This window comes from Miscanthus floridulus, chromosome 6 (genome assembly GCF_019320115.1).
Source record: "Miscanthus floridulus cultivar M001 chromosome 6, ASM1932011v1, whole genome shotgun sequence".
NCBI classification, from domain to species: Eukaryota; Viridiplantae; Streptophyta; class Magnoliopsida; order Poales; family Poaceae; genus Miscanthus; species Miscanthus floridulus.
The window spans coordinates 14,664,897-14,809,075 of record NC_089585.1 but is presented as its reverse complement, the minus strand read 5'-3'; the positions used below and the strand labels follow the sequence as shown (position 1 = coordinate 14,809,075).

At 43.4% G+C, this 144,179-nt stretch overlaps 8 protein-coding genes and 8 pseudogenes across 10 annotated transcripts in view; 11 read left to right on the top strand and 5 right to left on the bottom strand.

The window, feature by feature from the left end:
- Window positions 1-2,423, bottom strand: part of LOC136461717 (uncharacterized protein At3g06530-like) — a 15,005-nt gene extending 12,582 nt beyond the window's left edge. The window contains 8 exon segments of the mRNA XM_066461021.1: window positions 49-138; window positions 240-295; window positions 419-589; window positions 834-1,007; window positions 1,094-1,211; window positions 1,295-1,390; window positions 1,476-1,689; window positions 2,090-2,423. Coding sequence (XP_066317118.1) covers window positions 49-138; window positions 240-295; window positions 419-589; window positions 834-1,007; window positions 1,094-1,211; window positions 1,295-1,390; window positions 1,476-1,689; window positions 2,090-2,246 — 1,076 coding nt within the window. The 5' untranslated portion in view covers window positions 2,247-2,423.
- Window positions 2,424-24,597: 22,174 nt separating this feature from the next.
- LOC136457710 (receptor-like protein 7) lies at window positions 24,598-27,673 on the bottom strand (annotated as a pseudogene).
- A 5,256-nt stretch (window positions 27,674-32,929) lies between these two features.
- LOC136457709 (single myb histone 5-like) lies at window positions 32,930-37,917 on the top strand (annotated as a pseudogene).
- A 1,219-nt stretch (window positions 37,918-39,136) lies between these two features.
- LOC136460246 (receptor like protein 22-like) lies at window positions 39,137-47,460 on the top strand (annotated as a pseudogene).
- A 3,960-nt stretch (window positions 47,461-51,420) lies between these two features.
- Window positions 51,421-57,178, bottom strand: LOC136461715 (receptor-like protein 7; annotated as a pseudogene).
- A 6,049-nt stretch (window positions 57,179-63,227) lies between these two features.
- LOC136457708 (single myb histone 5-like) lies at window positions 63,228-68,214 on the top strand. Its single transcript, XM_066457728.1, has 7 exons — window positions 63,228-63,525; window positions 64,560-64,767; window positions 64,930-65,159; window positions 65,286-65,370; window positions 66,015-66,098; window positions 66,978-67,325; window positions 67,648-68,214. Exons 2-7 carry the CDS (start codon window positions 64,618-64,620, stop codon window positions 67,660-67,662), a joined length of 912 nt encoding a protein of 303 aa, XP_066313825.1. The 5' UTR covers window positions 63,228-63,525; window positions 64,560-64,617; the 3' UTR covers window positions 67,663-68,214.
- A 5,302-nt stretch (window positions 68,215-73,516) lies between these two features.
- On the top strand, window positions 73,517-77,695 carry LOC136457707 (receptor like protein 22-like). The gene is made up of 2 exons (XM_066457727.1): window positions 73,517-74,644; window positions 75,436-77,695. Exons 1-2 carry the CDS (start codon window positions 73,657-73,659, stop codon window positions 77,364-77,366), a joined length of 2,919 nt encoding a protein of 972 aa, XP_066313824.1. The 5' UTR covers window positions 73,517-73,656; the 3' UTR covers window positions 77,367-77,695.
- A 1,646-nt stretch (window positions 77,696-79,341) lies between these two features.
- Window positions 79,342-83,991, top strand: LOC136457706 (receptor-like protein 7; annotated as a pseudogene).
- A 3,469-nt stretch (window positions 83,992-87,460) lies between these two features.
- LOC136460245 (probable auxin efflux carrier component 1d) lies at window positions 87,461-88,185 on the top strand (annotated as a pseudogene).
- A 258-nt stretch (window positions 88,186-88,443) lies between these two features.
- On the top strand, window positions 88,444-103,279 carry LOC136461713 (receptor-like protein 7). 3 transcript variants are annotated; one of them, XM_066461018.1, is made up of 3 exons: window positions 88,444-89,914; window positions 101,307-101,627; window positions 102,927-103,279. In XM_066461018.1, exons 1-3 carry the CDS (start codon window positions 88,444-88,446, stop codon window positions 103,010-103,012), a joined length of 1,878 nt encoding a protein of 625 aa, XP_066317115.1. In that variant the 3' UTR covers window positions 103,013-103,279. The 3 variants fall into 3 exon arrangements, with proteins under 3 accessions (XP_066317115.1, XP_066317116.1, XP_066317114.1); XM_066461019.1 differs by lacking the exon at window positions 101,307-101,627; XM_066461017.1 differs by having other exon boundaries at window positions 101,307-103,279.
- LOC136461714 (LRR receptor-like serine/threonine-protein kinase ER1) lies at window positions 95,336-96,319 on the top strand. The gene has a single exon (XM_066461020.1). The coding sequence runs from the start codon at window positions 95,336-95,338 to the stop codon at window positions 96,317-96,319; it is 984 nt and encodes a 327-aa protein (XP_066317117.1).
- Window positions 96,973-97,556, bottom strand: LOC136457266 (uncharacterized; annotated as a pseudogene).
- A 22,581-nt stretch (window positions 103,280-125,860) lies between the features above and the next one.
- Window positions 125,861-126,589, bottom strand: LOC136460244 (uncharacterized). Its single transcript, XM_066460025.1, has 2 exons — window positions 126,387-126,589; window positions 125,861-126,290 (listed from the first exon to the last, which is right to left on the bottom strand). The coding sequence occupies exons 1-2, from the start codon at window positions 126,587-126,589 to the stop codon at window positions 125,861-125,863; spliced, it is 633 nt and encodes a 210-aa protein (XP_066316122.1).
- Window positions 126,590-128,205: 1,616 nt separating this feature from the next.
- On the top strand, window positions 128,206-128,897 carry LOC136460243 (putative receptor like protein 25; annotated as a pseudogene).
- A 5,258-nt stretch (window positions 128,898-134,155) lies between these two features.
- On the top strand, window positions 134,156-136,818 carry LOC136461711 (receptor-like protein 7). The gene is made up of 2 exons (XM_066461015.1): window positions 134,156-135,836; window positions 136,565-136,818. The coding sequence occupies exons 1-2, from the start codon at window positions 134,165-134,167 to the stop codon at window positions 136,816-136,818; spliced, it is 1,926 nt and encodes a 641-aa protein (XP_066317112.1). The 5' UTR covers window positions 134,156-134,164.
- A 39-nt stretch (window positions 136,819-136,857) lies between these two features.
- LOC136461712 (receptor like protein 22-like) lies at window positions 136,858-138,551 on the top strand. Its single transcript, XM_066461016.1, has one exon. It carries the CDS (start codon window positions 136,858-136,860, stop codon window positions 138,487-138,489), a length of 1,632 nt encoding a protein of 543 aa, XP_066317113.1. The 3' UTR covers window positions 138,490-138,551.
- Window positions 138,552-144,179: the final 5,628 nt, after the last annotated feature.

Here is a 144,179-nt window from a genome sequence, read left to right as displayed (position 1 = left end):
CAGGGAGAAATATGCAAATATAATCACATCAGATAAGCAAAAAATCACCTGTAGTCAATTAATGATTCAACATAAAGCCTAATGAATCTCTCGATGTTGTATTCACTGGATAATACAGAAAGTATACCAGAAAAATCCCTGAAAAAAGTTTACCATAGGAATTCAACACTTCAACACCAGAAGGAGAAACAGAAACAGAGCAAATATATAATGTATATGCTGGGAAAACAACAGTAAACCTGATGTCTTTCAAAATCATCAATGGCTTCTTAGGGAAATCATGGACAGATTGGGACTGTAAAATTAGCAGACATTTATCAATACTTCTAGCTCAGCATCACCTATATTGAGTTCAATATATTTACATAGCAAGCCAGAACTTTCTAAGGATATGTATGACAAGAAGTTGAATCCAAACCTGAACAAGACTTATAAGAGCCATCACCGAGACACGAAGCCATGGCAAGTCAACTGACTCAGATGCATCATGTTGCGCAGTCCTTGCAACAAAGAAAATCAAATTTTGGACAAGTTTAGGCGCTAGAGTCGCCCGGGTTCCAAGTACCCCAACAATCATAAGAGCGCCAGCCTGGTCATAAAGATCCAACATAACTATAGTTATAACTATGCTCAGAAAGCAGGATGTCAATAGTTCTTTACGGTAAGTAAATCCAGATAGCACAATAAAAGGTTCATAACGAGGGATACGAAGTAGTGTACACACACTATCCAGTTGAGGGTTGCAAATTAAAAGGGAAAGAAAAAGAAAATATAAGGTTACGAATTCAATCATTGAAAAGGGGCCAAAAAAGTTACAAATCATTTGAGGTAACCTTGTATTCCTGGTCTCGCGTCACTGCAGGATTAAGAGAGTCAAACACAAATCCCAACACCCTCTGCACTACATCTGTGTCAAGCTTAGGGACAGCACCCAAGCACTCAACAATCACAGCAGTGCAAAAGCAGACAACCGTCCTTGAGTGACTGAATTCCTTTGTTGGTGTAACCTGGAAGTAAAATGAATTATCAACAAATAAGATCCAAAATCATGACAGAATCCAACCATTAAAAGGGTTATTAATTTCGGCCTTACATAGCTGCAGATGGTCTCCAGCACAGCCTTATCACGGATGCACTGCTGCACTAGAACACTCCTGGGTGGTGGCGCACCTGAGGACTTGACGCCACCAAGAAATGTCCACTTACTATTCCTGAAAACACATCATCGAGCACAAGTTAATATTGAAGACCAATGGAGAAAATAAGCATCAATCCAGACCAGAGCCACACTCACCCTACGTTGACCAACTGCACGATCCGGACAAACACATGTGTATCATGGTATGGCAGTGCGCTCAGCAGCAACTCATCTGAATTGTATACATGCACCCTACATGAAGGTTTCCACCAGAAACAAGACAATAAGCTAGAGCTCGTAGGAGCCATCGTCAAAAGTAGCTGAGCTAGGTTCGTACAGGTATCGGCGGATAAGGTATTCGAGGGTCTTGAGGGCAGAGGGAAGATGCAAATAGCCAGCTAGAAGGCGAAGGTAGGTGGAGATGGACTTGTTGAGTTTGTCGTTCTCCTTGGGAGTCATCTGTTCGCGGTTCACCTCAAGGCTAGTCTCCCTGAACAGAGTGTTGCTGTATCTTGCAAACCTCTCGTCTATGCTGGTAAGGTGCTCCAACCCTGAAAAGCAATTTGATTCAGATACTGTAGAGGAATAGAAGCTCTTTGATTGATGAAGCACCTCATATGCAAAACTAAATCGGTTTTGTTTTTCAGAACTTCGTTCATTTTGAGATATTAGTAAAGTTTCAGAAAATCACATGAATAACTGCACAAGCATAAACAACTAGGCGTACTCTGTACTCGGATGGGATGAACCTGCAAGTAGCAGCTAAACTCCAAAGGGAATTCGGAGAAAGCTGATTGGAGTATTATATGGGAGCTCAAATAAGAACCAAACAAAATTCTAGAACGCTCGGATTAGCGGAAAATGCCACCAAGTTTTCCTCCATGAAATACTGGCTACTCTAGAAGCATCAGCATGCTAGAACCAATCAGGTCGGCGGTTAGCGGTACGCACCAGAGAGGGCGATGGGCAGGATGGCACGGAGGTCGATGTCGGCGGCCTCCTTTGCGTCGAAGAGCACAGACGGCCGGGTGACGGGCCGCCGGGCCGGCTCCGGCGCGGCGCCGAGCGCCGACTTGATGGCCTTCAGCTGCGATGCGATAGACGACATCGCCGATAGCTCGTCTCCTTAGCGGTGGCCGCGGCTCTCTTGAGGAGAAAAGCTGGTGCCGCCGCTACTGAAACTGAACCCTAAACCCTGCGCGGCGCAAGGCGGGGCGGCGGCGGTGACGGGGTCGGGGGAGAATCGATGGAATTGGTCGGCTTTTCGGCTTCGTGGCGGTGACAGGCAGGGGAGAAGGCTTACCTACAGCCCGCCTAAAGCCCGGTCCAGTATAATTATGATCCTGCTGGGCCCTTAAACGAGTTCTCGATGACTCGATGAATCTTTTGATCTGATGCGTGCCTGCGTTTGTTGGGCCATTTCGCTGCGACAGCAGGCGATGAAACCGTGTTGGACGCGCTGCTGCTTGCCTTCACTCCGGCTCGAGAAAGGAACAGACGGTAGCTACTTGGGTGTGTTAGGTTTGGTGGCCAACCCCTAACCAATTTTGACACGTTTGGTTACTTGGAAGTGGGCTAGAGCCTGGCTAGCACTGGCCATCTGTACTACTGTGGCCTGGCCAGGACTCCTGTCACCTTTCGGCCTGTTCGCTGGTTGGTTTCTGGGCTGGTTTGGGCTGGCTGGTGCTGGTTTATTGTGAGAGAAAAACACTGTTGGCTGGCTGGTTTGGGCTGGCTGAAACCAACAAGCGAACAGGCTGTTTGTCTGCTCTGCTGCTCCTCCCCCCGGTACTCAGCTGCTCCTCCCCGCCGGTGGTGTTCCCCTGCTCGTCCTCCCCGCTGGTGGAGGTCCCCTGCTCGGCCCCACCACTCGCCGCTGTAGATCCGGCTATGGCGACCAAGGGGAAGCTCGGGGCCGTGGCCGCCGTGGAGGCCCAGCGGAGCACCTCCTCCTTCGCTGCAGATCCGGCGGCCCTCCCTATTGGCCACCCCCATGCGGCGACGGGTACGGAAGAGGACCGCAGCGGCAGATACATAAGAGGACCGCGGCGGCGGGACCACAGGTGGCGCCTAACGCAAGGTGCCGCCCTGCTCGCCATGGTGCCACCTTTGGGCGCAAGCCCTGGTGCCGCTCTGCTCTGCCGTGGTGCCACCTTGCTGCTCTGTCGTAGTGGTGCGCCTGGTCCACCTCTAGATTGTCGGCTCCATGACGATGTCAGATCGAAGCTTCGAATAATCGTATCGTTTCTTGTTCTCGTAGACGAGGTAGGCGGGGTCGCCGTGCTCGTCCGTGCCGCGCTCGACGTGGTGGAGCGCGGTGATGGGCGGGAGCGCGACCTAGGTGCTGGTGATGGGGCTGACGACAGATCGGAGGCCTCGTCGGTGGTGACCAGCCAGCCATGGTGGTGTTCGAGAATGCAGATTAGGTGTTCGACGAAATGTCTAAGAGGCGGTAACCTTACCAGAATAAAGAAAAAGGTAATTCTAATGCAAAACAAATTAGACAACCAAACACACACAATGCTAGCCAGGCTTAGTCAATACATGGCTTGGGCTGTCCAGAAATAGACCAGAAAACCAAACGCACCCTATGCTACATGAAAACACGATCCGTTCTCGGCCACCATGCATCAAACATCGCCGTGAGTCCGTGACCAGTGAGCAAAAATTGGCACCGTGTATCGGAGAAGCAAGGGGTCCAAATCGCCATCCATTGGGAGATCCATTCAAACGGATAGGCAAGGACAAAGTTCTGATTTTCACAGATTGGCTCCCTAAGCAATTTCTCATATCATATCATCGTATGCAATGCAATAATGAAAAAAGCCAAAACTGCAGCCAGAATGCCAGATTCAACCATATACCTTGACAGAACAGCGTTTCAATTTTCAAATGTACGCACTGCTGCCTCCTGGCAACAGAAATGACTTCTCTTTCCTTTTTTTATTTCTTTTTCCTGTTTGCAAAACTGACACCTAGTATGGAGCATTAGCAAAGCAAGCACACTATAACACCCACTACAATATGCAACAAGTTCCATAGTATTTATAGTTCACACATCCGCACGACTGCACCTATTGTAGCGATGTCGCAGAATGTCATCAAAGGAAGAAATTCTGGCATATGCATGTTAATAGGGGTTTGACTTATTCCCTGCAGCAGGAACACAGATGCTTATCACGGTGAGGTTAAGTTGCAGAAACTTGGCAAACATGTAATCTACCAGCATACGGCACGATCATTAACAGCTTCATGCCTACCCAAAGCCCTCTTTGTCATACTAACTAAGGGCCCGTTCGGTAGGACTAAAAAATAAGTCAAAATACTGTTCCGACTGATTGTTGTGAGAGAAAAATACTGTTCTATCTAAACGTAAATAGTGTTTCTATGAGTGAGCTGGCCAGCCAGGCTCAGCCCAGCCAGCCAGCCGAACGAAGCCTAACATAACCTAATAAGTGCCAGTCCCTTTATAGATCAGGAAAGTAGAATATTGCTTCTTTCAGGAAAAAAACGTCGAAACAGTCTACAAAACATAACTTTGATTAGTAGTTTTTGTGACAAAATATTTATAAAAGAAAATAAAAGTATGCTTTATGAAACTATGGCCACGTTTGGTTTGCCTTGTGCCCACTGTGCGGTGCGGTACACCATCCGTGGTGGGAGAGCTATGGTACCCAAAACCAGGACCCTAGTGGCCCTATTCATGTGCCCTTAAACCTGACTTGATCCGCTTCTTTTTTCATCCGGAATAGTGTTTTTCTCTCATAAATTCCTCCAGCATTCCTCCAAACCATCCAAATTCCTCCAGAATTCCTCCAAACAGGCCCTACATCCATTCCGCTTCTTTGTAGTCAATGGCTTCAAGTGGTGAAAAAAAAACACAACGGCTACGACATGTTTGGCGCGATTGTCGGGTTCTGCCACTGAGAATCCGCTTTTAAGCGATTCCAAACAGGCCCTACATCCTGAGGCAAACCCACTCATATCATTTTCAAGCATCCAACTTTACATAAAATGTAATATATAACTAAAATTTTAAAATCGTTGATTTAAAACAACCCAACGTCCTTAATTTATGATTAGAGAGAGTATGCAACAAATATTTACAAGAAGAGAACTTGATACTTGCTAGCGTAGCCTAGTAGTAGGTCAGAACTGGGCCTATATGTATATGAACAAATAATTTCACATGATTAACATCCACGCAGTGGGAAATAGGAAAACACCTCGTACCCTAGGTTTAGCCGGTTAGGTGACCTTTCATTACATACAGACGGGATACGAGTTCTCTTATAAGAAGAGTACAATACAAGTCATATCAAGCTCTATCTCTAAGCATGCTTACAGTTGCAGCCGAAGGATCCCAGACATAAAGACTGGATCTAAAATCAATGAACTATCAACAGTCCTTTAGTCACGATGTTCACAAACCGATGTGTTGGCGGGATATGCAGAACTCAAACTTGCCCCCAAAGCAACACTTTCATGAACAAACTGATCAATGTCAATCTCGATATGTTTCGTGCAGCGGTGATGGATAGGGTTGCTTGTCATGTAGACTGCATTCATGTTGTCATAGTAAACGACTGTCGCAAATTCAATAGAACAAGAATTACATGTGTGAACTGGGCGAACAGAAAGTAAGTTTTGTAAGGTACCACCAGTGCATTGTTTAATAAAAAAGTGCAATTAGGGATAGGAACGATGGAACGATCCCAAGCAACAATTGGAATAAAAGAGTTGTTCACAATGGTAATGTCAGAGTAAGGAAGAAGGCAAGAGAGCAGAGTACCATCAGTGGAGCCCATGTGAGAGGTAGTGCATGTGTCCATCATCCATAGACTAGGCTGCTGAAACTAGAGCTAGTTTAGTGCTGCAACTAGAGCAAATGGATCCCATGTGTTTAGAGGTGTTAAAACCTTTGAGGGAGACATTGTCATGTGGACCTAGGGAAGATGGCCCAATAATCTAGGTGAAAGGTCCTAATAGCTAGAGGGGGTGAAGAGCCTATTAAAAAAATTTACAACAACACTTAGCAAACTGGTTAGACAAATATGAAGCAAAGCGAGTGTTGCGCTAGCCTACTAAAAATGCAAGCCACCTACCACAATTCTAGTTTCTATAGTCTATATCCACACAATGGCTATGTCACTATATTAAGTTAGTGAGCTCTCAAAGACTAACTAAAGAGCCTCACTAACCATGAGTCCCAGCGCAAGCTAGCTCTCAAAACTAATTACACTAAAGAGCTTAGCTTACACACTAGGAATGTAATACAAGAGAGAATGGCGATGATTATAACGACATGTCGAGGTATGAGCCAATCACAAGATAGAGCCAATCAATCAATCACAAGATAGTCAATGAAATCCTCGGACACGGTGACACAAGATTTTTTACCGATGTTCACTTGCTTGTCGGCAAGCTAGTCCTCATTGTGGCGATTCACTCACTTAGAGGTTCACGCGCTAATTGGCATCACACGTCAAACCCTCAATAGGGTGCCGCACAACCAACATAAGATGATGATCACACAAGCCACGAGCAATCCACTAGAGTAACTTTTGGCTCTCCACCGGGGAAAGGTCAAGAACCCCTCACAATCACCATGATCGGAGCCAGAGACAATCACCAACCTCCGCTCAACGATCCTCGCTTCTCCAAGCCATCTAGGTGGTGGCAACCATCAAGAGTAACAAGAGAATTCCACAGCGAAACATGAACACCAAGTGCCTCTAGATGTAAACACACAAGCAATGCACTTGGATTCACTCTCAATCTCATAAAGATGATGAATCAATGATAGAGATGAGTGAGAGGGCTTTGGCTAAGCTCACAAGGTTGCTAAGTCAATACAAATGGCCAAAAGGTATGAGCTAGAGCCGATCATGAGGCTTAAATAGAGGCCCCCTCGAAATAGAGCCGTTGAGCTCTCACTGTAGCCCAACTCGGGGTGACCGGACGTGCCGGTCAGTTTGACCAGACGCAGACCCACAACGTTCGGTCGCTCGATGCTCGCCACGTGTCTCCTCTTTTGATTCTCCACCACATGATCTCAACGGTCGATTCTCAGCATCTTTCGCGATTAAGTGGTGACCAGACTCACCGCTGCGCCACCGGACTCTCCACTACTCAGAGTCTGGTTGACTCTAGAAAGGTTCTAGAGCGACCAATTGCCGACCGGACGCGTCTGGTCCACCATGACTGGACGTGTCGGTGCGTCCACTCCTCCTCCTCCTCTTCTCTGCGTGCTGCCACGTCAGTAGGATCGGACACCGAATAGTGTTCGGCTAGAGTCCGATCACATTTCTTCTCAGCATCCTATCAAAGGACTAAGGGTGGCCTTCACTGCACACCACTGACCGGACGCAGGGTCAGAGTCCGACCACTGCCCAAGGCAGAGTTCGATCAATACGAAATAGCTCCTTTTGACCCCAAACTTCACCACCCTTGATCAAATGTGCCAACCACCAAGTGTAACGCTTCGTGCATGTATGTTAGCATATTTTCATAAACATTTTCAAGGGTGTTAGCACTCCACTAGATCCTAAATGCATATGCCATGAGTTAGAGCATCTAGTGGCACTTTGATAACCGTATTTCGATACGAGTTTCACCCCTCTTAATAGTACGTCTATCGATCCTAAATATGATCACACTCACTAAGTGTCTTGATCACCAAAATAAAATGGCTCCTACCACTTATACCTTTGCCTTGAGCCTTTTGTTTTTCTCTTTCTTCTTTTCCAAGCCCGAGCACTTGATCACCATGGTCATACCACCATCTTGATCATCTCCATCCTTGCTCACCACTTGGAATAGTGATACATATCTTATGATCACTTAGATAAACTAGGTTGGCACTTAGGGGTTCATCAATTTACCAAAATTAAACTAGAGCTTTCACCAGGCAAGGGAGCTCACTAGGTAGATGCTTCAGACTATCCTCACCATGGGTTGCCTTGTAGATTTGGCCATGGGCTACCAGCACTAGCATGCGAGGTGTGGGGGGAGGTGTCGTGCTGCTACTGTTCATGGTTGCACCAGTTGTGGTACCCTGCTGTTGTGCTAAGGTGTTGCCATGGTACATGTTGCTAGTGCTAGATGCTCCTAATGACACTCTCGATGATGCTGAAGAAGTGTGATAGGTCTACAGTAAGTAGCAGTGGAGGAACACCTGGCAAGAAATAATGCTATTTCATAGGAGACTTTCCTTTCATTGGCCAATCGGAGTTCCTTGAGGGCTAGGATATACTACGAGTAGTACTGAATGTCGACAATAGTATGGTGTTGGCAATGTCGACCGTGTTGAAGAAGCACTTATTGAGGCCATGCAGAAGAACTCATTGTGGGTTAGAGATGGTGTGGTCAACGTCCAAGAGAGAATGGGTGAGGATCTTCACGTGTTGAGAGTACTCAAACATAGGGAGATCACCTTGAGTCATGAAGTGGAATTGGTGACTCAAGAAAATCATCGGTGGTTCCTTATTTGCTTGGGAAAGGTTCTCAATGGTTGTCCATAGGGCACTTGGTTCTGATTCGGCTCCATAGCAGGATCAAGGACGTCGGGGGTGATAAAGCCATAGAGCTAACTTTGCACATTGTGATTGTTCATCTCCCAAACAGGGTTGGTTGGCGATGGTGTTGTAGTGCCATTGATGTGCTTGAGTAGTCAAAAATTACCACACATGGAACATAAGAAAGTGGACCATTTGGCAACATTGGGATTCTTAGATTCTAGGGTGATGGACACAAGTGGTTTGGTTAACATGGTGACTATTGATCTAAGATGTAGCACTTGATGTAGAGGATGAGGAAGACATCTTGCCAAGACTGAGGAATCACGCACGCGTAGAGGGGGTCGGAGGGGTGGCATATCATAGGGATAGATTGGGCCAGCATAGATATAGTAGCGTGCGTGGGAGCATGGATGCACATAGATGAGCACAAGGATTGGACTTCTACTCTTGGATCCTAAAACAGATGAAAGTGGAGGTGGATCGCATAGAGGAATGGGGTTTGTGTGAGTAGATATCATGACCATGGAAACTATGGTGTGGAAGGAGTGTACGTGAGCAAAGGAAAGATAATGACACTAGAGTTAGGGCAGTGTGAGGAGTCAGAGAGAGACTTGGGCTAGTGGTACCATGTAGAAAATAGGAAAACACCTTGCACCCCTAAGATTAGGTGATCTTTCATTATATATAGCCAAGTTATGGCTTGTGTTACAAGAAGAATACAATACAAGTCATAGTCAAACTCTATCTCTAACACTTTTAGCGATGATCCTTCAACTCGTTATGCATCCCCATTAGGTCCCATTCACATATAAGAGCACAATGTTAGGAATTAGTTAAAATTAATTTATTTTAAGTTTCATTTGAGGCTATAAACAAAACACATAAGTACCACAATTTTCTGCCTTCCTTAAGCCTATGGCAAGACTCAGCCAACATCAGACCAAACGAAACACATGCATATATCTGATTTACTCTTGGGGATGAATAGCCCCTAATCATAATCTTGAATTGTGTCTAAATGTTCAGCGGAGCCAATATTAGGGGCACATTTGTCAGACAAAAGTTTGATACATATACAAGCCTCTATTGAACAACCTTTGCACTGTATAAAGGCGGGCACATTGGTAAGTAAAATGGATTATCATAAACAACAAAGTCAAAAGACTAAAGCTATGATAAGCATGTATGATGGTATGGAGTATTTCCAAACATAGCAGTGTATGATGGAAGCTAGGCACACTCATTAAATATGGAGATTCCATCTTCAAAGACAGTACCATGACCGTTGAAACACACCATGTATCCAAAATGGAAAAGTTCATGCTCTGGATAGCATTTCAAATGATTGTTAGAATGAAACAAAATATCAGTTGAAACTAGAATGGACACAAGAATTTAAAGTAACACATTTAGGTACCTTAAATCCAAATGTCATTAGTTGTAGGTGCTAGAATCCCTCTTCCAATATGGCCTAGGATTTGTAGATTTGATCCACCTTTCATGCATGGCAATGAATGGAACATAACCCATATCATCAATCAACAATCAATAGTCTAGAAACCCCATTGGATGGAGAGGTTAATTACTATAGGGGACAACATCAGGTTCTCCAGATTAGGTAGAGAGACGTGAAGGTGAGCATAATCTGTTGACACAAAATGTGACACACTGTGCCTCACACACAGCAAGCCGGAAAGCGTGGCTTCAATCGGGTTCCCGGGTGCTTCATGATCCAGAAGCGTGCCAGTCAGTTTGACCTAAAAACTAACAAGGGATAAAATAATTAAATGCCAAAACGGAACATGTCGGGTAAGACCGGACAGTTCCACATATACGGCCCTGAAGCCACTTACAACGACATACAGCTATAGAGAGCTGTCTGCCAACAAGTTTATAAACCATTCAGCTAATCGTAAGATGAATGCACGTAAAGACCTGATTGCCGAATGCATGTGCATGGGAAGACATGTTTGAACAAGTGAAATTAATTATGAGTTAATGCACGACCAAGCTCAGCAATCTAGCCGAGTTGGGTTCCATAAAGAAGGAACATGCAAATAAAACACGATTAAACTAATCTAAAACCTGCATCTGCCGCACGACACCTGGTTTCGTTAAAGCTTAAACGTAATTAACATACATGAACCCGCGACATGTGACAATCTAGATTAAAATCATTCAGCCATTATGGGCATGTTATCTATTTGCAAAGGTAATATGAAAAAGCAATTGTTGTTGAAACACGAATAAAACCATAAGAGAGAGAGAGCCAAACAATATTAATCTAGATTGGGCAGAAGTGTGTCACAAATATATAAAATATTTAAAAACATGCAACACTAGATAACTTAATGAATCTATTTAGATTTGCCATATCTAATAGAGCCGATAACTATCTTGCTTTCACTAAGCATATTGAGCAAACGCCTGCCGCACGGTATCTACTCATAAACAAAGCATAAGCAAAGACTTCTTGGTTGTCAAGCAAAGATCCGCCACACGACCATTGAAAACAAACAAGACTACTTGCATCACGTCTAAATCCACCCTCATGATACTAAACATGATAACAAGGTTGTCGGAACTTATGGAGGTCGACGGATCGATGACTCCTCTCGAAGAACTCGACGACACGACAAAAGGACTCGAAAGTTGACACGGGGCCGGTTGTATTGATTTGGTTGTGACCCCTATTACAATGGTCGAGGGTCAATATTTATACCCTAGACAAAACACGAGTCCTAGAAGACTACGATTTACAAAGGAACTTTTAAACAAACTTGGAAACTTACGATTCCTTACTCTAAACTCTCAGAGTCCTTTATTATTACAACTTCCATCTTTTCGATCGGCCTCGCCTGCCATCTTCTGCTTTCCCGAACGGAGTCACCGCCTTCTGGAGTAACCGACCGCACAAGCATTTAGCCGACCACTTGTTTTGTTTGCCGAACACCCTTCTTCCCGCATGCGGGTCCATCTGTCATCCTCCAGAATCGACCAAAATCTAGTGTTAACACATGCCCCCTCAATTTCAGGATAAAAGTTGTTTTATTCTGAAATTGACCACAAGCTCCTTCTTCCTCCTAGGTCAGCACCGTTCATCACCGTAGCCGCTGCCCAAAAATTCAAGTTTTCAGCGCAACCTCAGACCTACTTCGAATCTTTAATGGCGACCCAGGATGAAATCCCAGAGGTAAACTTTACTTATATTCGGCAATTTTCATTTGATCCTCCCATTCCTCTTTTGGCTTATTCCTCTTTGATTTCAATCACCTTCTAAAGGAATACAAGAACCAGATTTTGATCCCCTATGCTGCCAACCTTGACTCCTATTTCCTCGGTCCAATGGGAAATCCTGACCCTTCCGAAATTATCGAGAAGGAAACCCAAAGAATCCCTTTCAAATCTGGGATCACCTCGCCAAACCAATGGCCCAACACATTCAAGAATTGGCCATTTCCCCCAATCGCAGGATGGCGGAATTGGTACAGGAGAATGCTGGAGAAAAGAAGCAGCCACTGGGAAAGTCAAGACATCAGTCATTGTCTGGAATTATCCTTAGTAGAAACACCCAGAAATGACTCCCTTTTGATAGCAGCTTCCCATTTTTGGTCTGACACTATCAATGCCTTCATCTTTGGTCATGGCATGATGACCATCACTCTAGCCGACGTGTTCATGATGACTGGCTTGAACATGTCACTGCCAGTATACCTCTATAAGTACAAGAGCAAAAGTAATCAAAGAGCCATCAGCTCTGGATGTGGATGGATCAAACACATCCAGAACTACATGAATGCATCTGGCACTGTCTCTGACAAAGAGTTGAAAGCCTTCATGAATATGTGGCTATGCAGATTCATCTTCTATGGAAAATCCAATGAACCAACCCTGAATCACATGGTGATGGCTGAAGACTTAGCTACAGGCACTCAGATCCCACTAGGCAAATATCTTTTAGGGTCTGTTTATCATATGATGCATCAGATTACTCTTCAGATGCGCTAAGGTGGAGAAATCTCTTGTGTGAATGGTCCCTGGTGGCTAATTCAAATGTGGCTCCAGCTATATATGCATCAGATAACCTCTATGAGCCTCTTCAATCTAAGTTTTCCTTCAGTTAACTATGCTGAAGGCAGTACAGCAAAGGTTAAAGCTTGTCAGACGTATGGAGAAGCAGCATCATCTATAAGCATTGACATAGACGTCGGTCATTTCTTCAAGCTGTTTTTCAAAGGATTCGGCAATGTGCTCTGGTTTTCTTACAGAAAAAATGAAAATTTGACTTTGCCCTGCAAGTTCAGCTATGAAATTGGTTGTTCAGGTCAAGAATCCACAGAGATTTTCAACTCCTTTATCAAACCTTGCACTCTACCAGCCGAATTTTATCATGGGAGGTTAGTGCAATCCACCTATGAATTCTATTACCCAAATATGGTGGCCAGACAATTAGGATGTGGCCAACTACCTCCAAGATTCCTCTTCTCAACAATCATAAAGTCAAGGGAAGTAATAACAGAAAGAATGGAAGCCAAGAAAATCTTTGAATTAGGATGGGAGTTGCCAACATACGAACCATCTCCATTTGGGCTAATAGATGTTGCTCATCCCTTCTTTGTCTCTTGGTGGCAAGAATGGCATGCTCATATCTTCAATATATCAGTACATTTTTTATGCAAAAACTTGCAACCTGATTTTGCTTCTGATAGTGAGGTAATTTCATTATGCTCATCATTTCTTGCTCTTGAATCCACTTCTTATTTTAACATCTGGTCATGCACAGGATCTCGAGTTTACTCCCCCAGCCAAAGTAATCCAGTACTATTCGGCTGGTCCCAAGCCTGCTCTGGGGTTTGATGCTCCAAACTTAAAGAAATTCATGAAAACCCCTGTAACTTTGGATTCAGCACCTTTAAAGGCATTCATGAGAACTCCTGCTACTTTAGCTGCTGCATCTCCAAGAGGAAAAAGCAAAAGGAAAACACCTGAAAGTTTTCTTTTACCCAAGAAACCAAGGACCAAGAAAGCCAAATTATCTCTTAAGGTATGAACCTTTTATTCTCTATCAGATTACCAACCTCACTTAGCAGTAAACCTGACCACCTCTACATTCATTACTTTCATTGTAGCCACAAGTCGAAATTCCCACACTAGGCAATACCTCAGTACCTGTAGAACCAACCCCTGAAGTTTCTACTGAAGATGAAGAAATCCATGATAGCGAAACTTCAGAAACTCATGAAACTGAAGGTTCAAAGGCTCATAAATCTGATGAGACTATAGGTAACATTGTTCAACCAATTCTCTTTTTCTCCTTTCTCTTTTTTTTCTTTTTAATAACATCTATCTCTTATGCTTATTATCACTTGCTTTATTAAGAATAGATGAAATCTTAGATGAACTAGCAAGGGAGACTTCTCCTGATCAAGCTCCAAACCCGTCCCTTCCGAACTTTCAGCCAAGTTCTCCAGCAAGCCGGGGTATAACCCATCCTGATGATCAATCAGCTCAGCAGGTAACGCCTTGTCTTACACTATATTTTAGCAAAATTACCCAATCAGCTAACACCTCCTTTCCTCTCTTTTCATTAGAAGAACATCACTAAACCGACCACCAGTTACTCCTTCTCTATTGAGGACTACATCATTGAGAAAGGTGAAGAGATCACTTCTCATCAAACCTTATCACTGGAAAATCAGGCTCGGCTAGAAGAGGTGATCATTCTGCTGAACAAGGATACCATTAGTCTGGTTTAGGATGCAGACCAGATAAAAGACCTCCTTGGACTCATTGATCAAGATATCCCCTCGGCTCTTAAGGCCCCCCTAGAATCTGTAGCCCATCTTGATGACCACTTTGCTATGGTGAGAAGGACAACCAAGAACATATCTTCGAGGGCTGCTCTGCAGAAGGATAGATCTTTGAAAAAACTGGAGATTAAAGATCTTCACTCTCATATCCAGACTACAAGAAATTCCTTGACAATCTTGGAGCCTGAACTGAAAGCCATGGAGGATGAAAAAAGCATACTGGAAGCTCAACTAGCCGAACTGAATGCCAAAATTCAGTCTCACAGGGCCCATATAGCTAATTTGCCGAAGGACATAGAAGCAGCTTCACTAAAGATAACTTCGATCATCAAAGAAGACCAGCAAATCAAAACCAAGCTATCCAGCATCCAGAGTTCTGAAGATGAAGATCAAAAAGTGCTAGATAATGTTAGCCGAATCAGGACTGAAGCCATAGAGGCAATCAATCATCTTCTGAACAAGTAGACATTGGGTTTGTAATAAACTTAAGTGTGATATCCTCTTTCCCTTGATCAACCAACTTTATGTTTACTTATTTTTATTCATTCGACAAAAGCAATCGGCCATTTTCCCTTAAATTACTCGATTAGAATATAGCCGATTGTCTCCATTCTTCCAATAGCCGAACGAATCCTAATTTAAATGTTGCGAGGGTATAGCCGAACAATGCTGGCTCCAACAAATCAGGGAGACAGTCGAGCGACGTCCGATTGAACCCATGTCTGGCCCAGCCCAGTAGCGGTCCAGCTGAAAGGGAAAACCCCTACTCCACCGCTCAGCATTCTCGTCCCACGATTCCGTAGAATTCGCCACGACTCTTCGCTCCGGCTTATAAATAGACCCTTTCGTTAGCCTTCATCGCTATCTTTGCTTTAGCGTTCTCACATCCGTCTCCTCCACTTCCTTTGTCCGATTCATTCCAGAAGAAAAACCCTAACCTCCACCAAAGCAAATGGCGAACAGTGGCGACCGTGGCAAGCATCCTGCCGACGGGGAGGCTGAAGGAAGCAGAGCATCGCGCCGTCGGCGTCGTGGGTACGATTCGGCTTTTTGCCCCCTTGCATTTTTCTTGTTCATCTCTTAGTTTCGATTTTTTTCTTCCTCATTCATCAGGATAAGGGTCATCAGCTCCAGCCAATATCATCTCCTTCCTCCAGCAACAGCAGCTCAACCGGGAACTCCATCATCCGGCTCTTCCAGCTCTTCAAACTCCTATCATTCCAATCCTTGGGGCTCGGCGGAACCAGCAGACGCACACCATCCGTACTCTCACGAGGAGGCGCTCAAGTTTCGCCAGGAGAGGGACGAAGTCCGGGAGGAGCTAGGCGACGTCTCCAAGAAATTCGGCATCGATCAAGCCGAATGGGAGGACCAGCGGAAGCAACTCTGCGACGCCATCACTGGTTTGATATCTTCATTTGGTTCTATCATTCTGGCTTCCCTTGCTTGCCGATCCATTTTTTTTCTTTTCTACCCAGCTCTTTCTGCGGAGAATAACCGTCTGAAGGCGGCGGCGAACAAGATTGTCGACAAGGTGAATGCCCAGGGGGAGACATCCGAGGCACGCCTTGATGCTGTGGATGGCCGTATTGATCAGGCCGTCATCCAAGGTGTGCACCTTGGCGCTTCTCTCGGGCTGGCGGCAATGACCTCCCAAACCAATGAGGACTACTCCTTCCAGCCAGTTGGCTTCGTTGGAGGACGCCCGGACAAGATCGACGACATCGATGAGCGTCTGGAGGCCTACGATGATCATGCCGCTGCCCTTGCCGAAATCACAAACCCCCAGTCCGTCCTCAACAAGTTATTTGAGGAGTAGTTTGTATTAGGATGGACTTTTATAAATAATCTCGTCTTTTGGAAGAATACTTATTTCTTTAATTTTTTTCGGTAAAATTCTGCCTGCGACTGTCAGAAAAATGCTGAAAACAACCCAGTCTTGAATAAACATTCTTGTGCTAGAGGCGATATGAACAATATCGGCTATTCTCAGTCTTATATCTGATTTTTAGGCTAAAGGCGATTTTCTCTTTATCGGCTTTTCTGATCTACATTCATGAACCAATCTCAACACTGGGGTAGTATTTCTTAAGAAATCTTCCATTGATAGCTCTGGTAAACTCCTCCCCAAATAAAGTCTTCAATATGTATGCATTGCCAGGTACATATTCTACTATTCGAAAAGGACCTTCCCAATTTGGAGACCATTTGCCGAACGCTCTATCCTTTGTTCCAACTGGCAATATAGTTTTCTAAACCAAATCTCCTTCTGCGAATTGCTTCAGCCTAACCCTTTTGTTATAATACTTGGCAACGCGTATTTTATTTTTCTCAATATTTTCCAATGCCTTGAGACGAATCAAATGTAAATCTTCCAATTCATCCATCATCAGATCCTTATAATCTTATTCTACCAATTCTTTCTGTAACACAACTCGCCTTGAACCTAACCGTAATTCCCATGGTAATACAGCATGATGCCCATAAACCAGTTCATAGGGAGACGTTCGAGTGGACCCATGACAAGCCATTCGGTAAGCCCACAATGCTTCATTAAGAACCAAGTGCCATCTCCTTGGTCTTTCATCAATCTTCTTCTAGATGATTTTAATCATAATTTTATTTGATGCTTCTGCCTGACCATTAGCTTGTGCATAATAAGGAGAAGAATTATACAACTTAATCCCCATATCTTTGGCAAAATCACAGAATTCCGAAGAAGTAAACTGAGTTCCTTGATCAGTTGTTATAGTTTGAGGAATCCCGAATCTGTGAATTATATGTTCCTTAACAAAACTGATCATATTTTCTGATGTTACTTTCTTCAAAGGGATAGCTTCAACCCACTTGGTGAAATAATCCGTGGCCAAGAGTATAAATTTGTGTCCCTTACTAGAAGAAGGATTGATCTGACCAATTAAATCTATACCCCATCCTCTGAACGGCCAAGGTTTGATTATAGGATTCATAGCAGATGCTGGAACCTTTTGAATATTGCCGAATTTTTGACAATTGTGACACCCTTTGTAATATTCAAAACAATCCTCCAACATAGTCGACCAAAAATAACCAGTTCTCTTAATTATCCACTTCATCCGATAAGCTGACTGGTGTGCACCACACAATCCTTCGTGAATCTCATACATCACCTTCTTGGCCTCTTCTTGACTTAAACATTTAGCAATACTCCATCGATGGACTTGTAATATAATTGATCATCAAGAAACACAAATTTTAGAGCTTTGTACCTGAGTTTTCAGAAAACTTTTTGAGATAGACCTTTCAGATAATTGGCAATTTCGTGTCTCCAATCACCATCTACTTGATCAGTATTTAAAACACCTTCTTCTATAGCAAAAACTTCCCGACTCTCTCGATATCCAGAAGCAGCTTGAGCTAACTTATTTGCTTCTTCATTGCACTCTCTAGGGATATGATGTAAGGTTACTACTAGAAAATTCTTCAAAAGTTCTCTATACTCCTCATAATATTCTCTTAACACATTGTTCTTACATTCATACTGACCATTCAATTGATTAATCACCAACTCAGAATCCCCAAAGATTTCAACAACAGCGGCCTTCACTTCTATAAGAAGCCGAAGCCCTCTAAGCAACGCTTCATACTCTGCCTGATTATTAGTAACATGAAATTCAATAGGAATCGCATACTCAAAAGTTTTTCCTTGTGGGGAAATCAAGAGAATACCAGCACCACCATCTTTGTTACAAGATGATCCATCGAAGAACAAGGCCCAAGGCACAATGCTTATCGCCTCAACAAAAAGATCCTGATGTTGGGTAATAAAATAGGCAATAATTTGACCCTTTACCACCTTTACCGATTCGTACCTTAAATTAAATTCTGACAATGCTAAAATCCATTTGTCAATTCTTTCATTCAAAATTGGCATTGATAGCATATGTTTGATTACATCAAAACTAGAAACTACCATGCATTCGGCATTCAACAAATAGTGCCGAGATTTGATATAGGAGTAATACACACACAAGCAAAGTTTTTCTGTAGCCAAATACCTTGTTTCCAGGTCTAGCAGCTTTCGGCTAAGATAAGCTATGACTCTTTCTTTTCCTTCAAATTCTTGCATAAGGGCCGACCCTATCGTTAGGCTATCGGCCGCCACATACAACTTAAAAGGCTTGTCAAGTTGTGAAGGTACCAGCACAGGTGGTGCCTTCATATATTGCTTGATCTCATCAAAAGCCTTTTGTTGTATGTCACCCCATACAAATTTTTGATCCTTCTTGAGCTTTAATAAAGGAGAAAAGGGTAAAACTCTCTCTGATAGATTGAATATGAATCTTCTTACAAAGTTGATTTTGCCTAACAATGATTGTAATTCTGTGAGATTAGTTGGTGGCATAACTTTGTCTATTGCTTCCATGCTCTTTTTTCCAACTTCAATTCCTCCTTTATGAACTAAAAATCCCAAAAACTCACCAGCCGAAACTCCAAAGGAACATTTATTTGGATTCATCTTCAATCCATGCTTTCTTGTGCACTCCAGAGTCTTTCTTAAATCGGCTAAATGTCTTTCATGATTTCTAGACTTGACTACTACATCATCGATGTAGATTTCTACAATCTTGCCGATCAGCTCGTGAAAAATATAGTTCATAGCTCTTTGATAAGTTGCACCGGCATTCTTTAACCCAAACGTCATGACTATCCATTCAAACAAACCAATATGACCAGGACATCTGAAAGCTGTTTTTGAAATATCTTCCATTGCCATAAAAATTTGATTATAGCCAGCATTACCATCCATAAAACTAATGACTTCATAACCTGCTGCTGCATCTACTAGTAAATCGGCAACTGGCATTGGGTAACCATCCATGGGAGTTGCCTTATTAAGATTTCTGAAATCTATGCAAACTCTCATTTTTCCATTTTTCTTGTATACCGGTACTATATTTGAAATCCACTCTGCATACTTGCATGGCTGAATGAAGTTTGCTTCTATTAATCTTTCAACCTCCTTCTTCACATCGGCCAATACCTCCTCTTTGTATATCTTCTGTGGAAGTTGTTTGTAAGGACGAAATCCAGGTTTAATGGGTAATCGATGCTCAACAATGGAACGATCCAATCTAGGCATTTCCGTGTAATCCTAAGCAAAACAATCTTTAAACTCTTTCAATAGATTTATCAACTTTGATTTATATTCTGGGTCTAACTTCGCACTAATATACATCGGCCTTGGCTTAGAACCATCACCAACATCAATTTCTTCCAACTTATCAGCCGACATAAAACCACGTCCCAACTTTCCTTTGTTGCCATCGACAGGATTTCCCATTAAAAATTACTATGAGAGCCGACTGCTTGGATCGGCTGTTGGCCCTTGCTGAAAACATTTACAGGACCTTCTTTCCACACTTTCTCGGAGAAACAATCAACGCCTTCATATTCCCAGTAGGTAGACTCTGTGGCAGCAACACTTACCAAATCATCAGCATGTACAATTTCAACATCATCTCCAATCCATTGAATGAGAATTTGATGCATGGTTGAAGGAATGCAGCAATTAGCATGGATCCAATCTCTGCCCAAGAGTAGACTATATGCCCCCTTGCCATCAATGACAAAAAAGGTAGTAATCAAAGTTTTCGACCCAATAGTCAGCTCGACATGGATAGCACCTCGGGTATCGGAAGGATTGCCAGCAAAGTCCCTAAGCACCATGTCAGTTTTCAACAATTCTTCATTAGCCATCCCAAGCTTTCTGAAGGTAGTATAAGGCATGATATTGATAGTAGCCCCTCCATCAACAAACATCTTGGTTAAAGGCTTGCCATTGACATATCCTTTTAAATAGAGTGGTCTCAAGTGACGATTCTTGATTGGTTTGTCAAAAATAGCCTGCTGCGTTAATACAAGCTGAGCCATCAAATCCTGACATTCACTTTCATCAAAATCAAAGTACACCTCTTCTTGGACATCTTGGCTTTCGGGAGCTATAAACTCTGATGGGAGGAAGAAAGCCATGCAAGCATCAGCTGAAGGACCACATCCATCAGGCTTCTTCTTAGGACGCCATATTTGCTTTGTTTCAGTAACTTCCTGTTCCAACTCCCTATTCCTCAACCGTTGAACTCTTCTTTTCTGACTTTTCTTCAGGCCTGGAGGACACCACTGTTCTTTTTGCCATATGTATCTATAGGAATCAGCTTCTTCATCATGCACCCTATCATGTATCCAACCTTGACTTACAAATCTTTTCCTTTGTTGATTCTCAAAATCATCTATTTTTTAGGCGCCGATCATCTTCAGGAACCTTCGTTCTAAGTCTTTCATAGACGGGAGGCGGTTGACTCGAGATTGCCTATATTCGGAGTACTGAGCACTACACTCCGGACAATTATTTCTTGCAGGCAACCTCAAGCCTTCATTCCAACAATGCCTAAAGAACGAACAACCCCAATGAGACGGCTCCTGTTCTGTCATGTATTCTTCTTGCTCCCTTCGGTATAACTCTTCTTCATACCTCCGGCATTCTTCCATAAACCATTGCTTCTTATAGTATTCCTTCTCTTGCTCTCTCTGCCACTTGTTTAGCAAAATACGTGATGTAACTCTGGGTTTAGAAGTTTGACCTTTCTCGGTTCGGCTATTTTGAAACCGAACTCGTTGCTGCAGCTCTCTACTGGTGATTTGCTGATCCGGGTCAACAGCACCACTTTCCTTTGCTCTATCAGAAGTCAACACCTTCACCTTGCCTTTACCTTTGAGATCATTGGTAGAGACCATATTCACAGAGAAAGAAATCATATTTTGTGGAAAAGGCTGATCATCAATTTTCATCTTGCCATCAAACTTCAAATGTCCCTCTTGGATAGCTTTCTAGATTCGTATTCTGAACACTCGGCAATCATTGATAGAGTGAGAATTAGTGTTATGGAAGCCACAATACTTTTTGTCTTTCACTCCTTCAGCACGTAGCATAGGATGTCCTTCTGGCAGCTTGATGCGTCCTTCCTTCATCAATAATGTAAAAAGCCTGTCTGCCTTAGTAACATCAAAATCATAGGTTCCCTTTTGTTGTTTCAACCAACGTTGACTAACTTGAGTAGGCTCCTTTGCCCAATTCAACTCAGCTGCAGCTATCTCATCTTCATCAATATACTCAGTCGCTTCATCCAGAAAACCTTGATACACCTCATTAGTGGCATTGTTCTTCTAAAAGCGGTTATCTCTCCTGAATCCTTGGGCCTGATTACTCATAGCTGCTAAACGCTGTGCAAGTTGGCCAAGATCATCAAACTCCAAGCCGAACAACTTCTCCCTAATATTCGGCAGCATTCCTGCTATAGCTATTCCAGGTAGTTGATCATCTGGTAAATTCAGAGAATAACACATATTCTTGGTCTCCCTAAACCTATGAAGATATTCCAATGGTGTCTCATTTGTTCTCATCCTCAGATTCATGAGGTCGACCAACTTCTTCTCATTAGTACCCGTGTAGAAATATGAATGAAACTTCTGCTCTAGCTCTGCCCACGTACCAATGGAATGAGCTGGTAAAGACGTGAACCACGTGAAAGCTGGTCCTGTAAGAGACAAAGGAAAATATCGAATCCTCCAAGCTTCATCTGAAGCAGCTTCTCCAAGCTGCATTAAGTACCGACTGACGTGCTCTATGGTACTAGTATCATCTTGACCAGAAAACTTGGTCAAATCCATTGGAGGCTTCACCCTTGGAGGTAACGCAACTCTGTTGTACCACTCTGGATAAGGAGACTTGTATGAATAGGATTGATTTTTTGGCTTCAAGCCAAACTGATTTTGCATCATATCAGCCATCCTGTGCATCAAAACATCAATATCTGAATCCTGATTTCCTTGTACTTGCACTCCAGAAGGCAATCCTGAAACACTCCTATACCCTGGATTTGGTATAGCATTGATAGCATTGTAATCAGTAAATTCTTGATACCCATCTCCATACATATTCTTCTGCAACCTGTTTGATGCTGGAGAAACTCTATAAGCTGAAGGTGGCACTTCTCCTGTGGTACCAAATGTCACCTGGCCATAGGTGGGATGTGATTGCTTTTCAGTGTGGGTCAATCCACCTATATTTGAAGTCGACGCTATTTCTTTTCCAATAGGCTTCTCTTGATGCTTTGGAACATTGAAAAGTGTCGGTCCGCTGAGTGGGCCAACATTTTCTTCAAAGTATTTATCAACCATTGGACCAAAAGTACTGATCATGATTGCCCGAAAAGTATTCAGAAAAGTCGTATGATGGTTTGTCATGGTTTCTCCCATGGCTTTATAGACCAGGGCTACCATCTTCTGAGCATCCTCCTCTTCAGTGTAATCAATCTAATGCGGAAGAAGAACCCTTGGCATTGACTGCTTTTGAAACACTTTATTGCTCTTGTTTTTGGAAAAAGACATCAAACACTTCCGTTGGTATTGCTCACATGCTTGTAGCACTAAATCCCTGTAATTATCTGGCAATTCTGTCATGCTTACATCTAGAACATGATCATTGTTGATCTCAGACGTCATCTTAAACTAACAGATTGTCCCACCGAGCGTGCCAAAAAGTGTGTTGACACAAAATGTGACACACTGTGCCTCACACACAGTAAGCCGAAAAGCGTGGCTTCAATCGGGTTCCCGGGTGCTTCGTGATCCGAAAGCGTGCCAGTCAGTTTGACCTAAAAACTAACAAGGGATAAAATAATTAAATGCCAAAACGAAACATGTCGGGTAAGACCGGACAGTTCCACATATACGGCCCTGAAGTCACTTACAACGACATACAGCTATAGAGAGCTGTCTGCCAACAAGTTTATAAACCATTCAGCTAATCGTAAGATGAATGCACGTAAAGACCTGATTGCCGAATGCATGTGCATGGGAAGACATGTTTGAACAAGTGAAATTAATTATGAGTTAATGCACGACCAAGCTCAGCAATCCAGCCGAGTTGGGTTCCATGAAGAAGGAACATGCAAATAAAACACGATTAAACTAATCTAAAACCTGCATCTGCCGCACGACACCTGGTTTCGTTAAAGCTTAAACGTAATTAACATACATGAACCCGCGACATGTGACAATCTAGATTAAAATCATTCAGCCATTATGGGCATGTTATCTATTTGCAAAGGTAATATGAAAAAGCAATTGTTGTTGAAACATGAATAAAACCATAAGAGAGAGAGAGAGAGCCGAACAATATCAATCTAGATTGGACAGAAGTGTGTCACAAATATATAAAATATTTAAAAACATGCAACACTAGATAACTTAATGAATCTATTTAGATTTGCCATATCTAATAGAGCCGATAACTATCTTGCTTTCACTAAGCATATTGAGCAAACGCCTGCCGCACGGTATCTACTCATAAACAAAGCATAAGCAAAGACTTCTTGGTTGTCAAGCAAAGATCCGCCGCACGACCATTGAAAACAAACAAGACTACTTGCATCACGTCTAAATCCACCGCATGATACTAAACATGATAACAAGGTTGTCGGAACTTACGGAGGTCGACGAATCGATGACTCCTCTCGAAGAACTCGACGACACGACAAAAGGACTCGAAAGTTGGCACGGGGTCGGTTGTATTGATTTGGTTGTGAACCCCTATTACAATGGTCGAGGGTCAATATTTATACCCTAGACAAAACACGAGTCCTAGAAGACTACGATTTACAAAGGAACTTTTAAACAAACTTGGAAACTTACGATTTCTTACTCTAAACTCTCAGAGTCCTTTATTATTACAACTTTCATCTTTTCGATCGGCCTCGCCTGCCATCTTCTGCTTTCCCAAATGGAGTCACCGCCTTCTGGAGTAACCGACCGCACAAGCATTTAGCCAACCGCTTGTTTTGTTTGCCGAACACCCTTCTTCCCGCATGCGGGTCCACCTGTCATCCTCCAGAATCGACCAAAATCCAGTGTTAACATAATCCCTATTTGAAATGAGGGCCAAAATGTGCATACCCGTAATCGGAGAAAATATGTTTTGAAGAGGAACTCATACAACGAAGCCTACTAGACTCTAGTTCTTGAACAATGGGAAGGTGGCCTTCATCCTCCTTGAGATGACATGGTTCATTAGGTGAAGTAGTTGGACATATTATTGGAGATGGAACATTATCCTCGACAAATGGTGGATTGGAAAGGTAAGGATGAGCTCCTGAGATTCCCCATGTCAAGATAATTGCAACTGCAAATCCAACTCCAAATCCCAATCCAACAAAAAGGAATAGTACAATGTCTATTGATACCTTCTTCGATCGATGTAGAACCATATCTGGTGTCATGTTGTTACATGCTTTGGACACTTGAAACCCACACAAGCCAATGTTTCCTAAAAAGGAGAGATCGGAGAATGTCAAGAAGTGGGAAGACTCAGGTATTCTTCCCTGTAGCTGGTTGTAGGATAGATTCAACATTGAAAGAAAGTCCAATGATGCCAACTCCCATGGGATCTCTCCAGAAAGTTCATTTGAAGATAGGTCTAGTGACTCAAGTTGATGTAGCATGCCAAGCTGAGATGGTATCGGTCCAACAAGGGCATTATGTGACATATTTAGCCCACCAAGTAGAACAAGGTCCCCAATTGACTCAGAAATAGTGCCATAGAATGCATTATTAGAAACATCAATGATGACAATGGTCCTCAATATTTTAGAAAAACTTATATCAGATCCTTTGTATGTGATGGCAGTGGTGAACTGGTATGTTTGGCCAAGTAGATCATATTGATTTTCCATGACCAACGTCTCATTGACATCTTTAGTCATCATGGATCCCATTGACGTAAACCACTTGTTTCGCAATAATCCGAAGAATTTGTTTGAAGCCAAGTCAATAATTCAAAGTTTTCCAAACTCACAACTATTTTGATCTTCTAAAATAGATGGCCCCACATCTCCAATGAACCTGTTGGACTTTAGAACAAGGACTTGAAGCTTAGGAAGCATACTCATCCAACAAGGAAATGTATCATTAATAAGATCCTTCCCGATATCAAAAACCTCCAAGTCTTTGCAAGCAACTAGAGATCTAGGTAATTGTCCTTCAATCTGATTATCACTAAAGTCTAATGCCTCAAATGCACAATCTTGCTTCAGGCTATTTGGTAATCTTCCATGAAGTCGATTTCCTTTCAAATTTAATACATTGAGGCGACTCATATCCTCCATTAAACAAGAAGGGATGGAGCCAATCAAATCATTATTGGAGAGATCAAGGAGCATAAGGCTTGTTGCTTCACAAATTGATTGTGGAATTTCTCCAGACAACTTGTTTCCATGAGCCATGAGTAGGGTAATACCACTTAAGTGAGAACCAAAATTGAATGGCATGGATGAGAATTGGTTGTTTGAGCAATCAAATAGTTGGTTCTACGGTCCGAGTATAGGTATAGGCCCTTCAAATTGGTTATAACTGATATCGATAACAAACATATTAGTAGAAATGACATGGCCATATTCAATACCACTACTAAATTGGTTGTGTGATATGTTCATCAAGATGAGAGAGTTGATCCAATTATCCCATGCCCACTAAGGTAGAGGGCCATGAATGTGATTGTTTGATAGGTCAAGAACTTCAAGGGAATACATGTGCTTCAAGGTATTAGGGAGCTTGGATATGTTACAAGATGCTAGACATAGAGTATCAAAGTTTTGGATGGATGCCCATGAAGAATTGTATTCTCCATCTACTAAATAAAGCTTGTTGTTTGAAAGATTCAATATGACTAGGTTGGGTATTTTGAAGAATGAGCTGAGTTGGATGGTACCACTAAAACTATTGGAATGTAAATTTACAATGCCTAATTGAGTAAGATTAAATAGATGTGGAGGAATTTGACTAGAAAAATTGCATGCTTTTAATTAGGTTCTTGAGGTTACCTATGAAGGAAGGTACTTGACCAGATAACCCACAGTTCGAGAACTGTAGAGTTTCTAGAGAAGTCAAATTTGCAACTCAAGATGGTATTTCTCCTACTATACCAGCCCCAGAAACCTGTAATGATGTTAATGATTTGAGCTCACCAATCGAAGTGGGAAGCTGCTCCTGGTGAAAGTCAGCTGCTGCAATACTTAATTTCTTCAAGGATTTGAGATTACTTATTGAACTCGGAATGGGACCAGAGAAGTTAGTGTTGCTGAAAAGCAGTTCCCTCATAATACTATGTGATGAGAAATTGGGAAGCAGACCAGATACCTTGGAATTATAACTAACATCAATAGCTATTAAGTTTAAGTTCTGGAAGATCCTCATCGGGAACCATCCTTCAAGGTGATTATAGGCAAGCTTAAGAACACTGAGGGAAGGTAAGTCAGCAAAGGACTCTGGAATTTGGCCATACACTTTGTTATAGTTTAGGTTGATCTTGGCCAGTGAGCGAATACTGGACAACGATTCACAAATTGGAGCATCGATGTGTGTATTTGGTAGGCTGAGAACCTGAAGCTGTGGAGTGGAATTAGCAAAGGCACTGCACCATGCTGCCCCGTTGCCGGATAAGTCGACATTGCCTAGATAAAGCTCCTTGAGGTTGCTAAGGTTAGCGAGGATGATCCAATGTCTGGCTCTACGATGGGCCACCTTCCTTCGCCGAGTGGTAGGAAATAGTCGTTGTCGCCTTCAACAAGATAAATCCAGTTGGTGAAGTCCAGGGATACCAGCTTACTGAGCTGTCGTATCCCGTGTGGTATCTTGCCTACGAAATCGGTGTAGGACAGGTTGAGGTAGGTGAGCTCGGTGAGCCGCTCGAACCCGACGGCCGGGAGCTCTGACTCATTGAAGCTGTTGAAGGAGAGGTCCAGGTACCTCAGAGAGGTGAGCTCAAAAAGTGCCGGGTGGAGGCCGGCGCTCTGCAGCCCACACTCGGCGAGGCCGAGGATGGTGATGTGGCCGTCGACGCCGGCGCAGGCGACACCCTCCTAGCGGCAGCAGTCCATGCCGGCCCGCCACGATGCGAGGGTGCATGAGGAGTCGGTCGTGGTGGAGAAGGAACACCGCAGCCGGAGCAGCGCCGAGGACTGGTCTGGCCGGCACGGAACGGCTGCTGGTGGTTTCGTAGTTTCGTTGCTGGTGGTGGCGAGGGAGTAGGAGAGTTGTTGAATCCCAAGGAGCAAGTGAACGAGCAAGCACTGCAGGTGCTGCTGCTGCTGCTGGTTGCTACGGGAGATCATATTGAGAACTTGAGACTCATTCCTCTTGTTGCCCACGCCTTGTATATATATCGAACAACACGCACACACGCAGCCCTTGTTGCTATCGTGTACTAGTGTTTCATTTCTCTGCTTTTTGGTTGCATTCTTCTATATATAACTATGATGAGAGGAATCATAAGTCAAGCCAAACATATTAGCTTTATTGACTCCTTTTGATACGAGAGGAAAAAAATAACTTTTCTCGCAGCTATAGGATTAGTCGGAGCCGTCCGAAGCTCTATCAAACAAGGCCGTAATCGACACGCACCTGTACACTTGTCTGGTGATGTTTTCATAAACAGAAAGAAAATACGTGGACAGCTACGCGTTCACGAATCTAACTGCCTTTGCACGCAGGTAACTTACTAACTAGCGGCAATTTCAGTGCACATAGTCTTGACAAAGTCCTGATGCGGCCGGCCTGTCTCGATCAGTCGCGGTTGGGTGTTTGACTATAGTGTGGAATTATAACTCTTGTGTTTTTCATCAAGGGCATGCGTCTACACGCTACACAGCATTACACGCCACAGTCCACAGAGTAGTTTGTAATCCCCGAAACCGTATTGAACTTGAACCATTTTTGTCAGGCTCTGTGGCGGACCGTAGAACGAGAAACTGATGATGCTACCTTTCTGCACTCGTTTCGGCCCAACGTAGGTCTGCCCCTGGCGAGGCTTACCTGAGTATGCCTTTAATGATGATTTTTTAGATATATTCCAGCTTCAAACACCTTCATGGAAGGGACATCAGATCACGAATATTACAAGCACAGACTAGGTCTCAACCAACAAGAAGTATATCATTATTTATCGATAATTAATTTGTATCCGTAAACTGCATTGCACCAATTTTTTTGTCAGGCTACCTAACCCAAAAATTATATGAAATAGCGGCGGCTAACTAGTTGTAGTATATGAGTTTTTTAATATAACTTCACTAGATAGTGCCTATATGTCTATAGAAAACGAGAAACTAAATGACACCTTCGTTCTGCCATCAACTCGTTTTCGCACAACGTACGTAGGTCTGCCCATGGTGATGCTAGCTTATTTGAGCAAGCCTGCTTTAATGACGATTTTTCAGATAATAGAAAAAATATTTTGGTTTCAAACCTCCTCATGGAAGGGGCATCAAACGTGATTATTACAAGCATAGAAGGTCTCAACTAACAAAAAAATTGATATTCTTCATTAATACGAAAAACAAAAGGCCATCCATATGAACCGCCGAGAAGCCCATTGCTCTTTGTCTCTACTAGCCCACGACATGACTTGACCATTTCCTCCTTTTGGTCATTGATTGATGCGCCATAATAGAGCATAAAACCGAATGCAATGTATTCTCCTGAATAGGGCCCCAAAGAAAGTTTTTTTGTTCATTGTTGTTAAACACAATTTCATTTTTTGTGAGCTAGATATCCCAACAAAACACTTCTTTGCTCTTGTCAATTAATAACAGAGATTATTTGTAGTTTTGTCATCTTTTTTTAGGGAATTGTAGTTTCGTTGTCACCTTGTTTATACTAGTTGTTGAACATATGCTCTCTTTATTTTGTAGTGGAAGTACTCATAACACAATATATACAACACGCCGTAAACATTTTGGGATAATAACATTCAAAAAACAGGTGATAGATAATCTTTTTTTACTACCAAAGCATCACTTCTTACTACCATTGGGGCTTCATTAGCTAGTTTGTCCTTAGTGAGAACGACTCCCTTTTTGAGATGCCACAAAAATCTTAGTCGTTTTCAATGGAATCTTCAAATGGAAAATTTCTTGCATAACCTTAGATCCTTTATTGACAAGATATTTACATACCGATTTAATTGGAAGTGTTCCATCACTGTGCAATTTCTACACAGATGGATCTAGACCCTCCATTAGGTTAGTATTCGCGACTCTTGTAGTGATATTGTGCCAATCTGAAAGTTTATTCCCAACTAAAGCCCTTCCGAAGGATACATTGAGAGAATCTGAACTTAGCAGTTCCACAATTGTTGCTTGTTCCTTTCTCACTACAAATAATGTAGTGATATTCTCGCTACAAAGTAATACTTGGGACCCTAAGCATTTATCTTCTCAAAACCTAATATGGTTGCCACTTTTTAGGTTGTTTCTTTCTCACTACAAACAATGTAGGGTATAATTTAATGCTTGGGACCCGGCCTAAGCATTTATCTTCCCAAAACCTAATATATTAGCCACTTTTTAGGCTGAACCTTCCTAGGTTTAGGAATTTGTCTTTAGCTCCCATTAGGGCAGCTCCAACAATTGGCTTTTAAACTAGCTCTAAGTATTTTTCTTATATTTTAATAGAAGAGAAAGAAAAGCTAGCTCTTAATCAACTAAGCTCTCTTGCATACAATTCAAGGTTATGTGAGAGTATCATGTGGGGTCATCCATGTTAAAAGCTATGTACTAAAAGTTAGTACTGTTGGAGAAGTTGGCTTAGAGCTAGTAACCATTGCGGGTGCCCTTGGGCTTGACCGAAAGCATGAATTTCCTGCTCTTAGTTGAGTTAAAGTTTTGCTTCTTGATATATAATAATGTTGTTTGGGAGGGTCCAAAGAAGCCATTTTACTAAATGTTTCGCTAAAGGGTTTTAGCTTCACCAAGAAGTTATTTCTCTAGACTAGAGGAGCTGGAGAGGTGCACATAGGAGCTAGCAAGATAGTCGTGCAAAGTCATTTTGTTCACATAATAGAAGATGGCTTCCGTTATGTGCTTCGTTTTCTGCCGAAGTTTTAATATATATATGATCCATGACATTAGTTTTATTTCTTAATTAATTAAGGTAACATATTTATTTATTGCAACACAAGAGCAGTAGTTTGTACGTCTCAATCATGAAAGTTTCTCTCGTGTGTGTGATCGAAGAGAGGATACCTCTTGGCGCTCCTACACGGCTACACGTACGTGACTTGGGCTTGCTCTCTTATCGGGGACGGTGAATTGCCAGCAGCCGGCCCAACCAAAATATCGTCGATCTTATTTAAAAAAAAAATCACGATCTATTGCTACCATTTTCCCATTGCACTCAACTAAGGTCTTGTTTGTTTGATACATATGTATCCTCTCGATTCGCATATGTAGCAGTGGAATAGAATGAAATTTAGTTTAATTTCACTCCAATCCACTTTAGGCCTTATTTTGATGTATGTGTATCCAACTCAATCCACGTGTGTTAGAGTGAAATTGAATGTAATTTAGTTTAACTTCACTCCAACCCACTTCAACACATGCGGATAGAACGAATATATACGCATCCAAATAAGGCCCCAACACATATGAATTGAGATAAATACATACACATCAAACAAGTCCTATGCTAACAACATGTCACGGACTCGTGCGATGCATGCACATCCTTTTCAGAAAAGCGTCATGGATTACGATCGTCGTGGACGGTATCATTAGCTACCTATAGCACACGCTATGTTCCAAATCGCAGGTCGTTTTACTTTTGTTCTAGTCTGTAGAATCGATTCACAATATAAAAAACAATCAGAGGCGGATGAATGATAATGGCTTCTCCCTAAACACAAAACATATTGTAAGTCTAGCTTACAGTTCTAAATAGAATACTGTGCCTCTACTAGAAATAATCTCGACAAAAAATCTATAGTTCCAATTGACCTCAAACTTTCATATATTAAATTAGACATTGCACATGAATAAACACGAAATCGCGTACGAGCGCAAGTCCATGGCTTGATTCAAATTAGTCTGCGCAACACCACTCACATGAGGATATATTAAACTGTACCATGACTACACCATCAAGAAAAAACCATACGATCAACCAATTATATTTTATCAACATATTATATTATGCCATTATATTAGTCACTTTGCAATTACAAATTTAATGCTAGCCAATTTTTCATCACATGATCTCACAGAGTCAAATTTCTGTAGTTTTAACCAGACTTATATAAATTTAAGATAACATGATTGATGGATATGTGCCCATGTCATAAATGATAAGTGATGGATATGTACCCAGCTTTGGTTGAGCGTGATTTGAAATAACCAAGATGTCAAGTTCACGTGTGTTGTGCAATTGTCTCTTGGCTTGTAAATGGGCAAGTATTGAGTGCATCAAGGTGGTTGGTGACAACTGAGAAGGCCAAGTGAGGGGTTTGGATCTTAGGGTGGCACATGATGTCATCGGAGAGTTGATAATAATAGTAATGTAGTAACGCAAATACATAGCAATTCAAAATGATACATCATACATAAACCAAACATAGTCTTACAAAAAGCAAGTAAGTGAAGTATAATTCATATATTTGGGTTCTTTCAGTTATCTAAGAGACTAAGAGTAGGAACCAAAAGTTTTCCTCAGTTTATTTTGCTTCTTTGCTATCTGGAACCGAATAAGGAACCAATTTTTTCGGTTCCAGTTCTTTTGATTCCATTCTGGTTCTTTCATATCATTTTTCGATTTTGGTTAATTATGCCCATCTCTAGTTTTTACTAAGCTCTTAGGCTTTGTCTGAACTATATATACGTTGTCCTAGCCACCAACAACATATTTTACAGCACGACAAGCTCTACGTCGACGGTCATCGTTGAAGGCGTTGATGACCTCGACACTGACGCCCGTGCCAACGTTCCCCGCCAAGACTGATTTGAACGTCAATATCCTCAATTTTTTTAGCGGTACGAATCTGCTACCTCTACCAGTTACCAATTGCACTGCAATGATATGCATCATTGTCATCAAGTAGGTAGATCTATGACAATGCAAAACGCCTTATGCGGTATATATGTATCTACAGTACATAGCAAGTGAAGTAGATTAATTGGCCTCATCGTCGTAATATAAAAGGTAAATCATGCGGTAGGTTAAGTTTGAATTTGAATTTGAATTTCAGCCTCCGAGCTTATACACTAATATAAAAGGCAATATAATGGCAGTGCATCCCTGCAAGAAATATAAACAAAGCAACTCGAAGGCTTCTCCCGGTAAAGTAAATTTTGCCCATAAGGACACTGGTCCACAATGTGAGGGCATGCGCCCTTAAGTGCAAAAAAAAAAAAAAAACGCGTTCAGCTTCTCCCACAAGCTTACACTACTACGGTCGGGTCGGGTCGGGCCGTGCCTAGATTAGGCCGAAACATCAGGCCATGGGCTGTGTTAACGACCGTGGGCCATGGGCCTTATGGCTATCTAGATATTCCTAATGCACATGTTTGTGCCCACTTGATGGCGGATCACATGAGTGAGGAGCGCAGGCTCAGGGTGGCAGGACTAGCTGGCCATTGACGTGGGAGAGCCGGAGAGGAGAGGGGCTTGACGCTTGAGGTCGGAGGCAAGCGCCACATAGGGCAGCGATTTTCCGAGCGGCGAGCAGCAACAAGCAAAGGAAGGGTTTAGGCTGGGTGTGCGCTCTCTCACTCTCTCTCTCGCGTGGCGCAGCGCCGCAGCTGGGCGACCGTCGTTGCAGACCTATGCCAGGCGCCCAGGTCTAGCCTCGTCGGTTCCTTCGCCAGGTCTTCCGCGGGCCGGGGACGAGCACCCACCAGGTATGCGCATCCCTTCTCTTCCCTTCCTGTTGCGAAACCGAGCACGCGAACCCTAACTTATACTTTACTGGGTCCGCCCCTGACGCTGAACTCATCATCTTCCTGTGTTACAATTCATTAAGTTTGTTAGGATTTGTTGGAAAGGGCATCCTTGGAGTTTCAGTAAGAAATGGAGATGGTGAAGCAGTTTCCTTTTCATGAAATGAAATGCTCCCATGTTGTCTATGTCTTGCATCAATCTTTTTCTTGGTTGGTTTGGTATCATAGGAGGTTAGGTCATGCTGTTAATGCCATAGCAATGGAATTCTTAAATAGAAATTCACAAGATTATTGGGATATGATTGGATTTGCCGGTTACCACTTTTTTGAGAAAAAAAATAGTAGTTCTGAAGTTGCTTTGCAAGCTCTAGTAGTCTAGTTTGAAGCTCTGTTTGATCACATCATAGAGGCCACTTTATGCCATTTTGACTCATATGTACTCCTCCCGTCACATATAAGTGATGTTTTTGGGTTATGTGCAAAGAACCAATCTAAACTTGGACTGCAGATCATTCATAATATATCACAACAGGAAGCAGTAGTCAAAGTTGTGTGTTCGGGACAGTGCCGATGTCTATAACATCACTTACTTTTGACCGAAGGGAGTAATACTATGACGAATATCATAGGCTGTATTCATGAACAATAACAGAGCCTTTGAAAACCAGCAAATATTTCTTCAGTAATTTCTAGGCCTGTACAGATTTTATGTGGTACATTAGACTTCCCTTCTTAATATTCGGTATATTTAAGTTGTAGTACAAACCTGATTTTCTTCTTTAGCCAAGTGGCAGGATGTTGTACATATTAAAACAAGAATTTATTTATGATAAGTTTTTGCACATGTTGGATTTGTTTGTTGTTACCAAAATATTCTTAGAATTGAGTTTTCAGATGATTCAGTGTTTGCAGTAGTGTTAATCTATTGTAGTCCAGCAGTTGTTATATTCCTTTCAGTTTTACAATGTTCTAATGGATTGAATTCACAATCCAGGCTAGAAGGTATACATTCGTCTTCATATTGTATTTGACTGAAAAGATTGGGCCTACGCATGGGGGCTCTAAAACAGAGGTGGACTTCTGAGGAAGAGGCTGCTCTTAGAGCTGGAGTAGCGAGACATGGAGTTGGAAATTGGCGTATGATATTGAATGATCCAGAACTTAGCTCCACATTGCGCTACCGCTCGAATGTTGACCTAAAGGTTAAAACTATTCACTCGATTCCTTTTTTTACGTAAGTTTGCTTTAGTGAAGGGACTGCCATATTTGGGTATTCCTTGAAATCATGTCTTTTGGTTTTAAATTTCCAGATTCATCTTCAATCTTAATGCTCATATGTTCTTTTCTATTAATCACTACTTAGGACAAATGGCGCAACATGAATGTAATTGTCACTTCATCGAGTGCTCGTGACAGGGGGAGAACTTCCACGAGGAGAACCCGAGCTGCTCCTAAGAATAATGATCACTCGTTGGCATTGAGCACAGTTACTTCTGATGTTGATGATGAGATTGTTGATGTAAATCCTATTCCTATAGCATCAGTGCCTGTTGAAGCGTGGAATACTTCAAAATCAAAGAAATCTCACTCAAGGTGATTGCATATGCATAAATGTAATAATACATAATTGTGCCGTTTAAACTTTTTTTCCTCTCTTTGTTATCTCAATAGAAAACTAGATAGACTGAAGTCTTCACTTACTTTAATGGCTTTAATGCAGGCTAGACAATATTATAATGGAGGCTATAAAGAACTTGAATGAGCCTACAGGGTCACACAGAACTACTATTGCTAATTACATAGAGGTGTGCATTCTTCTCTTGTTTTTGTTTCTTTCTAGGACTTATAGACTTATAATATGCTTTATGGTCTGTCTACATTTCCATTTTCCTTTACTTTTGAATGTCAACATTATTTGCCTTTTTGTTTGTATTTAGTCAGCCAAAACTTTTTATACACAAGATATCTTGTTAATAATAAATTTATTGTTTTATTTTGACATAAGTGTATAAGAAATCAACTAGGTGGCACTACCCAGCCGTCATGAACTCATGATTTTGCCCAAGTTGGCAGGTTGCCTGCCTATGCAGTGATGGCTGGTGCCACCCATATCTGTTGCAAGGATCATTACTCCTAAACACCTAAATAAATAGTGAACACCGTTTCATACAGAAACAGAACTTCAGTACACCTGATTTGACTGTATGAAAATGATATATCACAGACCAAATATTAGAATCCAATAAAAAAGCATGTCTAGCTACATTAGATTTCCTCCTTTTGTTGGTCAAAAGTTAGCTATTGCACTATGTCTTCTTGCAGAGTTCTGATTTCATTTTGAAATCATCATGTTCTTTCTTATTAGCTAATAAAAATTCTTGGCCAACTGGGTCATGGTCGTCTTATTTGCTATGTGCACAATCAGGTTCTTACCCTGGTTTTATGTAGGAGCAATATTGGCCACCTAGTGATTTTGATCACTTATTGTCTGCAAAACTGAAGGATTTAGCTACCAGTGGGAAATTGTTAAAGGTAAATATGATTTTTGTAGTTCTCTACATCATTTTATGCTATGAGAAATAAAGTTAATTCAAAGATGAAACTACTAGGTGATACCACGTGAGTAAATTCAATTAATGTTATCACCAAAAAAACCTCTTCTTGGGGGAAAGGTCTCCCCCAAGGCACTGCATTAAGGAGAAACCGTAATCATAGGGTCAAGAAGGCTGACTGCCCAGGATGCAACTGTGTATATCTCTGAAAGCAGTTACACAGTGAGGGACCTTTTGTGAAAACCAGGGTTCAAACCCTGGTCCTATGGCACCACAACTGGGTGGCCACTGGCCAACCACCACACTAGTGCATTCTCATGATATCATCTAAGGAAGTAGTACTAGATAAGTAAAATCTGTGCATAACACCATCAGAAGCCTAGTTTTCATCCAACTGGAACAACTGATATGCCATATTTGTGAATACAAGTATATGAAGGTTTATCATGACACATATGTTTGGCCATGAAGCATGTGCTCTGAGAAGGTGCACACACATAGACTTGTTCAGTCATGCACCATACTCTACTATCTGTCTATTATTACAGTGCCAAACATGTTTATCAGTATTAGCAAGCACTGATTTCTTGTTTAGTGATGCACAATACTCCACTGTTAGTCTATTACATAATGATTTCTTGTTTAATTTCATGTAGAATCCTTGTTAGACTGCAGGTTTCCGGCTGATCTTACTTTAAATGCTATTTTCAGCACTACTCGATTTGTGGGCTTTATGGTGTCCATGAGCCAATGAGCCATCTTTCATTGCTGAATGTTCATATTTTGATCCAATCAGAAGTTGCATGTTCTCAAATTGAAGAACCTTGAGCTTTTCAGCATGACCAGTGGAAGTTTGCAGGTGAATCGGAAGTACAGGATAGCACCTAGTTCACCACGCATAGAGGGGCCGAAGCCCCAAGATGATGCTGCTGGAAGACGTGCAAGGAGAACCCCTGAAATTAGGGAGTGATGCTAGTAGAACCCTCACGAGATCCCAAGTTGATGCTGAATTGGTTCGTATGGCAACTATGACTGCTGAGGCAGCTGCGGCTGCCGCTGCTCATGCAGTTGCAGAGGCAGAGGCTATCATGGCAGAAGCTGAAGCAGCTGCTAGGGAAGCAGAGGCTGCAGAAGGAGAGGCCCGAGCTGCACAGGCCTTCGCTGAAGCAGCAGTTTTGACACTGAAGAACAGAAATTCTGCGAAACTGGTATAGCTCTAGTCCATGAATCTTTTAGATATGCCCTCTTGTCCTTTCACATGTAGAATCCAGTTCCGTAGCCCCTTACGCAACTGATTGGTTACTAAAAGAACCTGAAATCAGAAGTTTTCATAAACCCGCTGGCTTATTTACCAAAGATTATGATTTCCAAAGGTAATTATGCCATGGCATAGGGAAAAACATTCATTTGAACCTACTTTTGAAAAACAGAGTATGCGGGACGCAGAATCAAACTGCTTTTGAGAAGTAAGAAATAACCAATGGAATCTGCGGCTCTACCGAATTCTGACTCCTTGATGTTCATGTGCAGATGGCCCAAGCTTGATGCTACTCGAAACTGTTGGGGTCCAGCGGTGCTGCAGGGGCGGGCCACCTATGCATGTAGTTCATGTTAAACTGTTGTTCAGGTAAACGCAGCTGTCCCTGTAGCCGTATAAAGTTGTGTTATTGGATCCATGTGGGTTCCAACACACCAACAGCGATGCCGGCAGCTTGGTTGTATTCCCCCACTGGGACACCATTTTCAGAACTCGGTGCCGTGGGTAAAGTCAACATCAACATGCCTGTTTTCGCTGATTCTGAGCACGAGCGCGTGGACTGTACCAACAGCATTTGCATCGCTGCATGTGTTTGGACCTATCATGAAATAGGCAGTCCGGGGAAATAGCAATAGCATGGTTGGAGCTATCTGCCATTCTGTCCTGCAACTGCAAGAGGAGCTCTCCTAGGGCTAGGAAGAATACTGGTCCACATGCAGTCTGACGACTGTGCGTCATTGTGTCGTCTCTTTGGAGTTTGGATTGGACTTTGGTTGGCTTGTTGGTGTGCCGCCGATACGGCCATATGCGTCGGCGTTTACCCTCCATAGAGGGAACACGCTTGTCAAACCTAGCGAAGATAACTAGAAACTCTTTATATATAAAAAACAAACAAACTAGAAACTGTGTTTGGCAATTGGTCTAGGCAATTGGGAGGCGAAATGATTGCTTGATCAGGATCGGTTGGCAATCGAGAATAGCTAAATATCAGAATAGGAAGTGATGACAAGCTAATTCCTTAATTTTAGACTTGTGCTAATGTATGGGCATTTAAATTTCCATTTCATTAAAAATACTATATACATAGATGTACTCATGGCCCCTCGTGGCATGGGCCCTGGCTGTCGCACCGGCTGCTCTCCCCTCTAAGACGGCCCTGCAGACTGTCTAGGCCACGTACTCCCGTAGTTGCTCGACTCTCCTGCAACAAGTCCACCCAAAGCCCAGCTACAGGTAGATCTATATGTTGCCTTTTGTGTTTATAATATGTGCGGGGCTGACGGACTGGCGTTGGATGGCAGAAAAATCAAGAGAAAACCGTGTCGGAACTAACGATGGAACTGTGCGTATGCGACCATCCTGTGCGTGATGCGTTCTTACGCGTGCGACACGGTAAGTCGGTACCTAACGATGTGCGGCAGTATACAGGACCCGTTTAGGGCATGTTTGATTTCTTCCTCTAAATTTTAGATGTTTAAAATTTAGAGCTAATTATAAAGCTCTAAATAAGTGGTCTAAAGTTAGCTCTAAACTTTAGCCCACCTCACCTCAGAGCTCTAGAGCAACTCCAACAGACTGGTTAAATGTATTCGCGAAGCCATTTATAGCTATTGTGCTCTCAAAAAAGCATTCCAACAGCTTGTCTATTGTTTTCCATTTTTTCCCAGCTGACTATCCCACATTCTCGCTGGCCATATTCCCTAGCGAGCCTTACTTGCTATCCACGCACGCGGACGAGTGTTACTGACCAAGGTCATGTTGTCGGCGATCCCGGTGCATATTAGCATTGCGTGTTGCCTCTCGACCTGGGCCATTGAGCAGATTGATAGACGTCGCAGGGCTTTCCTCTGGTGCGGTACTGACACATCGCTAGGAGGAAAAATGCAAACTGGCCTGGACTACTGTCCTGTCGTCCCGACATCTCTGGGCGACCTAGGTGTTTTGGATCTCAGGTTCTTTGGGCTGGCCCTCAGGCTACGTTGGGAATGGCTAAGTAGAGTTGAGCCTGATCGCTGCTGGGCTACACTGCCGACACGTGCTGAGAAGAATGTAGTCGCAATGACAGACGCCAGCATAACTGTGATCATCGGCGATGGGGCCTCAGCAAAACTGTGGACGGACAATTGGTCCAATGTTGGTTCGCTATGCTCATTTGCGCCTCAGTTGTTCGCTGCCATCTCACCGAGAGGAAAGAAGATGTCTCTGAACGATGGTCTCTTCTAGAACCGGTGGGCACGTGAAATTCATGGTGCGGACACTGTGCAGGTGCTCCTTCAGTACCTGCGTGTGCGGGCAATCCTACGCGCCGTCGTTCTCGATCCGCATGTGCCGGACCGATTCACATGGAAGTGGTTCGCCTGATGGGAAGTAGAGCGTGTCGTCGACCTACAGAGCTTTTTTCGAAGGATCAACTGCGCTCCTTGGTGCCAAGGAATTAGGGAAGACTAAAGCTCCACCGAAGGTCAAGTTTTTTATGTGGTTGGTGCTTCACCGCAGGATCTGGACTGCAAATCGATGATTGCGGCATGGCCTACATGATTCAGATGACTGCAACCTGTGCAGCTAGGCATCCGAGACGTGTGATCACTTGTTCGTGGGGTGTGTGACTACCAGGCAACTCTGGTATAGGTTGCTTCTACCTTTGGGGTTACAGGACTTGACGCCGCTGACAGAGGAACGCTTGGGAATTTGGTGGCTGAGACAGAGAGAATGGCTGAGTGCTGACAGCCGGCCACCGTTCGATACCCTGCTACTGCTCATCACCTGGACAATCTGGAAGGAGCGGAACAATAGGGTCTTCAACCGAATCACGTCCAACTTGGCGGCAATCGCACAGGAGGTGATCAGAGAAGCGCAATGCTGGTGCGAGGCAGAGTACTCTTCGTTGGCTCACTTGATTAGCTTATGGTCGCAGAACCAGGTGGTCTTGTAATACGACTTTTGGTAATTCAGTAGCTAGGCTGCGGTTTGCTTTGGTGATGGTCTCTCGCCACCATCAGCTAACGGCTTTATTGTAAGGTCTATTGACCATTCCCGCCCTCTTAATGAAATTCGGGCATATATGCCTGCACGCGAAAAAAATTAACTAGGTTGTTCTAAAACTCTATTTTAGATGGGCTTTCTATTTTACATAATGGCTAAATCTCACAATTTAGCATCTAATTTTACCAAGTCTCTTAGAGTTGCACTATAGAGCTCAAAGTGAGCTAAATTGCTCTAAAGCTTTCAGTACTCTAAAGTTTAGAGGAGAGGATCAAAATAGGCCCTAGTCATACTTTGATGAGTACTCTCACTCCTGTCCAAAAAATAATAATATAAATCTCGTTTCTCAAAGAGTTAAATAATTTTTATTTTAAAACTAAGTTAAATAATTTTTATTTTAAAACTATGTTCATAGAAAATTATATTAACATTTATATATTTAAATATGTTAATCATAAAAATATGTTACATAATTAATTTAGTGATACCTTTTGTGTAAATATTAGTAGTTTTTTCTATATATATATTTGGTTAAACCTAAGGATACAATGGTTTGATTTCTCATAAAGTTAGATTTTTTTTTGGGGGTGGAGGGGACGGAGGAGTAGTACTTCGCAAATGTCGGGATAATATATAAGAGTGATTCCATTGTGTGGTTTGTCTTGATTTTATTTTATTATGTTTTAGATAAAGAAATGCATGTCTTTAGCTTTCTTCAAGGAAGAAGTTATAGTGAATATTTTGGTTGTGTTTGGTTCGATTTCTGAAAATTGTTTCTGCTGTTAAAAGGCAGAAACTTTAGAGCCTCCTATTAATTTAGTGTTAAAAATTATTATTGTTTGGACAGGGAGTGAAAGTACTCATCAAAGTACGACTAAGGGCCTATTTGAAACATCTCCTCTAAACATTAGAGCGCTGAAAGCTTTAGAGTATTTAGCTTATTTTAAGCTTAAAGCTCTGATGTGAGGTGGGCTAAAATTTAGAGCTAATTTTAGACTACTTATTTAGAGCTTTAATTAGCTCTAAATTTTATTAGACATCTAAAGTTTAGAGGAAGAAATCAAACGTGCCCTAAACGGTCCTATACACTTGCCGCGCATGGTTAGGTAGTGACTTACCGTGTCGCACGGCCGCACGGGTCAGAAAGCATCACGCACAGGATGGTCGCACACGCAAGTTCCATTCTACGCACGCCTACGCCACGCCATGAACTGACGACAGGATGGTCGCACACGCGAAGTGCCATTCTATGCACGCCATGCACTGTGAATCTGTGACATGCTGCACGTAAACCATATATTTTTTTTTGAAAAAGAAAATGTTCCGGCCTCTAGCTCTGCTGCTATATATATAAGTAGCCAAAAATCGAACGCCATCGTATGAAAGTGAGAGCCGGCAAACCAGCAGTAGATGAGATGAGTTCCAGGCACTCAAAGCTCCACGTATTCCTGCACCTCCTCTTATACTTCTGCATCATCGTCCGCACTGAAAATATGTAAGTGTTCTTGTCTCCTTGACAAGTTTTTTTTTAAGTCTGGCCCTGTTTGGTACAACTTATCTGGGAAGCGCTTCCCAGATAAGTTGCACAAATAGAGTAAAAGCGACGGTCAAAATAAGTTGGTCTGATCCAGCTTCTGCTTTTTAGTATAAATGAGAGCTGTGGAAATAAACGTGGCCAAAATAAGCTACTAAAAGCGTAGCGTTTGACTGTTGATTCCACTTATTTTAGCCATAAGCAGCTTATAAGCTGTACCAAACAGACCCTCTGTCTATCCGTATAATTATATTTTATAGAGTCCATAGGAGGCAGCCGTTTAATTTACGCTGGCCTTACAAGCAAAGTCTCAATCCGAGATTATTGTTACTCACTCTGTTTTAATTTACAAGACGTTTGGGACTTTTTTTCATGTATTTAGATATAGGTCGTTTAGATCCACCTAACTAAAGTTTGCTAGCTAAAATTTTAAAGTTAAAACTTTAGTCAGCTAAAAGTTCTCTAAGCTAAATTTTATCTAGGGTGTTTGGATCCTTCAGCTTAGACTCAGCTAAACTTTAGTTGGGTTAAAGTAACTTAAACTTAGCTAAACTTGAGCCGTTCTTTTTAGCTGAGCCGTTTTGATCCCTAGCAGCTAAATTTAGCCCGCTAAATTTAGAGACTTTTCCTTGTGTGCCATTATAAAAGATCGCAATCCCCTGTGTGCCATTGAAAAAATTCAAGTCGGTCTTCAGCGCCACTACTACTCCCAACTGTTTCGTGTCCTCTATGCCACTTCCATCAGTTTGAAGCTCTAACGCCGTCAAACTGCAAGGGTGAAAAGACGAAAATACCCTTAAGTCTAAATATGTTAATTAATTTTTTTGAGCATCTGAACGACTTCAAATGAAAAAAACTCAAAACTAGAAAGTTGTAAGATCTCGTCGAGATCTATAATTTCATATAAAATTTAATTTTCATTTAATTCCGCAAAAAAAAATATGATTTGATATGATTAATATATCTTAGAAAAATCATCATTTTTTGCGAGAATTAAATAAAAATAAATTTTATATGAAAATTATACATCTCGCACGAGATCTACAACTTCTAGTTTTGAGTTTTTCATTTGAAGTTGTTAAGATGCTAAAAAATTAATAACATATTTAGACTTAAGGGTATTTTCGTCTTTTCATTGCAGTTTGACGGCGTTAGAGCCCAAACTGATGGAAAGTGGCATGGAGGACACGAAAAAGTTAGAGTAGTGGTGCTGAAGACCGTTGACATTTTTCTAGGGGCACATAGAGAATTGCGATCTTTTATAATGGCATACGAGGAAAAAGTCTCAAAATTTAGTTGGTGGATCTAAACATGCCTATAATGATATATATTTAAATGTATAACAAAATTTATGTACGTAGAAAATCTAAATCTTATAATTTCGAACGGAGTTCAGTTTGCCTAACGTATATAGTAACATGCTAATGTGTACATAATTACATACGTGATTGATTACCGCTTCTGTTTACACTTTACGCGCATTTCCAGCAGCAGCAACACTGCCGGCGCCGGGTCATCGTCATGCTCTCCGGCCGACGCTGCCGCGCTGCTCCAGCTAAGCAATCCTTCGTCGACCCCAAGGACCTCACGTCATGGCGAGCCAAGACGGACTGCTGCCTCTGGGAAGCCGTCGCCTGTGACGCGACCTCAGGCTCAGGGCGGGTGATCGCGTTGGATCTAGGAGGCCGGAATCTGCGGAGCCGCCGGGGCCTTCACCCCGCGCTCTTCGACCTCACCTCTCTGAGGAACCTCAGCCTCCGGGGCAACGACTTCATGGGGGAGAGCCTGCCGTCCACTGGGTTTGAGCTGCTCAGCGAGATGGTCCACCTCGACATAGCCGACACAAATTTCAGCGGCCAGATCCCCATCGGCGTAGCGCGGCTCAGCAAGCTGGTCCATCTCTCCGCCGGGGCCGGGGGCCCCAGCAGCAGCAGGCTGGTCCTCAAAGAGCCAAGCTTTGAAACATTGGTCGCTAATCTCGGCAATCTAAGAGAGCTTCGCCTTCATGGAGTGGGACATCTCCATCGGCGGCAGAGAGACGTGGTCCGTTGCTCTAGCAAGCTCCACACCGGACCTGCAGATTCTGTCTCTGTCCTCCTGTGGCCTGTCTGGGACCCATCCATCGCTCCTTCTCACGGCTCCGTTCGCTGGTCGAGATCAGCCTCCCTAACAACAGAATCGCTGGCAAGGTTCCTGAGTTTTTTGCTGGCTTCTCTTCCTTGAGCACCCTTGACCTGAGAGACAATGACTTTGAAGGGCAGTTTCCGGCAAAAGGTCTTTCGACTGAAAAATCTGAAGGTCCTTTTGATGTCCGGGAATTCAAGGCTTTCTGGGCATCTGGTAAGCTTTCCAGCGGAAAATAGATTAGAAATGCTTGACCTGAAGGACACAAACTTTTCTGATGGGTTGCCGGCGTCCATTGTCAATCTCAAGTCTTTGAGTTATTTGACTCTTACCACAGAAGGGACTTCCAAGCACCTTCCCTTTGTAGGTAAGCTTCCATCTTTGGGCACGTTAGTGCTCCAGGGATCATCATCAGGATTACAGAAGCCGCAGTTCTCTTGGATTGGGGATCTCACACATTTGACAAGTTTGTTGATTGACAACTACAACTTCTCTGAACCAATACCATCCTGGATCGGCAATCTTACAGAATTGATGTCACTGAGGCTCAGCATGTGCAGCTTATATGGACCGATACCCCCCTGGATTGGTAACTTGACGCAGCTTTCAAGCATAGACTTCACCGGAAATTACCTCACTGGTGAGCTCCATGAAGAATTTTCCACCACCATTATTTCTTCGTTATCAGTATTGAAATATAGTACAACCATGTCTTACAAACTTTAAAGCCATCCCCTCTCTCGTGTTCCGTTCCTTGTACTTACTATATACTCCCTCCTTTTCGAAAAGAGCGCACACTTTTCTGAGATGGAGAGAGTAAACTCACACCCCTAACTCACTACTTGTGTTCATGTGGATTTTTTTAACGTAATTGTGTTCATGTGGATAAGTATTGCCGAAGGGAAGAATAATACATATGGCTTGCTATTCCTCCCTCTAACCCAAAATATAAGAATTTAAAGTTGCCATAGTTTATTATTTTAAGTTTGACCAAGTCTAGAGAAAAACAACAATTATTTAGAATTTAAATGAGCACCATTAGAATTTAAATGAACTATATTTTTCGTAGCTTACATCTTTGATGTCATAGATGTTAATATCTTTCTATATAAATTTGATCAAACTTACGATAGTTTGACTTAGGACAAACGTAGAAATCTTTATATTTTGGGATGGAGGACGTATAATGAAATGATGAGGAGTCCACTTTTGTTCGGATAAAAGAAGGGCAATTGTCCTCGAAACTGGTTTCAGGAGGAATATCAACATTTGAAAGTAAATAAATATTCATGTAATGTTACCACTAACCACATGATTAGTAGTGGTGGCTATTTTGTACATGCACATTATGCTTTACTATACTAGCATTCTATGTTACAATTAATCACAGTAATTTGTTGACTGGCATTGTACCTTTACATGCAGGCAAAATTCCGAGAAGCTTGTTCACACTTCCAAATTTGCAATCGCTTTCTCTCTTATCAAATCAACTTTCTGGCCATTTAGATGCCATTGACAACCCTTTGTCTTCACTCTTGTCTAACGTAAATTTGGTAGATAACAACATTGGGGGATCTATACCTCAGTCTTACACTCAGCTTCCAAGTCTTGAAGCATTTTACCTTGGCTCAAATAGATTGACGGGCACAGTGAACCTAAGATCTTTCTGGAGGCTCAAGAATCTTATGCATTGAGTCTCTCTAACAACATGCTGACAGTGATAGATGAAGAAGATGGTCCTCTCCTTTCTTCATTACCTCACATCAAGATTTTGGAGCTAGCATCTTGCAACCTTGGAAAACTTCCACGAACGTTGAGATTTCTAGATGGCATTGAGACACTTGACCTCTCAAACAATCATATTCATGGGGCAATACCAGGCTGGCTGTGGGAGACCCGGACTGGCTGCATGAGCTATCTAAATCTCTCGCACAACATGTTTACTAGCCTGGAGAATACTTCATCTCTTATTCCTATGACATCTCAATATATCATTGATCTCAGTTTCAATAGACTTCAAGGAATCATACCAACACCAACAGTAAAAGTAGGATGTGAACTGATGAGTCTGAAACCGAGTGCTATCTTGCATTACTCAAATAATTACTTCAATGCCGTTCCACCTAACTTTGGCGAGTATCTCAAAGATATAACATATCTCGACTTTTCGAATAACCTACTGAATGGTCATATACCAACTTCAGTTTGTAGTGCAAGAGACCTTGAATTCCTTGACTTATCTTACAACTACTTTAGCGGAATGATCCCACCATGCTTAACACAAAATAGCTTGAGAGTACTTAAGTCAAGAGGGAATCTTGTTCACGGAGAACTACCTGACAATATCAGAGCAGGATGTGTGCTTCAGACAATAGATTTGAGCAGAAATTACATAACTGGAAAACTGCCAAGATCTCTGACCAACTGCCAGGAATTAGAGCTACTTGATGTTGGTAACAATCAGATCGCCGATTTATTTCCATCTTGGATGGGGTTCTTCCAAAACTTAAAGTTCTGGTTTGAGATCCAACCGATTATTTGGCATGATTACAGATCTTCAGGAGAATGAACAAATCATGGGCTATTTCTCAAGTTTGCAGATACTTTGTTTGGCCTCCAACAACTTCTCTGGGCACCTGCCACAAGGATGGTTCAATGAACTGAAATCGATGATGTCAAATGATAATGAAGAGGGACAAGTTGTAGGGCATCAAATGAACACGTCACAAGGATTCTATCGGGATACTGTCACTATAACATTTAAGGGCTTGGATATTATTTTCACAAAAATACTAACAACTTTCAAAGCAATTGACTTCTCAAATAATTCATTCGATGGCCCCATACCAGCATCGATTGGGAGGCTTTCTTCACTGCACGGAATTAACATGTCTCACAATAATTTCACAGAGCAGATTCCATCACAGCTTGGTAATCTTCCTTGGCTGGAATCGTTGGATCTATCATGGAATCATTTTTCAGGGGAAATCCCAGAGGAGTTAACCTCCCTTACTTCTCTTGCTTGGTTGAATCTTTCATACAACAACTTGACCGGTAGAATACCACAGGGCAACCAATTTTGTCATTTCCCAACAGCTCTTTCGAAGGCAATCTTGGCCTCTGTGGAAGTCAAGTCTCTAAACAATGTGATAATTCAGGTTCAGGTTCAGCTACTCAAAGAGCATCAGATCATCATGAATCCAACAGTTTGTGGCAGGACAGAGTGGACACTATCCTTTTGTTCACATTTGTTGGTCTGGGGTTCGGAGTAGGTTTTGCATTGGCAATGATGTTCAATCGCTTTTGCCACATAGAAGGATGGGCTTGCAAGCACTATGGAACCCATACATAATACGGTACATAATATATGCCTGGTGTAAGACTAGGCTGTTTGCGGCTGCAGAGGCTAGAATTTTGCATTCTCTTAAAAATAATATATGCCTGTTATTATTTTTCATAAAAGATGGATCACCATATGGGTTAGATGACACAGCTTAATTTCACTCGGCTAGGTTTTGTAATTTCATTATGTTTCATATGGGATCCCGAAGGTGGTTGTGTTAACTTCAAGTGAAAAGAAGTGAGATTATTTTATTGGTTTCAGTTCTCTCTTGTACCGACTTCAGACATACACTCGACTTGAGCAGAAACCTGAAGTCCTGAACGCATGGAGTACGTAAGGATTTATTATAGCTAAACTTGGCCCTAGCAATCTTAATCAAGTTTGAGCAATCTGAATCCGGTGCTCTAAACATAGCAAATTAGTATTGAGTCCCACAACTAAGGTTGACGAGGAAACTGTCTGTTCGAACCTGAACTCCTACTCAGTCAGTGTGCTCGCACCTTAGCTTAGCTGTTCATGATGGAGGAGGTGCCAACACACCACATGGTGATCCTCAACCCAGTCTAACACCAAACTGCTTCACGGAGCCTCTGGTCGCTTGAGACTGATCGAGAAATCAGGCAGTAGAAACACCAATTTGGGAAAAAAATAAATCTGGAAGCAATTTCATAAAAAGAACCTGGAAGCAGATGACTTGCCATGAATTTGTGAGCGATTGGAAAAGAAGCATTTAGTACGAGGTGTTTTCTTCGTGACAATAATGGGACGCAGAGCAGTCTGATCCAGTGGAGGATATACGGAGGAGTAACTGTGTGTAAGAGATCGGAGCGGAAAAGGGGATCGGGACTTCAGGAGAATACATATGCCTCAGTTTTCATCGAGGTCGAGGGCAACTTCCGTTCCCTGTGAATCAGTGGGCTTAGCGTGTCTGGAGTACTAGGCCTTATGAAGCGAAATAAAAGGCCTTCATTTGGCCCAATAAGGCCTAGCAAGGCCACAATTCTCCTAACCGGCCAAATGCCCAAATCGAGTCCACGGAGTAATCGCCGAGCAGCGACGGCGCGGCGAGCAGCACGGACCAAGGCGGAGTGGCGGGCTCGCGGCGGCGCGGCTATGTGGCCGCGTGCCAGCAACCGCGCAGAGGCAGAGCAGCAGCAGGCGGGGCGGCGTACCGTGGCGGAGCAATCGGCATGCGGCAGGCAGGCAGGGCGCGTCCACGCGGCACGAGCGCACAACCTGGCGGGGGCGAGGCGGTAGCTTGCCGGGCTCAGCGCCGCGACGGTCGACGCGGGGACGCATGGGCAGCTGCAAGGCGCTGACCTGTGCGGCTGCCGGCTGGGGCGCTTTGCAGGGTGCGTGCGCCAGTCAGTCCACTCCCACAGCTACAGGGCTGCATCGCCAATTTGGGAGAAATCAACTAATCAAGCAAGTTTGCAAGTACTCCGGTCCTAGAATACATGTTCTTTATTTACAATTACCAAATGTAGTTTTATAATTGACCTCTTTGGCAATAGAACTTTAACATTTAATTATGGATTTAATAGCAGATTGTTATTTCTGATATAGATGTGCTCATGTGCAATGCTTGCAGGAGTAGTTTTGATTCATTGGAGTGTAGACCAAAGCCGGATTACCACTACCCACTTATATCTGATTATTTATCCATCAAAATTGCAGATTGCTTTCTATGTTTGTATGCTACGATTAATATTTTGCTTTGCTCTGGATTGCAGCAAACTATAATGTTCTTTTTTTAAGGAGGTTTCTCTGCTTATTAAAAGCAAGTACAACCTATAATGTTCTTATAATAAGAAACTAGTGAGCTGTCATGTGCTGTTCGTAACTTTTGACTAATGTTCTTATCTTATGAACTTGTCACGTGCTATTATTGCCTGTTTGTGACTTACAAGCTACCTGAGGCTTATTTCGTAGCATAACAATCCACCCCAATCCATATGGGTTGGGCTGGTAGGTATTGAGATGGAAAATTAGCTAATTATTATCTACCCTAATACCTCCCAACCCATATGGATTGGGATGGATTAGTGTGAAGGCACCCTCGCCACTGCAGCAAGTGGGTGCACGTGCCTGTTGAATCTCGAGGATGAGCTTGCCTGTTCCACCCTCGCCAGAGCTGGATGACGAGCTCGCAGGTGGCTGCCTTTGCCGGAGCTCAAGGGTGTGCCTGGACTGCTGCAGTTGCTGCTCCACCCGCGTGTGCACGGAGGCGTTGACGGCGTGACAAGGGGACAGGCTTGTTCGCCTGATTTTGGCAGACAAGCTCGTCCCGCATTCCAGACGAATATTCGCCTTGGGGTTGGCCTGTCCCTCCTTCAACAAGACAACAACCCAACACCGGCTCAAAGATTCCACCGAATCGAACGTCACCTTATATCCATCCATTTGCAAGTACAGGATCATGGTCAAAGATCCAGCCAAAGACTGCTGATTCGTCAATGCAGTTCTCTCTATAGAAGATTTTAAGTACCGGAATTACTTTGATTTTGGAACATCCGAACATGAGGTTGATGGGCTTGACTCGTAACCGGGAAATCGATTGGAGAGAGATTTTGACAGGAGGCAGGAGGTTCTTGAAGCACGGGATCTTTTTCTGTTGCGTGTCTTGATTTTAGCAAACTGCAGGACATTTATGGACTCTTGTTGGAGAACTTAGTTTACTAACGGTAGATTTTACTTAGCTGTTAATAATCTTTTTCAATTTTTGACAAATTACTAAAAAAAGCTAAAAACAACCATTTACTTCTTCAAACATTTACTAGTGTTTATTGTTTAAGATCTGGAAAGGAATATTCACCAGCAATGAAACCTGTCACTGCATCTCAATGCAAACAGTAGAAGGATATGGGAGATGACGGCGACGAACAACGGTCCGAAGTGATCACGGCAGTTATGTCCCTGGCTTTTCGCCGTCCTCATCTTTTGTGCCGGCGTGGGCTGCGTTTGCTCCTGTCCGCCGCCTTCTCCATCGGCCCTCTTCGCCGGGGTCGCCTTCCCTTCACGTCTCCACGTCTGTTCGTCGCCTCTCTCTACGTACGCGCGGCGGCGCCGCCTCCGTTGCTGTTTGCTCTGCTCCTTCGGACCGTTGGCCCTTCACTGCTGCGTTTCGTATCGTATCATCGTTGCTGGCGGGGCCGGGATATCCATTTCCATATTAGGTTCTTCTTCTTCCTCGATTGTTCTTCTTGTATCCACGATGCTGTTCTGTGATGTTTCTGTCCCCTTGCTCTTCTATGTGGGTTGCCATTCCCTGGTGTGGTTGTCCCTTCACATCCTTCTCGGCGTGCCGTGTATCTGTCTGCTTTTGCGATCACTTTCGTTTCTTCTTCGTTGTGCGTTGCTGTTAGGACAGTGGGGTACTAGCTTGTACTACTGGGTGAATTATTGGGTCACCGACGACTTCAAGGATCGCCCCGGAGACAGCAATGGTATAAGACTATCAGTTGTGACTTGGATCATATCACGAGTCAAGTCTTTTTGACAGCAAAATATTTGAACTAGTCCACGAGCCCTATATTGAAAGACCGTCAAACACGAACTAGCCTACAACCACAAACAAAAAAAAAACAAAAAAATATAGCATGCATGGTTCAGAGCAACCGAATAACTTAACCCCTGCAGATTTTTCTACTTCAGTTATGATACGCAGCTCTCATTTTCCAATCTCAAGTCGCTAAAGATTTTGAGCCTTACCACAGCAACCATGGCCAAGGAATTCCCCACTTCAATAAAGCTTCCATCACTCGAAGAACTGGAACTAGAGGGATCTGGCTTGGAGAAGGCAGTATTATCTTGGGTTGGCAATCATAAAGATTTGAAATACCTGAGCCTCCGTGGCTATGACTTCTCTCAATCAAGACTCTCTTGGATCAACAACCTGACAAGGCTTCAAGAGTTGTATATATCGACTTGCAGTGCCTCTGTACCAATACCGTATCAGATTGGAATTTTTTTAACACTTTTTTAAAATAATTTTAAATTTAACACTGTTTAGTTTTTTTTTCTCCAAAACTAACACTTTTGGCCGCGCCTATTTCCCTGGCACGGCGAAACGTCTGTGCCGCGCCATGCACGGTGGCGTGGCGAGAGGGGTGACGTGGCGACGACCGGGGTGCTGATCGGTGACGTGGCAGGGTCTGCCGCGCCACCTATCTTGGCACGGCACTGACGCGCCATAGCCCACGGCGCGGCTTTGACGCGCCATGGCCCACGGCGCGGCAGGACCTGGACGCAGACAAAAGCCGACCAGCCTCAATTGCAATTGAACGGGAGCTGAACAACTACAAGTGCCACGACGCATTGAAACGAATATGAAGCAAATAAATAGAGTCCGTGCGCAAGTTGATAAGTTACCACATAACATTTTCATTGGTTCGACATAAGTTCGACATAACTAACTAACTAAGTCTGCAAGTTTCGGACGACAATATCCGTTCGACATAAGTTCGACATAACTAACTAAGTCCCTCAGACGTCTTTGTCTTTTCGGATTTGTAGGCAACACATTGGGAGTGCAGCCAACGTCGATGTGATCATGTTGCCGATGCGTACGGCTCGTACCCTGCAAGTATATGATATACACGATTACTTATAATCTTTATGATCGTTAGTTCATAGAGCCTACGTATTTAAAGAAACTACCTTTGTTACTACCTGTGAGGCTCCTTGGGTACCAAGCGGGGCACCACCTAGCTAAGACATGTCGATCTCGTCCTGCTGCCAATCGTCCCACTGGTGGTGCTGTATGCGGAAGCCCGAGGGTCGTCGTCGCCGTCATTGTCATCGTCGTCCTCGTTTGCAGGGTCCTTCCCAGCGCTATGATGTGGTGGTGTACGCACTGTGGAAGCGGTACCTGTCACCGGCTGAGAAGAGCCGGCTGGTGTCCTCAAAGAGCCACAAGATGTGCCACCCGACCGCCCTGGGTAATCGGGTTCCACCCAAGGAGTGTTCATGCAGCTCAACTTCTAAGCTAGCTTCATGCAGCTCCGTTTCACCTTCTGTATGAATAGACGTTAAAGTTAGTACATTTCCCAAACGCATATATATTAAAGAAACATTTTCGGAACGGATAAGTTTATGTTTACCTCCACAAAAGCCTCGAGAACGCTTGGCCCCTGCCCTCTAGACTCGTGAAGCCGAAACGCTGCTTCGTTGGACAGCCTTGACAATTGTGGCGCCTGGGTACAGAAACGCGGTTGGACAGTTTTAGTACACATACTTAATACCAAATGGATAACAAATTATACCATTCGAGTATCTTACCACGTATCTTTGAAGCGGGGCTCTCTGTAGTTGTGTGTCGTCCCTAGTGGCAACGTCGTACACATCTTCGATCACATCTTCCTCGTCGTCCTCGTCAATCGCCTCCTCAGTGTACGGGGGCTTGATATGTGTCCTCGTAGATCTATGAAACCACCGCAGGTACTCGTCGAAGGTGTGCTGGTCGTGTGGGGGACCCGCATCGACCGTCTGCCGATCTCTATTCTGCCACAACTGGATGTACGCGTTGTGTGTCACGTGCCAATCCTTGGTCTTGTACCTCTTTCTACGGTCATACCTGCAACAAAACGATTGTTAGTTATACCATACACACCTCTGAATTGTAGCTTTGTTATTAATCGATAACGCACCCGTGCAATTCTTGGTTGGTGGAGTAAAGCGGTGGTCGGTAGCCTGTCATTCTTCCAAACTGCCTACAAACCCTAATGGGCAAGTGAATCTCGACCACGTGGAAGAAAATAAGAGGGACGTTGCAGTGATACTCGTCTGACTCATCCCTAGTGACATGACTCAGGTAGTACTGGAGCTCCGGAGCATCCTAAGGACACCAATGCACCTGAACATTTCGTAATTGAGTTATGTTGTGATATAGTGTACATCGAACAAGACACATGTATGATAGTAAAGAGAGCGTAACCTAGTGCTATGTCAGGACGTCGAGACAGTCCGTGTACTCCCTGTACTTGCACCTCGCATTCCCTCTAACTAACTCTGCTTGCGTCCAGATATACAGAGCTGTAGGGAGTGTATCCTGCTCATTCCAATGCTGCATTGAACACGATAATGAATTAGCCATTAATAATTTCATCATATGTAACTGCCTCGAAGAATATAGTGAACCGAAGTACTTACCGGTAAACCAGTAACAAGAGGTCTCCCAACGGGCCATCGTTCCCAACACCAAACCTGGAGTAGGTAGGAGCAACCCCAAGGTTCGCATACCCTGAGGTGCGATGGCAGGCAACACATATACAAGCCTCTATTGAACAACCTTTGCACTGTATAAAGGCGGGCACATTGGTAAGTAAAATGGATTATCATAAACAACAAAGTCAAAAGACTAAAGCTATGATAAGCATGTATGATGGTATGGAGTATTTTGCAAACATAGCAGTGTATGATGGAAGCTAGGCACACTCATTAAATATGGAGATTCCACCTTCAGAGACAGTACCATGACCGTTGAAACACACCATGCATCCAAAATGGAAAAGTTCATGCTCTGGATTGCATTTCAAATGATTGTTAGAATGAAACAAAATATCAGTTGAAACTAGAATGGACACAAGAATTTAAAGAAACACATTTAGGTACCTTAAATCCAAATGTCATTAGTTGTAGGTGCTAGAATCCCTCTTCCAATATGGCCTAGGATTTGTAGATTTGATCCACCTTTCATGCATGGCAATGAATGGAACATAACCCTTATCATCAATCAACAATCAATAGTCTAGAAACCCCATTGGATGGCGAGGTTAATTATTACCGGGGGCAACATCAGGTTCTCCATATTAGGTAGAGAGACGTGAAGGTGAGCATAATCCCTATTTGAAATGAGGGCCAAAATGTGCATACCCCTAATCGGAGAAAATATGTTTTGAATAGGAACTCATACAACCAAGCCTACTAGACTCTAGTTCTTGAACAATGGGAAGGTGGCCTTCATCCTCCTTGAGATGACATGGTTCATTAGGTGAAGTAGTTGGACATATTATTGGAGATGGAACATTATCCTCGACAAATGGTGAATTGGAAAGGTAAGGATGAGCTCCTTGAGATTCCCCATGTCAAGATAATTGCAACTGCAAATCCAACTCCAAATCCCAATCCAGCAAAAAGGAATAGTACAATGTCTATTGATACCTTCTTTCGATCGATGTAGAACCATATCTGGTGTCATGTTGTTACATGCTTTGGACACTTGAAACCCACACAGGCCAATGTTTCCTAAAAAGGAGAGATCGGAGAATGTCAAGAAGTGGGAAGACTCGGGTATTCTTCCCTGTAGCTGGTTGTAGGATAGATTCAACATTGAAAGAAAGTCCAGTGATGCCAACTCCCATGGGATCTCTCCAGAAAGTTCATTTGAAGACAGGTCTAGTGACTCAAGTTGATGTAGCATGCCAAGCTGAGGTGGTATCGTTCCAATGAGGGCATTATGTGACATATTTAGCCCACCAAGTAGAACAAGGTCCCCAATTGACTCAGGGATAGTGCCATAGAATGCATTATTAGAAACATCAATGATGACAATGGTCCTCAATATTTTAGAAAAACTTATATCAGATCCTTTGTATGTGATGGCAGTGGTGAACTGGTATGTTTGGCCAAGTAGATCATATTGATTTTCCATGACCAACGTCTCATTGACATCTTTAGTCATCATGGATCCCATTGACGTAAACCACTTGTTTCGCAATAATCCGAAGAATTTGTTTGAAGCCAAGTCAATAATTCGAAGTTTTCCAAACTCACAACTATTTTGATCTTCTAAAATAGATGGCCCCACATCTCCAATGAACCTGTTGGACTTTAGAACAAGGACTTGAAGCTTAGGAAGCATACTCATCCAACAAGGAAATGTATCATTAATAAGATTCTTCCCGATATCAAAAACCTCCAAGTCTTTGCAAGCAACTAGAGATCTAGGTAATTGTCCTTCAATCTGATTATCACTAAAGTCTAATGCCTCAAATGCACAATCTTGCTTCAGGCTATTTGGTAATCTTCCATGAAGTCGATTTCCTTTCAAATTTAATACATTGAGGCGACTCATATCCTCCATTAAACAAGAAGGGATGGAGCCAATCAAATCATTATTGGAGAGATCAAGGAGCATAAGGCTTGTTGCTTCACAAATTGATTGTGGAATTTCTCCAGACAACTTGTTTCCATGAGCCATGAGTAGGGTAATACCACTTAAGTGAGAACCAAAATTGAATGGCATGGATGAGAATTGGTTGTTTGAGCAATCAAATAGTTGGTTCTGCGGTCCGGGTATAGGTATAGTCCCTTCAAATTGGTTATAACTGATATCGATAACAAACATATTAGCAGAAATGACATGGCCATATGCAATACCACTACTAAATTGGTTGTGTGATATGTTCATCAAGATGAGAGAGTTGATCCAATTATCCCATGCCCACCGAGGTAGAGGGCCATGAATGTGATTGTTTGATAGGTCAAGAACTTCAAGGGAATACATGTGCTTCAAGGTATTAGGGAGCTTGGATATGTTACAAGATGCTAGACATAGAGTATCAAAGTTTTGGATGGATGCCCATGAAGAATTGTATTCTCCATCTACTATGGAAAGCTTGTTTTTTGAAAGATTCAATATGACTAGGTTGGGCATTTTGAAGAATGAGCTGAGTTGGATGGTACCACTGAAACTATTGGCATGTAAATTTACGATGCCTAATTGAGTAAGATTAAATAGATGTGGAGGAATTTGACCAGAAAAATTGCATGCATACAATTTCAATTTAATTAGGTTCTTGAGGTTACCTATGAAGGAAGGTACTTGACCAGATAACCCACAGTTCGAGAACTGTAGAGTTTCCAGAGAAGTCAAATTTGCAACCCAAGATGGTATTTCTCCTACTATACCAGCCCCAGAAACCTGTAATGATGTTAATGATCTGAGCTCACCAATCGAAGTGGGAAGCTGCTCCTGGTGAAAGTCAGCTGCTGCAATACCTAATTTCTTCAAGGATTTGAGATTACTTATTAAACTCGGAATGGGACCAGAGAAGTTAGTGTTGCTGAAAAGCAGTTCCCTCATAATACTATGTGATGAGAAATTGGGAAACAGACCAGATACCTTGGAATTATAACTAACATCAATAGCTGTTAAGTTTAAGTTCTGGAAGATCCTCATCGGGAACCGTCCTTCAAGGCGATTATAGGCAAGCTTAAGAACACTGAGGGAAGGTAAGTCAGCAAAGGACTCTGGAATTTGGCCATACACTTTGTTATAGTTTAGGTTGATCTTGGTCAGTGAGCGAATACTGGACAACGATTCACAAATTGGTGCATCGATGTGTGTATTTGGTAGGCTGAGAACCTGAAGCTGTGGAGTGGAATTAGCAAAGGCACTGCACCATGCTGCTCCGTTGCCGGATAAGTCGACATTGCCTAGATAAAGCTCCTTGAGGTTGCTAAGGTTAGCGAGGAATGATCCAATGTCTGGCTCTACGATGGGCCACCTTCCTTCGCCGAGTGGTAGGAAATAGTCGTTGTCGCCTTCAACAAGATAAATCCAGTTGGTGAAGTCCAGGAATACCAGCTTACTGAGCTGTCGTATCCCGTGTGGTATCTTGCCTACGAAGTCGGTGTAGGACAGGTTGAGGTAGGTGAGCTCGGTGAGCCGCTCGAACCCGACGGCCGGGAGCTCCGACTCGTTGAAGCTGTTGAAGGAGAGGTCCAGGTACCTCAGGGAGGTGAGGTCGAAGAGCACCGGGTGAAGGCTGGCGCTCTGCAGCCAGCACTCGGCGAGGTCGAGGGTGGTGACGCGGCCGTTAGCGGCGGCGCAGGCGACGCCCTCCCAGCGGCAGCAGTCCGTGCCGGCCTGCCACGACGCGAGGGTGCATGAGGAGTCGGTCGTGGTGGAGAAGGAACGCCGCAGCCGGAGCAGTGCCGAGGACTGGTCCGGCCGGCACGGAACGGCTGCTGGTGGTTTGGTAGTTTCGTTGCTGGTGGCGTCGAGGGAGTAGGAGAGTTGTTGAATCCCAAGGAGCAAGTGAACGAGCAAGCACAGCAGGTGCTGCTGCTGCTGCCGCTGGTTGCTACGGGAGATCATATTGAGAACTTGAGACTCATTCCTCTTGTTGCCCACGCCTTGTATATATATCGAACGACACGCACACACGCAGCCCTTGTTGCTATCGTGTACTAGTGTTTCATTTCTCTGCTTTTTGGTTGCATTCTTCTATAGTACTGTCAGCCTGTTCGCTCGTTGGTTTTAGCCAGGGTACAACCAGCATCAGTCGGGCTTATCAGCTCAGAAACCAACCAGCGAACAGGCTGTATGATGAGAGAAGTCATAAGCAAGGTTTTAAATCTCCGGCTATAGCCTCCGCTATCTCCGGCTATAGCTGTTTGAGTAGGATTTAGCTAAGTTTTTCTATGTACAAGTTAGCCCTTAGTGCCGCTATAGCCCGCTATAGCCGGCTGTAGCCTGTTTTCGAACACAGAAAGCTAAATGGCATAGCCGGCTATTTAAAACCTTGGTCATAAGTCAAGCTAAACATATTAGCTTTATTGACTCCTTTTGATATGAGAGGAAAAAAATAACTTCTTCTCGCAGCTATAGGATCAGTCGGAGCCGTCCGAAGCTCTATCAAACAAGGCCATAATCGACACGCACCTGTACACTTGTCTGGTGATGTTTTCATAAACAGAAAGAAAATACGTGGACAGCTACGCGTTCACAAATCTAACTGCCTTTGCACGCAGGTAACTTACTAACTAGCGGCAATTTCAGTGCACATAGTCATGACCAAGTCCTGATGCGGCCGGCCAGTCTCGATCAGGTCGCGGTTGGGTGTTTGACTATAGTGTGGAATAATAACTCTTGTGTTTTTCGTCAAGGGCATGCGTCTACACGCTACACAGCATTACACGCCACAGTCCACAGAGTAGTTTGTAATCCTCGAAACCGTATTGAACTTGAACCATTTTTGTCAGGCTCTGTGGCGGACCGTAGAACGAGAAACTGATGATGCTACCTTTCTGCACTCGTTTCGGCCCAACGTAGGTCTGCCCCTGGCGAGGCTTACCTGAGTGTGCCTTTAATGACGAATTTTTAGATATATTCTAGTTTCAAACACCTTCATGGAAGGGACACCAGATCATGAATATTACAAGCACAGACTAGGTCTCAACCAACAAGAAGTATATCATTATTTATCGATAATTAATTTGTATCCGTAAACTGCATTGCACCAAATTTTTTGTCAGGCTACCTAACCCAAAAATTATATGAAATAGCGGAGGCTAACTAGTTGTAGTATATGAGTTTTTTTTATATAACTTCACTAGATAGTGCCTATATGTCTATAGAAAATGAGAAACTAAATGACACCTTCGTTCTGCCATCAACTCGTTTTCGCACAACGTACGTAGGTCTGCCCATGGTGATGCTAGCTTATTTGAGCAAGCCTGCTTTAATGACGATTTTTCAGATAATAGAAAAAAATATTTTGGTTTCAAACCTCCTCATGGAAGGGGCATCAAACGTGATTATTACAAGCACAGAAGGTCTCAACTAACAAAAAAATTGATATTCTTTATTAATACGAAAAACAAAAGGCCATCCATATGAACCGCCAAGAAGCCCATTGCTCTTTGGCTCTACTAGCTGACTTGACATGACTTGACCATTTCCTCCTTTTGGTCATTGATTGATGCGCCATAATAGAGCATAAAACCGAATGCAATGTATTCTCCTGAATAGGGCCCAGAGAAAGTTTTTTGTTCATTGTTGTTAAACACAATTTCATTTTTTGTGAGCTAGATATCCCAACAAAACACTTCTTTGCTCTTGTCAATTAATAATAGAGATTATTTGTAGTTTTGTCATCTTTTTTTTGAGGGAATTGTAGTTTCGTTGTCACCTTGTTTATACCAGTTGTTGAACATATGCTCTCTTTATTTTGTAGTGGAAGGACTCATAACACAATATATACAACACGCCGTAAACATTTTGGGATAATAACATTCAAAAAACAGGTGATAGATAATCTCTTTTTTACTACAAAAGCATCACTTCTTACTACCATTGGGTCTTCTTTAGCTAGTTTGTCCTTAGTGAGAACGACTCCCTTTTTGAGATGCCACAAAAATCTTAGTCGTTTTCAATGGAATCTTCAAATGGAAAATTTCTTGCATAACCTTAGATCCTTTATTGACAAGATATTTACATACCAATTTAATTGGAAGTGTTCCATCACTGTGCAATTTCTACACAGATGGATCTAGACCCTCCATTAGGTTAGTATTCGCGACTCTTGTAGTGATATTGTGCCCAATCTGAAAGTTTATTCCCAACTAAAGCCCTTCCGAAGGATACATTGAGAGAATCTGAACTTAGTCGTTCCATAATTGTTGCTTGTTCCTTTCTCACTACAAATAATGTAGTGATATTCTCGCTACAAAGTAATACTTGGGACCCTAAGCATTTATCTTCTCAAAACCTAATATGGTTGCCACCTTTTAGATTGTTTCTTTCTCACTACAAGTACAAACAATGTAGGGTATAATTTAATGCTTGGGACTCGGCCTAAGCATTTATCTTCCCAAAACCTAATATATTAGCCACTTTTTAGGCTGAACCTTCCTAGGTTTAGGAATTTGTCTTTAGCTCCCATTAGGGCAGCTCCAACAATTGGCTTTTAAACTAGCTCTAAGTATTTTTCTTATATTTTAATAGAAGAGAGAGAAAAGCTAGCTCTTAATCAACTAAGCTCTCTTGCATACAATTCAAGGTTATGTGAGAGTATCATGTGGGGTCATCTATGTTAAAAGCTATGTACTAAAAGTTAGTACTATCGGAGATGTTGGCTTAGAGCTAGTAACCATTGTGGGTGCCCTTGGGCTTGACCGAAAGCATGAATTTCCTACTCTTACTTGAGTTAAAGTTTTGCTTCTTGATATATAATAATGTTGTTTGGGAGGGTCCAAAGAAGCCATTTTACTAAATGTTTCGCTAAAGGGTTTTAGTGCCTGTTCGCTTGCTCGTAAACGATCGTAAATTTCCAGTTGGGAATAGTGTTTTTCTCTCACACCAAACCAGCCAGCAGTAAATAATCCACGATACAATACGGCCTCCCGAACTGGCACTTAGCTTCACCAAGAAGTTATTTCTCTAGACTAGAGGAGCTGGAGAGGTGCACATAGGAGCTAGCAAGATAGTCGTGCAAAGTCATTTTGTTCACATAATAGAAGATGGCTTCCGTTATGTGCTTCGTTTTCTGCCGAAGTTTTAATATATATATGATCCATGACATTAGTTTTATTTCTTAATTAATTAAGGTAACATATTTATTTATTGCAACACAAGAGCAGTAGTTTGTACGTCTCAATCATGAAAGTTTCTCTCGTGTGTGTGATCGAAGAGAGGATACCTCTTGGCGCTCCTACACGGCTACACGTACGTGACTTGGGCTTGCTCTCTTATCGGGGACGGTGAATTGCCAGCAGCCGGCCCAACCAAAATACCGTCGATCTTATTTAAAAAAAAATATCACGATCTATTGCTACCATTTTCCCATTGCACTCAACTAAGTTCTTGTTTAATACATGTGTATCCATCTCAATTCACATATATAGCAGTGGAATAGAATGAAATTTAGTTTAATTTTACTCCAATCCACTTTAGGCCTTATTTGGATACATGTGTATCCACCTCAATCCACGTGTGTTAGAGTGAAATAGAATGTAATTTAGTTTAACTCCACTCCAATTCACTTCTACACATGTGGATGGAACGAATATATACGCATCCAAATAAGACCCCAACACATATGGATTGAGATAAATACATACACATCAAACTAAGTCCTAAGCGAAAGCTAACAACATGTCGCGGACTCATGCGATGCATGCACATCCTTTTCAGAAAAGCGTCATGGATTACGATCGTCGTGGACGGTATCATTAGCTACCTATAGCACACGCTATGTTCCAAATCGCAGGTCGTTTTACTTTTGTTCTAGTCTGTAGAATCGATTCACAATATAAAAAACAATCAGAGGCGGATGAATGATAATGGCTTCTCCCTAAACACAAAACATATTGTAAGTCTAGCTTACAGTTCTAAACAGAATACTGTGCCTCTACTAGAAATAATCTCGACAAAAAATCTATAGTTCCGATTGACCTCAAACTTTCATATATTAAATTAGACATTGCACATGAATAAACACAAAATCGCGTACGAGCGCAAGTCCATGACTTGATTCAAATTAGTCCGCGCAACACCACTCACATGAGGATATTAAACTGTACCATGACTACACCATCAAGAAAAAACCATATGATCAACCAATTATATTTTATCAACATATTATATTATGCCATTATATTAGTCACTTTGCAATTACAAATTTAATGCTAGCCAATTTTTATCACATGATCTCACAGAGTCAAATTTCTGTAGTTTTAACCAGACTTATATAAATTTAAGATAGCATGATTGATGGATATGTGCCCATGTCATAAATGATAAGTGATGGAAATGTACCCAGCTTTGGTTGAGCGTGATTTGAAATAACCAAGATGTCAAGTTCACGTGTGTTGTGCAATTGTCTCTTGGCTTGTAAAGGGCAAGTATTGAGTGCATCAAGGTGGTTGGTGACAACTGAGAAGGTCAAGTGAGGGGTTTGGATCTTAGGGTGGCACATGATGTCATCGGAGAGTTGATAATAATAGTAATGTAGTAACGCAAGTACATAGCAATTCAAAATGATACATCATACATAAACCAAACATAGTCTTACAAAAAGCAAGTAAGTGAAGTATAATTCATATATTTGGGTTCTTTCAGTTATCTAAGAGACTAAGAGTAGGAACCAAAAGTTTTCCTCTGCTTATTTTGCTTCTTTGCTATCTGGAACCGAATAAGGAACCAATTTTTTCGGTTCCAGTTCTTTTGATTCCATTCTGGTTCTTTCATATCATTTTTCGATTTTGGTTAATTATGCCCATCTCTAGTTTTTACTAAGCTCTTAGGCTTTGTCTGAACTATATATACATTGTCCTAGCCACCAACAACATATTTTACAGCACGACAAGCTCTACGTCGACGTCATCGTTGAAGGCGTTGATGACCTCGACACTGACGCCCGTGCCAACGTTCCCCGCCAAGACTGATTTGAACGTCAATATCCTCGATTTTTTTAGCGGTACGAATCTGCTACCTCTACCAGTTACCAATTTGCACTGCAATGATATGCATCATTGTCATCAAGTAGGTAGATCTATGACAATGCAAAACGCCTTATGCGGTATATATGTATCTACAATACGTAGCAAGTGAAGTAGATTAATTGGCATCATCGTCGTAATATAAAAGGTAAATCATGCGGTAGGTTAAGTTTGAATTTGAATTTGAATTTCAGCCTCCAAGCTTATACACTACTATAAAAGGCAATATAATGGCAGTGCATCCCTGCAAGAAATATAAACAAAGCAACTCGAAGGCTTCTCCCGGTAAAGTAAATTTTGCCCATAAGGACACTGGTCCACAATGTGAGGGCATGTGCCCTTAAGTGCAAAAAAAAAAAAAAAAACGCGTTCAGCTTCTCCCACAAGCTTACACTACTACTGTCGTCCAGAAGTCAAGTCGTCAACTTCCTCTGCACGTCAGGGCATCGGCCGGCCGGAAAATCGACTAGATGTCCAGATGTTGATTCCTTCCAACTCTACGCATGCATGCATCACCGATCCTGATGTCACGAGACGTCGTTACATGCAGTGAGCGTTGCCCTTCGTAAGTTCGGCTCCAATCTGAAGCCATTCTTGACACCGGCAGAACCGCCCTCATGCACGCGGTCGTGCTCGTGCCTAGCTCCGTCCTGCTGAATCCAACGTTGCAATAAGCCGCTCGCTCGGACGCGCGCGCACCATGCCTCCTGCAGTCCATGTTGAAACCTGAACGCGCCGTTCTTGGCTTGCAGCCGCAATCTGCCTCTACGTGCCGGCACGGGCCCGGTGATCATCAGGTCGGGTCGGGCCGTGCCTAGATTAGGCCGAAACATCAGGCGATGGGCTGTGTTAACGACCGTGGGCCATGGGCCTTATGGCTATCTAGATATTCCTAATGCACATGTTTATGCCCACTTGATGCCGGATCACACGAGTGAGGAGCGCAGGCTCAGGGTGGCAGGACTAGCTGGCCATTGACGTGGGAGAGCCGGAGAGGAGAGGGGCTTGACGCTTGAGGTCGGAGGCAAGCGCCACATAGGGCAGCGATTTTCCGAGCGGCGAGCAGCAACAAGCAAAGGAAGGGTTTAGGCTGGGTGTGCGCTCTCTCACTCTCTCTCGCGTGGCGCAGCGCCGCAGCTGGGCGACCGTCGTTGCAGACCTATGCCAGGCGCCCAGGTCTAGCCTCGTCGGTTCCTTCGCCAGGTCTTCCGCGGGCCGGGGACGAGCACCCACCAGGTATGCGCATCCCTTCTCTTCCCTTCCTGTTGCGAAACCGAGCACGCGAACCCTAACTTATACTTTACTGGGTCCGCCCCTGACGCTGAACTCATCATCTTCCTGTGTTACAATTCATTAAGTTTGTTAGGATTTGTTGGAAAGGGCATCCTTGGAGTTTCAGTAAGAAATGGAGATGGTGAAGCAGTTTCCTTTTCATGAAATGAAATGCTCCCATGTTGTCTATGTCTTGCATCAATCTTTTTCTTGGTTGGTTTTGGTATCATAGGAGGTTAGGTCATGCTGTTAATGCCATAGCAATGGAATTCTTAAATAGAAATTCACAAGATTATTGGGATATGATTGGATTTGCCGGTTACCACTTTTTTGAGAAAAAAAATAGTAGTTCTGAAGTTGCTTTGCAAGCTCTAGTAGTCTAGTTTGAAGCTCTGTTTGATCACATCATAGAGGCCACTTTATGCCATTTTGACTCATATGTACTCCTCCCGTCACATATAAGTGATGTTTTTGGGTTATGTGCAAAGAACCAATCTAAACTTGGACTGCAGATCATTCATAATATATCACAACAGGAAGCAGTAGTCAAAGTTGTGTGTTCGGGACAGTGCCGATGTCTATAACATCACTTACTTTTGACCGAAGGGAGTAATACTATGACGAATATCATAGGCTGTATTCATGAACAATAACAGAGCCTTTGAAAACCAGCAAATATTTCTTCAGTAATTTCTAGGCCTGTACAGATTTTATGTGGTACATTAGACTTCCCTTCTTAATATTCGGTATATTTAAGTTGTAGTACAAACCTGATTTTCTTCTTTAGCCAAGTGGCAGGATGTTGTACATATTAAAACAAGAATTTATTTATGATAAGTTTTTGCACATGTTGGATTTGTTTGTTGTTACCAAAATATTCTTAGAATTGAGTTTTCAGATGATTCAGTGTTTGCAGTAGTGTTAATCTATTGTAGTCCAGCAGTTGTTATATTCCTTTCAGTTTTACAATGTTCTAATGGATTGAATTCACAATCCAGGCTAGAAGGTATACATTCGTCTTCATATTGTATTTGACTGAAAAGATTGGGCCTACGCATGGGGGCTCTAAAACAGAGGTGGACTTCTGAGGAAGAGGCTGCTCTTAGAGCTGGAGTAGCGAGACATGGAGTTGGAAATTGGCGTATGATATTGAATGATCCAGAACTTAGCTCCACATTGCGCTACCGCTCGAATGTTGACCTAAAGGTTAAAACTATTCACTCGATTCCTTTTTTTACGTAAGTTTGCTTTAGTGAAGGGACTGCCATATTTGGGTATTCCTTGAAATCATGTCTTTTGGTTTTTAAATTTCCAGATTCATCTTCAATCTTAATGCTCATATGTTCTTTTCTATTAATCACTACTTAGGACAAATGGCGCAACATGAATGTAATTGTCACTTCATCGAGTGCTCGTGACAGGGGGAGAACTTCCACGAGGAGAACCCGAGCTGCTCCTAAGAATAATGATCACTCGTTGGCATTGAGCACAGTTACTTCTGATGTTGATGATGAGATTGTTGATGTAAATCCTATTCCTATAGCATCAGTGCCTGTTGAAGCGTGGAATACTTCAAAATCAAAGAAATCTCACTCAAGGTGATTGCATATGCATAAATGTAATAATACATAATTGTGCCGTTTAACTTTTTTTCCTCTCTTTGTTATCTCAATAGAAAACTAGATAGACTGAAGTCTTCACTTACTTTAATGGCTTTAATGCAGGCTAGACAATATTATAATGGAGGCTATAAAGAACTTGAATGAGCCTACAGGGTCACACAGAACTACTATTGCTAATTACATAGAGGTGTGCATTCTTCTCTTGTTTTTGTTTCTTTCTAGGACTTATAGACTTATAATATGCTTTATGGTCTGTCTACATTTCCATTTTCCTTTACTTTTGAATGTCAACATTATTTGCCTTTTTGTTTGTATTTAGTCAGCCAAAACTTTTTATACACAAGATATCTTGTTAATAATAAATTTATTGTTTTTATTTTGACATAAGTGTATAAGAAATCAACTAGGTGGCACTACCCAGCCGTCATGAACTCATGATTTTGCCCAAGTTGGCAGGTTGCCTGCCTATGCAGTGATGGCTGGTGCCACCCATATCTGTTGCAAGGATCATTACTCCTAAACACCTAAATAAATAGTGAACACCGTTTCATACAGAAACAGAACTTCAGTACACCTGATTTGACTGTATGAAAATGATATATCACAGACCAAATATTAGAATCCAATAAAAAAGCATGTCTAGCTACATTAGATTTCCTCCTTTTGTTGGTCAAAAGTTAGCTATTGCACTATGTCTTCTTGCAGAGTTCTGATTTCATTTTGAAATCATCATGTTCTTTCTTATTAGCTAATAAAAATTCTTGGCCAACTGGGTCATGGTCGTCTTATTTGCTATGTGCACAATCAGGTTCTTACCCTGGTTTTATGTAGGAGCAATATTGGCCACCTAGTGATTTTGATCACTTATTGTCTGCAAAACTGAAGGATTTAGCTACCAGTGGGAAATTGTTAAAGGTAAATATGATTTTTGTAGTTCTCTACATCATTTTATGCTATGAGAAATAAAGTTAATTCAAAGATGAAACTACTAGGTGATACCACGTGAGTAAATTCAATTAATGTTATCACCAAAAAAACCTCTTCTTGGGGGAAAGGTCTCCCCCAAGGCACTGCATTAAGGAGAAACCGTAATCATAGGGTCAAGAAGGCTGACTGCCCAGGATGCAACTGTGTATATCTCTGAAAGCAGTTACACAGTGAGGGACCTTTTGTGAAAACCAGGGTTCAAACCCTGGTCCTATGGCACCACAACTGGGTGGCCACTGGCCAACCACCACACTAGTGCATTCTCATGATATCATCTAAGGAAGTAGTACTAGATAAGTAAAATCTGTGCATAACACCATCAGAAGCCTAGTTTTCATCCAACTGGAACAACTGATATGCCATATTTGTGAATACAAGTATATGAAGGTTTATCATGACACATATGTTTGGCCATGAAGCATGTGCTCTGAGAAGGTGCACACACATAGACTTGTTCAGTCATGCACCATACTCTACTATCTGTCTATTATTACAGTGCCAAACATGTTTATCAGTATTAGCAAGCACTGATTTCTTGTTTAGTGATGCACAATACTCCACTGTTAGTCTATTACATAATGATTTCTTGTTTAATTTCATGTAGAATCCTTGTTAGACTGCAGGTTTCCGGCTGATCTTACTTTAAATGCTATTTTCAGCACTACTCGATTTGTGGGCTTTATGGTGTCCATGAGCCAATGAGCCATCTTTCATTGCTGAATGTTCATATTTTGATCCAATCAGAAGTTGCATGTTCTCAAATTGAAGAACCTTGAGCTTTTCAGCATGACCAGTGGAAGTTTGCAGGTGAATCGGAAGTACAGGATAGCACCTAGTTCACCACGCATAGAGGGCCGAAGCCCCAAGATGATGCTGCTGGAAGACGTGCAAGGAGAACCCCTGAAATTAGGGAGTGATGCTAGTAGAACCCTCACGAGATCCCAAGTTGATGCTGAATTGGTTCGTATGGCAACTATGACTGCTGAGGCAGCTGCGGCTGCCGCTGCTCATGCAGTTGCAGAGGCAGAGGCTATCATGGCAGAAGCTGAAGCAGCTGCTAGGGAAGCAGAGGCTGCAGAAGGAGAGGCCCGAGCTGCACAGGCCTTCGCTGAAGCAGCAGTTTTGACACTGAAGAACAGAAATTCTGCGAAACTGGTATAGCTCTAGTCCATGAATCTTTTAGATATGCCCTCTTGTCCTTTCACATGTAGAATCCAGTTCCGTAGCCCCTTACGCAACTGATTGGTTACTAAAAGAACCTGAAATCAGAAGTTTTCATAAACCCGCTGGCTTATTTACCAAAGATTATGATTTCCAAAGGTAATTATGCCATGGCATAGGGAAAAACATTCATTTGAACCTACTTTTGAAAAACAGAGTATGCGGGACGCAGAATCAAACTGCTTTTGAGAAGTAAGAAATAACCAATGGAATCTGCGGCTCTACCGAATTCTGACTCCTTGATGTTCATGTGCAGATGGCCCAAGCTTGATGCTACTCGAAACTGTTGGGGTCCAGCGGTGCTGCAGGGGCAGGGCCACCTATGCATGTAGTTCATGTTAAACTGTTGTTCAGGTAAACGCAGCTGTCCCTGTAGCCGTATAAAGTTGTGTTATTGGATCCATGTGGGTTCCAACACACCAACAGCGATGCCGGCAGCTTGGTTGTATTCCCCCACTGGGACACCATTTTCAGAACTCGGTGCCGTGGGTAAAGTCAACATCAACATGCCTGTTTTCGCTGATTCTGAGCACGAGCGCGTGGACTGTACCAACAGCATTTGCATCGCTGCATGTGTTTGGACCTATCATGAAATAGGCAGTCCGGGGAAATAGCAATAGCATGGTTGGAGCTATCTGCCATTCTGTCCTGCAACTGCAAGAGGAGCTCTCCTAGGGCTAGGAAGAATACTGGTCCACATGCAGTCTGACGACTGTGCGTCATTGTGTCGTCTCTTTGGAGTTTGGATTGGACTTTGGTTGGCTTGTTGGTGTGCCGCCGATACGGCCATATGCGTCGGCGTTTACCCTCCATAGAGGGAACACGCTTGTCAAACCTAGCGAAGATAACTAGAAACTCTTTATATATAAAAAACAAACAAACTAGAAACTGTGTTTGGCAATTGGTCTAGGCAATTGGGAGGCGAAATGATTGCTTGATCAGGATCGGTTGGCAATCGAGAATAGCTAAATATCAGAATAGGAAGTGATGACAAGCTAATTCCTTAATTTTAGACTTGTGCTAATGTATGGGCATTTAAATTTCCATTTCATTAAAAAATACTATATACATAGATGTACTCATGGCCCCTCGTGGCATGGGCCCTGGCTGTCGCACCGGCTGCTCTCCCCTCTAAGACGGCCCTGCAGACTGTCTAGGCCACGTACTCCGTAGTTGCTCGACTCTCCTGCAACAAGTCCACCCAAAGCCCAGCTACAGGTAGATCTATATGTTGCCTTTTGTGTTTATAATATGTGCGGGGCTGACGGACTGGCGTTGGATGGCAGAAAAATCAAGAGAAAACCGTGTCGGAACCTAACGATGGAACTGTGCGTATGCGACCATCCTGTGCGTGATGCTTTCTTACGCGTGCGACACGGTAAGTCGGTACCTAACGATGTGCGGCAGTATACAGGACCGTTTAGGGCATGTTTGATTTCTTCCTCTAAATTTTAGATGTTTAAAATTTAGAGCTAATTATAAAGCTCTAAATAAGTGGTCTAAAGTTAGCTCTAAACTTTAGCCCACCTCACCTCAGAGCTCTAGAGCAACTCCAACAGACTGGTTAAATGTATTCGCGAAGCCATTTATAGCTATTGTGCTCTCAAAAAAGCATTCCAACAGCTTGTCTATTGTTTTCCATTTTTCCCAGCTGACTATCCCACCATTCTCGCTGGCCATATTTCCCTAGCGAGCCTTACTTGCTATCCACGCACGCGGGACGAGTGTTACTGACCAAGGTCATGTTGTCGGCGATCCCGGTGCATATTAGCATTGCGTGTTGCCTCTCGACCTGGGCCATTGAGCAGATTGATAGACGTCGCAGGGCTTTCCTCTGGTGCGGTACTGACACATCGCTAGGAGGAAAATGCAAACTGGCCTGGACTACTGTCTGTCGTCCGACATCTCTGGGCGACCTAGGTGTTTTGGATCTCAGGTTCTTTGGGCTGGCCCTCAGGCTACGTTGGGAATGGCTAAGTAGAGTTGAGCCTGATCGCTGCTGGGCTACACTGCCGACACGTGCTGAGAAGAATGTAGTCGCAATGACAGACGCCAGCATAACTGTGATCATCGGCGATGGGGCCTCAGCAAAACTGTGGACGGACAATTGGTCCAATGTTGGTTCGCTATGCTCATTTGCGCCTCAGTTGTTCGCTGCCATCTCACCGAGAGGAAAGAAGATGTCTCTGAACGATGGTCTCTTCTAGAACCGGTGGGCACGTGAAATTCATGGTGCGGACACTGTGCAGGTGCTCCTTCAGTACCTGCGTGTGCGGGCAATCCTACGCGCCGTCGTTCTCGATCCGCATGTGCCGGACCGATTCACATGGAAGTGGTCGCCTGATGGGAAGTAGAGCGTGTCGTCGACCTACAGAGCTTTTTTCGAAGGATCAACTGCGCTCCTTGGTGCCAAGGAATTAGGGAAGACTAAAGCTCCACCGAAGGTCAAGTTTTTTATGTGGTTGGTGCTTCACCGCAGGATCTGGACTGCAAATCGATGATTGCGGCATGGCCTACATGATTCAGATGACTGCAACCTGTGCAGCTAGGCATCCGAGACGTGTGATCACTTGTTCGTGGGGTGTGTGACTACCAGGCAACTCTGGTATAGGTTGCTTCTACCTTTGGGGTTACAGGACTTGACGCCGCTGACAGAGGAACGCTTGGGAATTTGGTGGCTGAGACAGAGAGAATGGCTGAGTGCTGACAGCCGGCCACCGTTCGATACCCTGCTACTGCTCATCACCTGGACAATCTGGAAGGAGCGGAACAATAGGGTCTTCAACCGAATCACGTCCAACTTGGCGGCAATCGCACAGGAGGTGATCAGAGAAGCGCAATGCTGGTGCGAGGCAGAGTACTCTTCGTTGGCTCACTTGATTAGCTTATGGTCGCAGAACCAGGTGGTCTTGTAATACGACTTTTGGTAATTCAGTAGCTAGGCTGCGGTTTGCTTTGGTGATGGTCTCTCGCCACCATCAGCTAACGGCTTTATTGTAAGGTCTATTGACCATTCCCGCCCTCTTAATGAAATTCGGGCATATATGCCTGCACGCGAAAAAAATTAACTAGGTTGTTCTAAAACTCTATTTTAGATGGGCTTTCTATTTTACATAATGGCTAAATCTCACAATTTAGCATCTAATTTTACCAAGTCTCTTAGAGTTGCACTATAGAGCTCAAAGTGAGCTAAATTGCTCTAAAGCTTTCAGTACTCTAAAGTTTAGAGGAGAGGATCAAAATAGGCCCTAGTCATACTTTGATGAGTACTCTCACTCCTGTCCAAAAAATAATAATATAAATCTCGTTTCTCAAAGAGTTAAATAATTTTTATTTTAAAACTAAGTTAAATAATTTTTATTTTAAAACTATGTTCATAGAAAATTATATTAACATTTATATATTTAAATATGTTAATCATAAAAATATGTTACATAATTAATTTAGTGATACCTTTTGTGTAAATATTAGTAGTTTTTTCTATATATATATTTGGTTAAACCTAAGGATACAATGGTTTGATTTCTCATAAAGTTAGATTTTTTTTTGGGGGTGGAGGGGACGGAGGAGTAGTACTTCGCAAATGTCGGGATAATATATAAGAGTGATTCCATTGTGTGGTTTGTCTTGATTTTATTTTATTATGTTTTTAGATAAAGAAATGCATGTCTTTAGCTTTCTTCAAGGAAGAAGTTATAGTGAATATTTTGGTTGTGTTTGGTTCGATTTCTGAAAATTGTTTCTGCTGTTAAAAGGCAGAAACTTTAGAGCCTCCTATTAATTTAGTGTTAAAAATTATTATTGTTTGGACAGGGAGTGAAAGTACTCATCAAAGTACGACTAAGGGCCTATTTGAAACATCTCCTCTAAACATTAGAGCGCTGAAAGCTTTAGAGTATTTTAGCTTATTTTTAAGCTTAAAGCTCTGATGTGAGGTGGGCTAAAATTTAGAGCTAATTTTAGACTACTTATTTAGAGCTTTAATTAGCTCTAAATTTTATTAGACATCTAAAGTTTAGAGGAAGAAATCAAACGTGCCCTAAACGGTCCTATACACTGCCGCGCATGGTTAGGTAGTGACTTACCGTGTCGCACGGCCGCACGGGTCAGAAAGCATCACGCACAGGATGGTCGCACACGCAAAGTTCCATTCTACGCACGCCTACGCCACGCCATGAACTGACGACAGGATGGTCGCACACGCGAAGTGCCATTCTATGCACGCCATGCACTGTGAATCTGTGACATGCTGCACGTAAACCATATATTTTTTTTTTGAAAAAGAAAATGTTCCGGCCTCTAGCTCTGCTGCTATATATATAAGTAGCCAAAAATCGAACGCCATCGTATGAAAGTGAGAGCCGGCAAACCAGCAGTAGATGAGATGAGTTCCAGGCACTCAAAGCTCCACGTATTCCTGCACCTCCTCTTATACTTCTGCATCATCGTCCGCACTGAAAATATGTAAGTGTTCTTGTCTCCTTGACAGTTTTTTTTTTAAGTCTGGCCCTGTTTGGTACAACTTATCTGGGAAGCGCTTCCCAGATAAGTTGCACAAATAGAGTAAAAGCGACGGTCAAAATAAGTTGGTCTGATCCAGCTTCTGCTTTTTAGTATAAATGAGAGCTGTGGAAATAAACGTGGCCAAAATAAGCTACTAAAAAGCGTAGCGTTTGACTGTTGATTCCAACTTATTTTAGCCATAAGCAGCTTATAAGCTGTACCAAACAGACCCTCTGTCTATCCGTATAATTATATTTTATAGAGTCCATAGGAGCAGCCGTTTAATTTACGTGGCATTACAAGAAAGTCTCAATCCGAGATTAATTGTTACTCACTCTGTTTTAATTTACAAGACGTTTGGACTTTTTTTCATGTATTTAGATATAGGGTCGTTTAGATCCACCTAACTAAAGTTTAGCTAGCTAAAATTTTAAAGTTAAACTTTAGTCAGCTAAAAGTTCTCTAAGCTAAATTTTATCTAGGGTGTTTGGATCCTTCAGCTTAGACTCAGCTAAACTTTAGTTGGGTTAAAGTAACTAAACTTAGCTAAACTTGAGCCGTTCTTTTAGCTGAGCCGTTTTGATCCCTAGCAGCTAAATTTAGCCCGCTAAAATTTAGGAGACTTTTCCTTGTGTGCCATTATAAAAGATCGCAATCCCCTGTGTGCCATTGAAAAAATTCAGCGGTCTTCAGCGCCACTACTCCAACTTTTTCGTGTCCTCTATGCCACTTCCATCAGTTTGAGCTCTAACGCCGTCAAACTGCAAGGGTGAAAAGACGAAAATACCCTTAAGTCTAAATATGTTATTAATTTTTTTGAGCATCTGAACGACTTCAAATGAAAAAACTCAAAACTAGAAAGTTGTAGATCTCGTCGAGATCTATAATTTTCATATAAAATTTATTTTCATTTAATTCCGCAAAAAAAAATATGATTTGATATGATTAATATATCTTAGAAAAATCATCATTTTTTGCGGAATTAAATAAAAATAAATTTTATATGAAAATTATACATCTCGACGAGATCTACAACTTTCTAGTTTTGAGTTTTTTCATTTGAAGTTGTTAAGATGCTAAAAAAATTAATAACATATTTAGACTTAAGGGTATTTTCGTCTTTTCATTGCAGTTTGACGGCGTTAGAGCCCAAACTGATGGAAGTGGCATGGAGGACACGAAAAAGTTAGAGTAGTGGTGCTGAAGACCGTTGAATTTTTCTAGGGGCACATAGAGAATTGCGATCTTTTATAATGGCATACGAGAAAAAGTCTCAAAATTTAGTTGGTGGATCTAAACATGCCTATAATGATATATATTTAAATGTATAACAAAATTTATGTACGTAGAAAATCTAAATCTTATAATTTCGAACGGAGTTCAGTTTGCCTAACGTATATAGTAACATGCTAATGTGTACATAATTACATACGTGATTGATTACAGCTTCTGTTTACACTTTACGCGCATTTCCAGCAGCAGCAACACTGCCGGCGCCGGGTCATCGTCATGCTCTCCGGCCGACGCTGCCGCGCTGCTCCAGCTAAAGCAATCCTTCGTCGACCCCAAGGACCTCACGTCATGGCGAGCCAAGACGGACTGCTGCCTCTGGGAAGCCGTCGCCTGTGACGCGACCTCAGGCTCAGGGCGGGTGATCGCGTTGGATCTAGGAGGCCGGAATCTGCGGAGCCGCCGGGGCCTTCACCCCGCGCTCTTCGACCTCACCTCTCTGAGGAACCTCAGCCTCCGGGGCAACGACTTCATGGGGGAGAGCCTGCCGTCCACTGGGTTTGAGCTGCTCAGCGAGATGGTCCACCTCGACATAGCCGACACAAATTTCAGCGGCCAGATCCCCATCGGCGTAGCGCGGCTCAGCAAGCTGGTCCATCTCTCCGCCGGGGCCGGGGGCCCCAGCAGCAGCAGGCTGGTCCTCAAAGAGCCAAGCTTTGAAACATTGGTCGCTAATCTCGGCAATCTAAGAGAGCTTCGCCTTCATGGAGTGGACATCTCCATCGGCGGCAGAGAGACGTGGTCCGTTGCTCTAGCAAGCTCCACACCGGACCTGCAGATTCTGTCTCTGTCCTCCTGTGGCCTGTCTGGACCCATCCATCGCTCCTTCTCACGGCTCCGTTCGCTGGTCGAGATCAGCCTCCCTAACAACAGAATCGCTGGCAAGGTTCCTGAGTTTTTTGCTGGCTTCTCTTCCTTGAGCACCCTTGACCTGAGAGACAATGACTTTGAAGGGCAGTTTCCGGCAAAGGTCTTTCGACTGAAAAATCTGAAGGTCCTTTTGATGTCCGGGAATTCAAGGCTTTCTGGGCATCTGGTAAGCTTTCCAGCGGAAAATAGATTAGAAATGCTTGACCTGAAGGACACAAACTTTTCTGATGGGTTGCCGGCGTCCATTGTCAATCTCAAGTCTTTGAGTTATTTGACTCTTACCACAGAAGGGACTTCCAAGCACCTTCCCTTTGTAGGTAAGCTTCCATCTTTGGGCACGTTAGTGCTCCAGGGATCATCATCAGGATTACAGAAGCCGCAGTTCTCTTGGATTGGGGATCTCACACATTTGACAAGTTTGTTGATTGACAACTACAACTTCTCTGAACCAATACCATCCTGGATCGGCAATCTTACAGAATTGATGTCACTGAGGCTCAGCATGTGCAGCTTATATGGACCGATACCCCCCTGGATTGGTAACTTGACGCAGCTTTCAAGCATAGACTTCACCGGAAATTACCTCACTGGTGAGCTCCATGAAGAATTTTCCACCACCATTATTTCTTCGTTATCAGTATTGAAATATAGTACAACCATGTCTTACAAACTTTAAAGCCATCCCCTCTCTCGTGTTCCGTTCCTTGTACTTACTATATACTCCCTCCTTTTCGAAAAGAGCGCACACTTTTCTGAGATGGAGAGAGTAAACTCACACCCCCTAACTCACTACTTGTGTTCATGTGGATTTTTTTAACGTAATTGTGTTCATGTGGATAAGTATTGCCGAAGGGAAGAATAATACATATGGCTTGCTTATTCCTCCCTCTAACCCAAAATATAAGAATTTAAAAGTTTGCCATAAGTTTATTATTTTAAGTTTGACCAAGTCTAGAGAAAAACAACAATTATTTAGAATTTAAATGAGCACCATTAGAATTTAAATGAACTATATTTTTCGTAGCTTACATCTTTGATGTCATAGATGTTAATATCTTTCTATATAAATTTGATCAAACTTACGATAGTTTGACTTAGGACAAACGTAGAAATCTTTATATTTTGGGATGGAGGACGTATAATGAAATGATGAGGAGTCCACTTTTGTTCGGATAAAAAGAAGGGCAATTGTCCTCGAAACTGGTTTCAGGAGGAATATCAACATTTGAAAGTAAATAAATATTCATGTAATGTTACCACTAACCACATGATTAGTAGTGGTGGCTATTTTGTACATGCACATTATGCTTTACTATACTAGCATTCTATGTTACAATTAATCACAGTAATTTGTTGACTGGCATTGTACCTTTACATGCAGGCAAAATTCCGAGAAGCTTGTTCACACTTCCAAATTTGCAATCGCTTTCTCTCTTATCAAATCAACTTTCTGGCCATTTAGATGCCATTGACAACCCTTTGTCTTCACTCTTGTCTAACGTAAATTTGGTAGATAACAACATTGGGGGATCTATACCTCAGTCTTACACTCAGCTTCCAAGTCTTGAAGCATTTTACCTTGGCTCAAATAGATTGACGGGCACAGTGAACCTAAGATCTTTCTGGAGGCTCAAGAATCTTTATGCATTGAGTCTCTCTAACAACATGCTGACAGTGATAGATGAAGAAGATGGTCCTCTCCTTTCTTCATTACCTCACATCAAGATTTTGGAGCTAGCATCTTGCAACCTTGGAAAACTTCCACGAACGTTGAGATTTCTAGATGGCATTGAGACACTTGACCTCTCAAACAATCATATTCATGGGGCAATACCAGGCTGGCTGTGGGAGACCCGGACTGGCTGCATGAGCTATCTAAATCTCTCGCACAACATGTTTACTAGCCTGGAGAATACTTCATCTCTTATTCCTATGACATCTCAATATATCATTGATCTCAGTTTCAATAGACTTCAAGGAATCATACCAACACCAACAGTAAAAGTAGGATGTGAACTGATGAGTCTGAAACCGAGTGCTATCTTGCATTACTCAAATAATTACTTCAATGCCGTTCCACCTAACTTTGGCGAGTATCTCAAAGATATAACATATCTCGACTTTTCGAATAACCTACTGAATGGTCATATACCAACTTCAGTTTGTAGTGCAAGAGACCTTGAATTCCTTGACTTATCTTACAACTACTTTAGCGGAATGATCCCACCATGCTTAACACAAAATAGCTTGAGAGTACTTAAGTCAAGAGGGAATCTTGTTCACGGAGAACTACCTGACAATATCAGAGCAGGATGTGTGCTTCAGACAATAGATTTGAGCAGAAATTACATAACTGGAAAACTGCCAAGATCTCTGACCAACTGCCAGGAATTAGAGCTACTTGATGTTGGTAACAATCAGATCGCCGATTTATTTCCATCTTGGATGGGGGTTCTTCCAAAACTTAAAGTTCTGGTTTTGAGATCCAACCGATTATTTGGCATGATTACAGATCTTCAGGAGAATGAACAAATCATGGGCTATTTCTCAAGTTTGCAGATACTTTGTTTGGCCTCCAACAACTTCTCTGGGCACCTGCCACAAGGATGGTTCAATGAACTGAAATCGATGATGTCAAATGATAATGAAGAGGGACAAGTTGTAGGGCATCAAATGAACACGTCACAAGGATTCTATCGGGATACTGTCACTATAACATTTAAGGGCTTGGATATTATTTTCACAAAAATACTAACAACTTTCAAAGCAATTGACTTCTCAAATAATTCATTCGATGGCCCCATACCAGCATCGATTGGGAGGCTTTCTTCACTGCACGGAATTAACATGTCTCACAATAATTTCACAGAGCAGATTCCATCACAGCTTGGTAATCTTCCTTGGCTGGAATCGTTGGATCTATCATGGAATCATTTTTCAGGGGAAATCCCAGAGGAGTTAACCTCCCTTACTTCTCTTGCTTGGTTGAATCTTTCATACAACAACTTGACCGGTAGAATACCACAGGGCAACCAATTTTTGTCATTTCCCAACAGCTCTTTCGAAGGCAATCTTGGCCTCTGTGGAAGTCAAGTCTCTAAACAATGTGATAATTCAGGTTCAGGTTCAGCTACTCAAAGAGCATCAGATCATCATGAATCCAACAGTTTGTGGCAGGACAGAGTGGACACTATCCTTTTGTTCACATTTGTTGGTCTGGGGTTCGGAGTAGGTTTTGCATTGGCAATGATGTTCAATCGCTTTTGCCACATAGAAGGATGGGCTTGCAAGCACTATGGAACCCATACATAATACGGTACATAATATATGCCTGGTGTAAGACTAGGCTGTTTGCGGCTGCAGAGGCTAGAATTTTGCATTCTCTTAAAAATAATATATGCCTGTTATTATTTTTCATAAAAGATGGATCACCATATGGGTTAGATGACACAGCTTAATTTCACTCGGCTAGGTTTTGTAATTTCATTATGTTTCATATGGGATCCCGAAGGTGGTTGTGTTAACTTCAAGTGAAAAGAAGTGAGATTATTTTATTGGTTTCAGTTCTCTCTTGTACCGACTTCAGACATACACTCGACTTGAGCAGAAACCTGAAGTCCTGAACGCATGGAGTACGTAAGGATTTATTATAGCTAAACTTGGCCCTAGCAATCTTAATCAAGTTTGAGCAATCTGAATCCGGTGCTCTAAACATAGCAAATTAGTATTGAGTCCCACAACTAAGGTTGACGAGGAAACTGTCTGTTCGAACCTGAACTCCTACTCAGTCAGTGTGCTCGCACCTTAGCTTAGCTGTTCATGATGGAGGAGGTGCCAACACACCACATGGTGATCCTCAACCCAGTCTAACACCAAACTGCTTCACGGAGCCTCTGGTCGCTTGAGACTGATCGAGAAATCAGGCAGTAGAAACACCAATTTGGGAAAAAAATAAATCTGGAAGCAATTTCATAAAAAGAACCTGGAAGCAGATGACTTGCCATGAATTTGTGAGCGATTGGAAAAGAAGCATTTAGTACGAGGTGTTTTCTTCGTGACAATAATGGGACGCAGAGCAGTCTGATCCAGTGGAGGATATACGGAGGAGTAACTGTGTGTAAGAGATCGGAGCGGAAAAGGGGATCGGGACTTCAGGAGAATACATATGCCTCAGTTTTCATCGAGGTCGAGGGCAACTTCCGTTCCCTGTGAATCAGTGGGCTTAGCGTGTCTGGAGTACTAGGCCTTATGAAGCGAAATAAAAGGCCTTCATTTGGCCCAATAAGGCCTAGCAAGGCCACAATTCTCCTAACCGGCCAAATGCCCAAATCGAGTCCACGGAGTAATCGCCGAGCAGCGACGGCGCGGCGAGCAGCACGGACCAAGGCGGAGTGGCGGGCTCGCGGCGGCGCGGCTATGTGGCCGCGTGCCAGCAACCGCGCAGAGGCAGAGCAGCAGCAGGCGGGGCGGCGTACCGTGGCGGAGCAATCGGCATGCGGCAGGCAGGCAGGGCGCGTCCACGCGGCACGAGCGCACAACCTGGCGGGGGCGAGGCGGTAGCTTGCCGGGCTCAGCGCCGCGACGGTCGACGCGGGGACGCATGGGCAGCTGCAAGGCGCTGACCTGTGCGGCTGCCGGCTGGGGCGCTTTGCAGGGTGCGTGCGCCAGTCAGTCCACTCCCACAGCTACAGGGCTGCATCGCCAATTTGGGAGAAATCAACTAATCAAGCAAGTTTGCAAGTACTCCGGTCCTAGAATACATGTTCTTTATTTACAATTACCAAATGTAGTTTTATAATTGACCTCTTTGGCAATAGAACTTTAACATTTAATTATGGATTTAATAGCAGATTGTTATTTCTGATATAGATGTGCTCATGTGCAATGCTTGCAGGAGTAGTTTTGATTCATTGGAGTGTAGACCAAAGCCGGATTACCACTACCCACTTATATCTGATTATTTATCCATCAAAATTGCAGATTGCTTTCTATGTTTGTATGCTACGATTAATATTTTGCTTTGCTCTGGATTGCAGCAAACTATAATGTTCTTTTTTTAAGGAGGTTTCTCTGCTTATTAAAAGCAAGTACAACCTATAATGTTCTTATAATAAGAAACTAGTGAGCTGTCATGTGCTGTTCGTAACTTTTGACTAATGTTCTTATCTTATGAACTTGTCACGTGCTATTATTGCCTGTTTGTGACTTACAAGCTACCTGAGGCTTATTTCGTAGCATAACAATCCACCCCAATCCATATGGGTTGGGCTGGTAGGTATTGAGATGGAAAATTAGCTAATTATTATCTACCCTAATACCTCCCAACCCATATGGATTGGGATGGATTAGTGTGAAGGCACCCTCGCCACTGCAGCAAGTGGGTGCACGTGCCTGTTGAATCTCGAGGATGAGCTTGCCTGTTCCACCCTCGCCAGAGCTGGATGACGAGCTCGCAGGTGGCTGCCTTTGCCGGAGCTCAAGGGTGTGCCTGGACTGCTGCAGTTGCTGCTCCACCCGCGTGTGCACGGAGGCGTTGACGGCGTGACAAGGGGACAGGCTTGTTCGCCTGATTTTGGCAGACAAGCTCGTCCCGCATTCCAGACGAATATTCGCCTTGGGGTTGGCCTGTCCCTCCTTCAACAAGACAACAACCCAACACCGGCTCAAAGATTCCACCGAATCGAACGTCACCTTATATCCATCCATTTGCAAAGTACAGGATCATGGTCAAAGATCCAGCCAAAGACTGCTGATTCGTCAATGCAGTTCTCTCTATAGAAGATTTTAAGTACCGGAATTACTTTGATTTTGGAACATCCGAACATGAGGTTGATGGGCTTGACTCGTAACCGGGAAATCGATTGGTGAACCTGCAGGTTGCTGTGTGTGGTCCATAATAACTGCACGTTCCATCAACTCAGCATGATTCATCATTCATCCATAAACCCGCTGCGATGATTGGTCAAATATCTATATTTACTTTGATTGGAACACATAAGAGGTTGATCGGCTTGAATTATAAAAGGAAAGGATTGGTCGACCTGCAGGCTGCAGTGTGTGTGGTCCCGGTCCTTGATAGTAGCGCGTTCGATTGACTCGGCATGCTGTTGCTGTATGCCATGATCAGCAGACCAGAGCTAGAAGTGTATAAACCAAGGTAGGGCAAGGATATCCCCAGATCAAAATCAGGATAAACTCATAGCCATCCTAAGCTGCCAGTATGTCCACCATCATGAGGCACCAGGGGCCACGGCGTTTAGTGTTGCACCTGCTCTTACAGTTCCAGCTCACAGTCATCATGTGCTTACTTGTGCCTCCATGGGCTAGTGGTGACATCAACAACCACACCACCGGTGTGCTGTCAGTTCCATGCTTGCCCCACCAGGCAACGGCGCTCCTCCGGTTGAAACGATCCTTTACCACCACCAGCTACTCTGTCATTGCCTTCAGATCATGGAGGGCCGGCACGGACTGCTGCCATTGGATGGGCGTGCGCTGCGACTGCAACAATGGCCTCGTGACTTCCCTCGATTTGGGTGACCGCGGTTTGGAAAGTGGAGGCCTGGATCCCACGCTTTTTGATCTGACCTCCCTCAAGTACCTAAACCTCGCCTCTAACAACTTCAACGGGTCACAGCTCCCACCTACTGGGTTTGAGCGGTTCACAGAACTCACCCATCTGAACCTTTCAAGTTCAAGCTTTTCTGGCCAGGTGCCAAATGGCATTGGACACCTGACAAATCTCATATCGCTTGACCTCTCTACTGGTTTTGAAGTTACTGAGCTACTTCGTTATGTTCCTTGGATTTATGTACACTCAATTTCATTCTTTACAAGGCTCGTAGAGCAAAACTTGGACAAGTTAATTGCGAAGCTTAGCAATTTAAGGGAGCTGAATCTTGGCTTTATGGACCTGTCCAACAACGAGGCAAATTGGTGCAACATCATAACCAAATCCTGTCCTAAACTCCGAGTGCTTAGGTTACCGTACTCTCAGATTTCAGGACCGATTTGTGCTTCACTTCATTACTTGCTGTCACTGACCTACGGTTAAATGATTTGTCTGGTCCAATCCCAGATTTCTCGACCAATTTCTCCAATTTGAGTGTTCTTCAACTGAGCGATAATAAGATCTCACCGGCAATCTTTCAACACAAGAAACTAGTGACCATTGATCTTTACAACAATCATGAAATTTCTGGTTACCTGCCAAATTTCGTAGCTAGTACTTGTTTGGAGAATCTGGATGTTGGTGAAACCGATTTCTCTGGCACAATACCAACTTCAATTAGTAATCTCACAGCTTTGAGGAGGCTAGGACTTAGTGCAACAGGCTTTTCCGGTAAACTTCCCTCATCAATTGGTATGCTCAAATACTTGTCTGAATTGGAGATTTCTGGAACGGTTGTAGAAGGGTGCATGCCATCATGGATTGCTAACCTGACAGCTCTAACGATTCTCCAATTTTCTGATTGTGGCTTATCTGGATCGATACCATCTTTTGTTGGCAATTTGACAAAATTGCAGAAATTGGCACTGTGTAACTGTAGCTTTTCCGGAGAAATACCTTCATATATCTCTGAGTTAGTGCACCTGCAAATAATATTGCTATATTCAAACAATTTCATCGGGAAGATGGAGTTTACCTTTTTTTAGAAAACTGACACACCTTTCTATCTTGGATCTCTCTGATAATGATCTAGTTCTGGTAGATGGAGCAGACAATTCTTCACTAGCATCCTTGCCCAAACTCAATTACTTATCTTTATCACATTGTAACATAAATAAGCACCCGAGTTTCCTGAGGCAAATAACCTGGCTTGACCTTTCAGATAACCAAATCCATGGGGCTGTACCACAGTGGGCATGGGAGTCTTTTCTAAATATTCCTTCAGTTATGATCCTAGCAAACAATAAACTTACTAGTGTTGGTTATGCTCCTTTTCTCCCTGTACATTCATGGAAACTTGATTTCAGCAATAACATGTTTGAAGGGCCCATACCTATTCCATGAGGCCCTACAGGGGTGCTCGATTACTCAAACAACAACTTCTCATCGATACCTTCCAATTTTAGTTCTCATCTTCGTGAAGTTACCATCTTCAAGGCCTCTGGAAACAAGTTATCTGGGATAATCCCACCGTCCTTTTGTGATCTCAGCAAGAATAGCATGCTTGAAGGTGTACCTACTGTACCTTTACAACTGCTCGATCTCTCTTACAACAACTTCAGTGGCTCAAGTCCTTCCTGTTTTAAAGAAAATCAGCTTCGTGGCCCGTTCCCGGATAATATCAAGGAAGGATGCTCATATGAGGCACTAGATTTCAGTGGCAACTGGATTGGAGGGCGGCTCCCCAGATCTCTTGTTGCTTGCAAAAACTTGGAGGTCCTTGATATCGGAAACAATCAAATAAGTGATTATTTTCCCTGTTGGATGAATACACTCACTAGACTTCAAGTTCTTGTCCTGAAATCTAACAAGTTTTTTGGCGAAGTCGTGCCTTCTGCTGCTGATGATCAAGACACTTGTGAATTTCCAAGTCTACGAATTCTTGATCTAGCCTCCAATAACTTTTCAGGTACACTGACAAGGAAATGGTTTACAAGATTGAAGTCCATGATTGTCAAAACTGAAAATGAGACCCAGATCATAGAATATGAGGGCCCAGTCAATGACATGTACAAGATTACCACATTAATCACATACAATGGATTTGACTTTCTAATACATTATGGACCCTTGTGTACATTAATATCTCAAATAATGCTTTCCAGGGCAGTATCCCTGAATATATTGGGGTGCTTGTTATGCTAAATGTGCTGAACATATCACACAACTCACTTACAGGGCCAATTCCGTTTCAGCTTGGTCATTTGAACCAGATAGAAGCTTTGGACCTATCCTTTAATGAGCTTTCAGGAACAATTCCCCAGGAGCTAGCATCTCTAGACTTCCTTACCATGTTGAACCTATCTTACAACAAGTTGGAAGGAAGAGTACCAGAGTCACCTCATTTCATGACATTTTTCAGTGACTCGTTTTTGGGAAATGATGGTTTGTGTGGGCCTCCACTGTCAAAAGAATGCAATTACAACACAACACCAACAACTGTGACTGTGATGGTGCGACATCATTCCGAGAAGAAATCTGTGGATATTATGCTATTCCTCTTTGTTGGACTAGGATTTGGTGTTGGGTTTGCCATTGCAGTAGTTGCAATGTCTTGGGGATTTCCCACTAGTACAAAACAATCTTGAGAAGGCAGGAAGCCTTGTTAATTATGTATCGATCTTAAATAAATTTCCTGTACCAGGTCTCTTCTTTTATTTGCTTGCAATAATCATGGTAGTCCTGGGAACCGTGTTGCCATTACTATTGCAGTGGAACCATACCGATTTGTTGAAATGATAGCATTGTACAGACACGAATTTATTGACTTGGCTGGGGATTTTCCCTGCTTACAATCAGCTTGGTACTCCCTCTATTCTAAACTGGTTCTTTTAGATACATAAACATCTTATAATTTGGAATGCATGGAGTACAATCTGTCTGTAAATTTTTCCTGAATTTTTTTCTAAATTTTCAGTCAAGGACTCCAGGCTAGATGGCAGCAACCCCTATTTCAGCCTATCCCGTACCTCAATGAACGACACACGGGAGGCGGCTTTCGAGCTTACTGAGTGTGTTGTTGGACAGAGGAGCAATGGTGAATTGGTGACGGATTGCATCGGTCACCTGCTAGCGACGACTTTGATCGAATGGAGCAAGCGTGGTTAGTGTTTGGGCCACCGGCGGCCGAAACCTGGATCGCACGGCAGAGGGCAATGCCTGATTCAACCCGCTGATAACAGCCTCCACCATTGCCCACTTCATGGCGATCTTGACTGTTGTAACAGATACGAATGATTGGCCAACTTGCACATATTATGGCCCATGATAAAGTCCCCGCCCTAGGATTATATCTTTCAGCATAAATATTTCGTAATATTGCATTAAATCTTTTGGCTACTGAATAAACGTAAACAAAAAAAAAGTTTTAACTACAAAAGTTTCAAATCTTGTCGAGCACTGTAACTTTGGTATAGGATGTGTCTCATCCAAGGTTGCTTGAAAAAAATAAAAAATTTGAATATCAGAATATATGAATTTAAAATAAATATTTGAAACAGTAAAAACTTTGAATCAAAAAATTATCAACATAAAACATGTAGATCAAGTCAGCCACTGCACCTTTGGTATTAACTATGTGAAAATTCAAGGTCGTTTCAAAATTCAAAATTCAAAATTTTGAAATATATGAACTTAAAACACATATTTGAAACTCTAAACGACTTTAAGTAAAAATTCTTACAAAGTTGTATATTATATTGAAAACTACAACTTTAGTATAAACCATGTCAACATCCAAGGTTGTTAGAAAATTTTAAATTTCAAAATCAGTGAACCTAAAACAATATTCTTGCGATTCTTAACAGTTTCAAATCAAAAGCTTCTCAACTACGAAGTTGTAGATCGTGTAGATAGCTACAATTCTATATAAAGTTTGTCTTTATCCGATTTTATATGAAAAAGTTAAGAATTACTTTTGGATGAAACTATTTTTAGAGACGGACATTTTAAGATGTCTGTCTCCTTTAATCGGTTTTTAGATACGGACCCTTAGAATGGTTGTCTCTATTAAAAGACGGACATGCAACCGCCTATGTTAATTGATAGTTAACAGAGATAACCACCTATTGCCTAGAGGTAGGGATGAAAACGGATCGGATACGGACGGATCACCGATATTACATTTGTTTTCATATTTCTGTCCGGATTCGGATTCGAATACGGATAGTGTCAACTATGTCGGATAGGATACGATTGGATATCGATATCATAAATATGCGATTTGGGTATTTGGATACGGATACGGTATCAGATGTTGGATATCCGGACTCGGATATGGACAGATCTCAACCCCTTTAAACGGATTCGGTTTCGAATACGGTCGGAAAATATCCGTACCGTTTTCATCCCTACCTGGAGGTCACCTAACCATTTATAGAGGCAGTCTCTAGATGTGTCTGTCTCTGCTAATCAGGGAAGTCATCTCCTAAAATCGTTTTTTGATAGTGTTTAATCAGCTTTGTTCTTTGAGAGCAATTTAGGCTCCTATTTATTCACAATGTTTTGAGGTACATGCAATATTTCTAGACACCCTCACAATGTTTTGTCTAGCCTTGTGCTTAAAAACCACTTCTTGAAACAAAGTGCTCCTGGCTCATTTTGAAAAGTGCAATTAATATTTCCGATCAGCTTGGCACAATCTGCAAATTTTGCCTGAATTTCAGGCCTGGATGGCAGCAACCGCTTTTCATTCAATTTGAATTAAAGTTATCTCCCAACTCGGGAGCCTTGCTCCCGTCCATTCTGCGGCGGTTTAGCTAGCCCGTTGTTCAGCGAACGACGCACGTAGAGAGGCGGCTGGTGGTATGTTGCCGGAGTCGAGGAAGACGGTGAAAATGAAGCCGTGCTACATGACGGATTCCGGTAACAAAATAACACGTGTTAATCAACGACACACAGTTGATTTTTCTTTCGTGCTTACATGATTGTTGTTGGCCAAGGAGCAATGCTGAATTGGTGATGGATTGCATTGGTCACCTTCAAGCGACGACTTTGATCGAATGCGACTAATGCAAGCAAGCGTGCCTTTTGTTTGTCCAATGGCGGCAGAAACCTTGATAGCACGGCAGAGCATAGCCTGATTGAACCCGCTGATGAAAACAGCCTCCACCATTGGCAATTACGTATGGATTGAGGTAAATCCGACAACATCCTAACAAAGAATCGCATACTACAGGCGCTTGGATGAAGTCAAGTCCTATGGTGGTAAATATTTGTTGGTGAGCTTGAGTAGCTGGCCACGACCCACGAGTTACGTTCCATCTAATATAAAAACGAAAAAGCTTGGCACGAGAGTCGTTGCATCATTGCAAATAAGCCCACCAGCTCAACCAGCAGTGACTCTTGATTAAGGCTGGATAACGAGCTGGCTCGGCTCGTTTTGACTTGGCTCGTTTTGGCTCGTTAAGATAACGAGCTAGCTCGGCTCGGCTCGTTAAGATAACGAGCTACGAGTTGGCTCGTTAAGCTCACGAGCCAGGTATAAAAAATACACAAAATATAATATTTGTATTTATCTAAAGTTTGAGAATAATAATAATACAAAAGAAATGCATCTAACAACCTTAAATCGAATAAAAAAATTAATATGCGCTAATATATATACAAGTATAATAAAATACTATAGTATTCATGCATCTAACAACCTTAAATGATACTTTTTTTTTCTGGAAGCTTGGCTCGTTTAGCTCGGGAGCTGGCTCGAGTTGGCTCGTTATAGCTAACGAGCTAAAATCTTGGCTCGGCTCGGCTCGTTATCTTAACGAGCCGAGCCGAGGCGAGTCGAGCCAGCCACGAGCCGAGCGAGCTAACAAGCTTCGAGTTTTTCGTCCAGCCTTACTCTCGATGAGATGATCCATTCAACCAGCTCAACCCGCGCGGCAAGTCAAGCTTGTACACCTTTATTTTCGTTTTTCAGGGTCAAGGTACACATTAGCGTGTCTTTGGTTGAAGGAGAAACAGATCAAATCTCGGTGACTATTATCAACGTCGTTACACAGGTCCTGTCCACAATCCACATCCACTAGACGTTTAATTTGCATTGACTTGAAAAGACTCCAAGTCTTCGTCCGCCCACTATCAGCTACGTTTACCGTGTCGCATGGGTAAAAAAAAAAAAGCAACGCTCGCACGCACAAAGGGCCTTTACGTTGTGGGGTCAAATATTTTAAAATTGACAAAAAAAATTAGAAACTTCGTAAGGCGTGCGTGCATTAAACTTTCAAAAAAACGAGATTTGTATTTATTTTTGGAACGGATGGTCCTTAAAATTAAGAACTTGATAAATCGCTCCTCTAATTCGTAAGTTTTTGTAGTCAATAGAAGAACTTTTTTACTATGGTTGAGGAGGCGTCAGGAAGCGTTAGCTGTGTCAATGGTGGGCCCATATGAGGGAAGGCGTTGAGAGACGTCAATGAGGGTGGCGTCGGGAAGCGTTGGATGTGTCTATGGTCGGTGGGCCCATATACGTCGTAGCGCCTCCCAACACCTCCAAAGTTGAGAGGATTAGGACTTCAAATAAAAGAGTGGTAATTTTTTTTTCGTAGTTATTTTTTTAATTAAAGGTAAAACGGTAAATCCATAATTATAAAAATAATGTTTTGAGCAGTATAGTTGGGATGTATGATTTAAGTACTACAGTGAATATTTGGTTTTAAGAAAAAGATGAATATTTTCGTCGAGTTCATTCGCCGCCGTCTCTGTGTTCTCCGTTTCTGTGCCGCCGTCGTCCGCAGCCATGATCACGGCGCTGGACCTGTACCACGTGCTGACGGCGGTGGTGCGGCTGTCCTGTACGTAGCCATGACGCTAGCCTACGGTTCCGTCCGCTGGTGGCGGATCTTCACCCCCGACCAGTGCTCGGGGATCAACTGCTTCGTGGCGCTCTTCGCCGTCCCGCTCCTCTCCTTCCACTTCATCTCCACCAACAACCCCTTCACCATGAATCTGTGCTTCCTCGTCGCCGACACGCTGCAGAAGCTCGCCGTCCTCTTCCTCCTCTTCCTCGCCTCCCGCCTTTCCTCTTCTCACTTCCTCGACCTTGACTGGAGCATCACGCTCTTCTCCCTCTCCACGCTCCCCAACACGCTCGTCATGGGCATCCCGCTGCTCCGCGGCATGTACGGCGGCGGAGCCGCGTCCTCGTCCTCCGCCTCCACCGACGCCGGGACGCTCATGGTCCAGGTCGTCGTCCTCCAGTGCATCATCTGGTACACGCTCATGCTCTTCCTCTTCGAGTACCGCGCCGCGCGCGTGCTCGTGCTCGACCAGTTCCCCGACGGCGCCCTTTTACAATGGTTGGAAGCGGCTACGAAGTTTCTGATGCCGCCTCATGATGTTTTAGTAGTTGCGCTTCTCGTGGACTGTTGGTATGGAAACCGTCGGAAGGGCAAGTATAAAGTTAAAGCAGAGAATAGTTTTTTTCGCGACCATGCCTGGGCATGTTTTTCGTTAAGAGAGTAGAACAAATACAAATTTGCCTTTCAGCAGTAATAACCATAATGGTTAGAAAAAACGGCTACACAGTAAGAGAGAAACGGTAAGAAAAAAAATCTGTTGGTTATTACAAAAGAACTATCAGCAGTAATAAGCAACAAAAGAACTATCATATGAATGCGTTGATATACGTGAAACTGTCGGAAAGGCAAGTAGCGTAAACATTTCTGCTCATCTCTTATATAAAGGACAGGACGTTGTTCGAAACAGCAAACCGACAGCAAAATGACTGCCACTAATTATCGCTTCCGCATCCTCGTCCTCCTCGTGCTGCTATGCTCCTACTACTTTGCCGATACTGCAGCCAAGATCAACAGCGCCACAGCCCCTTGTCTCCCAGATCAAACCTCTTCCCTCCTCCAGCTGAAAAGTTCCTTCATCGTTGCCAGCAACCTGTCATCATGGCAAGCTGGAACAAACTGCTGCCAGTGGGAGGGCATCATCTGCGACACGGGCTCCGGTTCCGGGAGAGTTATTTCTCTTGACCTCGGTGGGTTCAGCCTGATGAGCCCTCGCCTACACCCTGCGCTCTTCAACCTCACCTCTCTTAGGAACCTCAATCTTGCTTTCAATGATTTCACTGACGTCCGCCTCCCAGCATCTGGGTTCGAGCGGCTCACAGATATCACCCACCTGAACTTCTCCCAAACCAACTTTATTGGTCAGATCCCCAGTGGGATTTCCCGCCTCAAGAACCTTGTCACTCTTGATTTTTCTGATAATAACGGCTTGTATCTTAAAGATCCAAGTTTCCAAACTTTCATGGCAAATATGAGCAATTTGAGGGAGCTCCGTCTTGATTCAGTGGATTTATCTAGCAGTGGGTCGACTTGGTCTACTGCTTTAGGGCACTCAGTTCCTCAGCTACGTATTCTTAGCTTGTTTGGGTGTGGTCTGTCAGGTTCTATTCACCCTTCCTTCTCAAGGCTTCGCTCACTGGCATCAATCAGCCTCAAAGACAACCCCGGTCTCAGGGGCAAAGTCCCTGAGTACTTTTCCCAACTGTCTTCCTTGAGCAGTCTTGACATATCAGGCAATCATTTTGAAGGGCAATTTCCAGCCGAGATTTTCCAGCTAAAAAGTCTGATGATGCTTGATTTATCTGCGAACCCCATGCTTTTCGTGAGATTTACATATTTCCCAGCTGGAAACAGTTTGCAGCACCTGAATCTACTGGGGACCAACTTCACTTATGATACCCCACTCACTTTTGCCAATCTGACGTCACTCCAGACTTTGAGCCTTACCACGGCAACCATGGCCAAGGAACTCCCCACTTCAATAAAGCTTCCATCACTCGAAGAACTGGAACTAGAGGGATCTGGCTTGGAGAAGCCAGTACTATCTTGGGTTGGCAACCTTAAAGATTTGAAATACCTGGAGCTACATGGCTACAGTTTCTCTGAATCGGAACCTTCTTGGATCGGCAACCTAACAAGACTGGAAACTTTGTGGTTATGGGGTCTTGATTTCTCTGTGCCAATACCACACCAGATTGGATATCTCCCAATTTTGACAGTTTTATACTTCAGGCTTGGTGACGTCTATGGGCAGCAAATACCATCATGGATCGGCAATCTTACCAAGCTGACGTATTTGGATCTCACTTATTGCAATTTCTCGGGGCTGATACCCTCAACAATTGGGAACCTGACCCAACTCGAGAAGCTGGGATTCTCAGATAATAGCCTCACCGGTAAGACTCCAAATCACAATTGCTTCCTTACAAAATACTACTCTTTACTTTCCTATAGATAGATAAACAAGTCTATAAATGGGACGATTGGGAGTGGATTTGAACAATCTAAAATCCAAATGGACTTTAGTTGATTTGAATACATTTTGATATGTATTTGGTTTTGGATGTCCATCACCATATGATCTGACAAAGTCCAAAATTTATTCGAGATAAACTCAAAAGGTCCGGTGTTCATTGGATTTTTTTTTGACTTGTTAACACGTAGAGAAGCATTTCATGCGCGACTTTGAGTTTCTCATGTGGGTCTCACATGTAGATCTAGTTGCACAGATTTGACGTAAAGTATGTGTATTAGGCTCCTATCCTAGTCGATCTCGCACGGACTAGAATATTATAAGACATAAGCATTAGTTATTGTTTAATATCTCTATCTGATCAATAACAGTTACTCGTACAGAATTACACATTTTCTCCTTGTTTATTTTCGAACACAATATACATAATAGATAATATAGCCTTTGTCCAATTAAGTTAAAGTTACCAATTACTGATCTATATGTTCTTTTTCATCCATTTCCAATATTCTTTTCTTTGTATGTCACCTCTATGTATCTTGAATATGTATTTAGTTGAATCTTAACGTAAACTATGGTGGCTCTTGTGTACCCCATATCCTATGACATCATGAATCTAAATTTTAATCTTATTATCTGCTATAGAATTTTTGTTATTCTAGAGTTAAGTTAAAACTCTTGTGTTTGTTGTACAGTTTATTAACCCCCTTTTGTATTTTTCGTCAAAAAAGGATTTTAGATCGTAAGCCACACTCTTAAGTATTGCGATGGCATAAACAATTATTTGAAATATGCACCATGTCGATTAAGATCGGTGGTAAAGGTTGAAGTGAGATCTAGGGTAGGGTAGCGCTAACATTAAGAGGATATTAATATTTAAGCCTTATAATGTCTGTGTACTCCAAAGAAATCTTAAAGGGTAGGAAGATATAGCCACATGTGGTCTCACTAACATCTCTCATTTCTCAAGATGTTCGAATTATCAAGGTATATGCAATAATGGTTATACTATCAATATAGTTATGTAAAATGCTTTAGTTAAAATGTATAAATATATATCTAGATTAACAACTTATATAATTTGTATGTCATGGTTATTAGTATAACTTTAGATAATCCATGTATCATTAGTATATGAATGACAAGTTATTACGAAAATATTTTTCAAGGTTGTTGAAACATATATATTTATCACTCATGCATGCGTGTCTACTTGATCGAGTGTGGTGGCACAACATGTTTGTTTACTTTAATCGACTTCAATGTATTAATATTAACAGAAGCGGGTAATATATAAACATATTTATATCTTATGGTTATTTAGAACATTATGTAACAAGAAAAACTTTGGTAATTTAGATGTAGATTTGAGGGGATATTTTAGTTTTTTCAATAATTGCATAAATGTAAGTTAGATGCAAATTTAAGAGGTTATAATAGCAGGTGGACAATTCAGTTTACTTTAGAGTCTTTATATATTTTTTATAATGGCAGAGGTGGGTAATTTTATAAAATAGAATAGATCAAATGGCTATTATTGTAGACGATGATTAGAATCTACCAATTAAAGGCTAGATGTTTATGATTTTTATGAAAATTTGTAGGATTTTTCTAGGTTTCTAGCGTGTCTAGTGAGAATTAACGTGGAATCTCCTATTGGGCCCATAATTAGTAATAGTAAGATATTAAGTTATCTCCACCAAAATTTACAAATTCGCAAATTAATTTGAACTGAGATATATATTTAATGCTAAATAAATTTTAATAAGGAGCACCAAATATGTACATATAGTTATATTTTATATCAATCTGCACATACAATAGCATGCTGTTGTATTCGGTCATCTCGATAAAATTTCAGTCAATTCTATTAAAAAAATTTAATGTGTAGATATGAGGTTTTTAATTCGAAGGTCTCACTATTGATATGGTGCCCACATGAACATCTAGTGTCACCAGTTTGCAAAAAAGTGCAGGTTGTCATATTTAGTCATCTCCAATAAATTTTAGTTAGACTAAAATTGTATGGTGCAAAGGCAAGTTTTTAATTCCAAGGTTCTATTATTGATGTGGAGCCAATATGTAGATAAATACCAGTTTGTATAAAGTAGAAAGCTATGAAACATAGGACCTGAAGAGTGCTATTCAAGCCCCGTATCCAACTCATCTAGAGGCCCTTTCGCATAATGGCATATATACAACATGACATACTTATAAAACCAAATGCCAACCCCTGCACCCACACCCAAAAAATTAATGAGGACAACATTTTTAGACCCTTCTAGAAGAAATACAAAACAAAGGAATTTTTAAGGATTTGGATTCTATTCCAAATTTTATTATGAGGTATTTTAGAACAAAAGTTCCTACCAATTTTGACACCATAATCTTGATATTACTAATTGGAAGCCTCAAAAGAACCTTCACGTTAGTTTCATGAGACATGGTAGAAACAAATAAATCATATAAATTCACATAGGAAACATTTAACCATTAATTTGGTTGAGTATAATTATCTGCCGTGGCTTCATAACCATGGCTAGTGATTAAGTGGTCGATATGTGAAACTTTGGTGGTTAACACTCAAGATACGAGAGGGTTTATCCTTGTTTGGGCTTCGAGCCCTATGTCCAGCAAGAGAGTCATTTTTGTATTAGAGTGCTCGAGAGAGTTTACAATAAGGGGTAGGAGAGCGAGGAGCTAGTTCTGTAATGGAGAGTCGAATTGATCTAACCTTCGATACCTCAGGGGTTCGATCGTTGGTTCTCGAGTTCGATTCCCCTCTACGAGATCTCTTACCCCGCTTTATATCTCCAGAGGGCAAGGGGAGTACAACGATGTCGGTGTTTTGTAAACCAGACTAGTAAACTTAGACGATTGCCGCGCTGGTCTAGGAAGACGATGGTAGCATCTAATCAACATGAGGATTTATACTGGTTCAGGCCGGAGCCCTACGTCCAGTCTCAGATATGATCGAGTGCTTGTTCCTCGCTTGAATGCTCTAAAGTTCTTACAATGGGGGGTGCAAGAATGGAAGAAGAGATGGAGGGACCTATGCTAGGCGAAGGGCTACCCAAAGAGAAGCTCCAGGAGCCCTACTACAATGGTGAATGAAATGAAATAGTAGAGGATGTGAATCATCTTGTCCAGGCGGTCCTTATATAGAGTTCGGGGCCAGGGCTTGTACAAAGAGGTGGTTCTCTCGATCGAAGGGTCGAGAGCCTGAGGGAGGTCCTAGCTAACTTGGCTTGCAAGCTATGCCGTCTTCTGGTGCACGTCCGGTCGTGGCTATCGTCATGGTTTTCTAGCCACATTGCGTGCAGGATGTGACGTGGCGCTACTGTGCTAGCCGTGACAGCATTGTAGCCTCGATGGTGGTTTGTCAGCCATCCTGTGCAACGCAGTGTCTGTCGTGGCCTTCGTCATTGCCTCCTGGTTCCCAGGGGCGTCGTTGCTAAAGTAGGTAGCCGCCCCAGGTCGTCGTTCGCTTGGTCGCTTAGCAAGGTTAAGGGCCACGACGACGATCGTCGGGGTCGGGGCAATTTGCCTGTCTGGATGGTCTTTTCGTTGAGCCCCTTGTCATGGATCCCATCCCATAGTGGGTGGGATCGTACAGGTGTCTAGTTGATCTGTATCTGGACGGTGGGTGTTGATGAGATCATAACATACAAGTATGTTAAGCCTCGGGTCCAATGGTTCTCGAACAAAGAAGACCCCCCGACCGACCCCTTCAGGATCTCCTGGGGGCTTGGGGGCTATGCCCATCAGGGCACGCTCGCGCGCACCCTCTGGCAAAGAGACCTGGCTGAGCCTGACTCGACCGCAGCTTCCGCTTGGGGCTCGGGAGCTTCCCCGATCCTTGGGCTCCCGATCTATGACACGACCAAGCCCGGTCCTAGGCTCCTACCGGCTAACGATGCCAGTCAAGGCCCGGGCACAAGAAGACAAGCCCTAGGCTACCAATGCTCGGGGGCTCCCTAGCGTCGCTCCCTAGACGTGCCCCTACCAACTGCTCCTCCGATAGGTTCACGTCCAGGGCGTGACACAAGAAGACGAAACTTCCCGTGGCCTCCGGGGGCTCAGGGGCTTCCGAGTCCGCGCGTCAGCCCCTGGAGCTGACCTCCTTCACCACCAAGAAGACTCCAGAAGGTCTCACCCGAGGGAGGCCGCTCCAAGCCGACACCACCTGACACACAGAGTGTCAGAACAGAGCAGCCGGATGATGCCTAGGCTTCTTCGGCTCCAAGACACCTCGACGGTCCACGGCGTACCGCTGCAAGCCCCTCCTAGACTCCAACACACGTAGACCATAGACTAGAACCCCAAAACCACCTTGTACCCGACCTATCTCGTTATATAAGGGATAAGGTCGGACCTAGAGGGGGGAGGATGCGAGTTCAATCACCAGACACTTCATTCCATTCCATCTGCCTCCGCTCTACACCGAGAGCAAGGCAACCCGGAGAGGGGCACCGAGAGCCTCTCCTCCACTGCATCCCGCCGTCTCCTTCCTCTCCGACGAGGGGGAGACTCCACCGGCGGCGAGGTAACCTTAGGATTAGCACCGAGCTAACCCCCTACCAAACTTCTCTTCCTTTACACTCTGTTGTAACCCCTCAGATTTTGGATGCTCTTGAGTATAAGGATCATCAGCTGCTGGACGTAGGGATCGAATTGGCCCGAACTAGGATAAACCGTTGCTCATTTTCTGCGTGATTCTTGTGTTCTTGAGTACACCCGAGCCACCGGAGACCCCGTACTCTGACACCGACTCGAACAACATGCTTGCCACGATTTCGACCGCGCGACAGCTGGCACACTAGGTAGGGGGCAGCATCAAGTGCGATTCTGGCTATACGGTGGCCGGAGCCACCCGCCTTGTCGTCGGAGCAAGCGGCACCGCCCCAGACGGTGGTGTCCGCTCCCCCGGTGAGTTCTCCGTTGCGGCCGGTGCCTTCACTCTGGGCCAGGTCTTCAACTTTTGGAGCCTGGCCTACATCGCCGACTGCTACGGCGAGCTTCATCCACTCCACGGGGCTGCACCGGTGGGCAACGAGCCCTCGGCGTCGCCTCCTTCGCCAGGACTCTTGGGAGCAGATCTCGAGGTTCTGGCCCATCAGATCTGGCGTGGTCTGGGCCTTAACACTACCGTGTCGGACCATCGCCAGATGTTCTACATGCTGGCCAATGTCCACCACCAGATCGCCACTGGTGAGGTGCTCCCATCGCTTGATCGCTTTTGGCACTACCTCCCGGACCTGCCTTTCGGGATACAGAGCGCGGCGGCGTCCTTCCAGCTGGATTTATCTATGAGTTGTATTAAGAGCCAAGTTTCCGAACCTTCATGGCAAATATGAGCAATCTCAGGGAGCTCCGTCTTGATTCAGTGGATTTATCTAGCAGTGGGTCGACTTGGTCTACTGCTTTAGGGCACTCAGTTCCTCAGCTACGTATTCTTAGCTTGTCTGGGTGTGGTCTGTCAGGTTCTATTCACCCTTCCTTCTCAAGGCTTCGCTCACTGGCATCAATCAGCCTCAAAGACAACCCGGGTCTCAGGGGCAAAGTCCCTGAGTACTTTTCCCAACTGTCTTCCTTGAGCAGTCTTGACATATCAGGCAATTACTTTGAAGGGCAATTTCCAACTGAGATCTTCCAGCTAAAAAGTTTGACGACGCTTGATTTATCTGAGAACCCCATGCTTTTCGTGAAATTTACATATTTCCCAGCTGGAAACAATTTGCAGAACCTGAAACTAGTGGGGACCAACTTCGCTTATGACACGCCACTCTCTTTTGCCAATCTGACGTCTCTCCAGACTTTGAGCCTTACCACGGGAACCATGGCCAAGGAACTCCCCACTTCAATAAGGTTTCCGTCACTGAATATACTGGGACTAGAGGGATCTGGCTTGGAGAAGCCAGTACTATCTTGGGTTGGCAACCTTAAAGATTTGAAATACCTGAGCCTCGATGGCTATGACTTTTCTCAATCAACACTCTCTTGGATCAACAACCTGACATGGCTTGAAACGTTGTATATACAGACTTGCAGTGCCTCTGTGCCAATACCGTACCAGATTGGAACTCTTGCTTATTTGACAGACCTGGCGCTCATAACTTGTTACGCCTCTGTGCAGCAAATACCATCATTTATAGGCAATCTTACAAAGTTGACATCATTGACCATTGCTGGTTTCAATTTTTCTGGCCCAATACCGTACCAGATTGGAAATCTTGCCAATTTAAGAGAGTTGTCCATTGAAGGTTGTGACTTCTCTGGGTACCAAATACCACCATGGATCGGCAATCTTACAAAGTTGATATTCTGATAACAATTATTTATCTGGGCCAATACCCTCAACAATTGGGAACCTGATCCAAATCGAATGGCTGCGGTTTTCTAGGAACAACCTCACCGGTGAGACTCAATCTCAATTGCTTTCTTCCAATGCGCTTGTAGATACGTCTTACACTTATATTACATGCCGTACCGATGGTCAAGAAGCAAGCCAAAAAAGGGAGGGGAATACGAGGGCAATAAGACTTTTAGTCTCCTTTGAAACAAAGGAAAAGGGGAACGATTTGATTGGTATATGAAAATTTTTCTATGATGCCTTTTCGAACAAATGACTGACTTCCTACAAATCCACAAATTACTATGGAGTAGCTTGTTATTTTAGGAATTGGGGGGCATTCTTCACTTTTTGTAAGAGATTTGTCAGATGTTTAGGCATATTTTAATCTAGAAAAAAGGTGAACAAATGTGGCGTTCCTTGCCTGATCTACAAGTATTGCAGACAACATGCATGCTAACAACAGGTCAACACCTACTAGCATATATTGATTATATGAAACAAGCTAAAAAAGCAACAAAAGTCTACCAGAATCAGTAACTTTGCCGTGTGTCCATGGCGCATGGCGAAGTCCAAAAAACACTCGGCAAAGGCTTTACCAAGTGTTACACTCAGCAAACGGCACTCGACGATCAAAGACTCGGCAAAGTTGTCTTTGCCGAGTATTTTTTTGTCGAGCACTCGACAAAGATCGACACTCGGAAAAGAATTTTCAAAAAAATATAAAAAAACCCGCCGCCGCTGCCTTTCCTGCCAGGCTTGGAGTAGCCTTGAATCCACCGCTGCCCTTCCTGCCGGGGCTCGGGGTTGCCGTCAAAGCGTCGGGCCCGACGTGGTTGGAGGCACCTGGACGACATCCTTCTGCCAGGGCAGGAAGCTCCGGCACCCGTTCAAGGTGATCTTCTCGTCTTCTTTGAGCGCTGCACGGGCAAGGCATGGCACAAGAGATCAAATTGATGAGATCGAATCGAATCGTACATCAGGGAGTCGAGAAGCAAGCAAAGCAGATCCAAATTCCGACGAAAGAGACAAACAGATGCCGTTACGTACCGCTGGATCCGCCGATGGCGGTGGAGAGGACGAAGCCGGCGGGGTCGGTGCCAAGCAGCGGCATGCGGCCCTCGTGGGCGAAGCAGCCGAGCGCAGCGACCATGTCGCCCTCGAGCACGATGAAGCGCAGCGGGCCGGCGCTCCTGAGGACGGTCACCGTGAGTTATATAGTATAGGAGCTTTGCAAGTGTCGTAGATACACTCGGTAAAGCAGTGCAGATCTGACACTCGGCAAATGATTTTTTTTTCTCTTTTTATGGAGGGACACGTGGTGCGATGTTTGCCGAGTGCCATAATTTGCAAAGTGTTTTTATCATATTTGCCGAGTGCCGGAGTTTGCCAAATGTTTTTCAATAGAATTAGCGAGTGTCAGAATGTTTGCCGAGTGTTTTCTAGTAAGACACTCGGCAAACAGAGAGTTTACCGAGTGTCAGAATCTTTGCCGAGTGTTTTTAGTTTGGCACTCGGCAAAGAGATGATTTGCCCGAGTGTCCGATAAAATACACTCGGCAAAGAATATGACACTCGGCAAATCCTTCCGAGGCGTTTTTTTAATAAAAAAAATATAAGGAGGCGGCGTTGTTCTCGTCATATGAAATGATGAGCGGTGGTGGCCTGGTGGAATTCAATTTGGGTTATGGCAGAGTTGATCACATAGTATGCAACTGAAAGTGTATAAACATGCAAACACGTTAAAACGATCCAAAGCAAGTAAATAATCACAAATAATCTTGTGTTGGGTCGAAAATGTAAATCATTTTGCAATATCTACCATTTCGTTTTGGTGTTGCTGTTTTGGGGAGAGGTAGCTGTGTGACTGGTGATGTAGGTTAGTTTCTAGTGTTATATATGATCTTATCTCGTTAGATATATTTTCACTTCCACATTTGTTTTTGTTCTTAACCTGAGAAAATGAACATTTAGGGCTAAATCTTGTTTGCATATATTATTTCAGTGCACCATATGTATACTTTTTAAGTGTATTAGTATTTAAACTGATCTTGTAAAGTATATTTTAACAATTAGCATCTCTTATATATAATTGACACAAAATCTATTAAAAGTTTTGTGAACCAGTTAACATAACTTTTGTACAGTATACAATTTGCACTACTACACACATGATTTTCAGAGATGCCCATAGATGGTTTGTAAAGACGGCTACCTACCTAGAGATCGATTTCTATAGACGGGAGCTGCCCCTAAAAATAGTTTTCCTCAATTTTGTAAATCAAACCAAAAAAATAGTAAAATAGTTTTTTTAATCCTGGAAAGTCCGCCAGCCAACCCGTGGCCATCAAGGCTGGACGAAAAACTCGAAGCTCGTTAGCTCGCTCGGCTCGTGGCTGGCTCGGCTCGGCTCGTTATCATAACGAGCCGAGCCGAGCCAAGATTTTAGCTCGTTAGCTATAACGAGCCAACTCGAGCCAGCTCGCGAGCTAAACGAGCCAAGCTTCTAGGAAAAAAGTATAAAAACTTATCTTAGTTTTTGTATTACTTCATGTCTTGCACTTTACAATTGACTGGTAACTGGTCTAGACCCTATAAATTAATTGGTAACTGGTCTAGATGCATTTCTTTTATATTATAATTATTCTCAAACTTTAGATAAATGTAAATATTATATTTTGTGTATTTTTTATACCTGGCTCACGAGCTTAACGAGCCAGCTCGAGCTTTTAACGAGCCGAGCCGAACTGGCTTTTTGGCTCGTTAGGATAACGAGCCGAGCCGAGCCGAGCCAGCTCGTTATCTAACCTTAGTGGCCATGGAGGATCGAACTCATTATAAATTGGGCAAAAGATAGTAAAAACATTTTTATTAACCCGGGATAAGCTCACTAGCCAACACCCGCAGTCGTGGGGACCAAACTCACGACCTTAGACTATACACATTGCTTCTTTACTAATGCGCCTCAAAGTCACTTATGATTAAGTGGCGGATATATTATTTTTATTTAATTTAGTGAATATTGTAATGCATATTTGAGACCCTACACGAATTCAAATAAAAAAAGTTTGAACTGCAAGGTTTTAGTTCTCTTTGAGTACTATAACTTTTGGTATAGGTCATTTCTCCATCCAAACTCATTTGAAAATTCAAAAAGAAAAATGAATTTCAAAATAATTAATCTTAAAATAGAATTTATACATATCTTGCCACTATGATACACCATCTTAGTAACCCTTAAATTTACATCGAAATTACCCCCTCTTGCCATTATTAAAAATGAACTAAAATGAACCATGATCCACATCTAAATTAATAACACCTATTATTATGAAAAAACCTGAAGAACAATAAATTACACCTACACATGTTTTTATCTATCCACATCTACCACTATTAATATATAAAGAAAACTAACTTATAGCAAATAAGCATGCTGATGCATCATACCGCATGCATGCATGAGCATTAAAAATATATTTGTATGTTTTATCAATCATTAAAAAAGTTCCCTTAATAATTCATATACCAATAATACTAAAAAATCATTTAAGATTATTTAATATCCATAAGAAAATTTATGTAAATAATTTCTTTAGACAAATTTATACGTCTTGAATCATTATGACATCAATATTGATAGTGTATTGTAAGCACTTTCTATTAAAACACTAATACACATATAATTCTATGATAGAGAAATTCAACATCTCGAGTAGCGGATAAGATTAGTGCAGAAAAAAGGTGGCTTTGGCTTCTCTACCTTTTGAAATTCCCTTGGAGTAAACAATTTTGTTAGACTTAAATATTAACTAGCAGGTACCCCTGCGCTTCGCGCGGGCACAGCTACATTTTTTTGGGTAAATATAAAATAAGAATTATCTCATAAATTGTTTTAGCGTGAAGGTAGTACGCCTTAATTCAGGCAATCAAGAGAAAAAAACTGACATGCAGTATGTAAGAGTAAGAAAAAGATCCGTAGATCTATAGTGGCACAGTGAGACGTGTTGATCAACAGTAAGATTCTCTCTACGTTTAAAGATCTTTGTAGATAGACATCCTCTTGAGCCTAGCACTATTGAGCAGCAAGATACATGATTAACTGATTGTTTATGCCAGCATAGTAATTAAGAGCGCATTACAAGATCTTATATCTTTATTTTAATAAAATACAAAACCATAGCTCCAAACAAAAGGTATAACAATCATCAGAGTTTCAACTTAACATGTTGATAAAAATTTGCAGTAACTAAGTAAACATTTGAAACAAAAATCCAGAATTATAACATCATGAGACACGAGCTTTATAAGAGTCACCTTATAAATTAAGCTAAGGTTTCAACTATATGTGCATTGAAGACATAAGTTGTCATGTAGAGAGACAAAATTAAAGATATGGGTATAAGAACATATAGAGTAGTTGATAATAGATTCATCACAACCGAATAGAGGTTATTGAGTATCTATATGGATATTGCGTTAGAGAAATGGAAAAAAGACAACGAGAGCACAAAGAAATGTAATTTTAGTTAGTTGTAGACACTAGACATGAGCTTCTAATACTTATGTTGTCTAAGATTCTAGCCCATGCAGAGTTAATGGACTAGTGTTCCAGTATTTGGTATTAAACTTGCAACCTCACAATTCTATAGAGAAGTTTCATATGAAACAATTGATTTTATTTATGCTAAGAATCCATGGGTTTAGAGCTGAACCCTTTTCAAATGTTAATTAGTATAAACAAATAAATTGTACAATACAACAAAGTCCGAATTTCAATTAGGTGCATCACTAAGATGTAAGCCAAATCCCAAAAATATGTTATATATGCATCTACTTTGAGAAATGAAGAATATTGTTATGTTCATTACAAGTGCTAGTGTATATTGGATTTCTTTATTATGAAAATACATTAATAAAATTCCAAATATTCTGACAAGCATTGTTTCGGCCTTGCATGCAGGAAACATTCCAGAGTCTTTATTCGCTCTTCCTACCCTGCAAACTCTTTTTCTTGATACGAATCAGCTTTCTGGTTCCTTGGAAGACATTATTCCTGATCCTTTATCCTTGGGACTCTCGCAAATCGTGGGAGTTGTCTTAAGTGATAACCAATTGACAGGCCCAATACCCGAATCACTTTTTCAGCTTACAAGCCTCCAGTTTCTGTATCTCGACTCAAATAAATTGATGGGTACAATAAAACTTAGCTCTATCTGGGGGTTGACAAATCTCGATCAGCTTGACCTGTCAAACAATATGATATCACTCATAGACACCGAAGGTGATACTATAGCTCCTTATCTTCCTAGCATCAAGTACTTAAATTTTGCATCTTGCAATCTTACAGAACTTCCAGCTGCACTGAGATATCTTGACTCTATTAAATACCTTGACCTTTCTAATAACCAAATTAAAGGGGCTATACCAAGTTGGGTGTGGGAGAACTGGAAGGACCAGCTTAACACTTTAGACCTTTCACACAATATGTTTACTACATTAGAGAAGTCACCTTCTCTTGTTCATACGACGAATTTAGCCTTTCTTGATCTAAGTTCTAATAGACTTGAAGGAACCATACCAATACCAGTAACCGGATATGAGGTTGTTTTGTTGGATTACTCAAATAATAGCTTCTCCTCCATTGTATCTAACTTTGGTAGGTATCTTACGAATGCTATCTATATCAATTTGTCCAAAAATAAATTAAGTGGTCATATACCAGCTTCGGTTTGTAGTTTGAACAAACTTGATATCATGGACTTATCTTACAACTACTTTGATGGACCAGTCCTATCATGTCTCGTAGAAAGAGGAAACCTGACTGTATTATAATTAAGAGAAAACAGACTGCATGGGGTGCTACCAAAAAATATTGGAGAAGGATGTAAGCTTCAAACAATAGATCTGAATGGAAATAGAATTGAAGGTACACTACCTACATCACTAGAAAATTGCCAAGACTGAGTTCCTTGATGTTGGTAATAATCATATTGTTGGTTCATTTCCATCTTGGGTGGGTACTCTTCCAAACCTTCGAGTTCTTGTATTGAGATCTAACCAACTCAATGGCACTATAAGGGATCTTTGCAGTGTCAGTAAAAGTAATATAAGTTTCACAAGTTTGCAAATAATTGATTTATCCACCAACCATTTCTCTGGTTACTTGCATTCGGAATTGTTTGAGGGTTTTAAATCTATGATGAATAACAACAACGACAAGGGAGAAATTTTAGAGCACAATTACACAAACGGGGTGTCAAAGAATGATATCTATCAAGACACTATCACTATCACATACAAAAATTTTGATTTTATTTCATGGTCCCATTCCCAAGTCAATTGGTAGGCTTGTTTCACTCCATGGACTTAATGTGTCGCACAACAACTTCACGGGGCAGATTCCATCACAGCTTGGTAATTTGACTAGGCTGGAATCTTTGGATCTCTCCTGTAACCATCTCTCAGGGGAAATCCCACAAGATCTGACCTCTCTAACTTCTCTCAGTTGGCTGAATCTTTCCTACAACAACTTGACTGGAAGAATACCAGAGCAAAACCAGTTTTTTTCATTTCCATCCAGGTCTTTTGAAGGCAATGCAGGCCTTTGTGGAAGTCAAGTGTCTAAACAATGTGACAATCCTGGTTCAACTACTCCAAGAGCATTAGACCATCAAGAATCCAACAGTTTATGGCAGGATAGACTTGACGCCATCCTTCTGTTCACATTTGTTGGCTTGGGTTTTGCACTGGCAATCTTGTCCCAAACCTTTCGCCGCATAGAAGGATGGATTTGCAAGCGTTTCTGTATTTATATGTATATGTAAAATAGCATTATGCAACATATGGCTGGTATTGTGTTTCTGTAAAAGAAAACCAAAGACATATATTTGTGTTGTACTGGTTAAACCTCGTTGTTATAAGATTGCAGTTTCCAGACTATTCTGTTTCAGATCTGATTTCCATGGATAGTGGTGCTATATCAAGGTGAAAAGGACTATTTTACTAAGTATAATTCTGTCAAGTGCTAAATTTAAACATGTAGTAGTACAGCGCATGGAGTAAAACTTGGATTAAACTTGAACCGACAGATCTGAATCGAATTATTGTACTCTAAACATGATAGGCTCCAGAAAATGCAATGCAAGCGCAATAGGCTCCAGAAGTCGAGAGGCTGTGTGTGTCCGAAGACTGAGCATGGGTTTTACCTGCTAAGGAGAGAAGTGGCCTGTCCGACACTCGATCCCATCGATCCCCAATCATCTTCAGCAAGCCTTGCCTCTCGAACCCAATAATTCAGTAGGCAACCAAGACGGAATTTTGGGAATGTGGAATCAAGATTTGCTTGAAATTTGAAGAAGTGTTTGGATTTGGAGAGGAGGAGCAGTTGAATCGAGGGGGGTGGGGAAGAGATTAGAACATGTGATCAGGGAGTAAGGGTACGAGGGTGCCGGCTGGGCACGGGCTGGTAAATTTTCAGCCATCTCGATTTGGTTGGAGATCTCGACTTGAGTGAGTGTTACGCCAGGTGATCTGCTCCCACGTGGCGAAGGAAGCATTGGACCTGGACGCCGGCAGAGCGGAGGGCTGCCATCAAGGACATGAATGTGTAGATGGCCATAAGCCACGACGAGGTGATCGTCAGGTAGGTGGAGTCGTGGAGGTCTGGAGGAAACTCGACAAGTAGGATCCGGAGCCGGGGTTGCAGAAGCGATACACCACAGTCGCCTGATGGCCTGGCTTCGTCACCGAGGTGGAGGACTAGATCAGTCGGAATAAAACGTTGTTCTGCAGTCAGGTCAAAATTTCATCAACTATGCAGTTCCATCAAAACGTTATGTCTGCTGTGCAATCAAGTCGGTGATAAATAAATCATCCACGGTGCTGGGGGAGCGAGGGCTCCTTAGTCTCCACTCTCCACTGAACAACGCAGTTACCTATTGCTCCTGAATTGAAGGAAATCGAGGTTGTTCCATCATCCATCCACAAGGTGAATCTTTCAAACGGGCACAAGTTATTATCCTGGACGTGCATAGTGTGGCAGAGCATTGAACAGAGAAGCTCGTCGCAAAAAGAGAGAGAGAAGCAGACTGAACTTTTTTTTCATCAAGCAAAGTTTAGAAACTGAAGAAGCGAAAAGTACTCCGTTTCTAATTAGGTGAAATTTGCCGTTGTAATGCAGGAAGTACAACACCCTGTGTTCTGCAACCTTTTTAAAAATCACTTAAAGTCTGAACTTTTCCCAAACTTGTTACAAACCATTTCAAATTCACTTAAATCAACAACCAGTTTCCTAACTAATGCTTGAATCGAATAAAGCTTTCTAAAAATAAACTTGAAAAACACCTCAAACAGTCAAACCTTGAAGCCATGAATTGTATGTTTGTCCTGTTATGTGTTCAAACCGTGGTGGTTCCTTTCCATGAAACCCTTTTGAAATTCACTCAAAAGCCTTTGAGAAAAATAATCATTTTCCTTCCTGCCCTCATTCTCGGGCTCGGGGGCGAAGCTATATCAAAGAGCATGCAGGATTATATAGAAAAGAGCTTTGTTACTGTGCTTGGGAGGAACTACCGGCTCCTCCCTTAGACAATTAAATATTCTTATAAGGGTAGTTTAGTAATTTTTTTCTCTTTTTCCCAATATACACCCACGAACAGGGAGTCTGAGAGGAGCTCGCTGCTGCTCGATCTGCCGAAGAGCTTGCTATTGCTTGCGCCCCCTTGCCCACCGCCGTCGTCCCATAATGTCAAGCCTCTGGAGTCCACCCTTCTGTTTACCTCTCACACTAATTTCAAATATATCTGCAGGTCTTTATTAGCGCCTGTCCGCATGCTCTGCCTGTTCGTACTCTGCCTCGAGTACACTCGGACTTGGGCCCTATCCGCATGCTCTACCTCAACTTCCTCTCTAGTCTCCATTAGCGCCTGTCAAGCTAAGGGGAGGTGCTGGTGTGCTGCATGCCTACACTGTAGCCATGGCGATGTTGATTCTTGGACCTGCTCTTTCAGTCTGGAATTTTGTCTTTAGCACAAACTGCTTACTGCTCGATTGGAGACAGATCTTGACAGGAGGGATTTTTTTTTAACATTTTTTGTAAACTAATTTTAAATCTAACACGGTTTAAATTTTTTTTTCCAAAACTAACAATTTTGGCCGCGCCTATTGCCATGGCGCGGCAAAACACCTATGCATGGTGGCGCGGCGAGAGGGGTCACGTGGCAGGGTTTGCCGCGCCACCGATCTTGGCGCGGCAGGACCAGATAAATATCGCCCGCGAGCCTGCCCGCGAGCCGCCCGCCCTCCCTTCTACCTACCCTCCGCGCCCGCAGCGCCGCCGCCGCCGCGCCTGCCGCCACCGCGCCTACACGCCGACCGCCGCGCCACGCACGCCGGCGCGCCCGCACGCGTCGGCCGCGCCACGAACGAAGGCGCGCCACGGCCACCGACCACCCGCTGCGCCCGCACACCGGTGCGCCACCCCCGCCGCGCCCTCCGGCCACGCACGGCGGCTGCTCGCCGCGCCACGGACTCCCTCACCGCAATTCAACCCTCGCTGAGGTGAATTTATCTTACATTGTATCTTACATTATATTATTATTTATATACTTTAGCCGATAATTTATCTTACATTGTATTATAATTAATATACTTTAATTGTTAATTTTCTTACAGTATATTATTAATTATAGCGAAAACAAATGTCTAATTAAAAAGACACGTGAAATATAAATCTATTTATGTGTTTTTTGTGCAATAGGCATACATATATATAACGACAAATTTGGTTGGTTGAGTATTTATGATTTAAATTATTATATGCTTGTTTTCTTACATGGAAACATTAATCCAAATGATCATTTTACTCAAGTATATATTGAAAGCACAAGAACCTCCAAAATCATGCACAACATTGTCGATATCGTACTGCTATCAGCATACACAAATCGTAAAACTTAGTGACCAAGGAGGTAAAATTGTGACTATCCAAGCTATCTCATATTTCTCACAGTAATCTCAACAACATTCTAGTCTTGTGCTTAAAGCTATGAGTCCATCACAGCATTGTGCGAAAAAAGTAGACAACCTGTATTTTTAGACATATTAGTATAGAGTATAGGACTAAGTATGACACACATAATAGTTCTCAATCAATTCATCTTATACTGGGCTACTCATCCCTAGGTTAAAATTATAATGAGCTGCTCTAGCAGATGCAGACAAGCTATTGTAATAATGTAATAAGAAACACTGGTGGACAACAGGTCCATACATAGAAGTTGCTTATTTTTCTAGTGAAATTGTTTAATATGTCTGTTAATGTTACTTTGAATGTATACATGTGCTTTCATATTATGTTCCTATTGCATAACAAGTAGTTCAAATTTTGCAATGCTACATAATGTTAATTTGAATATTGTTAATTTGAATACTCTAACCCTTTGTTTATTAATTTACAACAGGATGGCCCCTCCCACGCAGCACCCGTTGTACCCCCTTCTTGAGGTGGAGTACGACGAGCCGCACCGATCATATATTTTGAGTGACACCGATGCAGAGGTGGCATTGCCTCCTTTGAGGCCCCGCACGCATACCAGGGCGTACCAGTGGGACGAGCGTTACGCGCCGTACATACGGCATGTCGGCTCTCTCGAGCTTGTCCGTGTTGTCAACTATGGTCTTCCGCCCCTTGACCCATCACTACTTACTGCAGCTGTAGACAGGTGCGAGTGCCTTCATTGGACGTAAATATTCTTATAACAAATTTGAGGCAACTAACAGTCGTTCTATTCTTATAACAGGTGGAGGCCTGAGACCCACACATTCCACCTACCTTACAGCGAGATGACCTTGACCATGCAGGACCTGAAGGCTATCTTTGGCCTTCGGTTGAAGAGACTTCTAGTGACAGGTGTAGTTGACAACGATCACTGGAGAGAGCTGGTGGCTTAGTTCACTGGCTTTCTTCCATCGGACAACGAGGTTTCCAAGAAAAATAAGTGAGCAATTTAAGCCTATTTAATACTTGCATTGCTTTCCAGCAGTCATCGGGTCTCATTTTCTTTAGTGAATTTCAGGAAAAGTTCTGGTGTTTCGTCGTCGTGGATCATAGAGCACTTTGATTACTTGGACCCACAGGTTGATGATTCAGATCGACAGATTCGCTAGAGTGTGGCTCTGGCACTTCCTTGGTGCTTTCCTCTTCCCAGATGCCTCGGGCAATACCATCAGTTGGATCTTTCTTGTCATACTACGCCAGCCGTGGGAGAAAATAGCGGCGTACAGCTGGAGCAGCGCAGTCCTGGCATGGACGTATCGACTGCCATGCCTTGCCTGCCGTCGCACCTCAGGGTATGCGAACCTTGGGGGTTGCTCCTACCTTCTCCAGGTTTGGTGTTGGGAACAATGGCCCATTGGGAGGCCCTTGCTACTGGTTTACCGGTAAGTACTTCGGTTCAATATATTCTTCGAGGCAGTTACATATGATGAAAATATTAATGGTTAATTCATTATCGTGTTCAATGCAGCAATGAAACGGGCAGGATACACTCCCTACAACTCTGTATATCTGGATACAAGCAGAGTTAGTTAGAGGGAATGTGAGGCATAAGTACAGGGAGTACACGGACGGTCTCGACGTCCTAACACAGCACCAGGTTACGCTCTCTTTACTATCATACATGTGTCTTGTTCGATGTACACTATATCACAATCTAACTCAATTACAAAATGTTCAGGTGCATTGGTGTCCTTGGGATGCTCCGGAGCTCGAGTACTATCTGAGTCCTGTCAATAGAGATGAGTCAGACAAGTACCGCTGCAATGTCCCTCTTATTTTCTTCCATGTGGTCGAGATTCACTTGCCCATCAGGGTTTGCAGGCAGTTTGGAAGAATGACAAGCTACCCACCACCACTTTACTCCACCAACCAAGAATTGCACGGATGCATTATCGATTAATAACAAAGCTACAATTCAGAGGTGTGTATGGTACAAGTAACAATCGTTTTGTTGCAGGTATGACCGTAGGAAGAGGTACAAGACCAAAGATTGGCGCGTGACACACAATGCGTACATCCAGTTATGGTAGAACAGGGACCGGCAGCCAGTCGATGCGGGTCCCCCCACGACCAACACACCTTCGACAGTACCTGCGGTGGCTTCACAGGTCTACGAGGACATATATCAAGCCCCCGTACACTGAGGAGGCGATTGACGAGGACGACGAGGAAGATGTGATCGAAGATGTGTACGACATTGCCACTAGAGACGACACACAACTACAGAGAGCCCCGCTTCAAAGATACGTGGTAAGATACTCGAATGGTACAATTTGTTATCCATTTGGTATTAAGTATGTTTACTAAAACTGTCCAACCGTGTTTCTGTACCCAAGCGACACAATTATCAAGGATGTCCAACGAAGCAGCGTTTTGGCTTCACGAGTCTAGATGGCAGGGGCTAGGCGTTCTCGAGGCTTTTGTGGAGGTAAACATAAACTTGTCCGTTCCGAAAATGTTTCTTTAGTGTATATGCGTTTGGGAAATGCACTAACTTTAACGTCTATTTATGCAGAAGGTGAAGCGGAGCTGCAGGAAGCTAGCTTAGAAGCTGAGCTGCATGGACACTCCTTGGGTGGAACCGACAGTCCCGGCGCGGTCGGGTGGCACGTCTTCTAGCTCTTTGAGAACACCAGCCAGCTCTTCTCAGCCGGTGACAGGTGCCACTTCCGCAGTGCGTACACCACCACATCATAGCGCTGGGAAGGACTCTGCAACCGAGGACGACGACGATGACCCCCCGAGCTTCCGCAGACAGCACCACCAGTTGGATGATTGACCGTGGGACGAGATCGGCATGTGTCAGCTAGGTGGTGCCCCGCTTGGTACCCAAGGAGCATCACAGGTACTAACAAAGGTAGTTTCTTTAAATACGTAGGCTCTATGAACTAACGATCATAAAGATTATAAGTAATCATGCATATCATATACTTGTAGGGTACGGGCCATACGCACCGGCAACGCGACCACACCGACGTTGGCTACACTCCCAATGTGTTATCTACAAATCCGAAGAGACAGAGGCATCCGAGGGATCCTTACACTCCTGGGACTTACTTGGTTATGTCAAACTTATGTCGAACAAATATTGTCGTCCGAAACTTATGTCGAACAAATGTTATGTCCGAAACTTATGTCGTCCGAAACTTAGTTGGTTATGTCGAACAAATGTCGAACTTATGTCCGAAACTTGTCAACTTGCGCACGGACTCCTTTTATTTGCTTCATATTCGTTTCAATGCATCGCGACAGCACTGCAGGCGAGATTAACTAGCAACTAGTTCGGGAACCGGCAGTCCTGACGTATCTCGCCGCCAGTGGCCGACGTCTTGACCCCGATCCTCCCGAGCTTGGTCATCGCCGCCACGAAATCGCCGAAGAAGGCACCCTGGCTGGACGCATAGTAGTCGACCATGCTGCTCGACCTCATGTCGGAGTAGAGCACCTGATCGGTAGAAGGCGTTGTCGAAGCCCACCGGCGAGGGGTCGAGGAAGGCGAAGGCGTTGGGGTCGGAGCTGCAGGTGCCGTTCAGCTGCGACGCGAAGCCGGGGTCCATGGTCGCGTCGCTGCCGATCCTCACCGACAACAGCTGGTCTTCTGTCTACGTCCAGGTCCTGCCGTGGCGCGTCAGTGCCGCGCCAAGATAGGTGGCGCGGCAGACCCTGCCACGTCACCGGTCAGCTGCCCGGTCGTCGCCATGTCACACCTCTCGCCGCGTCACCATGCATGGCGCGGCACAGGTGTTTCGCCGCGCCATGGCAATAGGCGCGGCCAAAAGTGTTTGTTTTAGAAAAAAATAAACAATGTTAGATTTAAAATTAGTTTACAAAAGATGTTAAAAATAAAAAAAAATTCACAGGAGGCAGGAGGTTCTTGAAGCACGGGATCTTTTTTCTGTTGCGTGTCTTGATTCTAGCAAACTGCAGGACATTTATGGAATCTTATTGGAGAACTTAGTTTACTAACGGTAGATTTTACTTAGCTGTTAATAATCTTTTTCAATTTTTTGACAAATTACTAAAAAAAGCTAAAAACAACCATTTACTTCTTCAAATATTTACTAGTGTTTATTGTTTAAGATCTGGAAAGAAATATTCACCAGCAATGAAACCTGTCACTGCATCTCAATGCAAACAGTAGAAGGATTTGGGAGATGACGGCGACGAACAACGGTCCGAAGTGATCACTGCAGTTATGTCCCTGGCTTTTCGCCGTCCTCATCTTTTGTGCCGGCGTGGGCTGCATTTGCTCCTGTCCGCCGCTTGCTCCATCGGCCCTCTTCGCCGGGGTCGCCTTCCCTTGGCGTCTCCACGTCTGTTCGTCGCCTCTCTCTACGTACGCGCGGCGGCGGCGCCTCCGTTGCTGTTTGCCCTGCTCCTTCGGACCGTTGACCCTTCACTGCTGCGTTTCGTATCGTATCGTCGTTATTGTCTGCTTGTGTGTTGCTGGCGGGGCCGGGATATATATCCATTTCCATATTAGGTTCTTCTTCTTCCTCGATTGTTCTTCTTGTATCCACGATGCTGTTCTGTGATGTTTCTGTCCCCTTGCTCTTCGATGTGGGCTGCCATTCCCTGGTGTGGTTGTCCCTTCACATCCTTCTCGGCGTGCCGTGTCTCTGTCTCCTTTGCGATCACTTTCGTTTCTTCTTCGTTGTGCGTTGCTGTTAGGACAGTGGGGTACTAGCTTGTACTACTGGGTGAATTATTGGGTCACCGACGACTTCAAGGATCGCCCCGGAGACAGCAATGGTATAAGACTATCAGTTGTGACTTGGATCATATCACGAGTCAAGTCTTTTTTGACAGCAAAATATTTGAACTAGTCCACGAGCCCTATATTGAAAGACCGTCAAACACGAACTAGCCTACAACCACAAAAAAAAAAAAAAAAAAAAACAAATTAGCATGCATGGTTCAGAGCAACCGAATAACTTAACCCCTGCAGAATTTTCTACTTCAGTTATGATACGCAGCTCTCATTTTCCAATCTCAAGTCGCTAAAGATTTTGAGCCTTACCGCGGCAACCATGGCCAAGGAACTCCCCACTTCAATAAAGCTTCCATGGGTTGGCAATCATAAAGATTTGAAATACCTGAGCCTCCGTGTATGACTTCTCTCAATCAAGACTCTCTTGGCTTCAAGAGTTGTATATATAGACTTGCAGTGCCTCTGTACCAATACCGTATCAGATTGGAATTTTTTTTTATTTTTAATATTTTTTTAAACTAATTTTAAATCTAACACTGTTTAATTTTTTTTCTTCCAAAACTAACATTTTTGGCCGCGCCTATTTCCCTGGTGCGGCGAAACGTCTGTGCCGCGTCATGCATGGTGGCGCGGCGAGAGGGGTGTGGCGACGACCGGGACGTTGACCGGTGACATGACAGGGTCTGCTACGCCACCTATCTTGGCGCGGCACTGACGCGCCATAACCCACGGCGCGGCACTGACGCGCCAAGGCCCACCGCGCGGCAGGACCTGGACGTAGACAGAAGCCGATTAGCCTCAATTGCAATTGAACGGGAGCTGAACAACTACAAGTGCCGCGACGCATTGAAACGAATATGAAGCAAATAAATGGAGTATGTGCGCAAGTTGACAAATTGCCACATAACATTTTCATTGGTTCGACATAAGTTCGACATAACCATCTAACTAAGTCTGCAAGTTTCGGACGACAATATTCGTTCAACATAAGTTCAATATAACCAACTAAGTCCCAGGAGTGTAATGATCCCTCGGACGCCTTTGTCTCTTCGGATTTGTATGCAACTCATTGGGAGTGTAGCCAACGTTGGTGTGGTCGCGTTGCCGGTGCGTACGGCTCGTACCCTGCAAGTATATGATATGCACGATTACTTATAATATTTATGATCATTAGTTCATGGAGCCTACGTATTTAAAGAAACTACCTTTGTTACTACCTGTGAGGCTCCTTGGGTACCAAGCGGGGCACCACCTAGCAGAGATATGCCGATCTCATCCTGCTGTCAATCGTCCCACTGGTGGTGCTGTATGCGGAAGTCCGGGGGGTCGTCGTCATCGTCGTCCTCGTCGTCCTCGTTTGCAGGGTCCTTCCCAGCGCTATGATGTGGTGGTGTACGCACTACGAAAGCGGCACCTGTCACCGGCTGAGAAGAGCCAGCTGGTGTCCTCAAAGAGCCAGAAGACGTGCCACCTGACCACGCTGGGTAATCGGGTTCCACCCAAGGAGTGTCCATGTAGCTCAACTTCTGAGCTAGCTTCCTGCAGCTCCGCTTCACCTTCTGCATGAATAGACATTAAAGTTAGTGCATTTCCCAAACGCATATACACTAAAGGAACATTTTTGGAACGAACAAGTTTATGTTTACCTCCACAAAAGCCTCGAGAATGCCTGGCCCCTGCCCTCTAGACTCGTAAAGCCGAAACGCTGCTTCGTTGGACAGCCTTGATAATTGTGTCGCCTGGGTACAGAAACGCGGTTGGACAGTTTTAGTACACATACTTAATACCAAATGGATAACAAATTGTACCATTCGAGTATCTTACCACGTATCTTTAAAGTGGGGCTCTCTGTAGTTGTGTGTCGTCCCTAGTGGCAACGTCGTACACATCTTCGATCACATCTTCCTCGTCGTCCTCGTCAATCGCCTCCTCAGTGTACGGGGGCTTGATATGTGTCCTCGTAGACCTATGAAACCACCGCAGGTACTCGTCGAAGGTGTGCTGGTCGTGTGGGGGACCCGCATCGACCGGCTGCCGGTCCCTGTTCTGCCACAACTGGATGTACGCGTTGTGTATCATGCGCCAATCCTTGGTCTTGTACCTCTTCCTACAGTCATACCTGCAACAAAACGATTGTTAGTTGTACCATACACACCTCTGAATTGTAGCTTTGTTATTAATCGATAACACACCTGTGCAATCCTTGATTGGTGGAGTAAAGCGGTGGTGGGTAGCCTGTCATTCTTCCAAACTGCCTGTAAACCCTAATGGGCAAGTGAATCTCGATCACGTGGACGAAAATAAGAGGGACGTTGCAGCGATACTCATCTGACTCATTCCTAGTGACAGGACCCATATAGTACTGGAGCTCCAGAGCGTCCCAAGAACACCAATGCACCTAAATATTTCGTAATTGAGTTAGGTTGTGATATAGTGTACATCGAACAAGACACATGTATAATAGTAAAGAAAGCGTAACCTGGTGCTGTGTCAGGACGTCGAGACAGTCCGTGTACTCCTTATACTTGCACCTCGCATTCCCTCTAACTAACTCTGCATACGTCCAGATATACATAGTTGTAGGGAGTGTATCCTACCCGTTTCAAAGCTGCATTGAACACGATAATGAATTAGTCATTAATAATTTCATCATATGTAATTGCCTCGAAGAATATAGTGAACCGAAGTACTTACCGGTAAACCAGTAACAAGGGGCCTCCCAACGGGCCATCGTTCCCAACACTAAACCTGGAGTAGGTAGGAGCAACCCCCAAGGTTCGCATACCCTGAGGTGCGACGACAGGCAACGCATAGCTGTCGATACGTCCATGTTAGGACTGCGCTGCCCCAGCTGTACGCCGCTATGTTATCCCACGGCTGGCGTAGTATGTCAAGAAAGATCCAGCTGATGGTGTTGTCCGAGGCGTCTGTGAAAGGACCTTTAAAAGCGGAAACGATTAGTAAAGGGGGAAACTCCAAATAAAGAGTAGTACCACCCCTCACAAGTTAGCCACAGAGTATATAAAAGATACTAAATGAATCTAGGAGCCAAACGCCTGCAACCAAAGAGTTAGAACACAATACAATTCAGTTTGGCGTAGGGGCTAATACCGGACGTGTCCGGTATTTACGACTTCAGTGGAACAGCCCCGAACTTGCTCCTTTTGATTTCTATCTTCAATCCAAACTGCAGGAAACTATTAGAGATAGTAGTATACACAGAGAACCTGCAGAATAGCTAGAGCAACACAAATATCAAATGAAATGCGAATTGAGACACGATATTTGTTTTACCAAAGTTCAGACTCGTTTGAGTCCTACTCTCCGTTGAGGGGGCTGTGGGTGACCCAGCGAAGGTCAGCCCTAGAGGGTACCATGAAGGTCACTCTAGCCGGAGTCTTTTCCAACTCCTTTTCCTCCTTCCACTAAATGATTCTGAGGCGGCGGAATCGACCGTTACAAACTTTCCAAAGCAACCACAATCTCTCGGGTGCTCTCCGGCGACACCTAGCTGTCTAGGACCGAAGAGTCCAAGAGTAACAAATGCAAATCATGAGATTGACAATATGCACAAGTGCTCAAGTGGTGGCTTGCTCTCTTTTTCAAATTCTCTCTTAACCCACAAATTGGTTTTGCAATTTGGATCACACACTCACTAAGAGAGGGTTTAGGAGAGTTGGCAAGTCTCAAAAACGTGTGTGTATGTCAGCAGGATCAGCAGCCTCCAAAGGTGGAGGCTTGGGGGTATTCATAGCCCCCTTAGAAAACTAGCCGTTTTATAGCCGTTGCAATACCGGACACGTCCGGTATGCCTCAAACTACGCCAATGGTAACTAAGTTACAGTGATGTTATGAGGCGTCGGAACTTCCGATGAAAGCCGGGACTTCCGACCGTCGGAACTCCCGACTTACGTCGGAACTCCCGACCCTCAGTAAATTTGGAAAACATGTAACTGAGTTAAAGTTAGTGAGGTGTCGGAACTCCTGATGCATGTCGGAACTCCCGATCGTTGGAACTCCCGACTCACGTCGGAACTCCCGACCCTCAAGGCTTTTGAAAACTAGCCGTTGGCTTCTGGTCATCCATACCGGACACGTCCGGTATGACCAGGACAATGAACCCTCCAAGTCAATTAGAGCGCGAGACGTCAGAACTCCGGACCCATGCTGGGACTCCCGACCGTCGAAACTCCCGACGAACCAACCCAAGAACAACAATTTTACAGCTGCTAGACAAATACCGGACACGTCCGGTGTGAATACCGGACACGTCCGATATTGCTAGACCAGCAAGAAATCAGTTAGCTCTTTTGTCGCTCAAATACTCAAAACTCACATGGGTTGGCTTGAGCACTTATGAAACATTATCTATCAATATGATGCATCCTTCTTAATAGTACGGTATACCTATTAAACTCAAGATCAAAGAAAAAATGACTTTATACCACTTGAGTTGATTTCTTTTGAATTGATGTTGTCCCTTCCAATCTTCATCAAGTACGGGTGCTAACATGTTGATGTTGATCTTTTCACTTGAGCATAGCCATCTTGAGCATGTGACTTGATTCCATTCATCAAATTTGAATAATCCCAAATGTATCAAGTCACTTCCATCAAATACTTCATTATAGATTTGATCCTTCACATCAATATGACCATCTTAGCTTGATTAGTACCTCAACTAAATGCAAGTACTTACTTCTTCACCCTAGCTAGGTTCTTCGGCCACCAAGCCATCGCTTGCCCTTCACCCTTGCTTAGTACCTCGAAGCCTTTCCTTGCTAACTTCACCATCTCAAGCCATCAAGTCACGTCTTGTGTTGAATCATCCATTCATATGTATTGTTATCTTTTTCAATTTAATTTAGCAAGCTTCAAATATGAGACCATTCCATATGCAATCCATCATGTCTCATTAACTAATAATCATGAGCTTGCTTTCACATAGTACATAGAAATCCCACAATAAATAAGCCTTCACATTAATTCTATTTGCATTGTTGTCTTGTGCTTGAACTAGATTGTTTATACAACAACATATCATTTTGGCTTTCATTAAGTACCTGTGAGATAACCTATTACCTGTCCACACTTAGCAAACGGGTTAGTCCTTTAATCACGTTGTCATTCAATCAACCAAAACCCACTAAAGGGCTAGATGCACTTTCAGTCTGGGAATAGGAAAGCACCAAGGACGTGCGTGGCGCGGCCGATGCAGCAGGCGGTGGGCGTGCGGGCGGCGGGCGGCGGCGAGGCGGGCAGGCAGGCAAGGTGTACGGGCAGGCATGGTGGCAGGCAGGCAGACAGAGGGAGGGCGGCGGCTCGCGGACGATATTTACCTGGGACTGCCGCGCCATGGGCTATGGCGTGTCAGTGCCGCGCCAAGATCAGTGGTGCGGCAGACCCTGCCACGTCACCGATCAGCTCCTCGATCGTCGCCACGTCACCCCTCTCGTCGCGCCACCATGCATGGCGCGGCACATGCGTTTCACCGCGCAAGGGAAATAGGCGCGGCCAAAAGTGTTAGTCTTGGGAAAAAAAATTAAACAGTGTTAGATTTAAAATTAGTTTAAAAAAGTGTTAAAAATAAAAAAAATCTCAGATTGGAACTTTTGTTTATTCAACAGACCTGAAGCTCGGGGGGTGTTTAGTTCCACCAAAATCCAAACTTTGACACTATGCAAAAAGAAGATTCCCCGTCACATCAAATTTGCGGTACATGTATGGAGTACTAAATGTTGACGAAATCAAAAACTAATTACACAGTTTGGTTGTACTTTACGAGACGAACGTTTTGAGCCTAATTAGTCAACGATTGAACAATTATTACCAAATACAAACGAAACGCTACAGTGCGATACAGTGAATTTGCCGCCGCCGATTCGAGCAAATGAGGGCTCAGTACTTGTTACGCCTCTGTGCAGCAAATACCATCAGTTGTAGGCAATCTTACAAAGTTGACATCATTGACCATTATTGCTTTCAAAGTAATACAAAATAAATTTTGTTAGGCCTTGAGGCCTACACTACACTTGGTTGGAGAGAGATCTTGACAGGAGGCAGGAGGTTTGCGAACATAAGGTTAATAAGTACCCTTGTGTGTTCGTTTTGTGATGAGTGATTGTCAATGTGATCCACGAAGTGGGTTGAGTGGTGACTAACCCTACCATGGCAAAAGCTATGTGTGCGACATGTCTTTTGGCTTGTGTTGTGCAGGTGTGGAGCTCGGATGTGGTGGTCGACGGCGAGGTGAAGGTCAAGGAGGACGTGCCGTGCCGACAGACCGAGAGCGGTGAAGGACAGACGTGAGGCTTGGACCGAGGGACCCAGAGGCCGGGTGACTAGCCGCGGTGGCTGACACTTGGGACATCGACAAGTGCAAGAAGACATGGAGTGACGGTGTTGACCGGGTCAAGACGGTGGACGCGTGAGTCGAGCGAGGCTCAGGAGGACTTGGCGGGCCGGCCGGTCGAGGACGGCGGTGACACGCGTCGGATGGCGGGGGACGCGTATGGAGTACGCTACTCACGGACGGTTTGATGGTTTGGACCTCAAAACCATCGGATGGACGGTTTACGGGTTTGGGCCTCAAAACCCGGGCGGAGGTTCCGAGGAGGGACGGACGGCACGTGGCGGCATCGGGGAGTTCGCGTCGAGGCAAAGCTACCGATGAGAAGGCGCGGTGGCCGTTGGATCAAGATTACACCGGGTTGGACAACAACGCCCTTGGGCTTAGCGGTTCAACTCATTTGTATCCAGGGGCAAAACTGGAAATGTGTAATAGCCCTGTTAAATAGGATGAGGGAGCCCCCATCTCCCTCACCTCCTCCAGTTTTCATTTTCTCCTTTAGGGTTTCTTCCTCTAGTTTGCTCCCATGTATGAGAGAGGTCCACAACTCAAATTGTGACTTGGTTTTGAAGGAATCGGTGGCCGTAACCACCGTATGCCCTCCGGGATTCATGATTTAGTTGTGTTCTTGATGTGACTTTGGTGTTCTTCACGAGCTCCTTTTGTCCCTTCTTGTTTTCCCTCTCGTTTCTTCGTTTTGGGATGGTTTTAGTTCGTTCTTGTTGCCTTGGATCGATCAATGACATGAGTAGAAACTTTCCACCGAAGGAAATCTACTAATTCCTCACGAGATCGCAGATCCGGGCAATTTAAGTTCTTGACCTATTTTTTGGGGATTCTTCAATTCCTTCGATTCACGGAGTTAGAGTTTGTTTCGGGCCATGATCCTTTAGAGGTTGCCTTTCTACTCGCTTGTGAACCCTTGTGCAAAATTTCAAGTCATTTGGAGTTGATTTGATCAAGTTATGGCTTGATTTGATTTTTCCCGAGAAACTGCTCGTTCATACCGGACGCGTCCGATATGATCTAGGACGTGTCCGATATTTCTCACTTTGGAGTTTTGAGCTGAAATTTGGTGGAGACCTTCCCTTGGTGTCTAAAGAGCTATGGTTAAAATTTCATGATTTTTGGACACCATTTGACGGGGTTTTGGATTTTTCTCTTTTGGTCAGCTTGCTGCTGAAAATACCGGACGTGTCCGAGATCATACCGGACGTGTCCGAAAATACCGGACGTGTCCGATATAATACCGGACGTGTCCGATATTTGCAGGAGCAGTGCTGTTTTCTTTTGGGAGTTTGCTCGTTTGGGCTTCGATCTGTGTTCCATTTGCTCTGTGGTGACCCGCTGTGTTATGAGGGAGCATCCACCCTTCTCTAGGGTCGTGGTCATCAAGTCTTTCGTGTATGCTTTTTGGGGATTGATGTTGAGACAGTGGTCGAAGATTTTGAAAGAAATTTGAGGCTCCCATTCACCCCACTCTGGTCGCCGTTTCCGGTCCTTCAAGGTTCTTGAAGCACGGGATCTTTTTTCTGTTGCGTGTCTTGATTCTAGCAAACTGCAGGACATTTATGGACTCTTGTTGGAGAACTTAGTTTACTAACGGTAGATTTTACCCAGCTGTTAATAATCTTTTTCAATTTTTTGACAAATTACTAAAAAAAGCTAAAAACAACCATTTACTTCTTCAAATATGTACTAGTGTTTATTGTTTAAGATCTGGAAAGGAATATTCACCAGCAATGAAACCTGTCACTGCATCTCAATGCAAACAGTAGAAGGATTTGGGAGATGACGGCGACGAACAACGGTCCGAAGTGATCACGGCAGTTATGTCCCTGGCTTTTCGCCGTCCTCATCTTTTGTGCCGGCGTGGGCTGCGTTTGCTCCTGTCCGCCGCCTGCTCCATCGGCCCTCTTCGCCGGGGTCGCCTTCCCTTCGCGTCTCCACGTCTGTTCGTCGCCTCTCTCTACGTACGCGCGGCGGCGGCGCCTCCGTTGCTGTTTGCTCTGCTCCTTCGGACCGTTGGCTCTTCACCGCTGCGTTTCGTATCGTATCGTCGTTATTGTCTGCTTGTGTGTTGCTGGCGGGGCCGGGATATCCATTTCCATATTAGGTTCTTCTTCTTCCTCAATTGTTCTTCTTGTATCCACGATGCTGTTCTGTGATGTTTCTGTCCCCTTGCTCTTCGATGTGGGCTGCCATTCCCTGGTGTGGTTGTCCCTTCACATCCTTCTCGGCGTGCCGTGTCTCTGTCTGCTTTGCGATCACTTTCGTTTCTTCTTCGTTGTGCGTTGCTGTTAGGACAGTGGGGTACTAGCTTGTACTACTGGGTGAATTATTGGGTCACCGACGACTTCAAGGATCGCCCCGGAGACAGCAATGGTATAAGACTATCAGTTGTGACTTGGATCATATCACGAGTCAAGTCTTTTTTGACAGCAAAATATTTGAACGAGTCCACGAGCCCTATATTGAAAGACCGTCAAACACGAACGAACTAGCCTACAACCACAAAAAAAAAAAATAGCATGCATGGTTCAGGGCAACCGAATAACTTAACCCCTGCAGATTTTTCTACTTCAGTTATGATACGCAGCTCTCATTTTCCAATCTCAAGTCGCAAAAGATTTTGAGCCTTACCACGGCAACCATGGCCAAAGAACTCCCCACTTCAATAAAGCTTCCATCACTCGAAGAACTGGAACTAGAGGGATCTGGCTTGGAGAAGGCAGTATTATCTTGGGTTGGCAATCATAAAGATTTGAAATACCTGAGCCTCCGTGGCTATGACTTCTCTCAATCAAGACTCTCTTGGATCAACAACCTGACAAGGCTTCAAGAGTTGTATATATCGACTTGCAGTGCCTCTGTACCAATACCGTATCAGATTGGAACTTTTGTTTATTCAACAGACCTGAAGCTCAGTACTTGTTACGCCTCTGTGCAGCAAATACCATCAGTTATAGGCATTCTTACAAAGTTGACATCATTGACCATTATTGCTTTCAAATTTTCTGGCCGCCCAATACCGTTCCAGATTGGAAATCTTGCCGATTTAAGAGAGTTGTCCATTGAAGGTTGTGACTTTTCTGGGTACCAAATACCATCATCGATCCGCAATCTTAGGAAGTTGATAGCTCTAGACATTTCTAATAACTATTATTTATCTGGGCCAATACCCTCAACAATTGGGAACCTGATACAAATCGAATGGCTGCGGCTTTCTAGGAACAACCTCACCGGTGAGACTTTCAATCTCAATTGCTTCCTTCCAAGTTCCAATGCATTAAAAATATATTTGTATGTTTTATCAATCATGAAAAATGTTTCCTTAATAATTCATATACCAATGATACTAAAATTTTTCACTCAAAAAAATGGTACTAAAAATTAATTTGAAATACTTTAATATCCATAAGAATAATTTATGTAAATAATTATTTTAGACAAATTTATACGTCTTGAATCATTATGACATATCTATATTGATAATGTATTGTAAGCACTTTCTATTTAAAACACTAATACACATATAATTCTATGATAGAGAAATTCAACATCTTGAGTAGCGGATAAGATTAGTGCAGATCAAAGGTGGCTATGGCTTCTCTACTTTTTGAAATTCCCTTGGAGTAAACAATTTTGTTAGGCTTAAATATTAATATCCTCTTGAGGCTAGCACTATTGAGCAGCAAGATACATGATTAAATGATTGTTTATGCCAGTATAGTAATTAAGAGCGCATTATAAGATCTTATATCCTTATTTTGATAAAATGCAAAACCATAGCTTCGAACAAAAGGTATGATAATCATCAGAGTTTCAACTTAACATGTTGATAAAAAATTGCAGCAACTAAGTAAACATTTGAAACTAAAAATCCAGAATTATAACATCATGAGACACGAGCTTTATAAGAGCCACCTTATAAATTAAGCTATGGTTTCAACTAAATTTGCATCGAAGACATAAGATGTCATGTAGAGAGAGACAAATTAGAGATATGGCTACAAGAACATATATAGAGTAATTGATAACAGATTCATCACAACCGAATAGAGATTATAGAGTATCTATATGGATGTTGCGTTAGAGAAATGGACAAAGACAACGAGAGCACAAAGATATGTAATTTTAGTTAGTTGTAGACACTAGACATGAGCTTCTAATACTTGTGTTTTCTAAGATTCTAGCCCATGCAGAAGCACAGTTAATGGACTAGTGTTCCATTATTTGGTATTAAACTTGCAACCTCACAATTCTATAGAGAAGTTTCATATGAAAAAAATGATTTTATTTATGCTAAGAATCCAAGGGTTTAGAGCTAAACCCTTTTCAAATGTTAATTAGTATAAACAAATAAATTGTACAATACAACAAAGTCTGAATTTCAATTTGGTGCATCATTAAGATGTAAGCCAAATCCCAAAAATATGTTATATACGCATCTACTTTGAGAAATGAAGAATATTATTATGTTTATTTATTACAAGTGCTAGTGTATGCTGGATTTCTTTATGAAAATACATTAATAAAATTCCAATGTTCTGACAAGTATTGTGTCGGCCTTGCATGCAGGAAACATTCCAGATCCTTTATCCTTGGGACTCTCGCAAATCGAGGCAATTATCTTAAGTGATAACCAATTGACAGGCCAAATACCCGAATCACTTTTTCAGCTTGCAAACCTCCGGTTTCTGTATCTCGACTCAAATAAGTTGATGGGTACAATAAAACTTAGCTCTATCTAGGGGTTGACAAATCTCAATTAGCTTGACCTGTCTGTAGAGACACACCTCACACCCAATATGGGGGTGGGGGGGGGGTGACCTTCATATATATAGCCACTATGGCTGGGTATACAAGGAATACAATCAAGTATACATAGCAGGTGCTAATTATAGCTAATTACACATAGATCTGCCTAATACCCGCCCGCAGTCTAAGCGGGAGGATCCCGGACACATAGACTGGACCTGAATTCAGTAAATAGCTGTACAGGAAGGCCCTTGGTCATGATGTCTGTGAACTGGTGAAAGGACGGCACATGAAGAACCTGAACTTGTCCCAAGGCGACCTTCTCACGGACGAAGTGAATGTCAATCTCAATGTGCTTCGTGCGACGATGATGAACGGGGTTGGTTGTCATGTAGACAACGCTGACATTGTCGCAGTAGACAACCATCGCCGAAGCAGTGGAGACGTGGAGCTCCTGCAGGAGTTAGCGCAACCAGCAACACTCGGCCACCACATGAGCAACAACACGATACTCTGCTTCTGCGCTGGAGAGAGAGACCATGGTCTGATGCTTGGAGGACCAAGAAATCAGATTGTCACCGAGGTAGACACAATAGGCAGAGGTGGAGCGCCGAGAATCTGGGCAGCCAGCCCAGCCGGCATCGGAGTAGGCGACCAGTGACTGAATAGGGCCGACACCGATGTAGAGGCCGGAGGAGAGAGTGCCCTTCAAGTAGCGTAGGATCCGCTTGATCATTGAGAGGTGCGGCTCGCGGGGATCATGCATGAAGAGGCACACCTATTGGACGGCATATGTCAAGTCAGGACGCGTCAGCGTGAGGTACTGGAGCACGCCAGCAAGGCTCCGGTATGCGAACGGATCAGCAACAGGAGCATCGTCAGTTGCGGATAGCTGGGCATGAGTGTCAATAGGTGTCGACATAGAGTGACACTTAGCCATGCCGACGCGTTGAAGAAGCTCAATGGCGTACTGTCGCTGGGATAAGAACAAGCCATCATCGGAGCGAGTGACGGAGATCCCGAGGAAGTGATGGAGTGTGCCTAGGTCAGTCATGGCGAACTCAGAGTGGAGGCGCCCAATGATCTGCTGAAGAAATATCATCGAGGGCGTAGTAAGGACGATGTCATCGACGTAGAGAAGCAGGTAGGCGGTACTGGTCCCATCTTTGTAGACAAAGAGGGAGGTGTTGGAGGTCGAGGCGACGAAACCGAGCTGGCGAATGTATGTCGCAAAACACTGGTACCAGGCTCGGGGAGCCTGCTTCAGGCCGTAGAGTGAGCGCTGCAACAGACACACATGGTCAGGAAAGACAGGATCAACGAAGCCTGGGGGCTGCTGGCAGTAGACGGTCTCCTCCAGATGTCCATGGAGAAAAGCATTCTTGACGTCTAGCTGATGAATAGGCCAGGCGCGTGAGGCAGCAATGCTGAGGACAGCCCGGATGGTTGCTGGTTTGACCACCGGGCTGAATGTCTCATTGTAGTCGATGCCGTGGTGTTGGGAGAAGCCACGAACCACCCAACGAGCCTTATGGCGGGCGAGGGTATCGTCGAAGTGGTACTTGTGCTTGAATATCCACTTGCCTGTGACCACATTGGCGCTGGGTGGCCGGGGCATGAGGCGCCATGTCCCGTTGTCAATGAGCGCCTTGTACTCCTCAGTCATGGCCGCATGCCAGTTTGGATCAGCCAAACCGCTGCGGTAGTTGGCAGGAAGCGGAGACGGAGTGGGTGTCGTAGAGAGACCCACATACCGCATAACCGGTATGGCCCCAGACTGGGTCCGTGTGATGCGTCGTTCCTGCTATACAGGAGGTGCTCGTGGAGGTGTGGGCACCTTGTGGCTGCTAGACAGGAGCAGGAGCCTGCTGTACAGGAGCAAGAGCCTGCTGGACAGGCATAGGAGCCTGCTGAACAGGTGCAGGAGCCGGTCCCGGTGCTGTAGAGGACCCGTCATGTGCCTGGGGACGTCGGCTATAGTCAAGCCAAATGTCCCGAGCTGGTGGAGCGGCATGAACAATAGCTGGAGCCGGTGCAACCACTGGAGGAGCAGCAGGTGGTGGATCAGCTGCTGGTGCAGTAGCAGGCAGTACGGGGTCGTGAAACAAGATCGTGGGGTCATCGGTCAGCTCCTCAATGAATCCTTGGTGTGGCTGCCCAACAGCAGTAGGCAGGGATGTAGGACGCACAGGCACTGTAGTACCTGCAAGCAAAAAATCTAGGTCGCTTGGCGAGGACCTGGAGGGGTAAAGCCCGAAGGGAAAACAAGTCTCATCGAAGACCACACGGCGAGAGATGATGACGCGTTGAGTGGCCATGTCGAGGCAGCGGCACCCCTTATGGGAAGAGGGATAGCCGTGAAAAACACAAGCTGTGGAGCGAGAGGAGAGTTTGTGGCGAGCCGTGGCGGTCAAGTTCGAATAACAGAGACACCCAAAGACACGTAAGTGGGAGTACTCAGGAGGTTTGTTGTGGAGGAGGGTATATGGAATGGTGTGGCGAACAGCAGAGCATGGATGCCTGTTCAGAAGATATGTGGCTGTGGCGAGCGCCTCAGCCCAGTACTGAGCAGGCATGTGTGCATGGAGGAGCATCGTGCGACTGATGTTGTTCAATGTTCGAAGAAGGTGTTCTACCTTGCTATTTTGTGGGGAGGTATATGGACATGAGAGGCGTAAATGAATACCATGGGAAGCAAAGAGAGTATGGAGGGTATTGTTTACGAAACTCAGTGCCGTTGTCGGCTTGGACAGCTTTGATGGCAAGGCTAAATTGAGTGTGGACATAATTGCAAAAATTTGTAATATGTGTGGAGACTTCAGATTTGCGAGTGAGGGGAAAGGTCCAATAGAAATGAGTGAAATCATCAAGTAAAACGAGATAATATTGATACCCGGATACACTAGCAACCGGGGATGTCCATACATCACAGTGAACAAGTTCAAACGACATGGAGCTAAATGAACTAGAATCTAAAAAGGGAAGGCACACATGTTTGCCAAGCTGACATGAATGACATAAGTGGTGCTCTACTTTATTACAGATGATGGACGCATTACGACGAAGAATGTCAATGGTGGCGGAGCTGGGATGACCAAGACGGTGAAGCCAGAGGTCGGTGAAGATGGCAATGCTGGCGTGTGGAGCGGAAGACGCAGCAGGGAAGGTGTAAAGGTCGCTAGCACTATTGCAGCGAAGCATCACGCGTCGGGTCAGGATATCCTTGACAAAAAAACCAAGAGCGTCAAATTCTATAGAGCAGTTGTTGTCCCTAGTAAATTGACAGACAGATAACAAATTACAGACTAGGGATGGGACAACTAAGACATTATTAAGATGAAAATTTGACTCTAGTGTATGAAGGACAGACTCGCCACGACATGAAATAGGAAGAGTCTGACCATTGCCAACGGTAATGGAAGAGTAAGGAGGAGGATGATGAGAATGGAGTATACCATCCGAGGAGCTCATGTGGGAGGAGGCGCCGGAGTCCAGGACCTAGGGATGCTGGCCCTGGAGATGCATCTGATTGAGTGCAGCAACAAGACCATCCTAGTTCCACATAGGAGCCTGTTGGGAGACGTGGAGCGGCACAAATGTCATCAGGGGCTACATAGGCGTGAAGGCCATGTGAGCCTAAGGAGGAGGGGCGCCAAGCACGCCTGGGCGCCAGCCACCCTGCTGAGCCGAAGGAGGGCCCTGTGGCGCCCATGGATTGTAGCAAATCCAGGGGCCCATGGGTCGATATTGGCCATTGTGGCCAGCCAGCTGGGATGCGTTTGCAACACCGCTGCGCTGCTGCGCAGGGCTGCTGTTCCAGGCACGCCGGCCCTTGCCCTTGCTCTTGCCGCCGCTGCTGTTGCCATCGCTGCCGCCCTTGTTGCTGCTGCCGTAGCCGGTCACATGTGGGTTGTGTGCACCTCCAGAGGTGGGTGTGGCAGCGAGAGCACTACACCCGCCCCGGCTGGTGCAGCCAAACCCGGCGGTGGCGAGGAGGGCGGTGCTGGTGACCGTCTTTTCATCGTTGGCGAGACGGAGCTCCTTAAGTGCCAGCATGTCATGGGCTCTGGCAAATGTGGGAAGTACAGCGGAGTTGGTGAGGTCGTCGGTGGTGTTGGAGAAGTGAGGATTAAGGCCACGCAAAAGGGCGAGGATGAGCTACGAGTCCTCGATAGGATGGCCGACGTCACGAAGAGCGGCGGCCTTGGTCTTCAGCCGCTGGTAGTACGCCGAGATGGTGCTGTCACCTTGCACCATGGAGTGAAATTCGTTGAGGAGGAAGATGGCGCGTGGCTCCTGGTTGGCATGGAAGATCCCCTCAATGGCCACCCACAGATCACGGGCGGTTGGATCGGCACCGTCCATGGCGAGGTCGAGGACGGAGTCATCGACGGAGCCAGAGATCTAGCCCTAGACGCAGCACTCCAAGGCATCCCACTGAGGATCATCAGGTCGAGGTGGAGCAGAGCCGTCGATGTACGAGCGAAGGCCGAACTTGCCGCACAATGACTTGAAGAAGAACGCCCACTTAGAGTAGTTGGATTGAAGGTCCAGCATAGTCAGGATGTGGGACTTGACATTGACTGTGGCGTAGTGGTGAGCCACAATCGGTGCAGCAGCGCCGGCGCCCGTCGCACCCATCGTGGCAGCATCGATGGATGGCATGGTGGGAACGCCTGTTGCCGGCAGGGTGCCAGTACCTATGGTCAAGGAGGAGTCAGAGCCGAGAGAGGGCAATGTGGCCATCGGATGGGAGAGGAGAAGGAGCCGCCGGTGAGGGTGGACAGGCGAGAGGAAGTCGCGCGCGTGGGGGGCGGCTGCGCGATCACGGAAGGAGTCACGAGGTGGGGGGAAAGAACGGAAGAATATGATCTAATTGGCTGATACCATGTAGAGACACACCTCACACCTAACATGGGGGGCTGACCTTCATATATATAGCCAATATGGCTGGGTATACACGGAATACAATCAAGTATACATAGCAGGTGCTAATTATAGCTAATCACACATAGACCTGCCTAATATTGTCTAACAATATGATATCACTCATAGACACCGAAGGTGATACTATAGCTCCTTATCTTCCTAGCATCGAGTACTTAAAATTTTCATCTTGCAATCTTACAGAACTTCCAGCTGCACAGAGATATCTTGACACTATTATAGACCTTGACCTTTCTAATAACCAAATTAAAGGGGCTATACCAAGTTGGGTGTGGGAGAACTGGAAGGACCAGCTTAACACTTTGGACCTTTCACACAATATGTTGACTACATTAGAGAAGTCACCTTCTCTTGTTCATATGACAACTTTAGCCTTTCTTGATCTCAGTTCTAATACACTTGAAGGAACCATACCAATACCAGTAACCCGATCTGAGGTTGTTGTGTTGGATTACTCAAATAATAGCTTCTCCTCCATTGTATCTAACTTTGGCAGGTATCTTACGAATGCTATCTATATCAATTTATCCAAAAATAAATTAAGTGGTCATATACCAGCTTCGGTTTGTAGTTTGAACAAAGTTGATATCATGGACTTATCTTACAACTACTTTGATGGACCAGTCCCATCATGTCTCGTAGAAAGAGGAAACCTGACTGTATTAAAATTAAGAGAAAACAGACTGCATGGGATGCTGCCAAAAAATATTGGAGAAGGATCTAAGCTTCAAACAAAAGATCTGAATGGAAATAGAATTGAAGGTACACTACCTACATCACTAGAAAATTGCCAAGATTTAGAGTTCCTTTATGTTGGTAATAATCATATTGTTGGTTCATTTCCATCTTGGGTGGGTACTCTTCCAAACCTTCGAGTTCTTGTATTGAGATCTAACCAACTCAATGGCACTATAAGGGATCTTCACAGTGTCAGTAAAAGTAATATAAGTTTTACAAGTTTGCAAATAATTGATTTATGCACCAACCATTTCTCTGGTTACTTGCATTCAGAATTGTTTGAGGGTTTAAAATCTATGATGAATAACAACAACGACAAAGGAGAAATTTTAGAGCACAATTACAAAAACAGGGTGTCAAAGAATGATATCTATCAAGACACTATCATTATCACATACAAAAATTTTGATTTTATTTTGACCAAGATCCAGACCACTTTGAAAGTAATAGATTTCTCAGATAATTCATTTCATGGTCCCATTCCCAAGTCAATTGGTAGGCTTGTTTCACTCCATGGACTTAATGTGTCGCACAACAACTTCACGGGACAGATTCCATCACAGCTTGGTAACTTGACTAGGCTGGAATCTATGGATCTCTCCTGTAACCATCTCTCAGGGGAAATCCCACAAGTTCTGACCTCTCTAGCTTTTATCAGTTGGTTGAATCTTTCCTACAACAACTTGACCGGAGAATACCAGAGGGAAACCAGTTCTTTTCATTTCCATACAGTTCTTTTGAAGGCAATGCGGGCCTTTGTGGAAGTCAAGTGTCTAAACAATGTGACAATCTTAGTTCAGCTACTCCAAAAGCAGCAGACCATCAAGAATCCAAAAGTTTGTGGCAGGACAGACTTGACGCCATCCTTTTGTTCACATTTGTTGGCTTGGGGTTTGGAGTGGGTTTCGCATTGGCAATCTTGTCCAGAACCTTTCGCCGCATAGAAGGATGGATTTGCAAGCATTTCTGTATTCATATGTATGTGTAATAGCATTATGGAACATATGCCTGGTATTGTTTCTAAAAAAAGATAATGGGGGTGATTTGTATTTGTGTTGTACTATGGTTAGACGAGACAGGCTAAATCTGTTTCGTTGTTATATGGTTGCCATTTTCTAGATTATTCTGTCAGGTCTGATTCCTAGAGATAGTGGTGTTATCTCAAGTTGAAATTAAAGGTCTATTTTCAAGTTTTTTCTAATTCTGAAGTGCTAGATTTAAACATATACATTAGTGCAGTTCATGGAGTAAAACTTAGAGTAAACTTGAACGGAAGGATCTGCATCGACAAAAACAGAACTAAATTCCATGCAACCACAATGGGCTTCATAAATCTAGAAGTACAGGTTGTGTCTGTCCGAACCTGAACTCCATGAGAGCGTCGTTGCCTAGCTGCGCATGCTAGTGCAGGAGACAACCAATCATGTGGTGAACCTCAACCAATCATGCCTATCCATTCTCCAACCCAAGAAAAGAATCGACAGCCATGAAAAAAATTTGGGGCACGTAGAATCAAGATGAACTCACCACTACGGAGCTGCCTCCTATGGTATACAGAAAAACGCCACCGCCGCCCTTGCTCCCAGGGCCTCACCATCGCCACGCCTCCACCTAGGGCCCCTCTCCTTCTTCCTCTCCGGTGCATCTGCCAGAGGTAAGAAGGAGAGGGGACCCATCTCTCTTTTTCACAGTTTTTAGTTCCAGTTTGTTTAGGGTTTAGTCTAAATAAATCTTCCAACGAAATCAGATGATTTTCAGTCAGAATCATTTTTCCTGCAATGACTTCGATGATTGCCACGACAAGATCGTTGTTGTAGGCATCGATTTCATTGGTAGACGGCCAATTTATGACCTTTATCTGCAAGGGGAGTGGTGCTTCCGGGAGCCCCCTACGAGGATAGCGACTCCGGGTCATGGATCTCATCGTCGGTGGTCGCGGAGAGGATTTCAAGGTCTGGAGGTGATGTATTTGTAGCCTATGTCTTACCTGACGTTGCAACTGTCAATATTCTTTCAGGGACTTAGATGCGCTTTGGATTGGTTCTAAAACGTTGGATCTTGCGTCATGTCTAATGTTTTAGCATTGGTCGTTGGATTCGGCATATGGAATGCAATTTGGCTCCGGCGTTTGAGGGATGCCATTGGCGAAGAAGAAGAATAAGAAGAAGAAGGAGATGAAAGAATTTGGATAGAATATTATATATTTTTTATTTTAAATTTTTTCATTTGTAATTTAGGAATGTATGTGACAAGATTTAATATAAAGTCTCCCTTCCCTTCGAAAAAAAAAGATGAACTCGCCTGAAACTTGAGGTAGCTGAGTCTGAGGAACCATGTTGAACCTATCTTAGAACAAGCTGGAAGGAAGAGTACCGGAATCACCTTATTTTATGACATTTTTCAATGGCTCATTTTTGGGAAATGATGGTTTGCATGGGCCTCTTATGTCAAAAGAATGCAACAACACAACATTAGCAACTGTGATGGCGCCACATCATTCCGAAAAGAAATCTTTAATAATATTATGCCATTCCTCTTTGTCGGACTAGGATTTGGTGTTGCGCTTGCCATTGCAGTAGTTGTAGTGTCTTGGGGATTTCCAACTGCAAAACAATCTTGAGAAGGCAGGAAGCCTTGTTAATTATGTATCCATCTCAAATAAATTTCATGCACGATGGTTACTTTTTTATTATTTTTTTAAGGGAAGGGCAACTTATATTAAATTTTGGCATACTACGTTCCCAAATTACATGTGAAAAAAACTAAATAAAAAATACATAATATTCTATCCAGATTCTTCTATCTTCTTCTTCTTCCCCAATAGCATCCCTCGAGCGCCGGAGCCAAAGTACAGTCCTTATGCCAAATCCAACGACCAAACTCAAAACATTAGAGATACCGCAAGATCCGACGCTTCAGAACCGGTCTCAAACGCATCAAAATCGCTAAAAGAATATCGGCAGTTGCATCATTGGGTACGATATAGGCTGCAGATTCCTTTGAGACCTTGAATTCCTCTCTGTGACTATCGACGATGAGATCGATGACCCGGAGTCACTATCCTCGTAGAGGCTACCAGAAGCACCCCTCCCCTTGCAGATAAAGACTGCAAATTGGCCGCCTACCGATGAAATCGACGCATGCAACAATGATCTTATCGTGGCAATCATCGAAGTCATCGTAGAAAATACGATACCGACCGAAAATTATCTGATTTTGTTGGGAGATTTATTTAAATTGAACCCAAAACAAACTGTAACTAAAAATTACAAAAAAGAGACATGGGTCCTCTCTCTTTCTTACCTCTAGCAGATACACCGAAGAGGAAGAAGGAGAGGGGCCCTAGGTGGAGGCGTGGCGACGACAAGGCCCTAGGAGCAAGGGCGCGCCGGCGCTTTTCGGTAGACCCTAGGCGGCGGCTCCGTGCTCAGACTTAATTGGGTTACTTTTTTATTTGCTTGCGATAATCATTGTATTCCCGGGAACCGTTATTGCCATTGCTATTGTAATGGAACTGTGCAAGCATACAGATTTGTTGAAACGATAGCAATTGCATGTACAAGTACAGACACGAAGTTGTTGACTCGGGGATTTTTGCTGCTTCCAAACAGCTTGGTACAATCTATCTGCCAAATTTGCAGCCCATCCCGTACCTTTAGGAACGACACACACGGGAGGCGCCCCGAAGCAGTGTGTTGTTGGCCATAAAAGCAATGGTGAATTTGGTGACGACTTTGATCGAATATAATGCTGACTATGCGACGACTTTAATCGAATATAATGACTATGCGAGCAAGCGTGCTTAGTGTTTGTACGTCCAATGGCGGCAGAGACCTCGATCGCACGGCAGACCTAAAGGGGTGCCTGATTCAACCCGCTGATAAGTGATAACAGCCTCCACCATTGCCCATTGCGTGGTGACCTTGACTTGAAGTTGTAACAGATATACGAACGATTGGCCAACTTAGCTTGTACATATTATGGCCCATGATAAACGACATGCTTCCAATCGCTGATAATAGCCTGCAACTAGACTGATAAGGTCAAGCGAACTGGGCCACTAGTAGTGTCTATTGGCCAACTTGCATGCACATACAGGATATGACCCATGATAATCTCCATGCCCCCATTATACACCGTGTAAAGGGATGAAAGTGGTGGCATCAATGGTTTTCTTTTTTGAAACTAGGATATCCATTACTCGTCTGCCAAACTATCGACAGCGACAAGAACATTAGCATTGTTTGGCATAGAGCCAGTGATCAGCTCTTGTCCCTCAACACACTCGAAACCCAGCTCTGCCAATACATGGACATGCCTATTACATTCTCTTCTCTTGAACAGGCACACTAAAGCAGAAAAATTTGAAGCAACTAAAGACTTCAATTCATTCACCAGCCTTCCCTCACACTTTGTTAGTTCATTTTAATCATATTTTATTTGTGCTGAAATCCAAATTGTATTCCTAGTATAAAACCATGATCAGCACAAAAACCATACTTTCTTCAGTCACAGATAAATAACATTTTGAGATTATTTGAAATCAACTAAATTAAACTTTAATTGGTGCTTTTGATTATAATATAACTATAAAATACTCACCCATTCTAAATTATAAGTCAGTTTAGCTTTGTTCTAAGCCGAACTCTTTTAAATTTGACCAAGTTTATAAAAAAACCACAAATATCTACACCATCAAATTAGTTTGATTGTTTCGTTGTTTTTTATGGAATGTCTTGATATTGTATTTAGTTGAACTTTTGTAGATGTTAATACATTTTTTCTAAAAAGCTTAGTCAAAAGGAAAGTTTGACTTGGGATAATGTAATGGAAAAGAACCCATTCGGAATATAGGAATGCTAAAACACATGAGCACATAAGCGTAAAATTTTTTGAAGCAATGATTATTTGGGTAGGCCAAAGAAAAAAATGTCAGAATCCCAAAGGGGTTTTAGCTATGATGATGTAGTTTTCCTTTCTCGGTAGTTTGATGAAACAAGGCTAAACATCTCTTCTATTGCCAACTGACAATTGGACCTCACATACAAGAACTACCATTAACTAGTAGTGTGTAACACCCCGCGTCCAAAAACTACTTATATGGCCCAGCTCCGCACGTGGAACGAGCCTGCATAAACGTAGCATCCCTCTTACACTTTCATCTTCGCTTTGTGTATAAGGGTTAACCCAAAGATGATAAGTTTAAAACGACAAGTATTATAAGCTGGCCTTCACCCTCCTAAACTTCCAAGGTAATACTAAACCGACCAACTACAACTACACATGCTACATGGGCGTTCCATAGTGGTAGCATTCAGTTCCTCATTCTTTGTTCACAAAAAAATTTGTGAGCGGACTCTATACCGACTGGCTAGCTAGACTGCATCGCACCATTGCGACCCAGGTTCGAGCCCCACGGGACGCGTTTTGCTGGGTGGAGGCGAAAAAAACCCCCTCGTCTGGCCCACGCCAAAGCAGAGGTATAAGGCTAGTCCAGTCTCAACGGGGAGCTACTGTATCGCTGTGTATGGGTGGGACGGGAGTTCGGGGGTTTTCTCAACCTGCATGAGAAGCTTATTCTTAAGCATAATGCTCAACGGGGCTTTATTAACACCCCCTCCCCCCGGACGATTTTTTTTGTGCACAAATTTTTTTTACCAATAGTTTGAGTGGATGCTAAGTTTTCAACAGTTTTCCTCTAAAATAGCAAGCAAAGGAAAATTTCCTTTGTTGCTCCTATGCTCATTCTTGAGAACCAAAGTTATAAATAATAACAATCCCAACAGAATCTCAATCCTATGTCATTAATCCATTCTTATGGACCAAGGAGACCTAAAGCGAACAATAATTTGGAAACTGAGGGAATACATCAAATGCCTTATTGCATAAAACTATTATTCTAGACAAATAAACTAGTACAACTTCCAAACACTTAAACCAAGACATGTTAATTTGTATATGAACCAAGGCATGGCATGGATATCTCCTCGCATCCAAAGTAGAAGCTCACTTACAAAGAGTCGTAGTCACCCAAAGCTAAAGCTATTGGAATGACCACTACTGCGTGAATTATTGGGTCACCGACGACTTGGCTTGGATCGCGCGGCAGACAGCAATGGCACATATGTTGTGACTTGGATCGTATCGTGAGTGAGTCAGCAAAATATTTGAACTGGGCCAACTGGCCTACAACCACTATAAAAGTTTATTTATCATGCATGGTTCGGAGCAACTAAAGAACTTGACGCCATTGGAATGGAACAGCAAACCAATAGCAAGATGGCTCCCACTAAGCATCGCTTCCCCATGCTCCTGCTCCTGCTCCTATGCTCCTACCCCGCAGAAGCTGCAGCCATGATCAACAGCACCAAAGCACCTTGTCTCCCAGCACAAGCTTCTTCCCTCCTCCAGCTAAAAGGTTCCTTCATCGTTGCCAACGCCCGCTTGTCATCATGGCAAGCTGGAACAGACTGCTGCCACTGGGAGGGCATCATCTGCAACACGGGCTCCGGGAGAGTCATTTCTCTTGACCTCGGTGGGTTCAACTTGATGAGCCATCGTCTACACCCTGCGCTCTTCAACCTCACCTCTCTCAGGAATCTCAACCTTGCTTTCAATGACTTCACTGGCGTCCGCTTCCCAGCATCTGGGTTTGAGCGGCTCACAGATATCACCCACCTCAACTTCTCCTATAGCTACTTTATTGGTCAGATCCCCAGTGGGATTTCCCGCCTCAAGAACCTTGTCACTCTTGATTTTTCTGATAACGGCTTGTATCTTAAAGATCCAAGTTTCCAAACTTTCATGGCAAATATGAGCAATTTGAGGGAGCTCTTTCTTGATTATGTGGATTTATCTAGCAGTGGGTCGACTTGGTCTGCTGTTTTGGGGCATTCAGTTCCTCAGCTACGGATTCTGAGCTTGTCTCAGTGTGGTTTATCAGGTTCTATTCACCCTTCCTTCTCAAGGCTTGGCGAACTGACAACAATCAACTTCAGGTATAACTATGAGTTGTATTTTCAAGAGCCAAGTTTCCGAACCTTCATGGCAAATATGAGCAATCTCAGGGAGCTCCGTCTTGATTCAGTGGATTTATCTAGCAGTGGGTCGACTTGGTCTACTGCTTTAGGGCACTCAGTTCCTCAGCGACGTATTCTTAGCTTGTCTCGGTGTGGTCTGTCAGGTTCTATTCACCGTTCCTTCTCAAGGCTTCGCTCACTGGCATCGATCAACTTCGGATACAACGAACTCAGTGGCAAAGTCCCTGAGTACTTTTCTGAACTGTCTTCCTTGAGCAGCCTTGACATATCAGGCAATCATTTTGAAGGGCAATTTCCAACCGAGATCTTCCAGCTAAAAAGTTTGACGACGCTTGATTTATCTGAGAACCCCATGCTTTTCGTGAGATTTACATATTTCCCAGCTGGAAACAATTTGCAGAACCTGAACCTAGTGGGGACCAACTTCACTTATGACACGCCACTCTCTTTTGCCAATCTGACGTCTCTCCAGACTTTGAGCCTTACCACGGGAACCATGGCCAAGGAACTCCCCACTTCAATAAGGTTTCCGTCACTGAATATACTGGGACTAGAGGGACCTGGCTTGGAAAATCCTGGTTCAACTACTGTGCAGCAAATACCATCATTTATAGGCAATCTTACAAAGTTGACATCATTGACCATTACTGGTTTCAATTTTTCTGGCCCAATACCGTACCAGATTGGAAATCTTGCCAATTTAAGAGAGTTGTCCATTAAAGGTTGTGACTTCTCTGGGTTCCAAATACCATCATGGATCGGCAATCTTACAAAGTTGATATCTCTGGACATTTCTGATAACAATTATTTATCTGGGCCAGTACCCTCAACAATTGGGAACCTGATGCAAATCAAATGGCTGGATCTTTCTAGGAACAACCTCACCGGTGAGACTCTCAATCTCAATTGCTTTCTTCCAATACTTCTGCCGTTGTAGATACGTCTTAAATCAATATTACATGCCGTACTTAAATGGTCAAGATTCAAGAGGCTAAAAGAGGGAGGGGGTTACAAGAGGTCGATTAGACTTTTAGGCTCTTGTGGAACAAAGATAAAGTTGAACTATTTGAATCTTTTAAAAAAAATATGTTGAACTATTCGAATGATATATACGAAAATTGTTCTCTGAGACCTTTTGAAACAAATGAATGAGTTCCTACAAATCCTGAAAATACTATGGAATAGCTTGTTTTTTAGGAATTTGGAAGCATTCTTGACTTCTTGTGGTTCCTATGAATTGAGAGGAATTGCAAAATAATTTGATAATAAAATGGGAAGCCCTTTTTAGATATTGGTTTTAATTTATGGGATTCAACCATACCCTAAGAGATTTGTTAGATATTTAGGCATATGGATGGGAATGGGTCGGATTGACCCAAAATAAGGCATAAACACTAATGTTAATAAGCATAAAAAATAAACTCCACGGTGCAAAAAAGTCACAATTTCAATTTGGTGCATTATTAAGATGTAAGCAAAATCCTGAAATATATATGCATTTACTTAGAGAAAATGAAGAATATTGTTATGTTAAGTACAAGTGCATACTGGATTTCGTTATACATTAATAAAATTTGGAATGTTCTGACTAGTATTCTGTCGGCCATGCATGCAGGAAACATTCCAGAGTCTTTGTTCGCCCTTCCAGCCCTGCAATATCTTTATCTTGATACGAATCAGCTTTCCGGTTCCTTGGAAGACTTTCCTCATCCTTTATACTCAGGATTTTCGCAAATCGAGGAAATTGACTTAAGTGATAACCAATTGACAGGCCAAATACCCGAATCACTTTTTCAGCTTGCAAACCTCCGGTTTCTGTATCTCCACTCAAATAAATTGATGGGTACAATAAAACTTAGCTCTATCTAGGGGTTGACAAATCTCAATGAGCTTGACCTGTCTAACAATATGATATCACTCATAGACACCGAAGGTGATACTATAGCTCCTTATCTTCCTAGCATCGAGTACTTAAATTTTGCATCTTGCAATCTTACAGAACTTCCAGCTGCACTGAGATATCTTGACACTATTACAGACCTTGACCTTTCTAATAACCAAATTAAAGGGGCTATACCAAGTTGGGTGTGGGAGAACTGGAAGGACCAGCTTAACACTTTGGACCTTTCACACAATATGTTTACTACATTAGAGAAGTCACCTTCTCTTGTTCATACGACGAATTTAGCCTTTCTTGATCTAAGTTCTAATAGACTTGAAGGAACCATACCAATACCAGTAACCGGATCTGAGGTTGTTGTGTTGGATTACTCAAATAATAGCTTCTCCTCCATTGTATCTAACTTTGGTAGGTATCTTACGAATGGTTTCTATATCAATTTGTCCAAAAATAAATTAAGTGGTCATATACCAGCTTCGGTTTGTAGTTTGAACAAACTTGATATCATGGACTTATCTTACAACTACTTTGATGGACCAGTCCCATCATGTCTCGTAGAAAGAGGAAACCTGACTCTATTAAAATTAAGAGAAAACAGACTGCATGGGGTGCTGCCAAAAAATATTGGAGAAGGATGTAAGCTTCAAACAATAGATCTGAATGGAAATAGAATTGAAGGTACACTACCTACATCACTAGAAAATTGCCAAGACTTAGAGTTCCTTGATGTTGGTAATAATCATATTGTTGGTTCATTTCCATCTTGGCTGGGTACTCTTCCAAACCTTCGAGTTCTTGTATTGAGATCTAACCAACTCAATGGCACTATAAGGGATCTTCACAGTGTCAGTAAAAGTAATATAAGTTTCACAAGTTTGCAAATAATTGATTTATCCACCAACCATTTCTCTGGTTACTTGCATTCAGAATTGTTTGAGGGTTTAAAATCTATGATGAATAACAACAACGACATGGGAGAAATTTTAGAGCACAATTACACAAGCACGGTGTCAAAGAATATCTATCAAGACACTATCACTATCACATACACAAATTTTGATTTTATTTTGACCAAGATCCAGACCACTTTGAAAGTAATAGATTTCTCAGATAATTCATTTCATGGTCCCATTCCCAAGTCAATTGGTAGGCTTGTTTCACTCCATGGACTTAATGTGTCACACAACAACTTCACGGGACAGATTCCATCACAGCTTGGTAACTTGACTAGGCTGGAATCTATGGATCTCTCCTGTAACCATCTCTCAGGGGAAATCCCACAAGTTCTGACCTCTCTAACTTTTCTCAGTTGGCTGAATCTTTCATACAACAATTTGTCTGGAAGAATACCACAGGGAAACCAGTTCTTTTCTTTTCCATACAGTTCTTTTGAAGGCAACGCAGGCCTTTGTGGAAGTCAAGTGTCTAAACAATGTGACAATCCTAGTTCAACTACTCCAAAAGCGATAGACCATCAAGAATCCAAAAGTTTGTGGCAGGACAGACTTGACGCCATCCTTTTGTTCACATTTGTTGGCTTGGGGTTTGGAGTGGGTTTCGCATTGGCAATCTTGTCCAGAACCTTTCACCGCGTAGAAGGATGGATTTGCAAGCATTTCTGTATCCATATGTATGTGTAATAGCATTATGGAACATATCCCTGGTATTGTTTCTAAAAAAAAGATAATGGGGGTGATATGTATTTGTGTTGCACTATGGTTAGATGAGACAGGTTAAATCTGTTCTGTTGCTATATGGTTGCAGTTTTCTAGATTATTCTGTGTCAGGTCTGATTCCCAGAGATAGTGGTGTTATCTCAAGGTGAAATTATAGGTCTATTTTGAAGTTTTTTCTAATTCTGAAGTACTAGATTTAAACATATACATTAGTGCAGTTCATGGAATAAAACTTAGACTAAACTTGAAGAGAAGGATCTGCATCGACAAAAACAGAACTGAATTCCATGCAAATGCAATGGGCTTCATAAATCTAGAAGTATAGGTTGTGTCTGTCCGAACTTGAACTCCATGAGAGCGCAGTTGCCTAGCTGCACACGCTGGCGCAGGAGACAACCAATCATGTGGTGACCCTCAACCAATCATGCCTCTCCATTCTCCAACCCAAGAAAACAATCGACGGCCAAGAAAAAAATTTGGGGTGCGTAGAATCAAGATGAACTCGCCTGAAATTTGAGGTAGCTGGAGTCTGAGGAACCATGTTGAACCTATCTTACAACAAGCTGGAAGGAAGAGTACCGGAGTCACCTCATTTCATGACATTTTTCAGTGACTCATTTTTGGGAAATGATGGTTTGTGTGGGCCTCCGCTCTCAAATGAGTGCATGAACATAACACCAGCAACTGTGATGGTGCCATATTATTCCGAGAAGAAATCTATAGATATTATGCTATTCCTCTTTGTCAGACTAGGATTTGGTGTTGGGTTTGCCATTGCAGTAGTTGTAGTGTCATGGGGATTTCCCACTACAAAACGATCTTGAGAAGGCAGGAAGCCTTGTTAATTATGTATCGATCTCAATTCTCAAATAAATTTCATGTACCAGGGTCACTTTTTTTTATTTGCTTGCAATAATCTTTGTATTCCTGGGAACCGTTATTGCCACTGCTATTGCGGTGGAACTTTGGAAGCATACAGATTTGTTGAAATGATAGCAATTGCATGCACAGGTACAGACACAAAGTTGTTGACTTGGGAATTTTCACTGCTTCCAAACAGATTGGTACAATCTATCTGCAAAAAATTGCCTGAATTTTCAGTCTTGGAGCAACCCCTTTGCAGCCCATCCCATACCTCTACGAACGACACAAGGGAGGCACCGAAGCAGCTTTCGTGCTTACCGAGTGTGTTGTTGGCCAGAAGAGCAATGGTGAATTTGGTGATGACTTTTTTTTGCGAAAATATTTGGTGACGACTTTGATCGAATATAATGCTGACTATGCGACGACTTTGATCGAATATAATGTGACTATGCGAGCAAGCATGCTTAGTAGTGTTAATTTGTACGTCCAATGGCGGCAGAGACCTCGATCGCACGGTAGAGCCAGAGGGCATTGCCAGATTCAACCCGCTGATAAGTGATAACAGCCTCCACCATTGCCCATTGCATGGCGACCTTGACTTGAAGTTGTAACAGATACGAACGATTGGCCAACTTAGCTTGTATATATTATGGCCCATGATAAACGCTATGCTTCCAATCGCTGATAATAGCCTGCACCACATTGGTGTCCTTGACTTTGTAAAGTTGTAACAGATAGTGTTGATTGGCCAACTTGCATGCACATGTAGAATATAGCTAGCCCATGATCATCGCCACGTCCCAAATATACACCATGTAAAGGGATGAAAGTGGTGGCATAAATGGATATTTTTAGGACACTTTGTTAGTTCATTTTAATCATATTTCATTTGGGCTGAAATCCAAATTGTATTCCTAGTAAACCATGATTGATCAGCACAAAAACCGTACTTTCTTCAGTCACAAATAAAGAAATATCATTTCGAGAACATTTGAAATTGACTAAATTAAACTTTAATTAATGCTTTTGGTTATAATATAACTATAAAATACTCACCCATTCTAAATTATAAGTCAGTTTAGCTTTGTTCAAAGCCAAACTCTTTTAAATTCGACCAAGTTCATAAAAAACCACTAATATCGACACCATCAAATTAATTTGATAGTTTCATTGTTTTTTATGGAATGTCTTCATGTTATATTTAGTTGAACTTTTGTACTAGATGTTAATATTTTTTTCTAAAAACTTAGTCAAATGAAAAGTTTGACTTGAGACAATGTAATGGAAAAGAACACATTCGGAATATAGGAATGCAAAAACAATAGAACACGTAAGTGTAAGAATTTTGAAGCAATGATCATTTGGGTAGGCCAAAGAAAAAAATGTAAGAATCCCAAAGGGTTTTTAGCCATGATATCATGATACAATTTTCCTTTCTCAGTAGTACGATGAAACAAGGCTAAACATCTCTTCTATTACCAACTGACAATTGGACCCCACATACAAGACCCACCATTAACTAGTAGTGTGTAACACCCCACGTCTAAAAAGTGCTTATATGCCCTAGCTTCGCACGTGAAACGAGCTTGCGTAAGTGTAGGACCTCTCTTACACTTTCATCCTCTTCCTCGCTTTGTGTAAAAGGGTTAACCAGGAGGTAATACGTTTGAAACGACAAGGACTATATGATGGATCTCACCCTTCTAAACTTCCAAGGTAATACAAACCAACCAACTACAACCACACATTACTAGGGGCTTCTAACGTCATCCTCCTAAACCTCCTAAACTTCCAAAGTGGTATTGGACCCACCAACTACAGTCACACATGCTATATGGGCCAACAACACAACTACAACAGGCTTCTAATGGGTTGGTGTGTTACATTCACCACATCCTTAAGGGGTCTAAATACCATCTATAACACTCTGCATCCAAAAACTACTTATATGGCCAACACTGGTCATCCAAAAACTGCTTATATGGCCCAGCTCTGTAGGTGGAACGGAGCATACGCATAGCACCTCTCTCACACTTTTGTCCTCGCTTTGTATAAAAGGGTTAACCCAAATGTACTACTTCTGAAACGACAAGTATTATAAGCTGGCCTCATCCTCCTAAAATTTTCAAGATGCTACTAAACCCACTAACTACAACCACACATACCACATAGGCCACACAGACCAATAACCTAATTACTATGGGCTTATAACAGCCTAGGGTGTTCCATAGTGGCAACATTTTTTTTATACGAATCAGGTAGGAGAGCTATCAATTATATTAAAAAGAAGAAACCCAGACTGGGTGGTACAACAACACAACAAAGCAACAACAACACAACTGGAGCGACCGAAACAACTAAAACAAACACTGTTGTACACCAAAGATCCGATCCCCCACAACCTCCTCTGTAGTAGCCAACCAAGTGACGCACATCACACGGACAACAATCGTCGTTAGAACACCAAAGTCACACTTATGTCGTCGTTCATGACTCCTAACACAAATGTAGAGAGGCCTCCGCCACAAAATCCAAAAAAAAGCACTACCTTTTAAACTCATCAATGGCTTGAGGAGGTCTGGTGGCAACAATTCCTATAGACAAACTACAATGTCTTGCATTGCACCATCATTGAGCTTCCCGTCCTTCCCAACAACGCCCAAATCCTTTAACACGTTGCGATGTGCAATGCGGCCACTTCGACGAAGCAAAGATCTATCATAGGACTTGCGTTGGCGTCTTGCAAGTGTAGCCGATGGTGAAGGTGGTTGTATAGGAGGACATGCCAGATCATTCTCCTCCATAGTTGTGGCCATTGAAGAAGATGCTGCATTAATTGATGGGTCCTCTATTGACCTCTGATTGACCTCAGGCGTAGAATGCAAAGAGTTGTCTTCAATGGTGATGACTTCTTCCTTGGCGTCATCCATAGAATGTATAGGGTTGTCTTCAATGCTGATGAGAAAGATGGGGTCCTCAATTGTCACTTGTGAGAAAGCGTCCTCATCATCGGATGCATCATCCACCAGAACAATATCCTCAACAGGGGTGATGGTCTGTAGCAACGAGGTCATCGAGGGCACCCCAACAACCTTCTCTATGATTATCTCAGCATTGATGGAATCTGCACTGATCACACATGTGTCCTCACACACAAAGGAGTCAGCAAATGTGCAAGCCTCCATCGACGACACTGTTGAAAGCCCCTCATTGGCTTGCTCCATGGGCATATTTTGGTGAGTCTCTACGTCAATTGTCCTTGTGGCCACCTCCTTACTATTAGGGTTCAACACTATGTGAAACTCCAACTCATTTGCGAGAGGGTTTGTTGTGGAAAATAATGGAGTCGAAGACTGCTGAACTGGGGAATAAGAACCAAAAAGCCCTGCCAAGTCTGTAGTGAAATAGTCCTTGCTTGGTGGCCCTCTGCGCTCTAGATGATTGGCCAACCGTGCCAGCCACAACTTGATGGTTGATGTCTCAGCCCTGAAAGGACGCATGACCTCCTCAAGCCGAGATACAAAGAACTCCTAGAGATCTGAATAAAGCGACTCCATCAGAGGCCCAAACAAAGATTGAAGATCCGAAGTGGAGGAACCAGCATGTGCAGCGCCACAATGACAACCACAAGCAACACATCGAGGATGGCGATTAGTTGAAGCCGACAGTGGATCACAATGACCATTTAGGGGAGATGAAGCCACAACATCTACACATCTTTGAGCATTTTGAAGATGGTTATTATGGGAAGGAGAGCCAAATCGTGGTCAAGCCAGGGGGACCGGAGGCTGCAATGTTGCTCTTTATGGCCAGGGCGACGAACATCGAATGTAGCAGAAGGTGTCCCAACATGAGCTGACTTGGTGATCACGGGCAAGACAATGGTAGCATCTTCCATGAGCCCATGATTTGAAGGCAAGGCTGTGATCCTTTCTTGACTTGGACGAAGGTGACGATGACTGCACATCATAGCTGGTCGATGAGTTGTGTGAAGGGTGACTCTCTACACAATCCTTCATAGACTTGGACAATGGTGACGATGACCGCATATCATAGCGTGATGACGAGTTGTGTAAAGGGGACTCACGGAGGCCGACGATGATGGAGATGACATGACTCCTCACATGCCAACAGCAAAACTCCTACACTAGAGGAACGACAAGGACCTAGAGGCGGTGGCCAGCTAAAGACCTAGAGGTGGAGGACCTAGAGGTGGTGAACGGCAGAGGACCTAGAGGTGCGATAGACCCTCTGAGATGACGCATCGGTGGTGCCAGATACCGTAGCAGGCTATGTTCCCCAATTGTGACAAGTGGAGTAGGATTCGGCAGCGGCTGCAGCAACGCCCCCTTGAGATGGCGGCGGCGAGGACGTCGGAGGTCCCTCGGTGCAGTGGATGCTGACGGCGTGGGCATCGGAGATCCCCTCGGCTTCCTTCGGTGTGGATGCGGCTCTACATCTCTTCCAAGAGGGCGAGATCCAGATCTAGGCTACGTTAGGCATTCAGGATGAAGGTGGACGCTACACGAGGCAGCGGCGTCAGATGCATTGGGGTGCGCTAGCTTTAGATTTGGGCAGGGCAGCTTATGGTGGGGTGGCGGCAGCGGTCGTCTAGTCTGGGCGCCTAGGTGGCGAGGTGGCGATGAGACCGTCTGGCCTAGAGGTGGCGTGCGGCGGCGAGCGCCTGGCCCCTGCACCGAAGTGCAGGCAACGGGCTTCCGGTGGGTAGGCAATGGGGGTGGCTGGGGCGGATGTCCGCCGTGCGGCCGGCGGCCGGCCGAGCGGTGGCG

What these genes read in the sequence shown, in the direction of transcription:
- LOC136457708 (XM_066457728.1), top strand. Translation starts at nt 64,618, where the DNA reads ATGGGGGCTCTAAAACAGAGGTGGACTTCTGAGGAAGAGGCTGCTCTT. An exon ending in GCTCGAATGTTGACCTAAAG is followed by an intron (nt 64,768 to 64,929) that starts GTTAAAACTATT and finishes ATCACTACTTAG; the next exon opens with GACAAATGGCGCAACATGAA. An exon ending in CTATTGCTAATTACATAGAG is followed by an intron (nt 65,371 to 66,014) that starts GTGTGCATTCTT and finishes GGTTTTATGTAG; the next exon opens with GAGCAATATTGGCCACCTAG.
- LOC136457707 (XM_066457727.1), top strand. Translation starts at nt 73,657, where the DNA reads ATGGGGGAGAGCCTGCCGTCCACTGGGTTTGAGCTGCTCAGCGAGATG. An exon ending in CACCGGAAATTACCTCACTG is followed by an intron (nt 74,645 to 75,435) that starts GTGAGCTCCATG and finishes CTTTACATGCAG; the next exon opens with GCAAAATTCCGAGAAGCTTG.
- LOC136461713 (XM_066461017.1), top strand. Translation starts at nt 88,444, where the DNA reads ATGACTGCCACTAATTATCGCTTCCGCATCCTCGTCCTCCTCGTGCTG. An exon ending in CTCAGATAATAGCCTCACCG is followed by an intron (nt 89,915 to 101,306) that starts GTAAGACTCCAA and finishes CCTTGCATGCAG; the next exon opens with GAAACATTCCAGAGTCTTTA.
- LOC136461714 (XM_066461020.1), top strand. Translation starts at nt 95,336, where the DNA reads ATGGCAAATATGAGCAATCTCAGGGAGCTCCGTCTTGATTCAGTGGAT.
- LOC136460244 (XM_066460025.1), bottom strand. Translation starts at nt 126,589, where the DNA reads ATGGACGGTGCCGATCCAACCGCCCGTGATCTGTGGGTGGCCATTGAG. An exon ending in GGCCATCCTATCGAGGACTC is followed by an intron (nt 126,291 to 126,386) that starts GTAGCTCATCCT and finishes CACATTTGCCAG; the next exon opens with AGCCCATGACATGCTGGCAC.
- LOC136461711 (XM_066461015.1), top strand. Translation starts at nt 134,165, where the DNA reads ATGGAACAGCAAACCAATAGCAAGATGGCTCCCACTAAGCATCGCTTC. An exon ending in TTCTAGGAACAACCTCACCG is followed by an intron (nt 135,837 to 136,564) that starts GTGAGACTCTCA and finishes CCATGCATGCAG; the next exon opens with GAAACATTCCAGAGTCTTTG.
- LOC136461712 (XM_066461016.1), top strand. Translation starts at nt 136,858, where the DNA reads ATGATATCACTCATAGACACCGAAGGTGATACTATAGCTCCTTATCTT.